Genomic DNA, 144,179 nt, shown 5'->3' with positions numbered 1-144,179 from the left:
AAAAATATGGTGAAAAAATTAAAAAAAAAAGTTAATTACTTTTTTATTTATCAACATTTTTTCATGATTCTATTTGGGACGATAATGATTCACTTACCTTTTAAGAATAAATTGGGTTTTTGAGTTTCAGATGATCCAAACATAAGAAATCATGTCCGCCAGTGAAAAACGCATCTCATTCACCCAGCCATTTCTCCGAGAGATGTCATCAAAAAATTCCGAAAAAATTAGTTTATACACTCCTCAAAATACCTCACGATTTCTATGAAAAAAATGTCAAAAAACAGGTCAGATTACCCTACTGACCCCTTAATTTTTACTGAAGTTAACGCTTGCACAGATGGGCGGAGAGGCAGAGAGACAGTAAAACGTATATTAACTTTTCTCCTCATCCAGATCATTTATATTGGTATATGTATAACCCATAACTCATGTGTAGAAGTTCACGGAAGTGAGGAAAATTCTCTGATTGCCATTCACTTGGATGTGGCCAGAAACGATTATTTTACATATGGTGCAAGCAGCTCACGACTTCCGGTATTTGAAGAAGTATCCTCTGTGTAACCAAAAAAAATCCGTTTGAGCTAAAGTGAGAAGGCGAAATATCCCCTTCACAAGGTTATGCTCTGATTAAGACCATGGGAAACAAAGTAAGAACTACGATTTGAGGGTACGCACATGGAATGTCCGGTCCCTTAATTGGGAGAGTGCCGTGGCCAAGCTGGTTGATGTCCTCGTTGGAGTGAAGGCTGATATCACCGCCGTCAAAGAAATGCGATGGACGGGACAAGGACTGAGACGAGTAGGTCCCTGTGGAGTTTACTACAGTAGTCATACAAAGGAGCGCACGTTTGGTGTGGTATTCATGGTGGGAGACAGACTCCGTCGTCAAATACTGTAATTAACCCCGGTGGATGAACGTCTAGCCACAATCCGCATCAAACCGAAGTTCTTTAACAAATCGCTGATTTGCGCCCAAGCTCCGACGGAAGAGAAGGACGATGTGACCAAAGATACCTTCTACGAGCGCTTGGAGCGCTGCGCCCGACACGATGTCAAAATCGTGCTTGGCGACTTTAACGCCAGGGTAGGCAAGGCAAGAATCTTTGGCACAACAGGTGATAAAAACAGCGTCCATGAGGAATAATCCCCAAATGGGTTGATGCTGATCGACGTCGCCGGGGTCTGAAATACAGTTATCTGTAGTACTAGAGTCCAGCAAAGAAAAATTCACCAAGCAACCTGGCTCCGAGGTCCTAACATCGACTCGGACCACTATCTTGTTGCAGCCAAGATTCACACCCGCCTCTGTACAGCAAAAAACGCACGCCAACAAACACAAGGAAGGTTCGACGTCGAAAAGGTGCAATCCATCAAATCCCATCGGCAAATTTTTACATTTCTGGCGCATTTAGTTATTGGTGTATCGCTCTTTTAGTAGTTTTTAAAAGTACCATTATATAGGGAGTAAGCGAGGTTTTTATTCGATTTCATCCACTTTCACACTATCGATAGGAGTTATTGTCGTAATTTTTTTTATAATTTTTTTATATATATCTAAATTAAGTTAAAATGAAATTTACAGGTTTACGGTTAATGGCGATTTGTGGTCAGATTACTCCCATCTACGAACTCGAATCTTTTTTTGACCTCTATACCAAGTTGTTACTCAAGTTACAGCTTGCACGGACGGACGAACAGACAAAGTCAACCGGACTTCAACTTTTCTCGTCATCCTGATCATTTATATATATTTAGCCTTATATCTTTCTCGTTTAGTTTTAGGTGAAACGTACAACTGTTAGGTGAACAAAAGTAAAATTCTCTGTAGCAACTGGTTGCAAGAGTATAAAAAGCTGGATTAATTGGCTAACAACTCTTAATTTTTTTACCACGATAATGCACCGCCGTAATCTGCATTGAGGGTGTTTCAAGAATTGGAAAAAACGTTGGAACAGTTGTATTATGGCCAAGGGAGATTACTTTGAGGCGGACGACATATGTAGATTTTGAATAATAAATTATTAGAAATTAAAATAATGAACAAAGTCTTACTATTTTGTGCTCATAGTAGTTTGTATTGAGGTATGCATATATGTATGTACATTTTATATCTTTATTATTATTCGACCGATATGAGTAATTTCGGTTTTTTTGAAAGATAAAAATTTGTAAGAACAAGAAAATTTCATTAGATGAAGAGTGGAAAGTTTATCTAGAAATAGGTAAACATTTAAAATTGTGTAGGATTAAAGCTATGCGAATCACCTATAAATCTTTTTTGATTGACCTAAAACTTTGTTTAATTTTGGTTTTCATAATTCAATAAGGCGAGACCGGGAATAGAAACGTTTTTCATATTCTACAGCTCTATATCCATTGCGATTAATTTTACATGATAAAAAATTAAGAAAGAGCTAAGTTAGAGTTTAACCTGTTATGTATATTAAGTTATACTCATTCAATTTATAATAATAAAACCCAATAAAAATGTTCAACTTTATTGTTCGCAAACTGATGAATGGATTACTATGAAATTTGGTATCATATTATCTTAAATTGGAACCATAAACTCATTCTAGTAGGATGAAGTTATGTGTAGAAGTTCACGCAAGTGAAGAAAGTTCTCTGATCACCATTCACCTGGGAGTGTCCAGAAAAGATTCTTTTACATATGGCTCAAGCAGCTCACGACTTCCGGTCTTTAACCAAGTATCCTCTAGGTAGCCAAAGAAAATCCGTTTTAGGGGAGCTAAAGGAGGATTGTGCGCTGTGTTCGCGACCCGCCACGTGGAACAACACCCCCAATGAAAACAGCTTCTGAAGATATGACGCCCATGGCAAACGCATTAAGAATAACGATTTAAGGGCATGCACTTGGAATTACCGGCCAAGAAATGCGATGGACGGAACAAGGGCTGATACATTGTGGCCTTGTGGCATCTGTTACAGTAGCCATATAAAGAAGCGCAAATTGGGTGTTGGATTCGTGGTGGGAGAGGGAGTACTATCATTCGCACCGATGGATGAACGTTTAGCCATAATCCTCATTAAAACGTTCTTCAGCATATTCCTGATTTGCGCCCACGCACCGACGGAAGAGAAGAACGATGCTATGAGCACTTGGAGCGCACCTATGAGAGCTGCCCCCGCCACGATGTCAAAATCGTGCTTGGCGACTTTAACACCAGGGTAAGCAAAAGCAGTAAATCCTTGGCACAGCAGTCGGTAAATTCAGCACCCATGAGTAAGGTTTGCAAGCTGCAATCACAACAGCCGAACGATTCTATACTCGACTTGCACTACTGCTCTCTGAGAACACTTATCAGCAACTCGGTATAAGGGAATTGTATGACGGCATTCCAAGCTCCTTACGTACAGCTACAAATGAAACCATTGGTTTTCGAAAAAGGCAAAAGAACAGCTGGTACGATGAGGAGTGCCGTGGCGCTGTGGAGAAAAAACAGACTGCCCAACTCGTATCGTTACAAGCAACCACAACACGTGCGGAGTGGAATAAAAACCGAGAATTAAAGAGGGAAGCGATACGCATTTGCACACAAAAAAAGAGAGAGGTACGAAGAGTTTACCAAACTGGGCGATAGGGGAAATGCTCGAACCCGATTCCCCAATCGATGATGATGGAGCAGATGTTCCATTGCCCCACCGTAAAGAAGTTCGAATAGCAATTACTCGTCTGAAGAATAACAAAGCGTCGGGGACCGATTGATTGCCGGCCGAGCTATGCAAACACGGCGGCAAAAAACTGATAAGAAGCGTGTATCAGCTTCTTTGTAGAATATGGTCAGACGAAAGCATGCCCAACGTTTGGAATTTAAGTGTGTTCTGCTCAATCTACAAAAGAGAAACCCCACAATCAGCGCCAATTACCGTGGGATAAGCCTCCTCAACATCACATGTAATGTTCTATCGAGCGCATTTTGTGAAAGATTAAAGCCCACCGTCAACAAACTGATTGGACGTTATCAGTGGTGCTTTAGACCTGGAAAATCAACAACTGACCAGATATTCACCATGCCCCAAATCTTGGAAAAAACCCATGAAAAGAGAATCGACACATACCACCTTTTCGTCGATTTCAAAGCTGCTTTTGACAGCACGAAAAGGAGCTACCTTAACGCCACGATGTCTGAATTTGGTATCTTCGCAAACTAATACGGCTGTGTAAACTGACGTTGGGCAATACCAAACGCTCCGTCAGGATCGGAAAGAACCTCTCAGAGCCGTTCGGTATCAAATTAAGTTTCAAACGAGGCGACTCCCTATCGTGCGACTTCTTCAAACTGCTGCTGGAGAAAACAATTCGAGCTGCAGAACTTAATGGAGTAGGTACAATATAAGAGTGTACAACTGCTGGCGTATGCCGATGATATTTATGTATATCATTGTCCTCAAACTCTGAGCCGTTAGTTCTGCTTTCTCCAGAAATGATAAGGAACCGAAGCAAAGGAGTCTGGCAGTGAACGAGGGCAAGACGAAATATCTCCTCTCATCAAACAAACAGTAGTCGAACTCACGGCTTGGTTCCACTGTCCACAGTCATAACTTCGAAGTCATAGATAATTTCGTCTATCTTGAAACCAGGATTAACATCAACAATATTGTCAGGCTCGAAACCCAATAACTCTTGCCAACAAGTGCTACATCGGATTGAGAAGTAAAGCTCTCTTGACGAACAAAAACCAAACTCTCTAAGTCACTCATTATTCCCGTCCTGCTATATGGTGCAGAGGCATGGACGATGACGACATCTGACATTAAAAGACAGCGGTTACGCTGGCTTGGTCATATTATCCGAATAGATGAAAACACTCCAGCTCCGAAAGTATTCGACGCAATACCCGGCGGGGAAGTAGAGGAAGGGAAGGGCCTTCACTCTGTTGGAAAGACCAGATGAAGAAGGACTTGGCTCCGCTTGGAATCTCTAATTAGCGCCACCTTTTGAAAAACGACTATTAGGCTATTATTGACTCTTCATAAGCGGTGTCTTCGCCATTAAAGAAGAAGAAACTCATTTAGTTTTATCACTATTATGCCCGGTTTCACAGTCCATACTTATGTTGTACTTAAGATAAAACAGGAAAATAGTGTTTTACAGTTCATACTTATTAAATGCTTAAGTACTGGAAAGGGGAGACTTAAGCAGTGCTTAAATAACAGCTGTTTTTTGTTTTGAATTTTCAGTTATTTGTGAAAAAAAGAATAATAAGATATAACAAATTATATTTTGTGGAAAAAATATGGAATCGGATTGGGATTGCGATTTTGACAGTGACCCAGAATACTATGACCTCTGGAATGTTATAAAGGGTGATTTTTTAAGAGCTTGATAACTTTTTAAAAAAAAAAACGCATAAAATTTGCAAAATCTCATCGGTTCTTTATTTGAAACGTTAGATTGGTTCAGAACATTTACTTTTTGAAGATAATTTCATTTAAATGTTGACCGCGGCTGCGTCTTAGGTGGTCCATTCGGAAAGTCCAATTTTGGGCAACTTTTTCGAGCATTTCGGCCGGAATAGCCCGAATTTCTTCGGAAATGTTGTCTTCCAAAGCTGGAATAGTTGCTGGCTTATTTCTGTAGACTTTAGACTTGACGTAGCCCCACAAAAAATAGTCTAAAGGCGTTAAATCGCATGATCTTGGTGGCCAACTTACGGGTCCATTTCTTGAGATGAATTGTTGTCCGAAGTTTTCCCTCAAAATGGCCATAGAATCGCGAGCTGTGTGGCATGTAGCGCCATCTTGTTGAAACCACATGTCAACCAAGTTCAGTTCTTCCATTTTTGGCAACAAAAAGTTTGTTAGCATCGAACGATAGCGATCGCCATTCACCGTAACGTTGCGTCCAACAGCATCTTTGAAAAAATACGGTCCAATGATTCCACCAGCGTACAAACCACACCAAACAGTGCATTTTTCGGGATGCATGGGCAGTTCTTGAACGGCTTCTGGTTGCTCTTCACCCCAAATGCGGCAATTTTGCTTATTTACGTAGCCATTCAACCAGAAATGAGCCTCATCGCTGAACAAAATTTGTCGATAAAACACATTTCGAAACCGATTATGTATACATTTCTTTTAGGAATAATGCATTATCACCAGAACAAATGCTTTTGCTTACATAGAGGTTTTATGCTACGGAAAGTATGTTGAGGACAGTAGGAGATTTATTTGGAGTATCTAAAAGTACGGTATCAAGAGTTATAACAGTAGTGTCGCACCACATAGCCCAATTAAAAGACCATCACATTTATATGCCAAAAACGGAAAGAGACCTGAAAAAGTCCCAAAGAGACTTTTTTAAATTAGCTAAATTTCCTCGAGTGATCGCAGCAATTGATTGCACTCATGTAAAAATAATTTCTCCAGGTAAAGAAAGTCCAAAAAATACTTCACTCAAAAACTTTTTATATACTTTATATGTATACAGGTGGGGAAGATGCAGAGCTATTTCGTAATAAAAAAGGTATATTTTCCATCAACGTCCAGACGTTATGTGATAGTAATCTCCGCATCATAGACATCGTTGCACGGTGGCCTGGATCCACTCATGATGCTACTATTTTCCGTAACTCTCGGATTCATTGTCGATTAGAATCTGGAGAATTTGGTTCTGGAATAGTAGTTGCAGACAGTGGTTATGAAAATAACCACTTCGTGATTACGCCACTAATGCATGTCAATACGAGTGCCGAAAATCTTTTTAACGAGTCTCATATAAGAACCCGGAATTGTATCGAGCGCTCATATGGAGTCTGGAAGCGTAGGTTTCCGGTATTATCACTGGGCTTGCGCTTGCATCTAGCAAAAACCCAAAGCGTTATTGTTGCAAAAGCAGTATTACACAACATCTGCTGCAATAATCGCGATATAATGGCTCCGCCACTTTCAAATGAAATTGAAGATGTTGTAAACAATATGACTAATATACCCAATAATCGCAATACTGAAAGTCATACAATAAATAATGTTACCAGAAAATGTTTAATAGATAATTACTTCAGTTTATTGTAGTTTAATAAATACGTTTATAATTTTACATTTATGTGTTTTTTATTTACCCTTCCAGCTCCTTTTTCTTTCTTTCCAAATCAACTGCTAAAATTTTCATTTCCAAATCATGTTTTTCTTTCATCAACTTCATTCTTTGCTCGTGCTCCGCATACATTATTTTTATTTCCGCTTCATATTTTTCTTCCGTCCATTTTGCTTTCATATCTGCTAACTTTGCCCAAGCATTTTTCGCACATCTTTGGGGTTTTTCTTCAAATTTTTGTTTCGAATTTTTTGGTGTTTTCAACTTTGCTGGGATCATATTTGTTCCAAAACTGGTTTGAATCAACGTTTAATGTAATGTTGTCGGATTATAAAATATATATTTATTTGTAATGATTCTGGTATTTTTTTACTTTAACATTCTTTACCATTTATGCCTTTATAATTTTCCACTTCAGTCGTGTTTTCGAAATCCACTATGCTTTCTAATGTATCTTCCTTCAATATCACGGAATCTATTTTAGAGAATTGATAAAATCATACATTTGAAATATCATGAAAATAAAATCAAGTGTAAAAACTCACCATCAATATTTACGACAATTACATCATTGTCATACACACTCTGCATGCCACTAACTTGCTTCTCATCCAACACAGTCAAAAGTTTTTCATCTAACTCAGTTAACAATTTCTTTGATGGTGGTCCTCCTCCAGTTAAATAAAGAGACTTTTTATCCTCTGCAACTCGCTTTTTTACCACTCTTTTCAGATTGATATACTTTTTCTTCAATATTTTTGCACTGCGATGGCAGCCAGATGACACTGTGAATTGAAATCATATTCGATACGCTTCCATGCGGCATCTTTTTTAGCGTTTGTGCAAGTGTCCGTCCGCTTGCATTCGATGACTTTTTTATATTTCTTCACCAGTTCCAATAGTTGCTCCGACTCGCTTGCGGTGAAATTCGGGGTCCTTTTCTGGGTTTCATCCATTTACGAAATAATTTTCCTTCCAAATTTATACGCTGTCTATAATTTTTCTTCCAAATTTATACGCTATCTATAATTTTCCTTCCAAATTTTACGTTGTCTATAATAGTTTAAATATTTCAATCATATGTTTGTGGATGACATTTGTAAAACATATGTTGCCCAGAACGTTGCCATATTTCATAATAGAATTTTATAGATATTAAGCATGACTGTGAAACGCAAACGACTACTCAGTCTGCCACAATGCTTAGCTAAGATTTTATTTAAGCACAACTTAAGTATGAACTGTTAAACCGGGCATTAGTGTACTCCCAACGTGTCATAAAGCATCGTAAAATCATAAGAACATAAATTTTTATGCTAGTTTAAAAAATTTGTTGTTGAATTGCATACTACAATAAGTTTCCGCAAAAACAACTCTGAACGCTATGTTTTCGGATCGTTATAACTTATAACTATGTATATGAGACTATGTGAAACCCTTATATATTTTACTTTTCGTCATTAAAATAGAAGGGCTGATTCCGTCAATTTTTGTCATTGTTATCGTGCCATAATAACGGACAATTTGATGCCTGAAATTGAAGGTTTCAACGAGACAGTGTCGCACATCGCATCCATAAATGGATTTATTGAAAGAACAAATCGGTGATCAGATAATTTCACGTTTTGGGTATGTCAACTGGCCACCAAGATCTTGTGATAACGCACCGTTAGACCGAAGGCTTTATAGGAATTGGTCTCAAAATTGGACGACCAACCCAATTATACTTATATTCTATGATCCAGCACGGAGATGGCCGAAATTGGACAACAATCACGCCTACATCTTATAACGAGTGATCCAAGTAACGGGTGATTTTTTTGAGGTTAGGATTTTCATGCATTAGTATTTGACAGATCACGTGGGATTTCAGACATGGTGTCAAAGAGAAAGATGCTCAGTATGCTTTGACATTTCATCATGAATAGACTTACTAACGAGCAACGCTTGCAAATCATTGAATTTTATTACCAAAATCAGTGTTCGGTTCGAAATGTGTTTCGCGCGCGTGTTTTGTTCAGCGATGAGGCTCATTTCTGGTTGAATGGCTACGTAAATAAGCAAAATTGCCGCATTTGGGGTGAAGAGCAACCAGAAGCCGTTCAAGAACTGCCCATGCATCCCGAAAAATGCACTGTTTGGTGTGGTTTGTACGCTGGTGGAATCATTGGACCGTATTTTTTCAAAGATGCTGTTGGACGCAACGTTACGGTGAATGGCGATCGCTATCGTTCGATGCTAACAAACTTTTTGTTGCCAAAAATGGAAGAACTGAACTTGGTTGACATGTGGTTTCAACAAGATGGCGCTACATGCCACACAGCTCGCGATTCTATGGCCATTTTGAGGGAAAACTTCGGACAACAATTCATCTCAAGAAATGGACCCGTAAGTTGGCCACCAAGATCATGCGATTTAACGCCTTTAGACTATTTTTTGTGGGGCTACGTCAAGTCTAAAGTCTACAGAAATAAGCCAGCAACTATTCCAGCTTTGGAAGACAACATTTCCGAAGAAATTCGGGCTATTCCGGCCGAAATGCTCGAAAAAGTTGCCCAAAATTGGACTTTCCGAATGGACCACCTAAGACGCAGCCGCGGTCAACATTTAAATGAAATTATCTTCAAAAAGTAAATGTCATGAACCAATCTAACGTTTCAAATAAAGAACCGATGAGATTTTGCAAATTTTATGCGTTTTTTTTTAAAAAAAAGTTATCAAGCTCTTAAAAAATCACCCTATACAAGAACTTTTTTCAATAGCCTATTTTAAGAGATCACACGTGAGTCGTGTCAAGCTGTTTTGTTCAGTATTCTTTGGCATTTCATCATGGAAAGATTTACGCTTGAGCAACCTTCAATTTTATGACACAAATTCACGTTCTACTCGTATAAAGAATGTATTTAATTCTCGTTTCTCTAGCGGATTTGCCTTTAACGAAGACAAATTTTAAAACAGCGCGAATTTCAGCGTTAGTGAACTCCATGTTTACAAGTCTATAACTGTTGGACGCAATATCCAAACTAATCATGCATAGCCTCGTTTTGTATGTCAAGACCTTTCAAACGATGTATAATACTGCCAGATACGAGCTGAACCGCTTTATACATAGCCGCGAAATTCAAAAAACAAAACGGCGATATTTGACAACCTAATATTAATAAAATCGAGTAAGCGAGTGGATGGAAATTGCCTTGGCTTCATAGCGAACACTCTTGGGGCGGATTCATCCGATGATGTCATTGTACATGCCTCCGAACCATATAGCAGGACGGGAATGATGAGGGACTTGTAGAGTTTTATTTTTGTTCGTCAAAAGAAGACTTAACTTTTTATTGCTTACTCAATCCAAAGTAGCACCTGTAGGCAAGAGTGATTCTTCCTTGAATTTTCAGGTTGATAATACTGATGTTGGTGTTGATGCTGTTTCCAACGTGTACCAAGCTATCTACGACTTCAATCCATGAATGCCACGGCTCTGTATCATCTGTCATCAAACGTGAAATCTGTCGTTTCTTTTTCATTGAAACCCAGTGCACAACCTCGCAGTAATAAAGAGTTGTTTACAATTTTATATAGCGTGAGTGGCTCCGCTGAAGCTTCTTCTCGTTTTCTCTCCACACGGTTTCTCTCGTTTCCAGGGTGCACAGCGAGGACACAAGAGTACGAATTGGGTATAGTGCCAGGCCTGTAACTGCTTACCCAGAAGTATGACTGTAGTCCTTTACGCCCCTATAAGTACCAAGGCTCAAATATTCGGTATCTGAGGGCTTGAAAAGTTAAAATGGCATATCTTGAAGGCACTATAATGTGTGCTGTTTCATAAGAACAGATAAATTTTAAAATAACGGGTGATTTTTTTGAGGTTAGGATTTTCATGCATTAGTATTTGACAGATCACGTGGGATTTCAGACATGGTGTCAAAGAGAAAGATGCTCAGTATGCTTTGACATTTCATCATGAATAGACTTACTAACGAGCAACGCTTGCAAATCATTGAATTTTATTACCAAAATCAGTGTTCGGTTCGAAATGTGTTTCGCGCGCGTGTTTTGTTCAGCGATGAGGCTCATTTCTGGTTGAATGGCTACGTAAATAAGCAAAATTGCCGCATTTGGGGTGAAGAGCAACCAGAAGCCGTTCAAGAACTGCCCATGCATCCCGAAAAATGCACTGTTTGGTGTGGTTTGTACGCTGGTGGAATCATTGGACCGTATTTTTTCAAAGATGCTGTTGGACGCAACGTTACGGTGAATGGCGATCGCTATCGTTCGATGCTAACAAACTTTTTGTTGCCAAAAATGGAAGAACTGAACTTGGTTGACATGTGGTTTCAACAAGATGGCGCTACATGCCACACAGCTCGCGATTCTATGGCCATTTTGAGGGAAAACTTCGGACAACAATTCATCTCAAGAAATGGACCCGTAAGTTGGCCACCAAGATCATGCGATTTAACGCCTTTAGACTATTTTTTGTGGGGCTACGTCAAGTCTAAAGTCTACAGAAATAAGCCAGCAACTATTCCAGCTTTGGAAGACAACATTTCCGAAGAAATTCGGGCTATTCCGGCCGAAATGCTCGAAAAAGTTGCCCAAAATTGGACTTTCCGAATGGACCACCTAAGACGCAGCCGCGGTCAACATTTAAATGAAATTATCTTCAAAAAGTAAATGTCATGAACCAATCTAACGTTTCAAATAAAGAACCGATGAGATTTTGCAAATTTTATGCGTTTTTTTTTTAAAAAAAGTTATCAAGCTCTTAAAAAATCACCCTATACAAGAACTTTTTTCAATAGCCTATTTTAAGAGATCACACGTGAGTCGTGTCAAGCTGTTTTGTTCAGTATTCTTTGGCATTTCATCATGGAAAGATTTACGCTTGAGCAACCTTCAATTTTATGACACAAATTCACGTTCTACTCGTATAAAGAATGTATTTAATTCTCGTTTCTCTAGCGGATTTGCCTTTAACGAAGACAAATTTTAAAACAGCGCGAATTTCAGCGTTAGTGAACTCCATGTTTACAAGTCTATAACTGTTGGACGCAATATCCAAACTAATCATGCATAGCCTCGTTTTGTATGTCAAGACCTTTCAAACGATGTAAATATAATACTGCCAGATACGAGCTGAACCCCTTTATACATAGCCGCGAAATTCAAAAAACAAAACGGCGATATTTGACAACCTAATATTAATAAAATCGAGTAAGCGAGTGGATGGAAATTGCCTTGGCTTCATAGCGAACACTCTTGGGGCGGATTCATCCGATGATGTCATTGTACATGCCTCCGAACCATATAGCAGGACGGGAATGATGAGGGACTTGTAGAGTTTTATTTTTGTTCGTCAAAAGAAGACTTAACTTTTTATTGCTTACTCAATCCAAAGTAGCACCTGTAGGCAAGAGTGATTCTTCCTTGAATTTTCAGGTTGATAATACTGATGTTGGTGTTGATGCTGTTTCCAACGTGTACCAAGCTATCTACGACTTCAATCCATGAATGCCACGGCTCTGTATCATCTGTCATCAAACGTGAAATCTTTCTTCCGAATCTGTCGTTTCTTTTTCATTGAAACCCAGTGCACAACCTCGCAGTAATAAAGAGTTGTTTACAATTTTATATAGCGTGAGTGGCTCCGCTGAAGCTTCTTCTCGTTTTCTCTCCACACGGTTTCTCTCGTTTCCAGGGTGCACAGCGAGGACACAAGAGTACGAATTGGGTATAGTGCCAGGCCTGTAACTGCTTACCCAGAAGTATGACTGTAGTCCTTTACGCCCCTATAAGTACCAAGGCTCAAATATTCGGTATCTGAGGGCTTGAAAAGTTAAAATGGCATATCTTGAAGGCACTATAATGTGTGCTGTTTTATAAGAACAGATAAATTTTAAAATAACGGGTGATTTTTTTGAGGTTAGGATTTTCATGCATTAGTATTTGACAGATCACGTGGGATTTCAGACATGGTGTCAAAGAGAAAGATGCTCAGTATGCTTTGACATTTCATCATGAATAGACTTACTAACGAGCAACGCTTGCAAATCATTGAATTTTATTACCAAAATCAGTGTTCGGTTCGAAATGTGTTTCGCGCTTTATTTTGTTCAGCGATGAGGCTCATTTCTGGTTGAATGGCTACGTAAATAAGCAAAATTGCCGCATTTGGGGTGAAGAGCAACCAGAAGCCGTTCAAGAACTGCCCATGCATCCCGAAAAATGCACTGTTTGGTGTGGTTTGTACGCTGGTGGAATCATTGGACCGTATTTTTTCAAAGATGCTGTTGGACGCAACGTTACGGTGAATGGCGATCGCTATCGTTCGATGCTAACAAACTTTTTGTTGCCAAAAATGGAAGAACTGAACTTGGTTGACATGTGGTTTCAACAAGATGGCGCTACATGCCACACAGCTCGCGATTCTATGGCCATTTTGAGGGAAAACTTCGGACAACAATTCATCTCAAGAAATGGACCCGTAAGTTGGCCACCAAGATCATGCGATTTAACGCCTTTAGACTATTTTTTGTGGGGCTACGTCAAGTCTAAAGTCTACAGAAATAAGCCAGCAACTATTCCAGCTTTGGAAGACAACATTTCCGAAGAAATTCGGGCTATTCCGGCCGAAATGCTCGAAAAAGTTGCCCAAAATTGGACTTTCCGAATGGACCACCTAAGACGCAGCCGCGGTCAACATTTAAATGAAATTATCTTCAAAAAGTAAATGTCATGAACCAATCTAACGTTTCAAATAAAGAACCGATGAGATTTTGCAAATTTTATGCGTTTTTTTTTAAAAAAAAGTTATCAAGCTCTTAAAAAATCACCCTATACAAGAACTTTTTTCAATAGCCTATTTTAAGAGATCACACGTGAGTCGTGTCAAGCTGTTTTGTTCAGTATTCTTTGGCATTTCATCATGGAAAGATTTACGCTTGAGCAACCTTCAATTTTATGACACAAATTCACGTTCTACTCGTATAAAGAATGTATTTAATTCTCGTTTCTCTAGCGGATTTGCCTTTAACGAAGACAAATTTTAAAACAGCGCGAATTTCAGCGTTAGTGAACTCCATGTTTACAAGTCTATAACTGTTGGACGCAATATCCAAACTAATCATGCATAGCCTCGTTTTGTATGTCAAGACCTTTCAAACGATGTAAATATAATACTGCCAGATACGAGCTGAACCCCTTTATACATAGCCGCGAAATTCAAAAAACAAAACGGCGATATTTGACAACCTAATATTAATAAAATCGAGTAAGCGAGTGGATGGAAATTGCCTTGGCTTCATAGCGAACACTCTTGGGGCGGATTCATCCGATGATGTCATTGTACATGCCTCCGAACCATATAGCAGGACGGGAATGATGAGGGACTTGTAGAGTTTTATTTTTGTTCGTCAAAAGAAGACTTAACTTTTTATTGCTTACTCAATCCAAAGTAGCACCTGTAGGCAAGAGTGATTCTTCCTTGAATTTTCAGGTTGATAATACTGATGTTGGTGTTGATGCTGTTTCCAACGTGTACCAAGCTATCTACGACTTCAATCCATGAATGCCACGGCTCTGTATCATCTGTCATCAAACGTGAAATCTTTCTTCCGAATCTGTCGTTTCTTTTTCATTGAAACCCAGTGCACAACCTCGCAGTAATAAAGAGTTGTTTACAATTTTATATAGCGTGAGTGGCTCCGCTGAAGCTTCTTCTCGTTTTCTCTCCACACGGTTTCTCTCGTTTCCAGGGTGCACAGCGAGGACACAAGAGTACGAATTGGGTATAGTGCCAGGCCTGTAACTGCTTACCCAGAAGTATGACTGTAGTCCTTTACGCCCCTATAAGTACCAAGGCTCAAATATTCGGTATCTGAGGGCTTGAAAAGTTAAAATGGCATATCTTGAAGGCACTATAATGTGTGCTGTTTTATAAGAACAGATAAATTTTAAAATAACGGGTGATTTTTTTGAGGTTAGGATTTTCATGCATTAGTATTTGACAGATCACGTGGGATTTCAGACATGGTGTCAAAGAGAAAGATGCTCAGTATGCTTTGACATTTCATCATGAATAGACTTACTAACGAGCAACGCTTGCAAATCATTGAATTTTATTACCAAAATCAGTGTTCGGTTCGAAATGTGTTTCGCGCTTTATTTTGTTCAGCGATGAGGCTCATTTCTGGTTGAATGGCTACGTAAATAAGCAAAATTGCCGCATTTGGGGTGAAGAGCAACCAGAAGCCGTTCAAGAACTGCCCATGCATCCCGAAAAATGCACTGTTTGGTGTGGTTTGTACGCTGGTGGAATCATTGGACCGTATTTTTTCAAAGATGCTGTTGGACGCAACGTTACGGTGAATGGCGATCGCTATCGTTCGATGCTAACAAACTTTTTGTTGCCAAAAATGGAAGAACTGAACTTGGTTGACATGTGGTTTCAACAAGATGGCGCTACATGCCACACAGCTCGCGATTCTATGGCCATTTTGAGGGAAAACTTCGGACAACAATTCATCTCAAGAAATGGACCCGTAAGTTGGCCACCAAGATCATGCGATTTAACGCCTTTAGACTATTTTTTGTGGGGCTACGTCAAGTCTAAAGTCTACAGAAATAAGCCAGCAACTATTCCAGCTTTGGAAGACAACATTTCCGAAGAAATTCGGGCTATTCCGGCCGAAATGCTCGAAAAAGTTGCCCAAAATTGGACTTTCCGAATGGACCACCTAAGACGCAGCCGCGGTCAACATTTAAATGAAATTATCTTCAAAAAGTAAATGTCATGAACCAATCTAACGTTTCAAATAAAGAACCGATGAGATTTTGCAAATTTTATGCGTTTTTTTTTTAAAAAAAGTTATCAAGCTCTTAAAAAATCACCCTATACAAGAACTTTTTTCAATAGCCTATTTTAAGAGATCACACGTGAGTCGTGTCAAGCTGTTTTGTTCAGTATTCTTTGGCATTTCATCATGGAAAGATTTACGCTTGAGCAACCTTCAATTTTATGACACAAATTCACGTTCTACTCGTATAAAGAATGTATTTAATTCTCGTTTCTCTAGCGGATTTGCCTTTAACGAAGACAAATTTTAAAACAGCGCGAATTTCAGCGTTAGTGAACTCCATGTTTACAAGTCTATAACTGTTGGACGCAATATCCAAACTAATCATGCATAGCCTCGTTTTGTATGTCAAGACCTTTCAAACGATGTATAATACTGCCAGATACGAGCTGAACCCCTTTATACATAGCCGCGAAATTCAAAAAACAAAACGGCGATATTTGACAACCTAATATTAATAAAATCGAGTAAGCGAGTGGATGGAAATTGCCTTGGCTTCATAGCGAACACTCTTGGGGCGGATTCATCCGATGATGTCATTGTACATGCCTCCGAACCATATAGCAGGACGGGAATGATGAGGGACTTGTAGAGTTTTATTTTTGTTCGTCAAAAGAAGACTTAACTTTTTATTGCTTACTCAATCCAAAGTAGCACCTGTAGGCAAGAGTGATTCTTCCTTGAATTTTCAGGTTGATAATACTGATGTTGGTGTTGATGCTGTTTCCAACGTGTACCAAGCTATCTACGACTTCAATCCATGAATGCCACGGCTCTGTATCATCTGTCATCAAACGTGAAATCTTTCTTCCGAATCTGTCGTTTCTTTTTCATTGAAACCCAGTGCACAACCTCGCAGTAATAAAGAGTTGTTTACAATTTTATATAGCGTGAGTGGCTCCGCTGAAGCTTCTTCTCGTTTTCTCTCCACACGGTTTCTCTCGTTTCCAGGGTGCACAGCGAGGACACAAGAGTACGAATTGGGTATAGTGCCAGGCCTGTAACTGCTTACCCAGAAGTATGACTGTAGTCCTTTACGCCCCTATAAGTACCAAGGCTCAAATATTCGGTATCTGAGGGCTTGAAAAGTTAAAATGGCATATCTTGAAGGCACTATAATGTGTGCTGTTTCATAAGAACAGATAAATTTTAAAATAACGGGTGATTTTTTTGAGGTTAGGATTTTCATGCATTAGTATTTGACAGATCACGTGGGATTTCAGACATGGTGTCAAAGAGAAAGATGCTCAGTATGCTTTGACATTTCATCATGAATAGACTTACTAACGAGCAACGCTTGCAAATCATTGAATTTTATTACCAAAATCAGTGTTCGGTTCGAAATGTGTTTCGCGCGCGTGTTTTGTTCAGCGATGAGGCTCATTTCTGGTTGAATGGCTACGTAAATAAGCAAAATTGCCGCATTTGGGGTGAAGAGCAACCAGAAGCCGTTCAAGAACTGCCCATGCATCCCGAAAAATGCACTGTTTGGTGTGGTTTGTACGCTGGTGGAATCATTGGACCGTATTTTTTCAAAGATGCTGTTGGACGCAACGTTACGGTGAATGGCGATCGCTATCGTTCGATGCTAACAAACTTTTTGTTGCCAAAAATGGAAGAACTGAACTTGGTTGACATGTGGTTTCAACAAGATGGCGCTACATGCCACACAGCTCGCGATTCTATGGCCATTTTGAGGGAAAACTTCGGACAACAATTCATCTCAAGAAATGGACCCGTAAGTTGGCCACCAAGATCATGCGATTTAACGCCTTTAGACTATTTTTTGTGGGGCTACGTCAAGTCTAAAGTCTACAGAAATAAGCCAGCAACTATTCCAGCTTTGGAAGACAACATTTCCGAAGAAATTCGGGCTATTCCGGCCGAAATGCTCGAAAAAGTTGCCCAAAATTGGACTTTCCGAATGGACCACCTAAGACGCAGCCGCGGTCAACATTTAAATGAAATTATCTTCAAAAAGTAAATGTCATGAACCAATCTAACGTTTCAAATAAAGAACCGATGAGATTTTGCAAATTTTATGCGTTTTTTTTTAAAAAAAAGTTATCAAGCTCTTAAAAAATCACCCTATACAAGAACTTTTTTCAATAGCCTATTTTAAGAGATCACACGTGAGTCGTGTCAAGCTGTTTTGTTCAGTATTCTTTGGCATTTCATCATGGAAAGATTTACGCCTGAGCAACCTTCAATTTTATTACACAAATTCACGTTCTACTCGTATAAAGAATGTATTTAATTCTCGTTTCTCTAGCGGATTTGCCTTTAACGAAGACAAATTTTAAAACAGCGCGAATTTCAGCGTTAGTGAACTCCATGTTTACAAGTCTATAACTGTTGGACGCAATATCCAAACTAATCATGCATAGCCTCGTTTTGTATGTCAAGACCTTTCAAACGATGTAAATATAATACTGCCAGATACGAGCTGAACCCCTTTATACATAGCCGCGAAATTCAAAAAACAAAACGGCGATATTTGACAACCTAATATTAATAAAATCGAGTAAGCGAGTGGATGGAAATTGCCTTGGCTTCATAGCGAACACTCTTGGGGCGGATTCATCCGATGATGTCATTGTACATGCCTCCGAACCATATAGCAGGACGGGAATGATGAGGGACTTGTAGAGTTTTATTTTTGTTCGTCAAAAGAAGACTTAACTTTTTATTGCTTACTCAATCCAAAGTAGCACCTGTAGGCAAGAGTGATTCTTCCTTGAATTTTCAGGTTGATAATACTGATGTTGGTGTTGATGCTGTTTCCAACGTGTACCAAGCTATCTACGACTTCAATCCATGAATGCCACGGCTCTGTATCATCTGTCATCAAACGTGAAATCTTTCTTCCGAATCTGTCGTTTCTTTTTCATTGAAACCCAGTGCACAACCTCGCAGTAATAAAGAGTTGTTTACAATTTTATATAGCGTGAGTGGCTCCGCTGAAGCTTCTTCTCGTTTTCTCTCCACACGGTTTCTCTCGTTTCCAGGGTGCACAGCGAGGACACAAGAGTACGAATTGGGTATAGTGCCAGGCCTGTAACTGCTTACCCAGAAGTATGACTGTAGTCCTTTACGCCCCTATAAGTACCAAGGCTCAAATATTCGGTATCTGAGGGCTTGAAAAGTTAAAATGGCATATCTTGAAGGCACTATAATGTGTGCTGTTTTATAAGAACAGATAAATTTTAAAATAACGGGTGATTTTTTTGAGGTTAGGATTTTCATGCATTAGTATTTGACAGATCACGTGGGATTTCAGACATGGTGTCAAAGAGAAAGATGTTCAGTATGCTTTGACATTTCATCATGAATAGACTTACTAACGAGCAACGCTTGCAAATCATTGAATTTTATTACCAAAATCAGTGTTCGGTTCGAAATGTGTTTCGCGCGCGTGTTTTGTTCAGCGATGAGGCTCATTTCTGGTTGAATGGCTACGTAAATAAGCAAAATTGCCGCATTTGGGGTGAAGAGCAACCAGAAGCCGTTCAAGAACTGCCCATGCATCCCGAAAAATGCACTGTTTGGTGTGGTTTGTACGCTGGTGGAATCATTGGACCGTATTTTTTCAAAGATGCTGTTGGACGCAACGTTACGGTGAATGGCGATCGCTATCGTTCGATGCTAACAAACTTTTTGTTGCCAAAAATGGAAGAACTGAACTTGGTTGACATGTGGTTTCAACAAGATGGCGCTACATGCCACACAGCTCGCGATTCTATGGCCATTTTGAGGGAAAACTTCGGACAACAATTCATCTCAAGAAATGGACCCGTAAGTTGGCCACCAAGATCATGCGATTTAACGCCTTTAGACTATTTTTTGTGGGGCTACGTCAAGTCTAAAGTCTACAGAAATAAGCCAGCAACTATTCCAGCTTTGGAAGACAACATTTCCGAAGAAATTCGGGCTATTCCGGCCGAAATGCTCGAAAAAGTTGCCCAAAATTGGACTTTCCGAATGGACCACCTAAGACGCAGCCGCGGTCAACATTTAAATGAAATTATCTTCAAAAAGTAAATGTCATGAACCAATCTAACGTTTCAAATAAAGAACCGATGAGATTTTGCAAATTTTATGCGTTTTTTTTTTTAAAAAGTTATCAAGCTCTTAAAAAATCACCCTTTATAACGACATGAAACTATGTACGAATAATGACTGTAGAGTATGTCACCTTTCGACCAAACATTTTTCAATCCAACAAAAAAATGTTCAAGTTTTCAGGTGCCGAAAATTTGGACACCAGTACCTATAGTTGACTTTTTACCAAAAATATTCATCAAATTTATATTCAGAGAGAATTTTTTCCTGATAGTAGTAAGCCCTTATAGTATACATGATACGAAAATTTTCGAACTTGCGGCTGACATTATCCCGCATATACCAGCCAATAAATTTTTGCTTCTTTTATGACGTAGAATGAATAAAATCGGGTGAAAACTCCCCCTAGACCCCATATAATTAAGAAGCATTATGTTCCTGAAAGTGCTTCCCTGGCTTTAATCCTTGCAAGTAACAAAAGTATGAAATTTTCGGATATACCTGACTTTAGCTCTTCCTTACTTGTTTCTTTCTGAAATCGATTCCGATGGTGACCCCTTGCTATTGAAAGTATCATGTAAATTCATTCGTAGTTTTCTTTTTTAAACCCTTTCCTTTATCAGGATTTACTGCTGACCAAAAACGTAAACTGTATTTCGGTAATATGTGTGTAATTTTTTCCATTGGAAGTGGCGTTCTCACAAAGTTTACGATAAGGCTGTATATGTCAACAATTTATATCTTCAACGAAAAATTTTTGATGCTGAGCCAATCAGATTTGTTTACAATTGTTTTAATAAAAATCTTTAAAATGTAATGAAATGTCAGGAAACAGATCTGAAAAAGCACGAGTTCAATATACATTAAAAACTTGAAAACTATTATCAATTTTCGATTAGAACCTTTGTATTATATCAATATTAGTTGCACAGGTCGTACCCCACAGTTGAATGCCATACATCTAAATGGGTTTTATAACCGCGCTGTATAAAAGCATTTTGTTGTGTAGGCTAAGTTTAGAGTGTTTATTTAAAAGTCAATTTAAATTTGCAGCTCTTATCTTCAGTCTGAACAATACTCTCCGTGCTCACATGTTTTTTTTTTATTTCGTTGGTAATTCTATTCTCTCTATTCTGTCGCTGTCGTGCTATGATTCGCACGAAACCCGAATTGGTACATTGGTATTTTATTGGGTAGTCGAAAAAGGCTTTTCGTATTTTGTCAATAGATATTTTTGCAGTCGTATATCTCCAGTGCTACCAATCACATTTTGTCATTGGAAAGTAGTGTTGGAAAGGTAAGATTTTAAGCTTCATTTAACCAAAAAATTAAAATCGGGGGAGTTGAAAAAAAGTTACAGCTGTTCAAAAATGAGTGAAAATAATAAAGAAATTCACTATATTTTGAAATACCACACAAGCCACCAATGAAGTTTGCCAAGTACAAAAATGGTTCGCTTTCTTCCGTTCTGGAAATTCTGATTTACACTGATGATAGTTTTACAATGATGGAATAATGTCTCTAGCGGAAATATGGCAAGAAGAAATCGACCAAAATGGTACATATTTGTTTATTTATTTATTATTATAAATATAAAGGAAAAAAAGTTAAAATTTGATAAGACATACGAAAAGACTTTTTCGACTACTCAATATTATTTTCGTCGAGGGAAGGAGACATCTTTGATAGTAACACTTTTTCAAATATTTTAAAAAGACAGGATAGAAGACTGATCGGTCTGTATGAAGACGGCTGTTCTTAATCTTTATCTATCAAGATGACCAGCGGCATTTTCCATGAAACTGGGTAGTACTGGGTAGTATCTAAAAATAAGAATTGTATTGAAGAGCAAAGAGAGCACGACTACAGCAATAATAGGTATCTCAAGTAGCATTTTTGGGGTAATACTAAAATTTCCTGGTGACTTTTTATGCTCTTGCAACCAGTTGCTACAGAGTATTATAGTTTTTCACCTAACAGTTTTACGTATCATCTATCGAGATAGATATAGGATAATATATATACAAGGTGTGTTCTAAAGTAAATAGGACTTTTGGAATCTAGCGCCCTCTGATGGCGCCATCTATATGTCGACTCATGCGTTAGCATCTGCCATCTTTATCGATTGTCCAGTGAGAATTTCATTGATTGGAAGTGAAGTTATTGCGTTTTAAATGTCACTATGTTTGTGTTGTCGGTGCGAAAATGAGATTCGAACAAAGAGCCAACATTAAATTTGGTAAAACTTTTACCGAAACGTTTTGTTGATGAAACAAGTTTATTGTGATGATTGCCTATCCCTTAGCAAAGTGAACGAGTGGTTTCATGTGTGCCAATCAAAATCCGTGATCACCGGAAATTCCATCGAAACTGTGTGTGAATTCATCAAAAATCAGCCGAAATCATCATTGAAGTTCATGGAAATGGAATTGAACATCTCCAAAATATCGATTTATCGCATTTTGACCGAACATTTTGTCTTACGAGAGGTGTGTGCAAATGTGATATGGCACCGTGCGACTTCTTCCTTTTCGGAAAAATTCATTTACCCATGAAAGGAAAGCGTTATGCAGACGTAAAGGCTCGTTCGACGTGCTTTTGGACCGTTCAAAAAGCTGTATTGATGCTGACGGAGACTATTTTGAATAAAAGAAATAGATTTTGCCGAAAAACCCATTTGTTTTGTTTTTTAAAGCCCTGTTTACTTTGGAACGCCCCTTGTATACACGAATTTCCATAAATACTCGTATCACAAATTTCGTTGTTAACATGGGTGGCATTTTTCCCTTTTTTATACAAAACTTTCAAAATATAGCGAATTTCTTCATTATTTTCAACTTCAACTTATTTTTTAAATGAAACTTAAGCTCGCCTTTCCAACGCTATAAGGTATGGCACAATGCGACTTGTAGCACTGGAGATTTACGGCTGCAACGATATCTCTTGACACAATACGAAAAGACTTTTTCAACTACCCAATATATGTACATTAGGGTGTTTTTTTTAAACTATTAATTTTTTCAATCCATCAGAAATTTCTTTGGAAATATCCTTAAAAAAATTCTCTTAAAATTTTAGCCCTTAAGGGGTTAGGGGCAGTGGCCTACGTTGCGGCTGGTGCGGATGATGAATTTTGCGCCCTTCATAGATTGTGCGCCGCGGGACCCCCGTCATTCAAAAGTCATACCTAAGTTAAAAATTTTTTAAGGTATTTTTACTTTATAACGCGCGCAGTTACCATTTTTTGAACCCTTTGTCACAAAAAAAAATATATATATTTTTTTTTATTATTATTTATTATTATTATTTATATTTAATTTAATTGTTAATTTAAACAAACAACAGTTAGAAAAAATAAATCACATTATTTTCATAAACAAAACGACCGTTTTTAAAACAAAGAGAAACATTTTTAAAATGATAGTTAATTAAAAAAAAATTAACTACGTAACAATACCTATAGATCTAAAAAGTAACATCTTATACACTACATTTTTGGTGAAAAGGAACTCTTTAAACAAGGAATTAAGCCAGTGAACACTTAAGCTACCTACGAACTAAAACTAATTTATAAAATAATTTTATAATACTGAAAGCTCTTTCGCAAGATGCGACTGTTACAGGAAGGGTAAGGAAAATCCTGAGAGCTGCATCTACGTTTGGAAAAGTATCTGCCAAAGAGAATTCGTGAAGTTTTTGCAGCGTGTCTTGAAGGGTCTCCGATTCACTTTCAGAAAATAATACATCTGATTGAAATTTCAGTGATTCTAATTCGCCTAAAAATTCTAATGCATTTAAATCGCGTTCGTATTCATTTGCTAAATCTCTGGCATGCTTTTTTAGGGTTTCGACGTCATTGTGTTTCAAGTTAGCAATTGATAAAAAATTAAAATCCTTTGCAATTGTATTCATTTTTTCGAACCTCCATTTTAGATCGACTAATAATGAATCTATCGCCTGAAATATTTGTGTCCTAAATTTTTCTTTGCTGTTTAAATTGTACCCTCCATCAGTGCTCTCGTCCAGATCTTGCCGTTTAATTCGTCTTTTTCCTTTTTCCGGAAAGTGGTCGTCAATGTCTATTTCTTGTGCCAGACCTTGGGCATCATTGAAATATTTTTCAAAAGATTCATTTCGTATTTCTTGGATCTGTTTTGTTAAACCTTCAATTATTTTTGAAGCAGTATCCAGTGTAATATCCTTGCTTTGGAGGGTTTTATTTATTCGATCTATAGCAGTTAAAATTCTTGACCAAATTTGCAAGAAACAAAGAAACTTGAAATCGATGCTGTTGATCAAACTTTGTGCACCAGAGATAGTCTCTGCATTAAAATTGTTAGACGTCAATGTATGTAGAGCACCCATTACTCCTTTAAGCTGGTGATATAAAGCATTTACCGCTTTGGCGGTAACGCTGGCAGCATGTACTCCTGCCAAGTTTAGACTATGTGCTGCACATGGCACAAATCGAGCATATTTATTAATTTCTTTAATTTTTGCTTGTACGACGTTGTATTTCCCGCTCATATTGTTACCGTTATCATAGCCTTGTCCTCGAATATTGGATATATCTAATTCATCCGCTTCTATCTTGTCCAGAATTTCTTTTGATAAACCCTCGCCGGTTTTCTGGTATGAATGTATAAAATCAATAAATCGTTCTTCAATAGTAACTACTCCTTTGGTAATTTTTACATATCTTATAATTTAAGACATCTGCTCGTTATGTGCAAGGTCCGGAGTGCAGTCAAAAAGAATTGAATAATATTTGGCTGCTTTTACTTCCGCAATAATATGTTTTTTAACAGCACCACTCATTAAACTAATAATTTCATTCTGTATCAGCGGAGAAATATATGATAACTGTCCCTTTTTGTGTGTTTCTATGTGATATTTTAACTCTGGATCGTATTTGGAAATCATATTAAGAGCACTTAAAAAAACTCCTGAACCGGACTCTCCCAATTTTTCATTGTGTCCCCTCAATGCTAAATTGTTTTCAGCCCAAAAAAGAACAATACTAATATGTATATTTAAAATATGTCTCCCCTTCATTTTTTCCCGTTGTATAGCTGTTTGGAGTGCATTATCTATGGAAGAGGGAGATTTAATGCTCTTTTCTAATGTTTTCCACCGTATCACATTTGGTAAATGGCGCGATGAATGTTCGTGATCTGGAATTCTAGGACTTAAATGACGCCAGTTGGTAAATCCATTTTCTGGAATAGCTATAGGCGGTGGATTTGGATTTGTTGAAAGATTTTCATTAAAAAGAATGCACGGAAAATAAAATACCGCTTGCCTTTTGCCACTATAAATTATCCAGGTCCTCTCCGTATATAGTCCATTGGGTAATTTTCTTTTATTTTCTTTAATTTTCTCGAGAAAACGTCCTTTTGGCAGTATCATTGGAGGTCATATCGGTCATATCCGTAGAAGAAAAATCAAAATGTTTACCCTGATCAGGGCCCTGTTCGGCCAAAAAATATCGAATTTGATCTGTGATTGAGTACCAAGTAACAGGATCATTTCTATCGACGGTGACGGCTGTATTGGCAACTACGGTATCTAGATCCATAGCATCTTGAACATCGGGCTCATCATTTTCATGGGAAGTATTTGAGGCTTCATTGTCGTCATCCTGAACAATCGGATTATTTCGGTTATCATCCAGACATAGATTAAATGTTTCCGATACTTCCTGCGAGGTAGATGGAATATTTGTGTAGTCAGTATCTGTTTTCTCTTCGCTATTAGATGTCAGATGGTCACTAGTTTTAGTCCATTTAAGTAATGTGTCGGCCATTTTTTTACTATTGGCTTCTTTTATTTTTTTTTGTTTCCGAAACTCCGCGCCAGATGGTCTTTTTGATGACATTTTTGACAAAACCTTGGTTCTTAAATCTAAAACAAAACAAGAAAATCCCTGCATTTCTGATGGTGAACTTAGATTTGAAGATTGGTATTGTATATTATAGCACCGCGAGTGCGGCCAAAAAGAGTGACATTTTTTTTTTTTTTTATGATCTGCTCGTGGAAAAACGTAAAAATCGTCTTCGTATTTATTTATAATAAAGCAAGAACGCATTTTTTTACCTACTTTGCACCGCATAAAAATAAACTAACTAACTTATATTCGGAATTAAGAAAAAATTAGGGATATGTCTGACTTCGATAAAATATCTATTTCAACAAAAATGTTACCGTTAAATAATAAAAGGTGTATTGAAGTTCCTCGCTAATAACAGTAACTTAACGATAAACTTTTCTTAATAAATCTGTGAAATCGGCTATTAACCTGTTAACTAAACGCGAACAATGTAAAAATTCGCCCTTTTTTAATGAGAATTTAGATAAGTTTTATTAATTTAATAATACTTATTTCTATTAAAAATAAGAAACAATGATGTAGTACTTACCAACTTATATAGAGCTTGTATTTTGAAATTTTCAATTAAAGTTAACAAATTTAACTTCCAAACACTAACCCGTCTGATTCTGATTCCACAAATAAAAAAGGATTTTAACTTGATGTTTTAAAGCTAATCAGACAATACCTCCCATTGAGCTCTGTTGTGGCTATACCAGCGATTAAATGCGTTAAAAAAAATTGATAATATATTTGTACTTTAACTTTAGTTGCGAAAAGCGAACCGATTGTTGTTTGTTTTCAATGTGAAGTATATTTTTGTTAATTGACACATTGACAGAGTATTTTGTCACTGCAAAACGCTTATAAAATTAGGGATGTGCGATCTAGATCGATATTTTAATATTTTATGTAGTGTTCGGTGTTCGGTGATATCGATTTTAAATTATGCTGAGTTTGTGTTGCAAAATAAAAGAAATATTTCCTTGTGATTGCGCCCTCGTTAAGTGTCGTTAAGTGTAATATCTTAAAAAAATTCTCTGAAAATTTCACGTTGTTCCGATGATTAGTTTTTGAGTTATTCGACAAATAACAAAGAGAGCTCGGGCACTTCAAAGCGCTAGTGTGAAACTTTAAACGCGTTTTTCTCAAAACCATGTTTTTTGAATCGGTGGCAACTGTAACTCGAAAACCGCTCAGTAGATTTTAATGAAATTTATAGGTTTTAGAATACATAATAAACTCCGGCCTGATCGAAGAATTTTTTTTTCAAAAATTTCGATTTTTTAAGACCAATCAAAAATTTAGAAAAAAACTTCCTGAGGTCGCCATTTTGTTAATTTTGAAAACAAAAAATCCTTCGATCAGGACCAGGATTATCTATTTATAAAACTAATTTTTTTCGTCCGATTGATTTTAGATGAATCTTCCTCTGAATACTTTCAACCTATTAATATTAACATAAAGGATTGGACTATGGCATGTAAAAAATTTCCATTGAAAAAACACGACAATCGTGATTTTTTATCTTTAAATTTCTATAGCTCAGATAATAGTGCAAAACAACAAACCCTAATGTACATATGCATGTACACATATAACTCTATATCTATCTTGATTAGTTTTAGGTGATGCAACAACAGTTTGGTGAGCAAAACTATACTATCTATAGCAGGATTTTGAGAGAGTATACAAATTTTAATACCTTACAGCGCGGCCCCCTCCTTAAAGTACCCTTTCTACTTACCTTTTTCTAAAATTTGTGGTGGGAAAGACTGTCCCACACATTATAACGTAACTGAAATCTCTTCCAGACTCTTATATATTAACACATATATTTATAAAATATCATAAAATATAATGCATTTTAAAAGAAGTAAATTGAACTCTTTATATACCGTCAACATATTCAATCTCAGCGCTATACACGCTTTCCCATTACTTTATATCACCCTATCAATATTTTCATTGAAAGCCTTAATATAATGTGATATTCCGAATAAAAGCAATGGCTATTAAAAAGCCTACTTATATTTCATTATTATCAGCAACCGGCCATATCCCAGTATTGTCCCTTGAAAATTACATATATAAATCTACATACATACCAGTCCATGGTTATCTTTGATACACAAGCATATAAGTACACCCAAGTATTTATATACAATAAGAATTCGCATATCGAAGTAATTATGGATACGTATGTACATATATTACCAATTCACCAACCATCAGCCGCCTCAACTGTGAAATTAAAAGAATTTACGGTCGATTAAACGAAATAATAAACCCGATTCCAATAACATCAATGTCGAAGAGGGAGCTTTTCGTTATTAAGGTGTGCCTCTACTCATATGCAGATGTCCTACTGTGTTATTTTCAAATGTAATTTTACACAAACTCTATGTGCGTCCGTTTTGTTTTTTTTTTTTGTAAAACGATTGATTTACGATGATGTTTAGACAGAAGATTGCAAAGTCTTTACATTAAAATTACCAAAATCCTTTGAATATTGCGTTTCTTTTTGTTGTTATTCAGAAGATCAATGTGTAAAATAACGGGTGATTTTTTTGAGGTTAGGATTTTCATGCATTAGTATTTGACAGATCACGTGGGATTTCAGACATGGTGTCAAAGAGAAAGATGCTCAGTATGCTTTGACATTTCATCATGAATAGACTTACTAACGAGCAACGCTTGCAAATCATTGAATTTTATTACCAAAATCAGTGTTCGGTTCGAAATGTGTTTTATCGACAAATTTTGTTCAGCGATGAGGCTCATTTCTGGTAGAATGGCTACGTAAATAAGCAAAATTGCCGCATTTGGGGTGAAGAGCAACCAGAAGCCGTTCAAGAACTGCCCATGCATCCCGAAAAATGCACTGTTTGGTGTGGTTTGTACGCTGGTGGAATCATTGGACCGTATTTTTTCAAAGATGCTGTTGGACGCAACGTTACGGTGAATGGCGATCGCTATCGTTCGATGCTAACAAACTTTTGTTGCCAAAAATGGAAGAACTGAACTTGGTTGACATGTGGTTTCAACAAGATGGCGCTACATGCCACACAGCTCGCGATTCTATGGCCATTTTGAGGGAAAACTTCGGACAACAATTCATCTCAAGAAATGGACCCGTAAGTTGGCCACCAAGATCATGCGATTTAACGCCTTTAGACTATTTTTTGTGGGGCTACGTCAAGTCTAAAGTCTACAGAAATAAGCCAGCAACTATTCCAGCTTTGGAAGACAACATTTCCGAAGAAATTCGGGCTATTCCGGCCGAAATGCTCGAAAAAGTTGCCCAAAATTGGACTTTCCGAATGGACCACCTAAGACGCAGCCGCGGTCAACATTTAAATGAAATTATCTTCAAAAAGTAAATGTCATGAACCAATCTAACGTTTCAAATAAAGAACCGATGAGATTTTGCAAATTTTATGCGTTTTTTTTTTTTTTTAAAGTTATCAAGCTCTTAAAAAATCACCCTTTATTTAGCCTTGTGCAAAATCCAACTGTGGAAAATAGGTACGTATATGTGGTCAGCAAACTAATTTTCTTATCTGGTTTTTAGTATAAAGTAAAGTGAGTTAATTGATACTTTAAACGGAAATTGAGATTAAAAAAATTTAACTAATTTTAAATAAAATAAACATTTTTAGAAATTGCTTAATTTCAAATAATATTTAATAGCTTAGTAGTACCACAAGTACAGTAACAATAACAATTTCCCCTAATTAAAAAACTACGGCTGGCAGAAAACACAAACCGCCAAAATTGTATGGCTTTGTACAAGGTCATCGGCACAAATATGTTCCTGGTAGGATACTCTTCATACTGCTCTCATACACAACTTTTATTTTTTTTTTACAATTTTTCATTTCAGAATTATGTCAGTAATTTATAGTTTATTTTAATCATTTACACATATGCATATCCATTTACGCATGCTGTCCCATAAAGCTCCAAAATATACAATACATACTTGGTTCAAATATCCGGCGAAATTTACGCACATAACACATAACTATATCACACATGCGAAGTGTTTTCATACAGTGCACTCGGAAAAATGTTAACGCTTGTTTACGTCAACATCCCTAAAGTCAACACTTTTTTTACATTGCCTACACAAAAATGTCAACACAACCACAAAGCTCTAAAACGTTAATTCTGAATAAAACAAAACTTTGAATTTAGCAGCAGTTAAAATACACAAATTTGTACATACATACACGCATTTATTTTATGAAATGATTTCTGGGGATTCCCGTTATAAGTAGATCTTTTTATATATGTTCAGTTGTTTTTTTGTTCTCATTAGCATCACATTACCAAAACAACCCAAAGTGCTAAAATTACAAGAAAAGGCAAATATTTTAGACTTATTAGAAAAGGGTACAAGTGCAGTAGCTTTAGCGAAGCAATATTTTGTAACAAAGTCAACAATTAGCAAAAGATAAAAATTGAAAAAAAGAAGATTTTGGACTGTGTTAATAAGGCGTTTTAAGGTCCAGGAAAAAGAAAGACATTAAGAGCATCAGAGCATGGAGAAACATTTGTACCAGTGGTTTGTTAAACAGAGAGTAAGGAAAAGCTAAAGAGATCCATCAAGAACTGAAAGAAAAATAATGCTCGTTCCACCCAAGTGATGGATGGTTGCAGAGATTTAAAAAAATATTTGGAGTCGTTTGCTTAAAATAACTTGGGAAAAGCTATCTTCGCAATCCGCGCTTGTCGAACCATTTAAAGTCAAGCTGAAGCAAGTAATTGAAGAAATGGGTCTATCCTAAGCAAAGCATACTGAAAGAAAATATGAACTCAGACGTTCAGCAACAAATAGAGTTTGCAGTTGATCTGCTTAACGAACTAAACCCTCGAGTTTATCGATTTTTAAACTTGTTTCAACAACACAACAAGTTATTTTCATTTTTTTCTTTAGGTTAACTATACAGTATCATACATTCAGGAGTGGAATGAAGATATTTTGCTGGATAATGTTCTAATTCGTGTGAAATTGAGGAGTTAGAAGTGTTCAATGATGAGGAGAACGATTTAGATACAAAACCAAGCAAAGCCGTCGAAATATTAAAAAGGGCATTGGATTGGGCTCAATGCGAGAATATGAGCAAAATGACTTAAATGTATTATACGAGTATTAAGACGTTTAAGAGAGAAGACTCTCTTCCAAATGTTATAATGGAAAAAATAGCAGAAAAAAATAACCGACTTCTTTTAAATGCATTTGTAGCATGTACAATTAAAAATATGATCGCATTTAAAATGTATTCTTTTAGTTCTAGTTGTCTTATATGTTTCTAGTCAGGTTAAATGCCTTTTTTGTTTCCTGTTTGAATTTGTCCTCGCAGAGTCAGTTCAAGAAATGATCTTGATAGGATCAGAACTTGCTGTGCTCGTATAGTGAAGTGAAGTTATTGAGTAAAGTGTAAATGTGTGAAATGTGAAGGGTAAAAGTGTGAAGTAAAGGGATATGGAGATATCTACAAGCAGATCTTCTACATCAGAAGGGGGATCGGGAAGCCAAGAATCGTGCCAGATCCTCACAGCAATGGAGTGAAAGATCGATCCAGTATACGATGCTTCAAGTGCCGCGAAATTGGACATTTCGCTACTTCATGTCCTAAAATCTGGATCAGAGGGAACGAGCAGAATTATGAAAAGCGTGTGGAGATTTCTACTGTAGCCCCGCCAAAGGGTATAATTAATTTATCAGGTGAGTCCGTTCCATTTTGCTTTGACTCTGGAGCTGAATGTTCATTGGTGAAGAAAAGTGTTGCAGACAAATTTAAAGGAAAACGATTTAACAATACTGTAAACTTAAATCAGAGAACGTTTAATATATTAAACGTTTAATATATTAAACGTTCTCTGTCGATGATGTTTTAATTGTGGCCGAAACTATGGATGAAGCTTTAGACCGTTTGCAGATTGTGCTAGAAACCTTGAGCAAGGCTGGGTTTTCATTCAATGTAACAAAATGTTCCTTCTTTAAAACTAGTATAGAATATCTAGGATTTGAAGTAAGCAATGGACAAATTCGTCCTAATCAACGCAAAATTCAAGCGTTGACAGATTTGCCGCCTCCAAAATCTGTAACGCAACTGAGACAATTTATAGGGTTAGCTTCTTATTTTCGGCAGTTTGTGCCAAAATTTTCAGAGACTTTAAAGCCATTGCATTCGCTTACCTCAAAGAAAAACTCTGATTTTGTTTGGCTGTTGGAGCATAAAAGAATTCGCTCGAAAATAATATCTGTATTAACTCAGGAGCTTATGCTAACCATATTCGATCCTCAACATTCGATATAACTTCATACTCGTACAGATGCAGCTCAATTGGCTATTTGGCAATATTGTTACATAGAATAGACAAAAAGCCTCATGTGGTCGAATAATTAAGTAAATGTACGTCACCTGTTGAATCGAAATATCACTCGTACGAACTTGAGACTTTGGCAACTTGATTCCGAGCTAGCCAAGTTGTTAGCTATGCTAAAAAATAATGAGTTGCCAGAAAATTTAGATAAAACCTATGAATTGAGAAAAGGAGTTTTATATAGAAAAATTCAAAGAAACGGTTCAATGTTTGCCTGTAATCCCTAGGGCATTTAGATGGGCAGTGATTGATCACGTCCATGAAGCTATTATGCATTTAGGTTGGGATAAAGCGTTGGACAAAGTTTATGGGTTTTATTGGTTTGAAAATATGTCAAAGTATGTTCGTAGGTTTGTCGAAAATTGTATAACTTGTAAATTAGCTAAGCCACCAGTTGGAAAAATGCAGGCAGAATTACATCCGATTCCAAAGGTAGACATTCCGTGGCACACAGTGCATATAGACGTAACGGGAAAGATGAGTAGAAAAAATGACTTAAAGGAGTACGTAATTGTTTTGGTGGACGCATTTACAAAATTTGTTTATTTTCATCACACATTAAACATTGATACTGAAAGTTCTATTATAGTCGTTAAAGCAGCTATGTGTTTGTTTGGTATGCCTACTCGAATTATAGCGGATCAGGGCCGTAACTTTGCTCGTTCAGGATTCAGTAAATTTTGTTCTTAAACAAAAAATTGAGAGAGTGAGAGCTACATTTAATCGCTACAGGTGTGAGAAGTGCACGGTAGGATGTATAATGAGCATGATAAAGAGTATGCTGACCGGCAGTGAAAACAGTCGGAGATTGTGGCAAAATGCCTTAACCGAAGTACAATTGGCAATGAATTGTACTAAAGATTAAAAAAATGGCACAGTTGGTGTCTTGAAATTCCAAGTAGGGATATAATGACCGCACTAAACAGATGGAACCGTTAGGTACTTGTAGAGCAATAAAGGGGTGCGTATATAATTAGGCGCAATGTCCTCGCAGAGTCAGTTCAAGAAGTGATCTTGATAGGATCAGAAGTTATTGGGTAAAGTGTAAAGTATAAATATGTGAAATGTGAAGTGTAAAAGTGTGAAGTAAAGGGATATGGAGACATCTACAAGCAGATCTTCTACACATACATACAATAAATATTACTATCTGTATTCAATATACCAGCAATGAACGTTAATTACAGCGTTGATAAAAATAGGTAAAAATAGGCGATCATACATATAAATATTTGTAATTGTTAAAAACTGTTCACAAATCTGAACATACTGTCTACGTTGAAGTGTTTATATTTCAAAATAATTCAAGTACACCCAACTCTTTTTTCACAAGGTAGACACGTTCCTCAGAAGTCCGTGTAAAAAAGAGGCGTTTCCTATAGAAAAAGGGGGGATACGTTCCATGTCATCTGAAACCGTGTAAGATTAAATAAAGAGTTATATTTACTTCGAAAAACCGTGTAAAAAATGTTGAAAACTATAAAATTTCGGATATGCATACAAATTGTATGTTCATATGCCATTTTATTGAGCATTAAAACTTAAAATACATAATTAATACAGGTGAAAATTTGGTAGATTAAGCAAAAAATAAAAGAAATCATTTCAGCCAGAACTAACAACAGAATAAATATAGTTTAAAAAAACTAAAAAACACGCTTTTAAAGCATATCAAGCTAAAAAGTGAAAAATAATTCTTTGTATAAACTAACAATAATAATGAAGGAAAAATTCCTGCATTATACGTTGCTAACTGTTTGTTTTACTTTTATAAAAGATCACGGAATTAAAATGAATTAAACCCCACGAAAATGCTTTTATCCCCACCAATCAAAATGAATTAAGCCCCACCAAACGTGGGGGTTCTTACATGACAGAATCCCCACTAAAAAAAAAGAATTAATCCCCACGAAAATGAATTTAGCCCCACTTTCCGCCATTTTTAATTTTGTTGTAAAATTGGTGGGGCTTAAGTCATTTTGCCAGGTGGGGGTTAATTCAGTGGGGGCTAATTCATACACCCGTTTATTATAGCTTATAGCTGCTATACAAACTGAACGATCGGAAACTAGTGTTGGTGTGGACAACTTTTGCATTTGACAAGATATATTCACGAAATTAAGACTTATTTTCTAAGGCAACAACGTAATCTCCGAAGAAATTGTACAGATCGGTTAACTATAGCATATAGCTGTCATACAAACTGAATGATCGGTATCAACTGGGAGACTTCCTCATTTGACATGGTATCTTCACGAAATTTGGTATGAGTTATTGTTTATAGAAATATTGTTTATAGAAATATCGAAAGAAATTGTTCAGATCGGCTCACTATAGCATATAGTTGCCATACAAACCGAACGATCGGAATCAAGGGCTTATATGGAAAACTTTCGCCTTTGACGTGGTATCTTCACGAAATTTGACATGAATTACTGCTTAAGGTAATAACATAATCTCCGAAAAAATTGTTCATATCGGATTGCTATAGCATATAGCCATACCAACTGGTCACATAGTTACTAAAAGAAATTCACCTGTGAAGGATATATTAGCTTCGGTGCAGCCGAAGTTAACGTTTTTTCTTGATTTAAAGTATAATTTCTCAACTTCAAAAAAAAAGTATAAAAACTTTGTGTGAAAGTTGTGCATTTGAAGAAGCACAAATTTCAAAAGTTTGATAACATCTCTTTTTATTGCAATTATTTTGTGGAGATCATCCATTACTACTCTGGGGAGTTGAATTTTCCTCTTGAATAAGGAGTTTCCATGATTAAAATCAACAGTATCTGATTTTATTTGATCATTTGTCATGTCATTCCGCAATGGCTTTGTTGGAAAAGTGTTGGACGTGTGCAACACTTTTTGGGAAAATCCGCTTGGGCTTCAAGAATTTTCTTCCTGTTTATTCCTATTTTGATAATTTTTCCACAACACTTCTCCTCTTTTTTGATTAATAACAAGCAGATTCTCTAAAGAAATCGTTGGAGAATATTGATTTGGTCGCCTCGTGCCTCTATTCACAGCCGTTGAGTATTTCTTTGGGTGGAAGTTAGATCACTGCGTTTAGTTTTTTGCTAAAATGGCGAGAATATATTCATTCTAATTTTTATTACGTATTTTCATTACTTATATATTAGGTCTACAACTTTGCTTCCCGGCCCAAAAGTGTTTTCCCTTATTCCCTCAAAAAGCAATGCTTAATTAACACACGAAATGCTTTATGATCCATTTTTTTGTAAACTAACACAAGTTGCTTTACAAAAATTCTATATTTTTTAATACCTAAAAGAAATCATAGATATGTTAGTAGTAGAGTAATAGTATTATTTATGTATGTGTCAGCCTCAGTAAAGCGTGGACGGGTTCTCAACCGTAAAAAAGAAAAGCAAAATTTCGCGCAAATGTCGAGAATTCAGGTCAAAAAGTGACATTTTCAGTTGAGAATAAGTTTGGGATGCAAACAGATCTCTACAAATATTTTGTTGGGTTAATGTTGACACAAATGTCCAGGATCGATATAAAACGATTTAATAGATTAATGGACCAGTGCTTGACCCTAGAACATCTAATGGAAAACGCCGGAAGCAAAATTATAGGCCTAATATTATTTTAGGAAACTATATTAAATAACTATATATACTATGTGTAAGTGAATATGTTTGTATGTATTGCAGCATACTGTTTAAGCTGCATGATATGGGGTTGTTTATCTTAAAATATATATTTATTTTTATAGTATTTCGGCTTTGCTGATACTAAATAAGTAAGTATGTTCAAGGTATTTATTTCCTTGGTATTTTTAAGGGAATTTTCATACCTAAGTCTTAAATTGCACAAGTGTATAGTTTAATGAAGCTTGTAACAAATTGTCTGCAGCAGTCACTAATGGTGCATTTAAAATTTTTTTGAAATAATTATTTCTTAGTTTCCTTTTATTTGTAAGTTTTTCATTAAGAAGTTTTTCTAAATTTATTATTTCTTCAATTAAGATTCAAGAGTATGGATCTAAATGAAGTTTTTGTAGTTCTTCTGCCAATTTTAGTTGGGTCTCCCAATAACAAAATTGTATATAAGATAATAAAGTTAAGTAAAAAATATAATATTAAAAACATTTCTTACCTGTGCGGATGTGAATTTGATTTTTTTTATTTCGCAATTTGTTATTTATTTATTTATTTTTTTGAATTTGCAGGGAGGCCTTATAAAATTTTAAATTTAAAAAATCAATAAAAAAAACGGCTTGATATTTTTCAAAGGTCTAACATTTATTTAAAAGGTTGTTTTATGACATTTATTTGTCGGACAAATGACCACCACGGCTGAGTTTACAGTAGCTTATCCGATCCACCCAATTTTGGTGTACTTTTTTGATGGTTTCAAGCCTTATGGCAGCTACAGCAGGAGTTAACTCGCAGCTTCTGGGAGGCCAATTCACATCACCTCTTTTCTGATTATGCGATTTTCGAAGATAGGGCGTAAAAGATTGAGTGTAGCGTTTGCTGTATGGCACGTAACGCCGTTCTGCTGGAACTAAATGTTGTCCAAGTCTTCCTCTTCAATTTGCTTGAAGAAAAATTCGGTTAACATTGCGCGATATCGCTCACCATTGATGGTTACGGCGGTTCCTTCTTCATTTTCGAAGAAAAATGGGCCGATGATTCCACCAGACAAAAATCCGCACCATACAGTGATTCGTGCTGGGTGCATTGGCTTCTCGACGATTACGTTTGGGTTTTCTGTGCCCCAAATGCGACAATTCTGCTTGTTAACGTAACCATCAAGGTGGAAATGAGCCTCGTCCGAAAAGATGATTTTTCGGTAAAATTGACCATCCTAGGTCAAACGATCTTCTGCCCAATCTGCGAACTGTAGACGGCTCGGGTGGTCAAGTGGCTTCAGCTGTTGCACCAATTGAACTTTATATGACTTCATAGCGAGGTCTTTTTTTTTTAATTCGTCGCAAAGTTATTCGCGGAATGTTTAATTCTTGCGATCGACGGCGAGTTGAGGTGGATGGATTCTCACTAACATTTTCAGCCACAGTCGCAATATTTTCGGTTGAACGCGCGGGAAATGAACGTTGACGTTTTGGTTTATCCACCAACGAGCCAGTTTCACGCACACGCTTGACAAATTGTTGCATAAATTGAACTGATGGCACTCTTTGTCTGTCCATTTTTTTTTTGCCAAATTTCTTACAGTTTAGGTTGAAGACCCGAAATGAACATTAATTATAGCGTTGATAAGAATGCGTATTTGTAAATACATATCCACGCTTAAGACTACATTTGTATGTGCTAACGACAACGATAAAAAATATATAAAATATAAAATTGCTTAGATTCCGATACTCTGGTTGACGTTTTACATCGTAAAGTATTTCGCTGGCTTTGATTCCTGCAAGTTGCACAAGTATAAAATGTTCGCTTGCACCCGAACATAGTCCTTTCTTACTTGTTCTAACAAGTTTTATACCAAATAAAATTTTTTCCAATATTTGTTCTCGAGTATGCGCCATAAAATGATTTTCGCCTGTAAACCTGTATTTACACCGTTCAGGTTGGTCAAACAAAACTAACTCAACAAGTTTTCTTAAAAATTATGTGGTTTAACGTTGAATTGGAATGGAATTGCTTTTACTGTTTTCTAGAAAGACTGGTCCTCAGCAAGTTTTGTTGATATAGTTTGAGTGCTTTTTGCGATTCATACATTAAACGTATTGGGAGAGGTTGTGTACATCTCTCCGTACTACGATTGGCTGTACTGCATCTCAACGACCTTTTAACGCCGTGACAAAGAACCGATTACATCCATCTACAAAACCAATCTTCTTAAAGTAGAAAATATATGTGTACTAAATTTTACCGATATAAGTACCTACATTTTTAGTCGAGTTATCGGTTGCAAAAGTAGACGGACGGACTGATGGACGGCACACAATCAAACATATAACTCTATATGTATCTATCTCGACAAAACTGATATACCTTGTACTAACATATTGCGAAATACATCTTAGAGCAAGTCATGCAGACATCCTCACAGGTATTGTGCACTTTATTGGAATCCCCATCACCGAAAGCATACAAGAAAATATACGGAGATATTAATAATAGAATATGTGTAAAATTTTCAGTTTGAAAACGACGAAAAATAAATATAATATAGCCCATTTGATAAATAATTTGTAATTAAGAGATCATATGCCACCAGTCATGACAAACATAACATTGTTTTATTATCACATCCAGAAAAACCGTATGTTACTTACTGTATGCAGTATTCCCAGTGGATGGTAAATCTTGCTAGCAACTTCATATGAGATCTAAATGGAAGAGTGCTGCAATTTTTCACATAGTATTATTAACATATTAATATACATAGATCAAATTTAATTTTTGCAATTTTAAATTGAAAAATATCTTTAAAAAATAACGTTTCTGTAGCTAACTTTCATTTGGAAAAATATTGTAATTTGTTGACGTCTATTCAATATATTTCCAATTTCGCATCAGTAAGCGCAAGTGAATATGGGTTAATTTCCAAAAAAAAAATAAAAGCAGTTTTTCGCAAATTGATAGCGCAAACGAAAAAAGTTTTTTTAATTGCATGTTTATTAAATACTAGAGAAATTTCGGTTAATACTCTGAATAGGTGATTTGATCATTACCTGGCTTATACACAAGTTTCCGAAGTAATTAATTTGACTTATTCTTTAGTTATAACGTTAACGTTTTCAATAACTATGCATTTTTTACGTAAATTTGAATAACACTGGAAAACAAAAATCCACTTATTTTTTGTGACATGAACAGAACAAAGTATTTATTATGTAAAAATTGCCACAAATGCTGAAAATAGCTAAAGATTTCTTTTATCACCTATAGTTTTTCTGCTATGAGGATTTTAGTTAAAAATAACAACGGCGATAGATATATTATTGTTTTATTATTTTATTTACCAAATAGTACTTTAAAGTGTTACTGTCGAGTTTTTCGGCGAAAAACAGCTGCGTCTGAAACCATTGGTTTACGGAAAATGCAGAAGAACAGCTGGTAGGACGAGGAGTGCCGTGTTGCAGCGGGGAGAAAACTAGCTTTCTACATCGCAACGTTATAATCACAACACGTGCTGGAAATTCTACCAAAAAAGGCGGCGGTTAACAGAAGGTTTCAAGACTGGCGCATACTCTTGTAGAACCCCAAAGGTGATTTAGTGACCGATACCCAGAGCATACTTAAATTATGGAGGGAACACTTCTCCAGGCTCCTGAATGGCAGTGAACGTACAACGTCAGGACAATTACCCATCTGAAGAACAACAAAGCAGCGGGAGCGGATGGATTACCGGCCGAGCTATTCCAACACGGCGGCGAAGAACTGATAAGGAGCATGCATCAGCTTCTTTGCAAAATATGGTCGGACGATAGCATGCCCAATGATTGGAATTTAAGTATGCTCTGCCAATCCACAAAAAGGGAGACCACATAATCTGCGCCAACTACCGTGTGATAAGCCTCCTCAACATTGCGTATAAGGGTCTTTCGAGCGTATTGTGTGACGGATTAAAGCCCACTGTCAACAAACTGATTGGACTTTATCAGTGTGGCTTGAGACCTGGCAAATCAACAACCGACCAGATATTCACCATGCGCCAAATCTTGGAAAAGACCCGTGAAAGGAGAATCAACACACACCACCTCTTCGTCGATTTCAAAGCTGCTTTCGACAGCACGAAAAGGAGGTGCCTTTATGCCGCGATGTCTGATTTTAGTACGACTACGGCTGTGTAAACTGACGTTGAACCACACCAGAAGCTCCGTCAGGATCGGGAAGGACCTCTCCGGGCCGTTCGATACCAAACGAAGTTTCAGACAAGGCGACTCGCTATCGTGCGACTTCTTCAACCTTCTGCTGGAGAAAATAGTTCGAACTGCAAAACTTAATAGAACAGGTACAATCTTCTCTAGAGTGTACAGCTGCTGGCGTATGCCGATTATATTGATATCATCGGCCTCAATACCCGCACCGTTAGTTCTGCTTTCTCCAGACTGGACAAGGAAGCAAGGCAGATGGGTCTGGCAGTGAACGAGGGCAAGACGAAATATCTCCTGTCAGCAAACAAACAGTCGTCGCACTCACGACTTGGCACTCATGTCACTGTTAACAGTCATAAATGTCATCTACGTTTCGTATATTTGGGAACAGCCTGGAAATTCAACGCAGGATAACTTTTGCCAGCATGTGCTACATCGGACTGAGTTGGCAATTAAGAAGTAAAGTCCTCTCTCGACGAACAAAAACCAAACTCTATAAGTCCGTCCTGGACCTGGCTTCACTTAAAATATCTAATTGGCGCCACGTAGCGAAAAGAAGAAATGACTGGCGCGCTGTTAACGGCTATAATTCACATTTCCATGAAAATTTTTATCAACGCTTTTTAAGGCACTCCAGGCTCGTATTTCAGTTTCATCGAGCATTTCTTCAAATGTTTTATCTTTCATTAGTCCTCTTATTTGCGGTCCCACAAATATGCCCCCCTTAATTTTTGTTTCATTGATATTTGGATTTTTTTGTTTTAAATGCAAGAACCCTCTTCAATTTGATATGCAAAAGTGGTAGTAATACTTTTTTGGGATCAACTAGAGATTCACTGGTAAAGGTTTTTGTCTCGGAGTGAGTGCCTGACGTACTGTTTACTTCTTCTGTACATAATGACAGTCTCTTGCATGGCTGTCCCATTCGCAAAGGAAGCAACAATATTTCATATATCCTAATTGCATTCCAAAAAGAAAGCCTATTACTTTTAGGTCTCCACATATTGCCCAACCCTGATAACGGATGTGGTATAAAAGAACTCTCATATTCTGATATGATTCCTTCATATAAACCGCATGAGCTAAAGACACAGATAGATATTTGTTACCGTTATAAACCAATGCCGCCTTTAAACTAAGTTTAGAGGAATCAATGAACACAATCACGTGGATCATGTTTCTGTCCTAGTGCATTAAACAATAGGTTGACTTCTGAACAATATGATAAATCACCTTCTTAAAGAAAGCAATTTGTGAAGTCTTTCCGCCTTTTTTGTAAAAAGTAATATTTACATCACTTTGGAGAAGGTTCCAACCTTTTACCAACTAAGTCATTAAGTTCACCCTATGAAATAATTGGTGCCTTATGTTCTACCTAGGAACTACGGGAAAATATACATATATATATATATGAATTTAGATGCGGCACTGTTGAACATCCTGCTAAATCAAATAAGGATCGGTTGTCGGCTAGTCGATTCTAGTTCTTCATCGACCAAGATTCTGGTGCTTTTGGAATAGGAAGTTGTCTTAAAGCTGATGGTAAATTACAGCACTTAACCGTATGTTTAGACTTCGGTCCAATACCTTTAATATTCGTGAGGCAAAGCAGTAGTCAGCGACACGGTCTTGGTTTAGGGTTTCTCCAAGCCATTGGCACTGCAAAGGGCAGTTTTTGATTTAAACCTTTTAACCAAGCTGTTAACAATGTTACACAAGTTTTACAACAGATACGAAGGACCCATGTTCTGTCTAGGTCACCAACTTTAACATCAGAATACAGTTCTTAAGCTTTTACCACCAGCGGAGTAAAATTACGTTTTTGCGTTTTAAAGGTTAGTTCTCCGCACACATATACAAAAACTGTTGGCACTATTTACGCACTGTCTAGGGATTGTAACTAAAAATCTTAAACACAGTAATTTCAAAAACGTAGAAGAATGTGAACTCACAAATGTTTTGCTATCCAAACATATAACACGTAACCCATTCGGATACCGTTAGTCTACAGATAAAGTTTGTAAAATAAAATGATCGTAAAAAAACAAAATATGAAATGATGCAATATAATGAAATTTTATGTATTGGAAAATCTAATGCCGCAGGTTACAAAATATCTGTAGATGGTAGAAAAATTCTGTTTTCATATTTGACTTCAGGGTATGAAACTGCATTAGAAACACCTAAGGATTTTCATGCCACCAATTATGTGTATACCAGTGTAATTAATAGTAATTAACAAGAACAAGTAAGGAAGAGTTTTCTTGAGGTGCAACCGAACATTTCATACTCTTGCAACTTGCTGGAATCAAAGCCAGGGAAATTATTTGAGGTAGAAAACGTCAACCAGAATCCAAGCAATTTTATTTGTACTATATTACATATATATATATACACTCATCGACATATTCGGCATAAGATCGACCCAATTTTATTTAGTATCTAAAGGGTGATTTTTTAAGAGCTTGATAACTTTTTAAAAAAAAAAAACGCATAAAATTTGCAAAATCTCATCGGTTCTTTATTTGAAACGTTAGATTGGTTCATGACATTTACTTTTTGAAGATAATTTCATTTAAATGTTGACCGCGGCTGCGTCTTAGGTGGTCCATTCGGAAAGTCCAATTTTGGGCAACTTTTTCGAGCATTTCGGCCGGAATAGCCCGAATTTCTTCGGAAATGTTGTCTTCCAAAGCTGGAATAGTTGCTGGCTTATTTCTGTAGACTTTAGACTTGAGTCTAAAGGCGTTAAATCGCATGATCTTGGTGGCCAACTTACGGGTCCATTTCTTGAGATGAATTGTTGTCCGAAGTTTTCCCTCAAAATGGCCATAGAATCGCGAGCTGTGTGGCATGTAGCGCCATCTTGTTGAAACCACATGTCAACCAAGTTCAGTTCTTCCATTTTTGGCAACAAAAAGTTTGTTAGCATCGAACGATAGCGATCGCCATTCACCGTAACGTTGCGTCCAACAGCATCTTTGAAAAAATACGGTCCAATGATTCCACCAGCGTACAAACCACACCAAACAGTGCATTTTTCGGGATGCATGGGCAGTTCTTGAACGGCTTCTGGTTGCTCTTCACCCCAAATGCGGCAATTTTGCTTATTTACGTAGCCATTCAACCAGAAATGAGCCTCATCGCTGAACAAAATTTGTCGATAAAAAAGAAAAGAACCGAACACTGATTTTGGTAATAAAATTCAATGATTTGCAAGCGTTGCTCGTTAGTAAGTCTATTCATGATGAAATGTCAAAGCATACTGAGCATCTTTCTCTTTGACACCATGTCTGAAATCCCACGTGATCTGTCAAATACTAATGCATGAAAATCCTAACCTCAAAAAAATCACCCGTTATTATCATGCCACACATCAAAAATGTGTTCACTGGGTTACAATAAGGTACCTCACATACAATCATATGGAACGAAGACAGCTGGATATTCGAAAATCCTGGTAATAGTTATAGGGAGGATAGGTAAAGTTTTTGCCCAATTGTTTATAGTATATTTTACACAATTGTATCTACCCCCAAGATATAGGATTTCACGGAAAAGTGGTCGTGGCCACGCCCATCGTCCAATTTTCACACCGGCAATCTCAGAGATAAACATGCTTTAGCTTATTTACTCATAGATTTATTGCGCTTTTGCTAGTTTTGAACAGTACCGTTATATGCGGGGTGAGCGGGGTTATCTTCCCATTTCATCCATTTTCACACTGTCAGTAGTCGTTCTTATAATATTTGCGTGGTATGTACATTATTCCTACAGTGAATCACAAAAGTATTTTGCCTATGATAATTATTAATCAAAACGTCGTGTTTCTATAATTTTAATAATTTTTAACATACTTTTCCATCAATTTAATAAAATTAATAGTTTATATTTCAATAATTTATTATAAAAACTTAAACACTATTTCATTAAACTTAACAAATCCAAAAAATATTCAGAATTTTTACATCACAAAAGTATTTTGCTTTTGAGTAGTAGTCATATGGGAACATTAGTAAAAATTATTTAGTATTTCGTATGAAAGTTATTATTATTAAGTTGCCAAAGAGAGTATTATAGTTTTGTTCACATAACGGTTGTTTGTAAGTCCTAAAACTGAAAGAGTCAGATATAGGGTACGAGTAGAGTTGAAATCCGGATGTCTGTCTGTCCGTCCGTCCGTCCGTCCGTCCGTGCAAGCTGTAACTTGAGTAAAAATTGAGATATCATGATGAAACTTGTTACACGTATTTCTCGGCTTCATAAGAAGGTGAAGTTCGAAGATGGGCAAAATCGGTCCACTGCCACGCCCACAAAATGGCGGAAACCGAAAACATATAAAGTGTCATAACTAAGCGATAAATAAAGATATTAAAGTGAAATTTGGTACAAAGGATCACATTAGGGAGGGACATATTTGGACGTAATTTTTTGGAAAAGTGGGCGTGGCCCCGCCCCCTACTAAGTTTTTTGTATATATCTCGGAAACTACCATAATCATGTCAACCAAACTCTACAGAGTCGTTTCTTTTAGGTATTTCCATATACAGTTCAAAAATGGAAGAAATCGGATAATAACCACGCCCACCTCCCATACAAAGGCTATGTTGAAAATCACTAAAAGTGCGTTAACCGACTAACAAAAAACGTCAGAAACACAAATTTTTACGGAAGAAATGGCAGAAGGAAGCTGCACCCAGCCTTTTTTGAAAAATTGAAAATGGGCGTGGCGTCGCCCTCTTATGAACCAAAAACCATTTCTCAGGAACTACTCCACCGATTTCAATGAAATTCGGTGTATAATATTTTCTTGACACCCTGATGACATGTACGAAATATGAATGAAATCGGTTCACAACCACGCCTTCTTCCAATATAACATTATTTTGAATTCCATCTGATGTTCTCTGTATAATATATCCATTAGAAACCAATGATCGTAGCGGAATAAAACTTTACACAAATACGGTATTTGAGCTGAGGTATCCCTTGTGGAAAAATTGTCGTGATCGGACTACAACTTTTCAATAATTTTTCACCGAAAATATCGGCAAATCTCTCAGAATTTAATTCTAATTAATTTTACAGCAAAATAAAAAAATATGTAAATGACGGATAATGAAATCTCGATTATCACTTTATCATGCGAGAGTGTAAAATGTTCGGTGACACCCGAAATTAGCCCTTCCTTACTTGTTTTTAGAACGCTTTTGAGCACACTTTTTGATGAAATTTAGTGTTTCCGTATTTTATTTTCTAGATGGACCCAAAGATTTTGAATTGCATTAGTGTCGGACCTTTGTTGCGGTTTTGGCAGATGATTTTTTGTAAAAGAGAAACCACATTTTAACGTCGTGGGCTATATGTTTCGGGTCAATCTCGCTTTGAAAAAAAAAAACTAATTTTTTGACATGTCCATTTTTTCAGCTTTGGAATAAAAATTTTCCTTAAAAATGGATAAAAAAAAGATGTTTTTGACTCTTCCATAAAAACGATATTCCCGACCCTCTGTGCTGACATGTAGCGCCACACCTTGACGGAACCACCGCCGTCTTAATATTTGCTTTGAAGTTTTCGATAATCAATTCTTCATTTGGTCTCCGCCAGATCATATTACGACCATCCGATACAAAAATTGTATATTTACTTTTGTCACTAAATATTAGTTTTGCAATAGTCAAAATCTTTAATTTTATAGGTATTAGGGAACGATAATCTTTTATGTTTAGTTTTCTTGTAACATTTGTTATTGTTATTGTTATTCTTAAGCACTCTGTGCACTGTTTCATCTGACATTTTTGTGCGAAACGATGCTCCGAGTTCATCGTTAATTTTTGGGACTGATAAATATGGATTTTCACAATTTTCCTGTAATATTTTACTCTATTCCCTTACTGCTAATAACTTCGGTCGTCCACTACAGTCCGCGTTTTCTGAGTTACCGCGTTCTTAGTACTTTTTTCCACACTTTCTATAGTTTGGCGATATCGACTAAACATATCACTGATATATTATATATGAAGGTGCAAAATAATTTGTTATTTTAGAAGTAGTTAATTCTTTAACTCTATAATAAATGCAACTAAACCTAAATTTAATTATAATATGTACTAGCAGCCTTAATCTACATACATATATGTATGTAAGTATATGTACATTAGAGTGGGTCAATTTTTTTCTTGACAAAGCGGTTATCAAAATCGTAAACTACGATGAATTCTAAGAAAATTTGCCCAAGAAACCATGGGTCTAAAATGAAAATCGAGCCTCCGGTTTTTAGCGAGAAAATTTCGTATATTGTATTTTGTAAAAAAAAAAGGTGCGTGGAGTCCCTACGCGCGGAGGAGTTATACTTCTTAGCGGTGTTCAGAAATGCATATCATTTTGTATGAAAGAAAACTAGAAAACTTAAATTCACATTTTATAAATTTATTATGCACATAAAATGAAGAATAAAGCAAAGTCTAAATGAATGAATTTTGACTCAGAAAGTAGTTCCGTCTCTTCGTTGCGGAAGAGAATATGCAGCGTAATCATCTCTCTTTTGTTCTTCGCCAATTTGGCTGCCGGATTGACTTGTGAAGATCAATTTTTTGTTGGTGACATATTCATATGTGTACGCATATGTATGTTTGTATGCTTGTGATTTATTTGTTCGGCAATGTATGCAAATATATGTACATATAAGTATATATGAATGTATGAACATGCAAGTCAATGCGCGCACATGCGTATATATACACTCATATGAGCATGTGCAGATACACAAGATAGGATAGAAGATGTATGCCTTTTAACATCGTATACTATACAAATAAATATTTTTCTTACTACTAGAAATTAAAATAAAGAAAAATATTTATTTTTATAGTATACGATGTTAAAAGCAAAAAATTAAAAATTTATTCTGTCGGGATTCGAACCTGGGACCTGTGTTAGCATCTTGACCTTCCAAGCGCTTACCACCAACACCACCATTGACAATTAGGTTGCGCTGACTTAAGTATGATGTGGTTATGAATGCAAGAAACATACGATGGTTCTAATAATTTTGTTTAAGTATAGAATATACCTACTTTGTAGAACATTTGCTTTCGCAATAAATTTATCACAGCAATATACATATACATAATATGTATATACATATACATAACATTGTTATGATGCCCTGAGAAGTATAGTCTTAACAAATTAATTTTTAATTTTTTGCTTACTAATAGAAATTAAATTTATCACAGCAATATTATGTATATGTTTATGTATATTGCTGTGATAAATTTATTTTCTATTAGTAAGAAAAAAATATTTATTAGTATAGATTTCCAAAAGCACAGAAATGATTCTGTGAATTTATTCATTAAAATCGCCACTTAGAAGTCATTTTATCCCTTGTAAGCGAGCGATTTTCTTAAATCTCACGCTCCCAGATAAAACCATATACCTCGTCCTCGTGGGTCAGTTTCAAAAACCACAGAAATGATTCTGTGTGATTCTGAAAGGCCAACGCAGAGTATTTCAACCAAAACATACGAAAATAGTTGAGAATTCGCAGAAATGAAAGACAAACGAAAGAAAAAGAAGTATAACTTCAATAATGCACAAGCATACAAACATACATATGCGCACACATGTGAATATGTCACCAACCAAAAATTGAAACATTGTTCTACGAAAACAAAAACAACAACAGCATAAGCATGGCATAATTATGTTGTTGGTAGAAAAGCCGAGCTGTGCCGAAAGAAACGATCGCCGATTGTCACCGCTTCGCTTGCTGCTCGAACATCTTCGCAGACAAGGTTGCGTTACATTCATATGGATGGAGCGAGGTTGCGCAACCTTGCGTTACATTGCGTTACATTTATATGGAAGGTTGCGCAACCAGAATCTATCGCAACCTTTTCCGGCGTCGTATAAGAAGTATAACTTCAATATAACTTCAAAAATCCAATTCCTATTCCACTGTCGATTGTTTGCTTGTTTTGTAGCTATCGAAGCTAATTTGCTCAAATTTGGTATGTGATGTTGTATTTAAGCAGAAAATTCGATAGTACAGAAATTTTTTATAGGGGGCGTGGCACTGCCCACTTATGAGTTCATAAACATATCTCTGGAACCACACCACCGATTTCGTTCAAATTTGGTATACATATTACACAATGCCTACTTAAGAGATATCTGGAAAATGATCGAAATCGGATAATAACCACGCCCACCTACCATATAACGGTAATTTTTGAAAACACTAAAGATCGGAAATTTTAATAACTGTTGAAGGGAAACATCTTGAGTTTGGTATTCGGTGTTGTATTGCAGCCAGAAATTCGACAATATGAAAATTTTGGCATGTCACCGCCCACTTTTGAGTGCATATGTAAATCTCTGGAACTTCATTATCGATTTCGACTTAATTTGGTACACATTTTAGATTGTACATAGTTAGGTGAGATTATGAAAATGATTAAAATTGGGCAAAAACTACGGCCACCTCCCATATAACGGTATTTTTCTGTACGGTCACTGCTTTATGTTTTCGGCTCCAGTAGTTGTTACTATTTTCCATTTCATTTATTGAAAAAAAAAAAAACAAAATGAAAAGTTTCTCGTTAAAAACCGGAGGCTCCGTTTTGATTTTAGAGCCATGGTTTCTTGGGCAAATTTTCTTAGAATTCATCGTAGTTTACGATTTTGATAACCGCTTGGTGCATTTTTTTTTGCTCCATACAAATTGACCCACCCTAATGTACATACTTAGATCTATATAAATAAAAATGAATCGCCAAAATGTATGTACGCTCATAACTTTAATACGACTGAACCAAATTTGAGAATTCTTTTTTGAAAATGGTCGTTGAGGATCAGGGATGGTTTATGCGGAGAAAAAAATTGGAATAATTGCCGGAAAACCCCTAAAAACAGCCCTTTTCTTTTTCCCATACAAACGAATGAATGTTTGTTTATTAGTAACGCTAAGGGAACGACTGAACCAATCTTGATGAAATTTTCAGAAAATGTTCTGTGTGGATCGGGGAAGGTTTGGAAATAAGAAAACCATATGCTTTTTGTTAGGAAAAGTCGGAAAATTGGATTATTCCAAAACGTTAATTTTTTCCATACAACTTTTTTTTCAATTTTTTTGTTTTGTTTTTCAATTATTTATGTAAATCTTTCAAATTTGGCGTTTGCCTGAAAAATTTTTGAAAATTATTCAGTGAAAATTTTATGTGTTTTTCACACAAAGTGATCAATTACAGATTGAAATTTGTCACGATGCCATGAAGAGTTCGCGCTAATATCGGTCGGCGTTCTTTTTGACATCAACATAAGGCACACGAACGAGTACTCCCAGGATGCGATGATATACGTTCGGTATTATGGGTCGCGATCAATCAGAAAGCGATCGTCACGATGTCATAGCAAGACTTTTCAACAGCTACGATGGACATTATCTTGAAGCAACGCATATATGGTGCTGTTAGATGCTGGATGTACTCTGTTGAGTGGCAAAAGAGAGGTTTGCCGCACGCACACATTCTTCTTTGGATGGTGGAAGGTGGTTACACCTTATCACATTGATGAAATCATTCAATAATGCGGCAATTCGTGATGCGAAGAAAGATCCAGTATTATACGAAGTGATGAAAACCAATAAGGTTCATGGACCTTGCGGACACCACAACCCCACTTCGGTTTGAATGTCTGTCAATAAATGCACGAAACAGTATCCACGTACTTTTCTTTCGGAAACACAAACTAGAAATGATGGATATCCACTCTATCGGCGTTGCTCACCAAACCACAATGGCAGAACATTTAGCATTCAATTTAGAGGCGTGAGTATCGAAGTTGACAACACATGGATCGTACTATATATTCAACATTATTGTCTTATTCACATTCAAAACTCATATCAATGTTTAGTATTGTAGTTTGGTGTAATCGATAAAATACGTTTGTAAGTACGTCGCCAAAGGAAGCAACATGGCGATTATTGGTCTTGAACGATACGGTCGATACGTGAACAGCAATAAAGCGCTTTGCAGGATATTTAGTTTTGCAATTCATGAACGTTTTCCGACTGTTGTGCGTCTCGCAGTTAATTTGGAGAATGGCCAAAATTCCTTAAATGCGCGCAATGATAGCTGCCAAAAATACCGATGTTGTTGACTTAAACTGGAAGATTCAAAGACAAATTCCGGGAGACTTGCGCTCATACAAATCGATCAATCGTCTTGACAATGAAGACGACGCCATGAATTATCCATTGGTATTTCTAAATTTTTTGGACAGGCTTGGTATGCCACTGCATCATTTGCGTCTCAAAGTAGGATCCGTCGTTATTATGTATATTTCGCAATCTTCATGCGCCGAAACTGTGTAATGGAACCCGACAGATTGTGACGCACCTATCGAATACGAGGGGAGAATGCTTGATTCTACGACTTCCTTTGAGTTCTAACGATTTCAGTTCAAACGTATTCCGTTTCCAGTGAAAATTGCATTTGAGATGACAATCAACAGGACCTAAAGGTAGGCGCATAGTGTGAGGCATAAATTTGGAAATGCTATGTTTTTCACACGGCCGTGGGGTGCTCACGCGTTGGAAAACCATCTTTTATGTACACCGGAACAGAAACCAAAAAATGTTGTTTATAAAGTTTCGTTACATTGAAAAAAAAAAAATGAAATGATAAATTTAACTTTATTTTCATTTCAAAATACATAATTTCACGCAGTACAACGGCTGCGGGGTCAGCTAGTATTATAAAAAAATAGAGAAACAAACAAAATCCACACCAAAAAGCAGAATTGAAAACAAAAGCAAAATACTTTTGTGAGCACAGAATTTCGCCGAAACGCATATTTTTTGTTTGATCTGCATAATGGGACAATCTTTTTTTATTGTTTTCTATTTTTTCTAAAGAAAACACAGGTCCAAAAAAAAAAATCAATGAAAGGTTCCTTTGACCAAACATGGTGTACTATATGTACGAGTTTTTGACCCGCTGAAACCGAATCTGAAGTCCGTTTTGCTCCATCACGTCCTTTTTTCCTAACCTCAAAATACATGTCGAATTTTACTTGACAGAAAAAAATTTAAAAATATTAACGGATGTAGCTTAATTTTTGCATAGAGGGGCTTTGAGGGGTCCCTGATTACGAAATGAAGGACAAATTTTCAATTTTTAAGAAATTCTTCAATTTTTATAAAATTTTGTATCAAGGGATTTTGAAGGTCACTGATTTCGAAATTAATGGTAAATTTTCAAAATACAAAATGGTGGTCAAAAAAAAAATTCTTAAGTTTTCATAAAACTTTCTACCGAGGGGTTTTTAAGGTTGCTGATCACTTATTTAAAGTCAGATTTTCAAAATACAAAATAGAAAATCCAATATGGCTGTCGGATGTTGAGAGGAAAAATTTGAGAGATTTCTTGTGAGGCATATTTTGTGAGGCTATTCTTACTCAAACCTCATAAGAAAAAAGTTTAAAAAAGTCTCGACGTGAGGTAAAAAGCTTTTTGCTGTCAAACAGCTGTTTTAATAAAAATAAGCAAACAAAAATGGACACAACAATGGATAATCAGCATATGTAAGTAATTTTTAAATATATATATAAACAATAATTTCATATGTTACTAGGCGTACAAAAACGGAAAGGACAACGCAGGAGCAGCTGCAACATTACATAATGTTTTGCAAGCAGCATCCTGAGTTGCAACGGGGGAAGCTAACTATAATAGTGAGCATTTGAGCTTTTAAATTTTCGCCAGCATAAGGTAACCCTCACTATAGTGAGAAACATCACTGTAGTGGGGTTGGTGACTTTTGTGAGGTCATGAGAATAGGTATAGAGAAATTATATCGTGTGCCTGCATCCAGGGCACCTCCACGTGGTGACGGCGGGCAACGGAGTTGTTCCGTGATCCGGTAGAGTCCCTGAATCACGCTCCTTAAGGTGAATCTGCAATGGGCTTAATTGTTTAACCGTAATCCCATTTTAGACTCACCTTTACGCCGTCATGGCAGGCACACGAAAAAAAGTACGATGCAGGGAGTCGGAACCTCAGTATCGGCGGCTGGACAGGGTAAGAATGCGGGCCGGCAGGCGTCAATTTTGAATGGTCCACAGATAAGAGAGCTTTTGAGGATACTGAATTTGAAAAAAAAAAATGACTACGACGGAAAAATTAGCCTGGCAAAGTTTCAGAGAAGTAACATAAAAATTTTTAGGGAATACAAAAGATCCTAATTATGCAAATATTGTCAAGAAAATGTTAAAGCATTATCTAAAACTGCACTTTCTTCATTCACACGTCGAATATTTTCCTGAAAGTGACTTTAGTGAAGAGCAGGGCGAGAGATTCCACCACGATTTACAAGAGAAGGAAAAGAGATATCAGGGCGTATGGAATGACCACATGTTAGCAGACTACTGTTGGTCACTAAAAAGAGAGACTTCAAATCCACATAAAAGAAAAGCACTACGAAGATCATTTGAAACTAAAAAAACTCGCTAATAATAAATAAATTAATACAAACGAATCAACCTTTTTGTTTACCAATCCTCCACGAAGGACCTAGTCAATCCCCCTTTAAGAATAGTGAGAGGCAAGGGGACTCACTATAAACAAGCACCCCAATGGGAACAGAAACCTGCTATGTACGTCCACGTCGTTGTTCCCGGGTATATAACTTAATGCAGGTAATTGTAAACTAAAGGAAGTCATGAACTAATATTAGCAATTGCTTTTGAAAATCTGATTTCAAAATCGTAGTTAGCAAGCTCAAAAACTCACAGATACTAAGTTTTGTAAAAATCCGAGAGCCATATTGGATTTTCTATTTTGTATTTTGAAAATCTGACTTTAAATATGTGATCAGCGACGCTAAAAACCCCTCGGTACAAAGTTTTATGAAAATTCAAGAATATTTTTTTCTGACCACCATTTTGTATTTTGAAAATTTACCTTTCATTTCGAAATCAGTGACCTCGAAAATCTCTTGATTCAAAATTTTATAAAAATTGAAGAATTTCTTAAAAATTGAAGAATTTTTTGGAAATTGAAGAATTTTTTGAGAATTTTGACGGCCATATTGGATCAGCCATTTTTTATTTTGAAAATTTGTCTTTAATTTCGTAATCAGGGACCCCTCTATCCCAAAATTAAGCTAAATCCGTTAATATTTTTAAATTTTTTTCTGTCAAGTAAAATCCGACATGTATTTTGAGGTTAGGAAAAAATCCTGACGTGATGGAGCAAAACGGACTTCAGATTCGGTTTCAGCGGGCCAAAATCCTCGTACATATAGTATACCATGTTTGGTCAAAGGAAGTTGATTTAACTACATATATTCCATAAAAACTGCTTCTAAAACTTGTGAAGATGATACCATTAAGGACAACTTCTAAGAAGAGTGTCATCAAGTCCCACTTATTTAGTTTGAGTTTAATTTTTCCCGATCACCTCCAATTGTTAGCTTTGGTTTCATCCGAAATTATTATTCTCCTACTAAATTATTGTGAGGATTTCATGGTATTAGACGTATATTTACAGAACAGTTACAGAATTTCTAAGGGTAAAATCCAGAGACATACTTTCAATCTTAGGAAAATGTTTATAATAAACAAGTAAGGAATAGTTTACAGAACATTTCATATTCTCCCAATTTGCCATGGAAATATTTTCACCACTATTACATTGCATTACATACTATTCGAAAATCCTGATATTAGTTATGTAGGTGCTAAGATTTTTCGCTCAATTTTATCTATTTTAGGCACAAAGATACACTGTTATGAGGAAAACATTTTCATTGGAGTAACTCACATATTGACCGATATATACTATACAGTTACCCGAAAGTTCGAAAATCTTTATATTAGATGTAGTGGGCTAAGGAAAGTATTGGCCTGATTTAACCCATTTTTGATATGCAGACAATCCTTTGTCAGAGAAAGATTATACCTGAACTTCAATTATATATCTCACTACTTTTGATCAAAAGTCAACTATAGGTATTTTACCGAAAAGTTGGCGAGGCAACGCCTATCGGCCAATTTTCACATCGGCTCCCATAAAGCTCTCTAACACAATCTCAAAGGTAAAACTTAATGTCTCTAGCTTATTTACTTTTTTATTTATTTTACTAGTCATTTTACTAGTTTTGCACAGTACCGTTATATGGGGAGTGAGCTGGGTTATCTTCCGATTTCATCCATTTTCACATTGTCGGTGGGAGTTCTTATGCTTGTTGTAGCTATAGTGGATATATGTATGTATATTATACTTATTAGGGGCGAGACTACTCCTCCTTCTCCAATTTTCCTACACTTGCCCCTTGCTTCTGTTTCTACAGTTTTCTATCTTTTATTATGCCTTAGTTTATATGTTTTCAGTTAAGGGCGTTTTGTGGGCGTGGCAGTGGTCCGATACGAAGACGAATTTTTTGTTGTACTAGGGAACCCGTATACCAAGTTTCATCAAAGTATCTAAAATTATACTCAAGTTACAGCTTGCACGGACGCACGGACGGACAGACAAAGAGTCAACCGTGATTCATCTCGTCTCGTCATCCCTTCATTAATATATATATCACCTTATATCTATCTCGATTAGTTTTAGATGATACGTACGAGAGAAATATGCTGCCATAATTAAAAATCAGTGATTTTTTTATTTTTTTAATATACAATAGATATATTTAACATGTAAACATTACATTATTATACTACTATTAAGCTTATTAATATTGTAAATGTTATATGATCACCAATATTCGAATACGAATTGGCAAATAAAGAAGAAGATACGTAACACCGTTAGGTGAACAAAACTAGTAAACCTGTAGCAATATATTGTACGAATCTAAAAACATGTTACGTAAGAATTTAACATTCATTAGCGACGTAAGATCATCTTATCTTATTAACTTTAGTTATAGGTCGAGGAAACACTTCGTCTGATTATTATATTCCCCTTTGCATTCGAAATATTTGTCTTAAAATTAACCTAATCTACTGGAATGAGACATATGTTATACATACATACATATACAATACATCTGAAGGGAGTTAAATTAAAATGCAAAGAAAATGTCGGCCAGAGAATTGTGAATCATTGTTAGGGATTTGAGGAATAGACCAAGATTTAGATTTATTTTATTAGTTAGCACTTTTTATTAAAATAATAATTAATTACACACTTTAACCAATACAAATTCAAGTCTGGTGGCAAATAGGACTATATCGGATCTAGCTGAAAGGCGAAAAACGTAATATTATGAAGTTAACTCACACGAAAGAATAACGAAAATCATTACATGAATATATCCCATGGGAGCCGGAAGCTTTAGGTATGTAGTGTACGGGAACTGTGTTAATTCGCCGATCGATTTTGCACATTTTCAGAATTATATATTAGGTACAGGAGTCAAAGGAAGTATTGAGCTTCAATTTTTTTTAATTTCAGGCATCACGGCATATTTTTATTGGAAAAAGTTGATCTTTGAGTTCCATTGACCAATATATGTACACCCATTTTCATGTAAAATGAGATTGTGCTTCTAATATTTATCTAGAGCAAGTTTGTTTCATATAGTTTTATTGACATTACGAGGCTAGGCCGTGCGTCTTCTTTAAAAAAATTTAAACCACAAATATCTCTTCCAACTTAGATTCGCTATACTAGTTTTTGTTCTAATTGTGTATGGCTAGACTGAGCTATACTTTATTTATTTTATATACCTATGTACATACGCTTAGAGTAGTTGTTCTTTGCACAATCGTGTTATTTTAGTCACATAAATTAAAACCAAGAAGAATAGATATTTTTGTCAGGATCCAAAGTTTTATGCTCTTCCTGAAAGAAAGCAAAGTTACTATAATTCAGAAAGATAACTTCTTATAGTATACATCATTTTGTATAACTTTTATAAATATACTTATATTTATAGAGAAAAGATCGTGCAATGGTATAAGAGTAATGAAACGTTCATGTAACTGCTCCCTTTAAGTAAAATGTTAATCTGTTTCCCACTCATTTAATGTTTTTATTTGTTGGCCCAAAAGGGGTTATCAATCAGCCACGTTGGCAACACCAGTTATACGTCTACATAAGAGTTGAAGACGAAAGACTGCCCTAATAACCGCTGCTGTCATCAAATTGAGTAGATAATAATGTGGTGGCCGGTGCAGTATGTGTAGCAGTGAGGAAAAACATACTGCAACTGCAACAACAAATTTGTAGCGAAAAAGAAACAGAAAAAGTGATGTAACGTGCGCCGCATTCAATTCAACCTCACAATCCATATTTTCCCTGCCAAAGTGTGTTTGTAATCATGTTGGCAAAAATCCGGACAGCCGATAGCGCGGACCGTCGGAGCGCTGCAACGCATTCGACTGGCAGCTTCATATGTCAAAATTTTTGGCGCTTGTCCAAAACAAAACAAAGAATTACAAAAAATAATAACTAAACCAGCGCCGTACATCTCTCAAATTTCTTCAGTATTATCTTTTCGTTTTTTCACGAGCGCGGCCACCATCAGAGGCATAACTGTGGTTACCGTGGACTTTGTGTTCGTAACGTCAATGGGCTTGTTGAAGGCGATTCACTTATCAATATGCAGTATGTGTTTATCTGTATAAGTGTTCGTACTTTATGCACACTATCAAATACAAAAACATGTTTTATTTGTTATTGTTGAACGACCGAGTCGCCCACTTGTGCGCGGGGTTGATCGGTGAAGGTGATGGCAGGTTTTAGCCCTTGCGACATATGCTTGTCGAAATTTGAAATGAAGTGATGCAGCGGAAGCGGATGTTTGTATTTGCACTTTTGCCGATTTTCGCTAAAATGCGCAAATTTTCTTCTACCTCACCAACTCTAAAACGCCCAACAACAAAAAGAGAAAAATACAAGTCAGAATACATGAATAAAAAATGCATATGCTCTAAATCCTTGCCAAAATCAACTAAAACAGCTAAAGAAGATTGGCGGAACGAAATTTCATGAATAACGGCTTTGTGCCACAACTGTGCTTGTTTTTGTTTTTGTTTAAACTCATACCAAAAACTATTTAACAACTACCTAATGCACGGCCTGTCTGCACACATCGGAAAATATCGAAAACAAAAGCCGCAAACCGTTCAGTCTGCTTATCCAAACGCCGTAATATCCGCCGGCCCTCTGAACGGGTTTGCTGCTTTCTAATTAATTGAAAGGGGACTTTTTCTTGCACCACTGTGACGTGCTCCACTCTACATTGCTTTGCTCACAGTCTGGAGGGCTAATAAAATTGGCGATGTCGATTTGTGGCGGCAGTAATGATTGTGATGCTAGTAACGGTAATGGTAATGGCAATGGTAATTACTACTGCGATGACGAGGCGATGGCACAAGTAAAGACTGTGTGTGACTCTAACAGTGTTCACTGTCAATGCGTTTGTGACGCGTTGTGTCAACACAGTCACTAGACCGATGCGTGTGATGTTGGCTGATTTCATTAGCCTCTTATGTCAACTCTGATTGAAAACTTGTTCGAATATTTTCAAACACTTTTATTTAGGAGTAGAATTCCCGTCAATCTCTAGTGGTTATGACGTTATTTAGTAATTATGAGTCGAGGTCTAGGCACAAAGTGAAACAAATTGCTGTAATGGCTGTTAGTTGATTAAATTATCTTGTGCAGCAACTGGGACAGCATTTACCAAAAACTGATTCTACGACAATTTAGAGCAAGTATGTATCAATGCACCGATATAAATGGACACACATAAATAAACATGACTTATTTACGAGTATATTAGGGAAAGATTTTCAGTAGCTGAAGGACAAAGTTATGCTTTACAAGTCTTGCTAAGTAATAGGCAATGTGCAATATATCATTTATTGAAGTTATGTAAGCTATTTTTAAGAACTATCCGACTTTCAAGTTACCTTGTACCTCCTTTCCTAGAATTCTTGGCTTTTTCGAACAAAAGTATAAGCCATTGTGCAAAGTTAATGAAACCAGAAAACACTAAAAGTAATTAAAATCTTAAAATTTGGTGTAAAGGGTAAAGGATATAAAGTCGGAAATAATGAACATGAAAAAGTATGTTCGCTCATACATTCTTAATGATAAATAACATTAAATGATAAATACTGACAATGAAATACATATATGCTACATCACTTCTTCCCGAAATCGTTTTTAATCATTAAATACGCAAGTAAGTAAGCGATATATTCGACCGTGACTGAACATTGTATACTCTTGCAACTTGCAAAACGACAACCAGAACATCGGAATCCAATCCGTTGAATATAGCACATATTATTAACATGCCACACACCAATAGAATAGTTATTCATAAAGATACCTCACTTATCACCGCAAATCATACGGAGTAAAGTCAGCCGACATGTTCGAAAGTCCTTATATTACTTACGCACTAAGATACCCCGTTATGAGAAAAATACGCCGATATATGCAGTATAAAAATACCCGGATGTCCGAAAATCTTTATATTATGTATATGGGAGCAAAAGAAAGTATTAACCCACAGACTTACATTAGGAAAGGATTATCTCTTAATTTTAATTATATACGAGTATTTCACATATTGACTGATAATTTATTTGCTCCAACAGCTTTAGTTGGATTTTGACAAATATTTTCACAAGGTGTCAAAGACATTATTCGGGTCACGTTTTATTGAAATCGGTCCAGCGGGTCCCGAGATATGTATCTAATACTTACCGGTGCCACGCCCATCGTCCAATTTTAACTCATACTCCTATGAAGCGAGCTTATATCATCTCGGGTATAACATTTATGTCTCTGGCGTATTTAGTTATTGATTTGTCGCACTTATAGTAGTTTTTAATAGTACCATTATAGGGGGAGTGGATTGGGTTATCTTCCCATTTCTTTCATCCGTCCATAAATGCCTCTGTGTCAAATTCCAGTTCAATATCAAAATTTAATACCCTTTATATTTTTTCTAGCCTCTAATTATATAATATTTTAACATATTACTTAAAATGGTTTGTTATTCAAATTGATTATTTATTTAAAATGTTATCGAAGTTATTACTTATTTTCTCTTTTTTTAATTATTTAAAGCAGTTGGCACAGCTTGGAGAGAGCGCTAATAATTTTTTGAAGGTTTAGAGAGGTTCTACCAACAAAGAATTTAGTTATATCTTAGTCGTAATCAACCGAAGAAGAGTAGTGAAATAGTTTTCACGAAACCTTAAAGGTGTGGAAACATTCTCAATTTATGTATGTATGTGTATGTAATTATTTAACTACACCGCTCAACAAATTGGAAGTAAAAATTTGCATAAGAGTTCGGTGGGGTATTGAAGATATCGTCATTACGAATTTGAGTTCAAAAATTTGCTATTACGTATTCGTACAGCTTTTTTTTGCTGTTTTATTAAATGATGTTGGCTTGACCTCTACACTAAACTAAAATTTAGTTTTACCGTCATGATTAGGGTACTGCGCAACTTATTCGCGCATGCACATGTCAATGATCGTTATTCTCAAGCCCCTTACCGAAAAAATTCGACAAATTATTCGGAAAATTTTAATATTTTACTACAAATCCGACCTCTAGATATCTTAAGGGGTTATATACACTTATTTTCTAAAAAAAATCGGTTTTTCTAAGATTTTTTTTTGCAAAGGCGGGATTTTTTAATAATAATTGAACACTGTTGATATGTTTATATATGTTTAAAGTTGTTTAATTTAATTTTTCAGTTAAAAATGTGCCCATTTGTTGGCACTACAGCTGTTGTGTCGATACACTTTTTTTCTGTGACGCTTTGCGGTGAGCATGATAAGTAGGTAATGGTTCATCTGCAATCAAATAAAAGAAGAGTTTTCTTTAGCTTATATTATAACGCCGTACTTGAACGAAGGATTTGGCGAAATAAACATTTTTACGCAAGTGGTGATGATTTTACTGAAAAGATCGATTTTTGTGTGTCTAAAAATTCATTTTTTTCATTCCCAAAAAAAAACTCTTGTTTCAAATAAAAAATCCTTCGTTCAAGTACGAGATATTGTAGTTTTCAAGTAGCTAGCAAAAAATTAGACCGATAGGTCGCATGGTTCTTTAGAAACCTTGCTCACCGCAACGGTACTTTTTAAAAAACATCATTTCGAGATAATCGCGTTTAAAGTTTTGGCACGTACTTGGGGGCATATGGGAGGAGCGCGCTGTTGACAGCTGTAACTTTGGTTCTAGTGCTTAGATCTCTATGAAATTTACAAGAAATAATCTTAAAGGGATATACTTTAAGAAAATGCAATAAAAAAATATCGATTTTTCCAACCAACACAAGTGTATATAACCCCTTAAATGACAGTCTATAAAATGTCCAAAAATACTGGAGTGGTTAGAAACAAGAATGCCGTCAAATACCCAGATATCGGTACAACCTACTAATCGATGAGAATATGAGGTTTAAACATCTACACCAAAGTTATTTTCTCAAAATATATTGTTCTTGTTTTAGGGAGATTTGTAAAAAAGCTAGAATTTGGAATATTTGATACAGCAAATACAAAAGATGCAACTTTTATCAAAGTTATAAAGCTGTGACTACTCTGAAAAGAGAATCGTGGAAAAGATTTGTTTCGATATTCAAAACTTTTCCAGCTAACCATTAAGTTTCACATTATGAAGAAATTGTGCCAAATATGCAGTTTGACTTTTGAAGCAAATTTGAGTATTACGTTAGGTTATCTATTCCCGGATAATTTTGGAAACTATAGTGAGGAGCAAAGCGGTTCAACCAGAACCTAAAAGTGAAGAATGATATCATAGATGATGGGTTCAGCATATGATGGCCAAAATTGATTGGCAACAAAATCACTGTAGAAGAGTGTAATTAAATTTTCTTTCAAATCATTAAGAGAATTATAATTGTCTCGGCTTTACTAAACTCGTAATTAAATTGAGTTTTTTTACATTCAGAACAAGATGTATGACATTGTGTTCACCAACGCCAGACGTTTTATGCAAATACACTCCGATACACCAATTATTTTTCATGGCCTGCAGAGTGAGGGTGGGGAATACTGGAGAAAGATGATGAAATACGAGGGTTACCACCTCCGTAGAATGTGAAGTTTTTTTTAAGTCCTCAACAATGACCTCTTCGTACAATGAGGCCGTCATGGAAATGGCTAATTCTCATGAAGAACGCTACTAAATAGCTGTTTTGTACGAAACAGTTGAAAAAGACCTCAAAGTATTCGGAAAAAAGCCTTTCTCCTACGAATACAAGTAAGACCCTGTAACAGTCTGACCTTTATCAATAACTGCATAAAGGAAGTCCTAGATTTCACTATTCGCAGCAGATGCTTCGAACTCAAAGCCGACAAATCCAAAACCAACTAAGATACACATGTATGAATGTTGCTGAAATGGGCCGTTTTCTAAGGGAACTAAGTACCCTTCTACTTAATTCTCTCAGTAGAAAGTATATCGGATTATCTTACATATGTAAGTACAAGCTCAACATAGCCAAACGTAACTCCTGCCTCATTTTCCTGAACAACAGATAGCATAAGCGGAAACAAAAGTTAAAAGAATACAGATCACATTAATGTGTTTACACCCAAGGTTTCAGGGTACCTAATATGGCGGATTGAATAAAAATAGTTTTCTTAACTTTAGGAAGTATTAACCAAAAGTAAATACATTGGATATTAAAACTAAGCTGGATAGAACATAATGCATTAATGCCTTCTAAAGCTCTTTTAGTTTGGAACGTCTATAGAGGAGATATTGGCCCACTCTAAGTGCTACGACGACGATTGACTATGAAATCCACTTCAACAAACTCTCTGAAGATTATCCTTAATATAAACTGAAGTAAGTCGGCTCAAAATTTAAGTCACAGCAAGAAATGAGATCTATGTCGAGATAAAATCAACTATTTCTTCGCAGAATCAAAGAATGAACCTTGGTATCAACGTCGCTTTCTATAGATTTAGGTTACTTCTGTCACAAACCAAGCAGAGCGGAATGTATATATGTATATTATTTTATTAAACAAAATAGTCGTATTATAAGGCAAAAAAAAAGAAGTTCGAAGTATAAATTTCAATAAATGTCAATTCAAGTAATGATTTGAGCAACGTTGCGTAGCTACTCGAAGGAGTACTATAATCTTATGCGAAGTTTGAATAGAAATGGAATTGGATCACATATTTTATATCCGTTGTAAATGATTTTGGAATACTCTATAAGACATGAGGAAAACATTATATGTAGATATATGTATGGAGTACCCACAACTTCACAAATATAGTATTTATGTATATTTTACTAAGAAATATATTCGGGTAAATGTACTATTTATGTCTGCTTTAAATGTAAGAATTTCACTTTTGCCTTTATTACATTTAAAGCTTTTTTAGTGCATCTGCAGCACATAACTAAAATAGAGTAGAAAACTCCTTCTCCTTTCTTCTTATACCCTTAATGGCGGCCAAACCATTTGTGCCTTTCATGCCAAAGCAGCTTGAATACTACTTAAAGCTGTCACTGAGTAAGTTAGCCCAATAGGAGGTGACGAAGTAAAGGCATTCAAAGTTACAAGCCACCATAGTTAAGCTGATGACTGTTTGCCAATGGACTAATGGCTTGGCTTCGTCCCTAACTTCTAAGTACTCCTGCAATGTCGCAAAGACGGCTTTTGTAAGCGATATAATGCAAAACTGCAAATTTATTGCCTTTATTCATATACATACATATATATGTAAGTATGTATTTGTAACAGCGCATTTATTTGTCATAACTAGTTCTTGGAGGGTTTTAAGGATCAAAAAATGACTGCAGCAAAATTTAAAGAAGTAGGAATAGTATTTTTTAGGAATCTTGTCAATCAGAGCATTCTTTTGAATAATAGTTTCGGCAGCTTACTAAAACATTTTTCTGAAACTGTCTATGGTGAATATCTATTTGGAACAAATAGGTGTGGAAATTTGTATAAAACCGAAACTATCCAAATTTAAATGAATAACTAAGCATTAATTTCACGCGACAATTGTAGCAATATAAACGCAGCCCGTTAACCTCTCTTAACTGAACATAGTGAGAAAAATTTGTCACATGTACACACATACCACACTCGTAATAGTAAACGACATGAAGGACGAGAGCAACGAAAAAACTCACAACTGCTAAATTTGAAAACAAGTGAATCAAAAAATTACTGGGGTAATTGCCGAAGGCAATCACACTCAAAAAGAAAAACTATACTATACGTAGTATAAACTCATATACACACATACATTCAATGTAACTTTTCGAAATATTTGCTTAGGCGAAACGCTATGTCTTGCTTGTTTGGGATTCGTGTGTAGTGTTTGGGCTTTCGCAAGGCAAATTGTTGTGAAAAAATTGTGACTCATTTAAATTGGCGCGAAGAAGAAAAGTTTAAGGGTTAATAAGACTTTGCAGTGACAATTTTCATTAAATGTTGCAGAAATTTAGGCGCAAGGCGTGATGTATACCACAAACGTTTAACTTTTGCATTCCTGTTTGTAAAGCTAAAGCTTTTCGCAAAGTGCCAAAATGTTTAAAATTTACAAGTAAGAAAGGACGTATTTCGGGTGGAAGCAAATTTTTTATTCTCTCCCATTTCAGGTGTTTGGCAAAAATTTTAAATTAACAAATGTTGTGTAAGGTAAGAAAATTTATAATTAAAAGAAACCGCAACCTTATTAACTTATATTAAGGGTTATAAACTCAATTAGATTCTTTACTACGTTTTACTTAACGACCGCGATATTTTTATTTAATTTAATCTAACTAACATAAATATTGGTCGTATTAGGGCAATAATTTTCTAGTATCGAATGACTTAGTACTACGAGGGCTGCTATATATATTTCTGGCCTAATAATGAAAATAGGAATATTTATCAACGAAAATGGTTTTATTGTTTTTCAAAATATTCTCCATAAAGATTTATACAGTTTCGCATGCGCTCAAACCAATTTTCGAAGAACTTTTTCCACTTCGATTGAGACACCTCCGAACATGGTTTTTGAATGCTTCAACAGCATCTTCTGGCGACGAAAATCGTTGACCACGCATTATTTTCTTGATGTGTGGGAATAAAAAGAAGTCATTGAGTGCCAAGTCAGGGCTGTACGGCGGATAACCCATCAATTTGACGTTTTGACCGGTCAAAAAGGCGCTGGTTTGAGCGGATGTGAGAGCTCGCATTGTCATGGTGCACAATGATTCGTCTTCTCTTGTTCGTTTTTCGAATTTCTCCGAAGACTTTAGGCAAACAAATGGTGGTGTACCACTCAGAATTGACCGTCCTACGTTAATCAAGCGGAACAGTCGTCACATGACTAGTTTTGCGAAGAAACAGGCGACCATTTGCTTCGAAGCGCTTCTTCCACGAACAACTTTCGTTGGATTTGGCTCGTCTTGAAAGACCCACACGGTCGATTGCTGTTTTGTTTCGGGCTCATACGCATATATCCATGATTCGTCACCTGTGACGATCTTATAAACGCCTTTTGAAGTACCGCGATCGTATTTTTTCAGCATTTCTTTACACCAATTCACACGAGCCTTTTTTTGAGCGATTGTCAAATTGTGCGGGATCCAACGAGAACAAACCTTTTTTACGGCCAGGTGTTCATGCAATATCGAATGTATGCTGGTGGAGAAATGCATAGGCATGCCTCTATCTGAAGGTATGTTACATGACGGTCTTGCATTATCAGTTCACATACGGCATCGATGTTTTCTGGCACAACGGCTGTTTTTGGACGACCTTCACGGAATTCGTCTTTGAGCGAGCGTCGGCCACGATTGAATTCGTTGTACCAGTTTTTCACAGTGCTATAGGATGGTGCTTCATAGCCATACAAAGATTTTAGTTCATCGTCGTGATAATCCACGTCGAAAGTTGTGAAAAATGATCGCACTAAAATGTTCACGAGTTAATTCCATTTTTTGGACGAGATGAATTTTTTAATTCCCTGTAAATAAAACAATTCACGTTCTGAGTGATGTTATGCTAAAAAATGTCAAACTTTCCAATGGAAATGTCAGATTGCACCTGGCAACACTTAGTGTTGCCTAGGCCAGAAATATATATAGCAGCCCTCGTAATCTAAATATTCCCGCTTAATTTTATGTAGACTCCTTCCATTCATATGTATGAAATATAAACTCAATCAGAGAGACGAAATCAGGTGTATATAGTATATGGGAGGACGGGGATATACAAAATTTAAAATTGTGTTATAAGGAAACTTACATTATGTAAAATACGAAACGTCAGAATAACACCACCAATCAAATCTAGTTAGAATTAGTCAAATAGTAATTTTTTGAACTGGGTGAACAAACCTCGCACACAGGAAAAAGCACTTATGCCTCAGTTGTTGTATGCAAAAAACAACACTTTTTGTGTGCTTCCTTTTGAACATAATATTCTTAATGATTTACTACTATTATCCCTAAGGCTCCGTCTGTTAATATTAATATTAGACACTCAAACTTTACCAAAACTTTTTTCGCAATTTCAAAAATGTTGTTTTCACGGTATCTACGGAAAAAGTTAAAATTTTTAGGCCCCCCCTTATGTAACGGGTGATTTTTTTGAGGTTAGGATTTTCATGCATTAGTATTTGACAGATCACGTGGGATTTCAGACATGGTGTCAAAGAGAAAGATGCTCAGTATGCTTTGACATTTCATCATGAATAGACTTACTAACGAGCAACGCTTGCAAATCATTGAATTTTATTACCAAAATCAGTGTTCGGTTCGAAATGTGTTTCGCGCTTTACGTCCGATTTATGGTCTACATAATCGACCAAGTGAGCAAACAATTAATGCGATTGTGACCAAGTTTCGCACTCAGTTTACTTTATTGGACATTAAACCAACCACACGAATGCGTACAGTGCGTACAGAAGAGAATATTGCGTCTGTTTCTGAGAGTGTGGCTGAAGACCGTGAAATGTCGATTCGTCGCCGTTCGCAGCAATTGGGTTTGTGTTATTCGACCACATGGAAGATTTTACGCAAAGATCTTGGTGTAAAACCGTATAAAATACAGCTCGTGCAAGAACTGAAGCCGAACGATCTGCCACAACGTCGAATTTTCAGTGAATGGGCCCTAGAAAAGTTGGCAGAAAATCCGCTTTTTTATCGACAAATTTTGTTCAGCGATGAGGCTCATTTCTGGTTGAATGGCTACGTAAATAAGCAAAATTGCCGCATTTGGGGTGAAGAGCAACCAGAAGCCGTTCAAGAACTGCCCATGCATCCCGAAAAATGCACTGTTTGGTGTGGTTTGTACGCTGGTGGAATCATTGGACCGTATTTTTTCAAAGATGCTGTTGGACGCAACGTTACGGTGAATGGCGATCGCTATCGTTCGATGCTAACAAACTTTTTGTTGCCAAAAATGGAAGAACTGAACTTGGTTGACATGTGGTTTCAACAAGATGGCGCTACATGCCACACAGCTCGCGATTCTATGGCCATTTTGAGGGAAAACTTCGGACAACAATTCATCTCAAGAAATGGACCCGTAAGTTGGCCACCAAGATCATGCGATTTAACGCCTTTAGACTATTTTTTGTGGGGCTACGTCAAGTCTAAAGTCTACAGAAATAAGCCAGCAACTATTCCAGCTTTGGAAGACAACATTTCCGAAGAAATTCGGGCTATTCCGGCCGAAATGCTCGAAAAAGTTGCCCAAAATTGGACTTTCCGAATGGACCACCTAAGACGCAGCCGCGGTCAACATTTAAATGAAATTATCTTCAAAAAGTAAATGTCATGAACCAATCTAACGTTTCAAATAAAGAACCGATGAGATTTTGCAAATTTTATGCGTTTTTTTTTTTAAAAAGTTATCAAGCTCTTAAAAAATCACCCTTTACATACGTTCTTTTTTAAGGATGTGAACATACTTCTTGTAAATATTTATTTAGATTGTCTTGTAAACTTAAAAAATTGTTGAGATGACAAAACTTTAATTTGAGTAAATGTTCTTACAAGTATAAATGTAGCATTTGTAATGTAAGGTATTCACATTCATTACTTTATAAGACAATAATTAAAAGAAGGCGAAGTAGTTATCCTGTAATAAGGACACAATACCCTAGGGTCGATAGTCTAAATGAAAATCCTAGTCGATTGACGTAACACTTCCCACTTTTAGATAAATTTCACGTTGCCATTAAATTGTTTTCTTTTAATAAAATACCTCAACATATTTTGCAATTCTATACTATATAGCATTCGGTCTTGTCTGAGCTTTCCGCTCCCTTACTAGTACCATATCACAAGTATATTTATTTTTGGGTGTCCCTCTCGAACTTAGCACTCTTTATTTATTTTATTTGACGAAAGTTGGCTGCAATCTTCTGTATTTGGAAAATAATTTGGCCAATTTAGTTTTATCATTGCGGTCACGTAATTCACAAAGAGGAAAAGCAGGAAATAAAAACGTAAGTCACAAATTATTATCCTTTCAATTTAGTATCCTTTAACATGCCCACTTAAATAAATCCTACTGGCTTGGAAAGGGCGAAATGTGCAATGTATCATACGTATATATCTTAGCAAACTTCGAGGGACCCAAGTGGGTTTATAAATCTATGTACTTTCGTATTCGTAGTGAGAATAAATAGATCTGCCATACACATGTATGTAAGTACATGTATGTAAGTAAACAAACAAGCATTTGTACAAGTATATGTATGTGTATATGAGAAATCCGTGAAAAATTAAAAAAAAAACTATCAGAGTACTGGCCTTTTGGATGATTGTTGAAAGACACAAAAAAAGTTAATGGATGGTGCTACAGCCACGACTAGCTGCTATCACACTTCTATTTAAATGTATAAGTGACTGAAGAAATACATCGCATCCGCCATTGAATTTGTGGACAGTAATCAGGCAAGACAAAGTAGGAAAGTTTTTATATTTTAAATGCTTCTTTTGAAAAACGGATATTGTATTCGTGTTTATTGGTGTTGACAGATTACTTCTGCCTAATGGTTTGAATTTGAACTGTATTAGCATTGATTCCCCCATTAGCAGTAAATGTACTATTGATAACTTGCCAATTATTGTTTTTCTAAATAAAAGTACTACTTATAATGTAAAAAAATGTTCATTCAAAAATATTTTTCATGCAAAATATTGGACATGCATTTTTTTTATTTCGACTCAGTATAAAAAATTTTGGAGTTATAAATTTTTAAAATTTCAACGTTCGATAAAGTACCTTCAAACAATTTGGGTGTACAAAGAAAATTATTTTTATAAAATAATAGAAATAATGCTTTATTTTTCAACCTCAATAAATATACTTACAAGTAAGACAGACCTATGTTCGGGCGCAGCTGAAAAAAATACTTTCGCTACTTAAATACGTGTGAAATATTTACTGGTATCAACTTAACTTTAGTATGAAAACTATTGCATGTAAATGCGATATTTGTTACAACATATTTTGCTTAACCCACCCAAAATAATCACACTCTCTGCCGCCCAGGGTACCCGGGTACCCGTACACAAATTCGTACGTATAAGTGCGTTTTACGTAAAAGTAATTAAGTGCATTCTACCAGGATCTATGTATTGACATCTTAGAAAGATATTTCTACTTGAATGTACCATATAAATTATGTACAGACACCTTCATAGTCCTAAATCAGGAATAAAACGCGCGCTGCTGTAACGTAAATTTCTCGTTTCTCGAAAGGCAATTGCGTGGAATTCGAGTGCTGGAAAAACAGGTCGCTCTCTGAATTGCTTTGTACTTCAGGAACGTTCGAGGATCCCGTGAAACGAATATAAGCTGTACAGTTCAGTTTCCGTCGTTGACTCGAAGAAGCCAGGCGTATCACTGCAGCCACTCCAACCCTATCGATATTCGTAGTTATTTATTTATTGCAATAAATAAAAGGATGGAGGAGTTATCGAACAGTTTTTGAGGTAACGTAAATACAATAAATACACAATTTATTTACCACGATAAGTTTTTAATTTTATCGAAAATTGAATGCGAAAAATATGAAAACAATATTTTTTTCGATGAGTATGGGCTATATATAGTAATGTAAAACGTATTTTTGTGTATTCTCGCATATACCTTTATGTATTCCAAAGAAAAACAAAGCTCTAATACTTCTTAGTACGATGCACTATGATTATGAAATTTCTGACGCAACTCACAAAAAACCAGAAACGATTTTGTTTTATAATCAAACAAAACCTGGAGTTGACATCATGGATCAAATATGTTCGAGGTACTCCACCCAACAGCGAACGTGTAGATGGCCGCTGGCTTTATTTTTCGAAGTCCTCGACATTGCAGGTGTAGCTACTTATGTCATCTACTATGAGAATAACAGCATGCTTCGCAAGAAAACAAACACACTTTTCCTTCGACAATTGTCAGAAGAATTACAATGCCGATAATCGAAGAGCGAGCCCCGAACCAGCAAATAATGCGAAACCACTCTACCAAAATCGCAGTCGAAAGTTTCTTTGAAAGGCCGATAATAGAGGTGGTACCCAGAAATGACCAACGTTGAGACGCCATTGGGAGAAGAGCTGTTGTTGGATCTTTTTATATTTGTAACGAGCAGCCAATTCGCAAACGATGAAAGACACGGAAATCCTGTATTGCAATCAGCATTCGGTCAACATTTCTAAATCTTTACATTGCAATGAGTAATTTTTAATTTTTCTTAGATTTTTAATTAATTCTTAAAATTTAGTTATTCAAATTTACTTGTTCAAATTATTACTTATATTTCACTGTGCAAAAAGCAAAGAAATCATTCATTTTTTTTTTGTAACTTCATATCGCAAAATAGAATTATTATTATATACAGCATATTTCATCAATAAATAATTAAAAATGAACATAATTTGTTGTAATTATCTTATAGATACTTATTTACTCCTTTTAGATATAAAATAATATTATAATCATAATGTATTATACGAACTGCGCCGAATTTCTGTCGAGGTACCCGGGATGCCCGGATGGCTGAGACGTGTTTCAATTTTTAAATGTAACATTTCTGAAGTTAGAAAACAATTTGAGCTATTTATAATGCACAATTCGCTAGATAATCGGTTAAACCATGGGGATCCAAGAGGATTTTAGCCTATCCTTTTTAGAAAAAAAAATATTATTCAACAAAATACACGCCGGTGGGTACCAGGTGACCCGGGTGGCAACACAAGGGTTAATATCCAAAATATATTATACTATCTAATAAAGATCAATCTTTTCTTTCTTTTCTTTTTAAATAGTGTGGGCTTGACAGCAGCTTGGTTACGGACGCCGATAGTTTCTCTTGCATTTTTCATCATATTTTTCTTCTTGTTTATCGGAGAAGGCATGCGCGCGTCAGTCGTTCTTCTTTTTTGCTGGTGCCAATTGGAGATTCCAAGTTTAGCCAGATTCTCCACCTGGTTTTTGCAACGAAGTGGAAGTCTTCCTCTTTCTCTGCTTTCCCCCGGTGGGTACTGCTTCGAAAACTTTCAGAGCCGGAGGGTTTTTATCCACGACATAACCACGAGTTCGCCGTTGTCAATGCGCAAAGGACCATAAATCTTCCGCAGAACCTTTCTCTCGAAAACTCTTCAGATGCTGTCATCGTCTTATGAGATAGGACTTTGTTCGTCAAGAGAGCACTTTACTTCTCAATTGGCTACTCAATCCCAAGCATCATATGATAGAATGTCGCCTTATCTGTAACCTCGTTTTTTATCGAATGACTCCATGTGGTACGCCCGATCCTGACGGAGATTGTGGTATTGCTCACCGTATTAGTTTTGCGGGGATGCCAATATCAGACATAGCAGCAAACAGACAGCTCCTTTTCCTGTTTTGAGCAGTTTTCAAATCGAAGAAGAGGTGGGGTGTATCGATCCTCTTTTCATGGGTCTTTACCAAGATTTGGCGGATGGTGAATATCTTATCAGTTGAGCCACACTGATAGGACTCAATCACTTTGTAGACGGTGAGCTTTAATCTTTCACACAATACGCTCGAGAAGACCTTATATGCGATGTTGAAGAGGCTTAACCCATTACAGTTGACGCAGATTATTTGGTCTCCCTTTTTGTGAATTGGAAAGAACACACTTAAATTCCAAACTGATATATTTTCCTTATAGCTCGGCTGGGAATCCATCGGCCCCCACTCTTTTTCTGTTCTTCAGACGGGTATTTGCTATTTGAGCTTCTTCGTCGTCGGGCAATGGAACATCCGCTTCATCGTCATCGATTGGGGAATCGAGTTCACCATCTTCTGATATTATGCTTTCATCAGTCCCTAGATCACCTCTGGGAGTTCTACAAGAGTATGCTCCGGTCTTGAAACCTTCTGTTAGTCTCCGCATCTTTTCGTAGAATTTTAGAGCATTACCCTCGTCAAGTTCTTCATACTCAGGCATTTCGGCCTCTCTCTTTTGTTGTAGCCAAATGCGTCTCGCTTCACTCTTCAACTCTCGGTATCTATCCCATTCCGCACATGTTGTAGTCAATTGTAACGTTCCGAGGTAGGCAGTCTGTTTTCTCTCCACTGCGACACGACACTCCTTATCTTACTAGCTATTCTTTTGTCTTTTCCGAAAACCAATGGTTTCGTTGCAGTTTACATAAGGAGCTTGAAATGCCATCCCACAATTCCCTTATACCGAGTTACTGACGAGTGCTCTCAGAGATCTGGAGTGCATGTCGATTAGAAAAACTTTCAGCTGTCTGTTGTCACCCCAGCTTCTCGACGTCGAGCCTTCATTGTTTTTGTTGACGCTCGCTTTTTGCTGCACAGAGGTTGGATGTGTACCTTCACTGCAAACAAGTTAGTGGTTCGAGTCGACGTTAGCCTTCAGCCTCAACCCATTTGGGGATGTTACATTAAGGAGGCTGAATTCACCGACCGTTGTGCCAAGCACGATTTTGTCATCGTGGTGGGGGCAGCTCTCATAGGTGCGCTGCAAGCGCTCATAGAAGGTAATTTTGAGCATAGACGCAAATCAGTGAAAAGTTGAAGAACTTCGCTATGATGCGGATTCTGGTCAGACGATCATCCACTGGGGTGAATTCCTGTACTCGGCGACCACGTAGAAAATGCCACAAATACCTACTCGTCTCAGTCTTTCTCTCGGGGCGTCTCTCAGCCGAGGCTGATGTTTCCTTTTCATTCAAAACCAAATTTAACACCGAGTTTGAAGGAAAAATCATATATATATGTATATACATATATGCATTACTGGATCTAATCATTTACCGAATATATTGATCTGATTTTCTGCGATTTAACTTTCTATTTCACACTCGTATATCTCAATTAAATTAAGCGATAATATTTTAGTCAGCATTTTGTCATTCGGTAGACAAATTTTTTTATCTATAGGGGTATAGTAGGTACCATCCCACACCTATAATATCTTAGAGATTTAGATTGGATTTAATATAAATGTCTCTAGTATTAAATGATTTTATGACCTCTAAATTAATAATTAATACTTGTATATGTAATCTATTTACAATTTCGGCCGAATGACGTGTATTGAATTTATTCCCACAATTTTTATACGCTTGCAACATGTTAGTGCAGAGTGTAATAGTTTAGTTCGAATAATCGAGTTGGATATAGGGTCAACATATCGTACTCAGTCAAAATCAGTCCCTTTGCATATGTAAACTCACAAATTAAAATAATTTGGTCACCAACTTTTACCCAACCGCCCAATTTCATCGTTTTTTTGTTTTTTTTTTAGATCTTTCTTTCGATTTAGTTAGGGGTATATAAATGAATACCATTTTTCAAATCATATTTTATTGCAAACATTCTCGAAATTATTCGAATAACAGTAATTCGATGTTAGAATCTTCTTGAGAACTATCATTAAGCTGCTACAATCGTTATTCATTAATATCTTTTTTCACATATTTTCCGGACGCTCCTTTTTTTTTAATAATAATGATTTTTTGTCGCTGGACAAATACTTTTGAAAATCTTTACAACTCATTTCTTTGAAGTTATACTGAATAAGTACAATATTCTTAACGGTCACAACTGAGAGGTAATTACGCACGTTATTCCACTGTGTATTGATTAAGGAAAAAATACGCTCGCAATTTGCGTTGTGACAAGGGATAGACAACAAATTCTGTACTAATATTAATATTTCGGAAAACGACTCAGCGTCTTATTAGCTTTGAAGAATTGACACAGCTGGTCATAAAGAGATTGCGCAGAAAACTCGTCTGTTATTTCTCGGTCAACTGAGCGGTCAAATTATTGTCGTCAATATGAACATTTTTCGAAAACTGAATCATCTCAACAACCTGTTCATATTGCAACCAACGAAATTCGGAAAGTTTTGCAGTCCACTTCAGTAAATAGCCCAACGATTCTCGATACACCATGAAAATATTTTCTCCAAAGCTCGTACATTCTTCACGTTTTCCCTTAGCATGCAAAGCATTGAGTTTGGTGATGAAAATGAAAGGAATGAAATTTTGTTCAACTCTCTTCTAAAGCGTTGACAACTTTATCAATTAAAGAACTAATTTCCAAAATGCTATTTTTTTCTTTCTTGATCGATTAGGCGTAAAAAATTGCCCATTTCGGATTCGGACTCAATTTATGAAATGTAACAGTTGTGGACACCCCGGGATTAGTCGAGTCGAGACATTTGTGAGACATATGATGCAGTCGCAATCAAATGTGACGGTAGACATGTATGTATGATGGCGATATCATATGGTGTGCGCTCCAAAACTCGACCGAGTTCAACTCGCGCAAGATTTTTATATCGAAACCATGAATGATATGATTCATGTAAATGTATCCTAAGCGCCCAATTAAACTAAAATGCTGTGATCCTCGCGCACTCGCTCAATAAAAAAATCACAATTCAGGAGAAAACCAGTGAATGTGTACATTTTTCACGAAAATCAGGGAATCATTGCCGAAGGTCAAAATCAGGGAATATGGTAACCCTAGTTATATATAAGAACTGTACCGAAAAAAGCTACAAACAATTTTTTGTTTGTAACATAATGAATTGTATTAATTTTTGCTTATAACTTTTTTATTAACAAATAGAAGGGTCTTCATCCACATTTAATTAAAATTGGTAAAAGAAATATTTTCTTAATTTATGTCGAATTTTTCGTGTAATTATCATTATCCATTGAGATATCTCCATGAAACTTGGTAAGTTGGTGCCTTAGTACAAAAAAAATTTTGAGTTGTTAGTAATCGGAGTAATCGGACCACTGCCACGTGCACAAATCGCCATTAACTGAGAACATATAAACTAACATAACTAAGCGCTAAATCAAGATATAAAGCTGCAATAGTATAAAGGATCAATAGTAGCAAGGGGCGTATGTGAGAAAATCTTTTTAGAAATGTGGATATTTTCCTTAAGCTACATCAACCACATTTGCTGAGTACAACCCTTATAAGAACTTCTACCGACGATGTGAAAATGGATTTAACCGGAGGATAAACTCGCTCACTCCCCATGTAATGGTATCAATAACGAAATACGCCAGGGACATTACATTTTATTACCAAGATGGTACGAGAGAACCTTATAGGAGCCGGTATGAAAATTGGACGATGGGTGTTGCATACCCCACTTTTTGGGGAAATCCCATATCTCGAGACCCGCCTGACCGATTACCGAATAGTAATAGTAGAATTACATTCACCTTACATTTTTTGTCACATTGTGAAAATGGACGAAATTGGACAACAACCACGCATACTTCCCATATAGCACAGTTTTAAATTTCACTTTATTCATTCAGGTTCCAGTACATAAATCAAGAAGCAATTAATATAACGGGATAAAGCTTTGCAGGAATAATGTCTTCAGTGTGTCACTTTATGACCTTAACCCCTAGATACCGAATCTTTGGACCGCGGTACCTATAGTTAACTTTTGACCAAAAATGTCGATTAATGTTTGATATATATAACTGAAATTAAGAGATAGTCCTTCTCTTGTAATGGTGGTCTGTACGTCAAAAATGGATTGAATCGGATCAATACTTTCCAGCTCCGATAAACTAAATATAAAGATTTTCGAACTTCCGGGTGACCTTGTACCGCATATATCGGACAATAAGTAAGTTATCCCAATGAAAAAGTGAGAACGTGTTTTACTCATAACAGTGTATCGTTGTGCCTAAAATACGAGGTGTGTTCAAAAAGTGTCGTAACTCGTAACTGACAGTTTTCTTCGATTGAAGGGGCGTGATGCATCATGAGTTCTTGCCACCGGGAAGAACGGTCAATAAGGAATATTACCTGCAAGTTATGAATAAATAAATAATTTTTGAAAAAATACGAAATTCGCGATACTTTTTGAACACATCTCGTAGATAAATTTGACTTAAAACTTGGCTTTGCCCCTATATAAATCTTTAGTACTACAACTATTAAGTCTTTAGTTTGAATCATTATCGTTAAAAAGTTGGTTAGGCCCCGCCCTCTAATAGGTTGAATCTTTATATTTCTCAAAACATTCAAGTTGTATCAAATTTACGCACCACAAATTAGTTCAACACTCCTTGCGACGGCGTGAAATCAACTGGAATCGGGAAATAACCATTCTCTCTATCCAAATAACAGTTTTGTTACTACCAAAAGTGCGAAAGTAAGTTTGACATGACCCGGTATCAAAATTGAACTGAAATTACATATCTCTGTTTTAACCAAATTTGGTGGGTAAGAAGATTTTCACACTTTCATGTTACACGAAATCGGAATGCAAACACGCCCACTTCTCACAATTTTAAGTTCCATCTGATTTATTCACTATCCATTATAGAAATCAAGCACCAATTAAAATACCCTATGGCCAAAAATATACAACCCCCCAGATACCGAATATGTGAACGATAGTTCCTATTGTAAACTTTTTACCGAAAATATCAGTCAACTTGTCCGACATATGATTGAAATTCGGAAAACACTTTAATAGGCTTTGATCGTTGCAAGTTGCGTTAATGTAAAGTTTAGCCAATACAGTTAACCCCGAACTTAACCCTTCCTACCTTTTTAATATATTGCGAAAATTTATGAACCACTAAGCATTAGATTTTTAAAACATTGCAAGCCGAAATGTGATATCAACTCGGGCGGTTTTAGAAAATTTAGTTTAGTATATTGGTTGCAACTTGTGGCAAAAACCAGCGCAATAGATTTGTGTGTACGTTCCTGGTGGAAATGTGGGTCAAAGTGGCAGTGCAATGTCCTCAAAATATCCGCAATGCTGTTGTTTGCCTTTTTACTTTCCCGACCCCTCCATACCTCCTGACTAACCTGTTTAGTTAGTTGAGTTCGGGTCGTCATATACCTACTTCTTTTGTGAGTTTGTGTGCGCATGGAAATTACACTCACGAATATTTTAAAATAATATATTCACTTCAGACTTTGCTGTGCCAGTGGCCTTTTACCCTGACTTTTCTTATTGGCTGTAGTTTGTTTCGGTTAGTTGTTAATATACATACATACGTAGCATGCAAATGCTTTCGCTAATCAATACATGCTTGGAATGAAATGGCATGCACGCATTTGAATAATAAGAATAGATATTATATAAAATAAAGAGGTTTAGGGGAGATTCAATAAAACTACAACAAATGAACTACATCGTAAAAAGAACTCTTCCAGATTTACACATTAAAAACTTTATTATCTAAAAGAATTAATAAGAACAAGTAAGGAAGACCTAAGTTCGGGTGTAACCAAACATCTTATACTCTTGTCAATTGCAAGAGTAAAAAGGCGAGAAATTCCTTCAGGAGGATATAAAGTAACACATACTATTAACCAAAGTACTACTATTCGTACAAAGTTTTATCCTAATATATTCATTCATTGTCGATTTGTATACCGAAAAGTTAAAGTTTCAAGTACCAAATTTGTTTGAAATCGGTCGGTCGGGTCGCGAAGTATGTGACTTTACCTAAAAGTGCGCGGTTCCACACCCATAGTCCAATTTTTACCCTGGCCCTTATATAGCCCCTCATACCATTGCAGTGTAAATTTACCACACTGTAAATCGTTTTTAAACGTACACACAAATCTTATTTTAGTGCATAGTTATGGCACTTTATAAGTTTTCGGCATTGGTAGTGGGCCCATACACCCATATACGAACTCTGCCTTACATTTTTGCCAAGGAACATGCTTTCATATACAAGAATATACAACCCTATATCTATCTAGAGATAAGAGCGACGTAAGGTGGCCTGCAAAATAAAATATCATGGTCATATCATATTTTCTAAATAGGGATAGACAGAATTTAATAGAAGTGGTTGAATGTGCCAACAAATGTTAACACGTACATCCTTGTATTTGCATAGATTAGGCAATGCTAATCTCGTCACTTTTGTTTAAAGATATGAAAATTTGAGAAGATATTTAAAAAAACTCGTAGTTTACATATTGTCGTACAGAAGAGGTCGATTTTGATTTTATTTCCTTTCGAATATTCCATCACTCGAAATCTTGAATATGAAAAAAAATTATGTGTATATTAATGAAAATTGATCATTTGTCTTAAAATACGGAGTACTTCGTACTAGAAAAGTTTTTTGGAGTATTTTCGTTACTTCTATTACTCGAGTTGTATTTGAAACCCTTTCGCAAGTGTCTGATAGACATCTACCAGAATCATATGAAATATGTCATTTCGCATAAAACATTATCTATGTATATTTTTAGACAATTTTTTTTTGGTTGTTTTTAGTTGTTATCTGGGCATGCATTATCAATGCGTTAAATGAATTTTTGTTTGTCCGACAGCCCTATATAAACTTATCTGTAAGACCACATATTTTCTTCAGGACTTGTTCCAATATCAAATACTTTAGGCCATATCCAAGAGTTCTCTTTGTCGAAATGGTTAAGGCACACAAAATAAAATCTACTTCAGAAATTTTCAATAAATAATATTTAACACAATTATTTTTTAAAACCGGCTTTTATTTCTTCGTTAAGTAGTTTACTTCTGGGAATGACCTCTCATCACTTGACTGCACTCTTCACGTGTACCACATAAATAATAATACAATAATTGAATAATAATTACAAAAATTTGAAATAATACGATAAAATGCATATACAGACTAAATAAAAATGTTTTTAGTTTTTATATAACATAAGAATTTATTGTCCTTACCATATCTAAAGACTAAATAAAAATGTAATACATTTTACAAAAAATTGAAGGAATTGTTGTTTGTATTTAAGAAACCCTGTGAACGTTTTCTTTTTTTTTTTAAACAAATGTTACATTTAAAACAACGGAAATATATACCCACATGTTTAACTATAATGTGTTTGTATGTCATCAAATATTTCGAGGAGTTACTTGATGAATTAACCAGCCATTGCTCAATTAAAGCACTAATTTACAGTATGTAACACAATTGAGCAAATAAAATCAAATATTCCTGATTTCAAAACTTTTTTGCACTACGCAACTTATTACGAAAAGAATATATATGTATTCGAATAGGTACACTAGTTGAGTTTTTTTCACGGAAATATAACGGTACAATTTCTCAATAATTTTCTGACTGCGTCTGGTTTGCGCCACGTGCACATTTGCTCAATTGTGTTACAACATCGGTTGCGATCAGGCGTGTGAGCATAGCTAAGACCCAATAAACAACTTTCGAGTATTTTAAATACCACTAGCTCTATTTATCAATTAACTAACGTTTTCAGAAGTATTTTTCATTTTATAGACGGTAAGTAGAATTAGAAAGGTTGTTTTTTGTGAAGCTGATTAACTTCGTGTGTTTTTTTTTAGAAAAATGAAGAAAATTGCTGACTCTATTAAAAAATCTGTGCTTCAATGGTTGAATGAAGAGCTGTCATATCGGCAAGTTGCAAATTTAGCTAAAATTTCATTTGGGTCAGTGAAAAATATTGCTAATTGTCATGAAATATCAATACCAAAACATCGATCTGGTCGGCGATCCGTTTTAAATAACCATGATAGACGAACTATCAACCGTCTAGTGGCCTCGGGAGCAGTAAAATCAGGTACTGAGATTCAAAAAGAACTGGAGAGGACTTACGGAAAACAAGTTTCTCGCATGACTGTACACCGCGAGTTGAAAAAACTAGGTTTTAAAGCCAGGCGCAAAATTAAAAAACCTTTGCTTACTAAACGTCATCAAGAACTACGTCTAAAATTTGCTAAAGCGCACCGAAACTGGACTCCAGAACAGTGGGCGAATGTATTTTGGACAGACGAAAGCAAGATTAATCTTCACGGGTCAGACGGAATACATTACGTTTGGAAGAAACCATCAAAGACTATTACCAGCCGCGATGTCATCCCAACACTCAAATTTGGGGGCGGAAAAGTCCTTTTTTGGGGTGGCTTTTGTAAAAGTGGTGTTGGGGACCTAATTTTAATCGACGGAAATATGGACGCGAATATGTATATAGATATATTAAGGCAAGGGTATTTTTCTTCGTTGGAGAAATTGGGTCTGGACAGTAGCAAAATCGTTCTGATGCAAGACAACGACCCCAAGCACAAAGCTAAGAAGACTATGGAGTATCTTAGAAGTCAACAAATTGAAACTTTGGAACGGCCCCCTCAAAGTCCCGATATTAATCCTATCGAGAACCTTTGGTTTGTTTTAAAAAAAAGGGTATACAAATATGCCAGTCCACCGAAAACAAAGGCGGAATTATTTACTAGATGTGTAGAAGTATGGAACTCCATCACTAAAAAAGAATGTGAAGATTTAGTCAATAGCGTTCCCATGCGGATTGAAGCGGTGATTGCGGCCAAAGGAGGCTATACTAAATATTAAAGCGGTAAAAATTACATTGTATCAAAATTGAGCAAGTGCCATACAAGAGTATTTATATTTTCTTTTTATAAAACCTGAATAAATTTGTTACTCTTTTGTTGTTTTTTATTATAGACGGACTGAAGAATGTATTTGAAAAAACTGTAATTCAATTCGCCCAAATTAAATACAAATTTTTTGTAAGAATCCATATTCGTGATTTTATTTGCTCAATTGTGTTACATACTGTAGTTGGATTTGTCATACAAAAAAGGCTTATCTCGAAATTCAGTACTTCAGTACGAAATTCAGTGCTTTGATACAGTCACAAGTCTATAAATTTGAGATTTTCAATTCATTCATTCATGCAATTCAGTGCGTGAATTCACAAAATCTCTCAATTGAAAGCGAACAGGTCTAATCAGGTCTTACATTTCATTATTTAGAGATGTATGTACACTTAAATGAAAATAAACATGTCGATAACAAATATTCAATTTTCTATAACATAGTCAAAAAGCATAATCTTATCTTTATGCGATGGACTCCTAAGTTAAACAATTCATAAATAAAGAATACAGTGAAAGCTTCCTTAAATGGACGCCTTATTAAGCGGACATCTCCATTAAACATGCACATTGTTGATGTATATTAAGTACAATCTATTATGTGGACAACCCTATTAATTGGACAGAAACGCTTTTTTGCAAAACATCCTCAACTTCGCAATTTGTGTCTTTATTCATAACTCAAGAACGGCTGAAAATTGGTGATAAGGTAGCTATGAATCTCGGGACGAGCATAGGTCACTTCCTATAGTGTTATGATAAAATCCAAATCAATTCATAAAAAGAATATACATTACAAAACACAAGCATGTGTTTAAAATTTATGTAAGCATCATTTGAACATTTTTTTACTTCAAAAATACGAAATAAAATCACACAGCTACTGGTTTTTGTTTACATACACATCTATATGAATTATAGTGATAGCTGTAACAGAGCAAGAAAGTCATAATTCAAGATGAGTGCATAATAGCTAACAAATATTCCTGAAGCATTGCACAGAACAATGCAATATTTAAAAGGAACAATCAAGTCTGTGTTTCCGTCGATTTTTTATACTCTCGCAACAAAGTTGCTAAAGAGAGTATTATAGTTTTGTTCACATAACGGTTGTTTGTAAGTCCTAAAACTAAAAGAGTCACATATAGAGTTATATATACCAAAGTGATCAGGGTGACGAGTAGAGTTGAAATCCGGATGTCTGTCTGTCCGTCCGTCCGTCCGTCCGTGCAAGCTGTAACTTGAGTAAAAATTGAGATATCGTGATGAAACTTGGTACACGTATTTCTTGGCTTCATAGGAAGGTTAAGGTCGAAGATGGGCAAAATCGGCCCACTGCCACGCCCACAAAATGGCGGAAACCGAAAACCTATAAAGTGTCATAACTAAGCCATAAGTAAAGATATTAAAGTGAAATGCACGTAGGATCGCATTAAGAATGGGCATATTTTGACGTAATTTTTTTGGAAAGTGGGCGTGGCCCCGCCCCCTAAAAAGTTTTTTGTACATATTTCGGAAACTAATATAACTATGTCAACCAAACTCTATAGCGTCGTTTCTTTCAGGAGTTTCCATATACAGTTCAAAAATGGAAGAAATCGGATAATAACCACGCCCACCTCCCATACAAAGGCTATGTTGAAAATCACTAAAAGTGCGTTAACCGACTAACAAAAAACGTCAGAAACACAAAATTTTACAGAAGAAATGACAGAAGGAAGCTGCACCCAGGCTTTTTCTAAAAATTGAAAATGGGCGTGGCGTCGCCCACTTATGGACCAAAAACCATAACTCAGGAACTACTCCATTGATTTCAATGAAATTCGGTATATGATATTTTCTTAACACCCTGATGACATGTGCGAAATATGGGTGAAATCGGTTTACAACCACGCCTTCTTACAATATAACGCTGTTTTGAATTCCATCTGATGCTTTCTACATTAGGAACCAATGATGATAGCGGAATAAAACTTTACACAAATCGGTATTTGAGCTGAGGTATCCCTTGTGGAAAAATTGTCGTGATCGGACTATAACTTTTCAAGGTCCCTTATATCGAACACGAAGAACTCAGTGCCTAACCTTACCTAACCTAATTTTTCACCGAAAATATCGGTAAATCTCTCAGAATTTAATTCTAATTAATTTTACAGCAAAATAAAAAAATATGTAAATGACGGATAATGAAATCTCGATATTCACTTTATCATGCGAGAGTATAAAATGTTCGGTGACACCCGGACTTAGCCCTTCCTTACTTGTTGCAATTACGTTCGATGAATGTTGAACAAAACATTACCATATGATTAGATATAGGGCGTGGGACCCACCCTATTCTGCTCTACTCCTACACGGTTATTCACTATAAAAAGGAGCATATATGTATGTATGTATATGTGTGACGATGCAGATGCAGAGACCCTGCCAACCATGAGCGGGTAAAAAACAGATAATCAGTGGGTAAGCCTGTGGGTAAACATGTGTAGTTTGCCATAGGCCGAGCGAATATTTTACCCAGACACGTCCATACGTATACATGTGATCATACATCTTTGTTGCGCTCATTCAGCAGACGGCTGATGCAGGGTTGCATTTTTTCCTACTTTAAAAATTTCTTAAAATTTCAAACAAAACTTTTTAATTTTTAAAATTTTAATATTATTTTATTTTTTACATTTTTACATAAAATTTATTATAATTTATATATAAATAAAAATAAAAATTTAATTTAAAAAAATAATTAATATCTGAAAAAAGATAATAAAAGACAAATACCTGAAATAAAATAAAGGTTATTAATACCTAAAAATAAATAATAATTACATTGAACTTGTAATATCTAAAAGAAAAAGAAAGATTAATTGTATAAAATGTTAATAATATCTGAAAAAAAGATTAATATTTTCTATTGTCACTATCGACAATTATGTTTTCTCCTTCGCACTCATTCACATAAATCAAGAAATGAAACATCGCATCGCATTTAGGTAAACAAAAAATAACCCAAAAATGTGCGTTGGTGTTAGTGTATAAAGAAAAAATGTGTAGTTGTATTGGAATATTTGTCACAAGCGGGTAGCTGTGGTTGGCAGGGGACTGTGAAGATTTTGTTACACCATACGTATGTATTTAGGTATTATTACTAAAATAATTTACGAAGCCGATAAAAAATATAGGTTGCCAATTTAACTATTTCATTATATTGTTACCGCGATAAATGATATCCTTAACAACAAATAGCGAGCGGAGACGCGGGTTTAGACTAGTTACCAATAAAAATAAAAGTATATGTTGACTTTGTTTCAGAATACTTACGAAATTTATATGAAATTGATTAATTTTTAATTTTTTCATGTTTGAGTTGCGTACAAAATATAAAAACGACAATCGATTAATATCTATGATGATCTCTATTCAGTATATTCAAAATGGCAAAGATGAGTTCTTTATATTTTTGAGAATTGCGTTATTAGCTATTTCATATACGAATTGAGTTGGCAATGTGAGCAACAAAACAGTCAGCTGATATTCAAATTATTTCAAAATATGTGACTTTGAATAATAAATACTACAAGCCACAAAAAAAATCAACTGTTTTTCAAGAATGTACACAACTTAGATCACCTGATCAAAATTCGCCTTTTTTGACACAGATATGTAAATAAAAGTAAGTAATGTAATAGATATTCTTGGACAAGATATTTGTAATTGAAAAATATCAATAAAAATACAATATTAATTTATAATAAGCGTATAGACCTAATTGCAAATATTCACTTTTAAAAAATACAGATTAAGATAACTATGGAAGGCCACATATGTAACGGGTGATTTTTTTGAGGTTAGGATTTTCATGCATTAGTATTTGACAGATCACGTGGGATTTCAGACATGGTGTCAAAGAGAAAGATGCTCAGTATGCTTTGACATTTCATCATGAATAGACTTACTAACGAGCAACGCTTGCAAATCATTGAATTTTATTACCAAAATCAGTGTTCGGTTCGAAATGTGTTTATCGACAAATTTTGTTCAGCGATGAGGCTCATTTCTGGTTGAATGGCTACGTAAATAAGCAAAATTGCCGCATTTGGGGTGAAGAGCAACCAGAAGCCGTTCAAGAACTGCCCATGCATCCCGAAAAATGCACTGTTTGGTGTGGTTTGTACGCTGGTGGAATCATTGGACCGTATTTTTTCAAAGATGCTGTTGGACGCAACGTTACGGTGAATGGCGATCGCTATCGTTCGATGCTAACAAACTTTTTGTTGCCAAAAATGGAAGAACTGAACTTGGTTGACATGTGGTTTCAACAAGATGGCGCTACATGCCACACAGCTCGCGATTCTATGGCCATTTTGAGGGAAAACTTCGGACAACAATTCATCTCAAGAAATGGACCCGTAAGTTGGCCACCAAGATCATGCGATTTAACGCCTTTAGACTATTTTTTGTGGGGCTACGTCAAGTCTAAAGTCTACAGAAATAAGCCAGCAACTATTCCAGCTTTGGAAGACAACATTTCCGAAGAAATTCGGGCTATTCCGGCCGAAATGCTCGAAAAAGTTGCCCAAAATTGGACTTTCCGAATGGATCACCTAAGACGCAGCCGCGGTCAACATTTAAATGAAATTATCTTCAAAAAGTAAATGTCATGAACCAATCTAACGTTTCAAATAAAGAACCGATGAGATTTTGCAAATTTTATGCGTTTTTTTTTAAAAAAAAGTTATCAAGCTCTTAAAAAATCACCCTTTATAAACATTTTGACAAATATAGGGTAATTCAGACTGACAGCCATAACGCTCATTTGCTGCAAGACCGGCATAAATCAAAAAAACGTGATTTTTGAGTTAATGCTGCAGAATTGTTCGTTATATCATACTTCATGTTAAGTGAAAAATTCATATGAATACCTCTTATATGCTCCGCTTGAGAAGAGGTGTAAGGTTGGAGTCACCGTGTAAGGTTGGAGTCAGTTGAAAACTTTTAACGTGTTTTCTGGAAAATCGTTTTTTTTGACTTATGCCGGTCTTGCAGCAAATGAGCGATATGTACATACATACATATATATAATAAAATCCGGCTCATATATGTACATTGGTAGACAAACGAACGAGATTACAATATATTGGCTTGTCAAAACCTATCTTAACATTATATTGAACTAGAGGTATTGCTAGTTCATCGCTTTTTTCGTACGCAATAGTTAAATTTTGCTGAAAAAAGTAAATGGCAATAACGAAAAAGTTCAGTTTGAGAGATCAAAATACAAGGTTTGACAATTAAGTAATGAGACTGATTTTATTTTCCTTTTCTCTTTTTCCGGCATCCCTCCCCTCTCCATTGATATTGTATATATACCAACGGTCTAGCTTGTTTAGTTCGCCTGCTGCGTCAAGTTGAGTAGACGTGTGTTTGTAGTGTTCGTCACGAAAATGAAAAAACGAAATGAAGAGCAACGCGTCGCGATAAAATTTTGCGCCAGATTGGGCGAAACAGTGTATGGTGATAGTGCTCTTAGTCGTGTCCAGGCTCACAATGGTTGTCACCTCCTCTAGTGAACCCTGATGACATACTTTTACCACTGTTGCACATAAAGCTTGGCCTGGTAAAAAATTTTGTAAAAGCTTTCCTAAAGATGGAGTTGGATTATGATATAGACATATGTAAAAGAGAAATTCCCTAAACTCAGAGAGAGAGAGAGAGGTTCCATCAAGACATTTCCTCAATGGAGAAGCATTATCAAGGGAAATGGAGTCCAGGAATGCTAGCAGACTATTGTTGGAGACTTAAAAGGGAAGCCAAATATTCACGAAATTCATAAGTATCTATTAGATATTAGGAAATACATACTTAATTCTCTAAATGTGGCTGAATTGTGTACTTTTTACGAAAATATATGTTTTGATGTCACAAGAAAACATGATGTGTACATTTTTTTTCATTGATACATATATTATTATTTGGTGGCCCTAGTATATTAAAAATTTGATATAAATTTTCATGTGACAAAAAAAAATTATGAATTTGTTGACTAGTGTTATATTTGTATAGTATATTAATATCGCGTTTACAAATTTGAGAATTCAACCTAACCTTTTCTCCAAGTCAGAAATTTTGAACTAAATCGAATATCTAAGTGAAAAATATGAAATAAGCTATTCGCATTTTATTTGCCAACGTTTTAGTTATTAGCTTATAACGATCAAATAAAACATGCCTATTATCGTTAACAATTTGCAAATAAACCAAAACAAACGGGATATCCCCCAATTGGTTCATTGAGGTAGTTAAATTTTACATAACAGCACTGACAGACGACAGCGCTAATATGCCCGCTAATGCTTAATTTGCAATTATTTGCGTATTTTATCCTCTGGGTAGCCTAAGAACATCCGTGTGAAGGCGAGCTAAAGTGAGAAGGCGAAACATCCCCTACAAACAGTTGTGCGCTGGGTTTGGGACCCGCCACGTAAAAAAACACCCCCAATGAAAAGTAGCAACAAGCCTCGGATGAGAGACCCCCTTTTTGATGACGAGCATGGCAAACGAAATAAGGACTACGAATTGAGCGCATGCACCTGGAATGTCCGGTCCCTTAATTAGGAAGGTACCACTGCCCAGCTGATTGATGTCCTCGTTAAAGTGAAGGTTGACATCACCGCCGTCCAAGAAATGCGATGGACGGGACAAGGACTGAGACAAGTAGGTCCTTGTGGCATTTACTACAGTGGCCATATAAAGGAGGGAAAGTTTCGCGTTGGATTCGTAGTGGGAGAGACACCTTTCGCCGAGTACTATCATTCACTCCGGTGAATGAACGTCTAGCCACAATCTGCATCAATTTGCGCACACGTTCCGACGGAAGAACAGAACGATGTGACCACAGATGTCTTCTATGAGCGCTTGGAGCGCGCCTATGAGAGCTACTTCCGCCACGATGTCAAATTCGTGCTTGGCGACTTTAAGATAAGACTACAAATTCAGTCAACCCAAAAGGGTTGAGGATGACGGAAAACACGTCTCCATTGTTCTAGAGGAGCGTACGCTCCGAGATCCTAGCATCGACTCCGACAACTATCTTTCTACAGCCAAGATTCGCACCCGCCTCTGTGCAGCAAAAAACGCACGCCAACAAACACAAGAAAGGTTCGACGTCGAGAAGCTGCAATCACAACAGACAGCCGAAAGATTTTCCACTCGGCTTGCACTCCTGCTCACTGAGAGCACTCGTCAACAACTCGGTATAAGGGAACTGTGGGACGGCATTTCAAACTCCTTACGTACAGCTGCAACCGAAACCATTGGTTTTCGGAAAGTGCAAAAGAACAGCTGGTACGACGAGGAGTGCCGTGTCGCAGCGTAGAAAAAACAGACTGCCTACCTCGCAATGTTACGACCGACCACAACACGTGCGGGATGGGATAGATACCGTGAATTGAAGAGGGAAGCGAGACGCATTTGCAGACAGGAAAACAGAGAAGCCGAAATGCGTGAGTACGAAGAGCTTGATAAGCTGGATGACAGGGGTAATCCTCGAAAAATCTACGAAAAAATGCGGCGGCTTACAGAAGGTTTCAAGACCGGAGCATACTCTTGTAGAACCCCCAAAGGTGATCATACTTAAATTATGGAGGCAACACTTCTCCAGCTGAATGGCAGTAAACGTACAACGCCAGGAGAAGGCGAACCCGATTCCCCAATCGATGATGGTGGAGCAGACATTCCATTGCCCGACCATGAAGAAGTTCGAATAGCAATTACCCGCCTGAAGGATAACAAAACGGCGGGGGCTAGGATTGCCGGCCGAGCTATTCAAACACGGCGGCGAAGAACTGATAAGGAGCATGCATCAGCTTCTTTGTAAACTATGGTCGGACGAAAGCATGCCGAACGACTGGAATTTAGGTATGCTCTGCCTAATCCTCAAAAAAGGAGACCCCACAATCTGCGCCAACTACCGTGGGATAAGCCTCCTCAACATCGCATATAAGGCTCTATCGAGCGTATTGTATGAAAGATGAAAGCCCTCCGTCAACAAACTGACTGACCCTTATCAGTGTGTCTTTAGACCTGGCAAATCAACAACCGACCAGATATTCATCATTCGTCAAATCTTGGAAACGACCCGTGAAAGGAGAATCGACACACAACACCTCTTCGTCGATTTCAAAGCGGCTTTCGACGAAAAGGAGCTATCTTTATGCCGCGATGTCTGAATTTGGTATCCCCGCAAAACTAATACGGCTGTGTAAACAGACGTTGAGCAACATTAAAAGATCCGTCAAGATCGGGAAGGACCTCTCCGAGACGTTCGATACCAAACGAGGTTTCATACAAGGCGACTGCCTATCGTGCGACTTCTTCAACCTACTGCTGGAGAGAATAATTCGAGCGGCAGAATTTAACCGAGCAGGTACAATCTTTTATAAGAGTGTACAGCTGCTGGCGTATGCCGATTATGTTGATATCATCGGTTTCAACACCCGCGCCGTTAGTTCTGCTTTCTCCAGACTGAACAAGGAAGCAAAGCAAATGGGTCTGGCAGTGAACGAGAGCAAGACGAAATATAGGAGTCATCAAACAAACAGTCGTCGCACTCGCGACTTGGCTCTCACATCACTGTGGACAGTCATAACTCTGAAGTTGTAGATAGTTTCGTATATTTGGGAACCAGCATAAACACCACCAACAACGCCAGCCTGGAAATCCAACGCAGGATAACTCATGCCAACAGGTGCTACTTCGGACTGAGTAGGCAATTGAGAAGTAAAGTCCTCTCTCAACGAACAAAAACCAAACTCTATAAGCCGCTCATAATTCCCGTCCTGCTATATGGTGCAGAGGCTGAGACGATGACAACAACTGATGAGCCGACGTTGCGAGTTTTCGAGAGAAAAGTTCTGCCTACGCGTTGGCCACGGCGAATATCGCATTCGACGGAACGATGAGCTTTATGAGACGACATTGACATAGTGCAGCGAATTAAAACGACAGCAGCTACGCTGGCTAGGTCATGCTGTCCGAATGGACGAAAACACTCCAACTCTGAAAGTATTCGACGCAGTACCCGCCGCGGGAAGCAGGGAAGGAGGAAGACCTCCACTCCGTTGGAAGGACCAAGTGGAGAAGGACCTGGCGACGCTTGGAATATCCAATTGGCGCCACGTAGCGAAAAGAAGACACGACTGGCGCGCTGTTGTTAACTCGGCTATAATCGCGTAAGCGGTGTCTACGCCTATTAAGAAATGGAAGAAGATATTATCTTTTAACGTAGTTAATAATAAACGAATTTTTTCGTTAAATTTATATTGATTTTCCAAAAATATCAAAATTTTTATTAATAATTTCTCTTATTCATTTTTATTACACTTTTTTTTTAAATAAATAAACAAATTTCACAATCAGCTGTCTAAATGCACAAATCTGCCGTCTGTCACCATAAAATTTCAATGCGCATTAACGTTACTTAATGAGCAATATTTTTGCTCGTCTGTCAGGGCTCTAAACTGAAAATGAGTTAAAAGATAAATTTTCGAGGTGCACCGAAATGTGCCCTCTTTATTAATACTCTTAAGACTAACTTATTACATTACATTTAATCAATAAATCAATAATGTATTTAAGGTATTTAATTGGATAAGGATTAATCCTGTATTGGTTAAAATCGCTTCGAAATTAAACATTATTTGCTGTAAAAAGTAAATGTCATAAAAATGTTCTTGTGGGATATCCATAAGAGATAGGCATATCCCATCGTGGAGGTTCCTTTACCTTTTCAATGTGCACAATACTTAGTACAGAGATACAAGTATGTTCGTTGCAACATTTTCTGGAGAGCATTTTCGGTATGTTAGAATGCTGGCAAGCAGTCTCAAGTTGGCAGTGGCGTGATCAAGTGTATTCGCCGCCTACAATCTACGCAATCAAATATGGAAAATCTTAACGAGAATCCGACATACATATAAACCTCCCTCATTAATCATTCTATCTATTAAAAAAAACGCATAAAAATCTGTTGTGTAGGTTTAAACATTTAAGTATACAAAGGGACACATGGACATAAAAATGGACTTTCTTTTACACTATGTATTGATACTGTTTGTTTAGATTTGTTTACATTCAATATTCCTAGTGCTACTTCTTGTAGTGATAGTGCATTTCTATTATTCCAAGATGAGGTTGTTTTGATGGTATTTTATATAATTTTATTTGGATACATTCTGTTGATATTATAAGGAATATGTTGCTTAATGTGCACATAGACTTCAAGCGACATCTGTCAAATGTTCTTATGGACACAGTTATTTAGACAGCTGCACGACTACACGACAGCGGGCACTCAATTGTCGCTCTCGCTAAATTAAAAATATTTCTGTCGGTTAAGATTTAGTTGCTTTTAATTAATATAAAAATTCAAACTATTCACGTTTTATCCAGGTTAATTTGAAAAACATTGGAATATTACAACATTCCTTTGAAGGATGAGTGTAAAAAGTAATGATAAGTATGCAGTTCTTTCACCCTGTGGTGCTCACACTCTGAATTTGGTTGGAGTCAACTAGACTGAATTCTGTCCTCGAGTAATAACTTTTTGTGTGTCGTTCAAAAACGTTTCAATATTTTCAGCTGCACACGACGTTGGAAAATTCTGAAATTCAAATTACCCAACTCAACTGTGTTTTTAATACGAGTACAAGGTGGCCAGAATGCCAGAATCGCTGCGTCAACAAATCTTCGCGGATTCATAAACGCTTTGAAAGAATTTGAAAAAAACGTAACCTTAAGGCAGAAACTCGTTGAAACGTTGATGGAATTTTGAAATATATGAGCAAATTTGAGAGCGACCTCCATATGGTTCAAAATCATTCAGTCAAAATTATCCAGTCAATCAAAAGAAGCTTAGTTCTTCAAAAGCTCAATGCCTCCATCAAAGCTGAAGTTAGAAATATAAAAAGCCTTCTAGTGGATTTGCAAGTGGAATGCAAAATTGTTGCACAGAATTTATAGCATGTCGAAACGTTTTTAACATCAGCAAAAAAAAAACACCGAAACGATCAACTTGAAGAAGAAGTGGCTGAAAATCGTAGTAAAGAAGAAACTGAATACAAAAGAAATCGTTCTCATTTATGTATATGACAGTTTCATGATATAAAAAAGATGAACTCAACGCAAATGCAAAATATGTTTCAAAAAAAGAATTCCGTTGGTGTATCTAGTAAGTTGTCCAATAAGCTGTTCACCTAAATTTTAGAACTCATTTCACTGCACACAACTTATTGATTGCCATCAATAATCGAATATAGGAAGACATTTCCCAAATATTTGCATCAATTTGAGTCATAACTAGCAACGAAATTGGATTTACATACTATTATCGCATTCGCTGCTAAGCTCGAAAAGCTCACTTCCAAATCCCAAGAAAATGAGAATTTGAGGATTTTAAACTGCATGTTCAAAATCTTAATTAATTAGATCGATAAATAAATGTTTGAATGTTTTTTAATTAATTAGATCGATAAATAAATGGTTGAATGAGATGTTTCTGTCTCCTCGTTAACTGAAAAGGTCTACGGAAAGGGGGCTTAGGTGTCAAAAAAAGGAGAACAATTAAGGAGATAACGAGAAACTGACGAATTTTTAACAGCTGTTTCCCAGAAAACTAGTTTTCGCACGTTAGCTCCCTTTTTGTAGACCAGGTCACATATACTGAAAGTTCGCTATTAAATAAAATCTCAACCATAATTTAATAAGTGTCTCAATTTTCTAAAGATCAACCTTATTAATATTAATCGACCGTATTGTCTATTAAATCGTTCCTTGATAGTATTAAATCGTCGAAGGGAAATAAAACATTATTTATACAGTTGCGTCATTGTGTATTTCGATTGCTCACAGATTTCGCGTTAGTCTATATATGTACAGTCAGAGTCATTAATATTCGGTTTTAGTTTTCTTTAGCTTAATACCTGTATATTTTTAAATATAAGTATTAAATGAGTCAATTTTTTTTTCAAAAATTAAAAAATAATGACAATAATTTTTGTTTATGACTTTTTTGGAGTATTTGAATCACTCTGTAAAATGCAACTGTGCAATGTTTACAGTTTACTAGAAAACGACGCGTCATTATTATTCGGGTTTCCCCGCGCTTGGAGTTTATGTGAGTAAAAAGTGAGCTACAAGTGATTTTCTGAAAAAATTTGTTTAAGGTATTATAAATAAACTTTAACTCTTATTTACAAATGCTTCAAATAGTTTGATTTCAGACAGAAAATTCTAATGGGACGCAAAGGAAAAAATTCTACTCTGGAACAAATCGAATTGGTAATTTTTCATCAAAAGAATGGAGAATCGTTTAAAAAAATTGCAGGAATGACCAATATGAAAGTCAATACAGTGGGAGATATTGTTCGGCGGTACAAAAATGAAGGAAACAACGGGGTAAGCCTAAGGTCAGTGAGACAGAGCAGAAGACAGTCGAACGAAAAATAAAGGCAAATCCACTCTTAAGTGCACCAAAAATTGCCACAGAGATTGCGAAAGAGTTTGGTAAAGAGTTTTCGTCGTATTCTATCAGAAGAACCCTTAATGCTAGGGGTTTTAATGGCCGAATTGCGCGACGTAAGCCTTTGGTGCAACCAAAAAATAGACAAGCACGTGTAAAATTCGCCAAGGACTATATTTCTAAGCCAAAATTCATTGGTGGAATGACGTTTTATTTGCCGATGAGAGCAAATACAACGTCTTTGGGTCGGATGGACGTGTAAAAGTATGGTGAAAACCTAATGAAGAGCTGCAACCGAAAAATTTGAGGCCCACAGTAAAGCATGGCAATGGCCACGTTATGGTGTGGGGGTGTATGGGTGGAAAGGGGTCGGGAAACTAGTTTTTATTAATGGGATAATTAACAAAGAGTCGTATCTCAATATCCTAAAAACCAATTTAAAATGTAGCGCAGAAAAACTTGGTATTTTAGAATCGTTCAAATTTTACCAAGATAACGACCCGAGACATAAATCGCGGTTAGTGCAAGAGTGGCTTCTTTATAATTGCCTCAAAGTGCTCCACGCACCCCAATCCCCGGACATTAACCCCATCGAAAACGTGTGGGATGAATTAGATCGTCAAATTCGCATACATACGATTTCTTCAGTAACCGACCTGAAAATTAAGCTGCAGCAGGAATGGGATAATATATCGCCGGCATACACTGCTAAAATTGTTGAAAATATGCCAAATAGGTTGCGCTTAAGTGCTTAAACAAAAGGGATATCCTACCAAATATTAATATTTTTCGGTATAAATTTTTTGAATAATGTTGTGCCTTAAATACCAAAAAACAGAATATTAATGAACGCTCATTTTATGTGTACCTGAAGTTATTTGTTTTTTTTTTAGAATGGAATTCTATATTATTTTTTTGTTTATGTGCACTATTTACTGTTGAATTATCCTAAATAATAAAATAAACGAAATTAAATTTTTTTTTTTCAATTTTTATGTAGTTTGAATTGACGAGTTAGAGAAAGCCGAATATTAATGACTCTGACTGTATGTATATATGTATATGTATGTACATGCGTACGTGTATAGAATATTGTGGAATAAATTTGAACGAACCGTTTTATTCTGTTAATTCATATAATTTTGCATAGTTCACATGGCACGCGAGCTTGATGATTTACTGCATGCAGAAAGGTACCATACAATCGTATATATTTGCACACATAAGGTAGAGGAAGTGTGTTGGAAACTTAATAAAATAAATAAATAAGTTTTCCTACAAATGCCACGTTAAATAGCTATACTTAAAGCTCTAAATGTATAAATACATAGCTTTGAATTTTGAATTAGTATTCTTGAATAGTCTTCGTAGATTTTTTAGGAAATTTAACCAAAAATAACTAATACTTGTCTTTTAATCGACCTCGGAGACGGATACTACAGGCTTAATAAAAAAAAACCCACTTAGAAGGAAAAGATCTAACCATGTAGATCATTCTAAGTGAAACGCAGGTTTTATATACATATAACTTAGATTCATTTTCTATGCGATTTTGTACACTTTTATAGAAGATGGTACCTTCTCTATTTAGTTCTGCAGCTCGAATTATTTTTTCCAAGAGTAGATTGAAGAAATCTCACAAAAGGAAGTCGACTTGTCTGAAACCTCGGATGTTGAATATCTAGTCAGTTGGGCCAAATCAGTTTGTTAACGGTGGGTTTTAATCTTTCACCTCATACGCTCGATTTTACCTTATACGAGTATGTGATGTTGAGGAGACTTAGGCTTATTCCACAGTAGTTGGTGCAGATTGTGTGGTTTCTCTTTTTGTGGATTGGACAGAGCGCTTTTAAATTCCAGTCGTCGGGCATGTTTTCATCATAGAAAATGATTCGGCTGTCTGTTGTGATCGCAGCTTCTCGCCGTCAAACCTTACTTGTGGTTATTGACGTAAGTTTTTTGCTGCACAGAGGCCGGTTCGTATTTTGGCTGCAACGAGATAGTGGTACGAGTCGATCTAGTGGGCGGCTTTTTTCTATGCTGAAATCTGGCACTATAGTTAACCATATTTCGGGGCCTTGCGAAGTCGATCAGCCTCAACCCATTTGGGGATGTTTTATCGTGGAGGCTGAATTTACCGACCGTTAAAGTCGTCAAGGCCGATTTTGACATCGTGGTGGAGGCAGCTTTCATAGGTGTGCTCCTCTTCCATCGAGTCCCGCACCGATTTTTCGCTACTTTGTATGGCCACTGTAGTAAATGCCACAAAGTCCTACTCGTCTCAGTCTTTGTCAAGTCCATCGCAGTTCTTGGATGGCGATGATGTCAGCTTTTACTTTTACAAGGACATCAACCAACTAGACAGCGGCACAGTCCCAATTAAGGAACCGGACATTCCAGGTGAACGGCCTCAAATCATAATCCTTAATGTATTAAACCAATTTATCTGGCAATTGATTACCAAACAAGTGTGTTTTTTGTGGCATTGATAGATTTTCGTTTAGTTTTTATACATTCTCTTGCAGTTTTTAAAGGGGAATATCGTTGAGCATTGAAATCGATAGAAAAATGCCATAAACTGACATTTTTTCATTCAATTCAGAGTGATATTTACTATGGTAAATAAATAGTGGGTAAGAAAAAAGAAGGAAAGAATTATCCTTGTTATGGTAAAGTTATTTCAATTACCCTTAGAAACTACAAACTGAATAACGGACAAATCGAGCTACTTTGAATTTACAACAAATACTAGACATAATTTCGAAATGCTCGGACATTGTAGATGAAAATTATAAAAGTGAAAGCGAAATTTCGGGAAACTAAAGATAATTGTAACAAAAGTTTCCATATCGAGAGCATGATGATGAAAATTTTGGTAAAAATAATGGACAAAAATCGGGCAATGAAGAAGACAATTTTACTTTACACAATATTCAAAACGGATAATGAAAAGGATGATACACATTTTGAAGTTTGTGCAATTGGAACCAATTGCAAAAGTATAAAAGAAGGAGGTGTTGTTGGAAGGTTACCAATTCGTTGCATATGCAAAGATTTATCTGGGTCTACCGCATATGCTAAAAGAAATGTTATGGAGGAGAAGTCAAGCAGTGGCTTTTTAATATTGATTGACCCCATATATTAGAGCATATCAAAACTTCCCCTGAATTAGGAGCCTCTGGTGTTTTGGAACAGCAAAGGACAATTTCACAAGAGAAATTGAAAGATTTTATTGAAATATTGTATGCACGTGGTGAATATAAAAGCAAAAAGGTTTGAGACTGTCGTACTTATGTAGCCAAAAATGTTGTCCTGGACTTTTTGTAAAACTATAAGTAGGCATGACTTAACAAAAATTTTACGTTTCATTCGTTTCAATAAAAGAAATGGAAGGAGTCAATGATTGCAAAATGATAAATTTACGTTAGTGTCAACTGTTTGGAATTAGTTTACTGTCAAAGCTGTTTCAAACCAGGAGCAAATATTGCAGTAGATGAAGAACTGTTTCAGTTCCACGTTTGGATTAAATTCTGGCTGGCTTCTAGATGGATTTCCCCATCTAGGAAAAAACAACCGACAACTTTTTTGTTAGTAATTCTTAAGTTTCTAAATTATTAGCCAAAAACACTATGTTGGTTGTTACCGTGCGGTCGAACAAACGGTACCTTCCAAAAATTTGCAAGAAAAATATGAATAACGTGGCTTGTTTCACATTACTGTATGAAACAAATGAATTTACACTTATAGTTCGTAAGAGGCGTCAAAATTGATATCGGCAGAAAGAAACTGCCTGAAGCTGTGTCATTTTATAACACTGATCTAATGGCTTGCAGCCAAAATTCGCTTAAGATCGACCACAACACGTGCGGGATGGGATAGATACCGTGAGTTGAAGAGGGAAGCGTGAGTACGAACAGCTTGATAAGCTGGCCGACAGGGGTAATGCTCGAAAATTCTATGAAAAGATGCGGCGGCTTACAGAAGGTTTCAAGACCGGAGCATACTCTTGTAGAAAGCCCCCCAAGGTGATCTAGCCACCGATGCCCAGAGCATACTTAAATTATGGAGGGAACACTTCTCCAGCCTGCTGAATGGCAGTGAACGCACAACACCAGGAGAAGACGAACCCGATACCCCAATCGATGACGATGGAGCAGACGTTCCATTGCCCGACCATGAAGAAGTTCGAATAGCAATTGCCCGCCTGAAAAACAACAAAGCGGCAGGGGCCGATGGATTGCCGACCGAGCTATTCAAACACGGCGGTGAAGAACTGATAAGGAGCATGCATCAGCTTCTTTGTAAAATATGGTCGGATGAAAGCATGCCCAACGATTGGAATTTAAGTGTGCTATGCCGAATCCATAAAAAAGGAGATCCCACAATCTGCGCCAACTACCGTGGGATAAGCCTCCTCAACATCGCGTACAAGATTCTATCGAGCGTATTGTGTGAAAGTTTAAAGCCCACCGTCAACAAACTGATTGGACCTTATCAGTGTGGACTTAGACCTGGTAAATCAACAACCGACCAGATATTCACAATGCGCCAAATCTTGGAAAAGACCCGTGAAAGGAGAATCGACACACACCACCTCTTCGTTGATTTCAAAGCTGCTTTCGACAGCACGAAAAGGAGCTGCCTTCATGCCGCGATGTCTGAATTTGGTATCCCGCAGAACTAATACGACTGTGTAAATTAACGTTGAGCAACACGAAAAGCTCCGTCAGGATCGGGAAGAACCTCTCCGAGCCGTTCGATACCAAACGAGGTTTCAGACAAGGCAACTCCCTATCGTGCGACTTTTTCAATCTGCTGCTGGAGAAAATTATTCGATCTGCAAAACTGAATCGAGCAGGTACAATCTTTTATAAGAGTGTACAGCTGCTGGCGTATGCCGATTATGTTGATATAATCGGTCTCAACACCCGCGCCGTTAGTTCTGCTTTCTCCAGACTGAACAAGGAAGCGACGCAAATGGCTCTGGCAGTGAACGAGGGCAAGACGAAATATCTCCTGTCATCAAACAAACAGTCGTCGCACTCGCGACTTGGCTCTCACGTCACTGTTGACAGTCATAACTTTGAAGTTGTAGATAATTTCGTCTATCATGGAACCAGCGTAAACACTGCCAACAATGTCAGCCTGGAAATCCAACGCAGGATTACTCTTGCCAGCAGGTGCTACTTCGGACTGAGTAGGCAATTGAAAAGTAAAGTCCTCTCTCGACGAACAAAAACCAAACTCTATAAGTCGCTCATAATTCCCGTCCTGCTATATGGTGCAGAGGCTTGGACGATGACAACAACCGATGAGTCGACGTTGCGAGTTTTCGAGAGAAAAGTTCTGCGAAAGATTTATGGTCCTTTGCACGTTGGCCACGGCGAATATCGCATTCGATGGAACGATGAGCTGTACGAGATATACGACGACATTGACATAGTTCAGCGAATTAGAAGACAGCGGCTACGTTGGCTAGGTCATGTTGTCCGGATGGATGAAAACACTCCAGCTCTGAAAGTATTCGACGCAGTACCCGGGAAGCAGAGGAAGAGGAAGACCTCCACTCCGGTGGAAGGGCCAAGTAGAGAAGGACCTGGCCTCGCTTGGAATATCCAATGGGCGCCACGTAGCGAAAAGAAGAAACGACTGGCGCGCTGTTGTTGACTCGGCTATAATCGCGTAAGCGGTGTCTACGCCAGTAAAGAAGAAGAAGAAGATCTAATGGCCTGAGAGTATAGTGTTAAATCTGCGTCTAGAAGATGGCCACTGCAATTATTTTTTAATATTTTGGATTTTGCCGGAAAAAATGCCTGGATTTTATATAAAAATACAATAGGTAAAAATATTTCACTTTACTAGTTTTGCCCGGTGCTGTTACCCGCCTTTTATTCGTGAAAATAAATTATTTTTAAATGATGACTATTCACATTTTCAGAAGAAAAATAATTTAAATTTGAACATCGGAAAGATTAATTTACAAAATTTGATAACTGACAGAACAGGAGAGCTGATTACGAAGTATGACAATTAAGTAATGAGACTGATTCCATAAAAATTGTATACTACTGTGTCCAAAAAATAAGGTGACATTTGATTTTAAACTGCGCGCGTCGAAGGATTTGGAGAATAATTTTTTTTTTAGGTTGTAATACTGTCAGTCACATTTATGTGAAATTTCATGTCAAAATATTCATTAGTGTTTCAGATACGTGTCGTTGTATGAGCTGATAAAAGTGAGTTTTTCGTCTATTGCGATGTCAAAATTTGTTGAGCAAAGAATTTGCATTAAATTTTGATTACGGAATCAATTTTCTGCTGCGGATACGTTGAGGGTGGAGCAGAAAGCCTTTGGTGATGAGGCTATGTCTAAAAAAAAATGTTTACAAGTGGTATAGTGAGTTCCAAGCCGGCCGTGAACGTATCGAAGACGAAGAGTGTCCAGGGCGACCAACCTCAACCGACGAAGCTCACGTTCAACAAATCAAAGATTTGGTGTTGAAAAACCGTCGATCAATCGAGCGAATATCGTGCCAAAAGAGACCCGAGACCAAAAAAAATTGCGCCAAAGTCGCTCAAAAATCAAGGACATGTTGATTCTTTTCTTCGATTATCGTGGTGTTGTGCATTATGAATTCTTTCCAACCGATCAAACAGTCAACAAGGAATATTATTTGAACGTACTGCCCTCGAAATTCGTGATCATTTCGCCAAAAACTCAACCCATATCGTTCCGCAACCACCGTATTCACCTGATCTGATGCCGTGCGACATCTGGCTATTCACCAAGCTCAAAAGACCCACCATAGAGGAGATTGAAGCCGCAGCGAAGACGGACCCGGAAAGTGACTACAACTAGTGTTTAGAAGATTGGAAAATCCGTTGGCATAAGTGCATTGCATCGGGAAGGGATTACTTTGAAGGGGATGAAATTGATTTGGAAGAATAAGTAAAGAATTTTAAAAATAAATACAATGTCACCTTATTTGGGCACAGTAGTATTTGAAAATTATTCTACAACTCTGCCATCCCCATCAAAGTAGTCCCCTTGAACAGCGATTACAGCGCGGTTTTCATGCTTCGTAACATTTCTGGAACGCTTCGACTGGGATGTCCGCGAGTACCCTCGTCACGGCCCCCTGGATGTCCGTAATCAATTCAAAATGGGTTCCTTTGACCACCGATTTTGTTTTAGGAAAAAAAGTCACAGGATGACATGTCTGGCGAATAAGGCGGCTGTTGCAACACGGAGGCCAAATACTGGGACACGCTAAGAGCGGTGTGGCACGGCGCGTTGTCGTGATGAAGGATCCAGTTACGAGCGATGTCTGGACGCACCCTGTTGACTCGTTTTCGCAATCTTTCGAGTACTTGGCAGTAGTAGAATTGATTCACAGTTTTTCCCGGTGGAACGCATTCTTTGTGGACGATTCCACGGCTATCAAAAAAGGCAATAATCATCGTTTTCACCTTAGACTTGCTCATGCGAGCTTTTTCGGGCGGGGGGCGCACGGAGACAACCATTGTGAGCTTTGGCGTTTGGTTTTCACTACTAAGAGCACTATCACCATACACTCTGCTGTTTCGCCCAATCTGGCGCAACATTTTATCGCGACGCGTTGCTCTTGATTTCGTTTTTCCATTTTCGTCACGAGCACTACAAACACACGTCTACTCAACTTGACGCAGCAGGCGAACTAAACAAGCTAGAGTGATGGTACATATATCAATGGAGAGGGGAGGGATGCCGAAAGAAGAGAAAGGGAATAAAATCAGTTCCATTACTTAATTGTCAAACCTTGTATGCTTATGTAATTGTTTTTTCTCTCGGGACGTAGACAGCATTGCGGGACTTATTCTTCATTTAGTCACCGACGCAAATACGTGGACCAAATCAGCTGATACGACATTTCTTGTGAGAGTGCTTTATAAATGAACCGATTCTACCGTCCGCATAAGTGGACATCCGCGAAAATTGGATATTTTTCGTAGAAAAGAGCAGCTGATTTCTCTCTTACAACGTAGGGTTGCCAAAAGTAATATATTATATTATATTTTTTAGTAATTAAAAAATGAACTTGAATTTATTTGAAATATTCTTAAACTAACTCAAAATTACAGCCGAATGTAAAGGTAAATATATTTCTTTTTACATCTAAATTTAATTAATATTTTCGATTATGAAAAATGTTAACTGAAGATATGTGCAAAACCATTTACATACAAATTGAACATACAAATTGAACAATGACAACATTGTTTGAAGTGAAAGGTTTTATGATAAGTATAGGGATTCTGGATACCAATACTGTCTCTCCTTTGGCCCTTCCAGTCTGTGCGCGTCCAAGTTTCAACTTGAGGAAGGGTACCGCTGACAGGGCGATGGAATTTAAGAACTCTACAGGGTATATAGTTGTGTCGTCAGTTATCATAACCGTATCTACATATGTAGGTCCTCACCTCACCCGGAATAACCTTCAATATTTTTTTATTATTTTTTTTTACCAACCACTCCTTGCCATGCTGTCTACTTGGAAAAACTTCATTAATAAGGTTATCTTCCGAGCTAACAACAAAATAGGCTACCAAAGGTTATTTGATAGCTTGTAACCGTCAGCATGTGAGAGTCCAAACTCCATCAAGATTCGATTGAATACTGAGTGTGCGGTTCTTCCACCACTAAACAAGGTGACTATTCCGACGGACGTAACAGGCTGCGTAACCACCTTACCTTTGGGCAACTGTGTCTGCAGCAAGTTCAGTAAGAAAATTTTGTCGAAGTCTCTGGTGCGTCCAAGAAAAAAGGCCCCCTTGTCTGCTAACGACGTAATTTGTTTTTAAATTGAAAAATTGCCTTTGCTCCGTTAGCAAGAGGGGCTCTATTTGGTTGACTTGAATTCACAAAGCCACAATTTCATAATCAAGCTCTCTGACCAAAACAAAGGGCAGCTCTTCCCTTCTTTGCCTTTGCTCCGTTAGCAAGAGGGGCTCTATTTGGTTGACTTGAATTCACAAAGCCACAATTTCATAATCAAGCTCTCTGACCAAAACAAAGGGCAGCTCTTCCCTTCTTTGTAAGGCAAGTATGCTGAAATCTCGGAAAGTGGTATCCGTGTTTCATACAAAGTGATCAATTATAGATTGAAATTTGCTACAATGCATACATTGGCAACCCAAAGCACATAAACGAGTACTCGCAGGATGCGATGACATACGTGCGAAATTAGGATCGCGATCAATTAGCAAACGATAGTCACGATGTCACAGCAACGTATATATGGTGTTGTTAGATGCTGGATATTATACTATGTTGAGTGGCAAAAACGAGGTTTGCCGCACGCACACATTCTTCTTTGGTTGGTGAATGCTGGTTACACCAGATCAAATTAATGAAACCATTTCTGCGGAAATTCCTGATATAGAGATAGATTATGGACCTTGCGGACACCACAATCCCACTTCAGTTTGTATGACTGTCAATAAATGCACGAAACACTATTCACACGCTTTTCTTTCGGAAACGGATACCATTGTATCGGCGTCGCTCACCAGACGACAATAGCAGAATATTCAGCATTCAATTTAGAGGTGTGAATATCGAAGTTGACAGCACATGGATTGTCTAATTCACATTCAAATATCATATCAATGTTAAGTTTGGTGAAATCGATCAAATACGTTTGCAAGTACGTCACCAAAGAAAGCAACATGGCGGTTATTGGCCTTGAACGAGATAAGATCAGCATGTATCAAAAGGGTCGATGCGTGAACTGCAATTAAGCGTTTTGTAAGATATTTATTTTTGCAATTCATGAACGTTTTCCGACTGTTGTATATCTCGCAGTTCATTTGAAGAAGTCCAGGGTATTTCAACTCAGAGAATACAATACAGCCAACAACAAAATTGACATTGACAAGTTTTTCCTCCGTTTTCGAGAACATTGCTCTATTTGGAAATTCCTTGATATTAAACATGGAACACATCGCCGATGAAATGGCTACACAGAAACAAGGGCAAGCAGTAGATGGACATCCAGATGTATTCTCGACTAATGCATTAGGACTAATTTATACAATCCACCCTAAAAGCAATCGTGATTCTTTCTTCGGTTGATATTGATTAATGTGTGCAACTTTTTGAGAAGCATGCCAGCAATTACATTTGCTGGAATATCATAATCACTAGGATCAAACGATGGACGATGCGATAGCTACTTCGTATGCCACTGAAGTTCGCACACTTTTCACGATGATCATTTCGACACATCAGGCTTATAATCCGCGTAAATTAAGAGATACGAATAAAAATGACATTGCCAAAAACATTTTACATTGTATTCGCTAAGAATTGGAAATGGGCAAATTTCGGTTGATACTTCCAGTGGTTTGATATCAATGATATGAAGTCATCACGAATGTTTATCCGAATATTGACCAAATTATCGTAACTACGATTGCTTGAGTGCACGCGCAGTTTTAGCTGCCAAAAATACCGATCTTAATGACTTAAACTGGAAGATTCAAAGTCAAATTTCGGGAGGTTTGCGCTCATACAAATCGATCGATCGTCTGAACAATGAAGACTAAGCAGTAAGTTATCCAAAGGAATTTCTAAATTCTATGGAGAGGCTTGTCGCATCATTTGAGTCTCAAAGTTGGATAAGTCTTTACTATGTTTCGCAATCTTCATGCGGCGAAACTGTGTGATAGAACCCGACTGAATGTGACACAGCTACGGAATACATGGGAGCCGAATGCTTTATTCTATGAATTCCTTACGTTTTCCACTTCAGCATTCCATTTTACCATTCCAGTTCAAACGTATTTAGTTTCCAGGGAAAATTGCATTTGCGATGATAACCAACAGGACGCAAGGATAGTCGCTAGAAGTGTGTGTTATAAATCAGGAAATGCTATGTTTTCACACAGCCAACTATAAGTGGCGTATTCACAAGTTGGAAAACCATTTTCTCTGCACCAGAACAGCTGCGCTACAATAAAAAAAATCGCAAATAAATGATTTTCAGCACAATATAAATTCAACTTTCTTTTTATTTCAAAACACATAAATTCATGCAGGACAACGCCTGCGGGGTTAGCTAGTACATTTTTTTTTTTTTTTTTTTTTATTCAAACGTAACAAGATTTCATTCGAATTGCAACTAGTGACAAGTGTACTAACAAGCAATATTTTTCATAACTTATAAGGTAAAACAACAAAAGCTCTATTAAGAAGCTTTTTCAAAACTAAACTTTGTATTAAAAGCTAAATATTATAATATTTGCTATTTGCTTAGAAGGTCATGGAACGTTGTTCTTTTCAATCTGCGCCTGCTATTGCTGGCCTCACCTAGTTGTCGGGCTTCAGCGTTTACGTGGTTTTGCAGCCTTGTGGCATGTTTCGATGCCGTTTCGCGAATGACTTCCCGAATCGTTTTTATGTGAAGATCACGATGTAGATCTGAGTTCCGTACGTACCACGGGGCATTTACAATTTTTCGAAGAACTTTATTTTGGAATCTTTGCATCATTTCGATGTATAACGGTGCAGCGCATCCCCATAGCTGAATTCCGTATGTCCAAATGGGCTTCAACGTTTAATTGTAGACTAAAATTTTATTTGAGGTTGTTAGGGGTGATTTCTTGCCGATTAACCAATTTATTTTGTTGTATTTTAGTTTAAGTTCTGCAGCTTTTCTTTGTATATGCTCCTTCCACTTTAACTTTGCATCCAGCGTCAAACCAAGATATTTCGCCGAGGTGGAGTACGGAATTACTTCATTCTCAATATATAAGGAGACATACATATCCGTTTTGTTAGTGAAGTTTATATGTATAGACTTCAACTCGTTGAGAGTAATATACCATTTTTGTGTCCATTCTACAATTAGGTTGATTGAAGACTGCATTCTGTTCGACGACTCTATTACATTTTTACCGGTAGTAATTATGCAGGTATCATCTGCAAATGTGGCGATTGTGCTGTTTGGCGGCGTAGGCATATCACTAGTAAACAAAATGTATAAGAGTGGTCCCAGGACGCTTCCTTGGGGTACACCTGTTTTTATTGGCTGTAACATAGTATATGATTGTCCCTGCTTGATTCTGAAGTAGCGGTTGCTCAGGTAAAAGGCAAGTAGTTCAGTTAGATGCTGTGGGAAGAGAGGTCTTAATTTATGACGTAAGCCATGGTGCCATACTCTATCAAACGCCTGGGATACTTCAAGAAAAACAGCTGTGCAAATTTGCTTTTTTCCATCGCATCCTCAACTATATCTGTTATTTGATGTACTTGACTGATTGTAGAATGTTGCGATCTAAATCCAAATTGATGAATTGGTATAAGGTCCTTTTCTTCAATTATGTTCTGAAGTCTTTTTATAATTACAACTTCAAGTAGTTTGGACAAAATAGGCAACAGTGAGATTGGACGATATGATGATGCTTCCTGTGCGCTTTTCCCGGGTTTTTGTACCATAATGATTTCAGATACCTTCCATGACAATGGAACGTATCTGAGATTTAAGCAAGCGTTTACTATCGATGTCAGTTTTTCTAATGCTTTCCGCGTTAGATTTTTCAGTACCTCAGCTGTCACCAAGTCGAAGCCGGGAGCTTTTCTTGATTTAAATCTACTTTTAATTATATTTTCCACTTCTTTAATTGTTGCTGGTTGGATTTCTCCTACGCATTGCGAGCCTTCCATCTGAGGTAATGTTCCATGGAGCAGAATAGGACTAAACGTTTTAGTGAGTTTTTCTGAAAAAACTTCCGCTTTTTCTTCGTCGCTTTTGGCCCAGGAACCGTTTGGCTTTCTGAGGGGTGCATTTGACAATATTGGTTTCCTAGCATTTTTTACTGCTTTCCAAAGGGAATAATCGGATTGTTTGTTTGGCGTTAATTTCTCAATATAATCAGTAATACTTTGATTCGTGAATAACTTTATTTTAGTACTGAGAACCTTGGTTAAATTGTTCAGTTCTGTTTTATATTGGAGAAATCGCGTGTTTTGCCATTTTTTGCGTAGTTTTCTCTTTTCCTTTATGAGATCTAAAATGTCCGATGGATATTTAATATAAAATTTTTTTTGTTTAGGAAGGGGAGTACTTTTCCAAGCCGATTCCTGTATAGCTTTCGTAAATGTATGAACTTCTTCTTCTAACATATCTTGAGTTGTTATATTTACATCAAATTCAATATTTTTGTCGAGCATCACTTTGAAATATATAAAGATATGTACTCGTATTGAAATATTTTTTTAACTTATAAATATTTTAAAAAAGAAAAATATTTGAATATAATTTTGTTGTTCACTTTTAAGTAATTTTAATTATAACAGTCAAGAAAAAAATTTGAATTATTTGACTGTGGTATGAACCTACTTAAACAAATCATTATTACAACAAATACGCAGTAATAAATACTTCTTGCTTATTACCAGAATATTTCTTAACATAATTCTATTAAAATAAAATACAATATCTATTTTTGCCTTAAACTATAGGGTGGGTCATATAAAATTTTAAATTTCGAAGATAGGGCGTAAAAGATTGATTGTGTGTTTTCGGTAAATTGACCATCCTCGGTCAAACGATATTCTGCCCAATCTGCGAACTGTAGAATAGTAAATAGCGACCCATTTCATAAATTTTAGACTTTTTACTGAATATCTGTCACTTTCCAAATGGTATTTGACGTTTCCAATGTCGAAATATAGATAATTCAAATTTATAACGTTAGACGGCCCAACCTATACCTATTATTTAACAAATTTTTAAATTGAAATCTTTTAAGATGTCTTCTTGTTTGAGGAACCCGAAAAAACACGAAGAACAGAATGTCCTCTTTGTTTAAAAGTCGACAAATAGAACACAAAAAATTATAAAACGGATGCTTCCTACAACTTCGTTTGGCCGTTCGAGTCAACGTTGTTTGTGATTTGTATCGTATTTTAATTGGAAAAGTTTTGAACAAAGTTTTCATCGATTTCCCATTTAAAGTATGTATATATATAAAGTAATGTTTTTGTTTTACGCACTTTTTTGTAACAATTTTAACACCATTTACACATACATAGGTTTACGTGGCAATTTTGCAAACAATAAAGGAACTTTTATTACAAGCGTTCGCTTTGCAACATCCTGCAATTTTTTGTTCTACAAATATTGGTATGTGCTGTGTCTAATCTTGACGTCCCAGAAATCCGGGATATGGAGCTTTTTCTGTTTATTGGAATGAGGAATATATGGCAATTGTAATACGAAAATTTATCGAATCTTATATCTTTTTCGGCAGTCTTTTATTAATGTAATATCTTTTGTACTCTATCCATTACGCAGTTAAAGCTAAGTCTACAAAACGCATAATAACTTTCAGAGTCCACTTAACTGTACGAATATTTATTCGGTAGTATTGCATCATTTGATCCAATAAATCCACACTACCCATACACGCACTACGCATTGCCAAGCCAACTGTTTTGTTCCATTGTTGATCTAAGGGTGTCGTGTATCCTTAATATACGAGGAAATCGTACGGCATTCGACTTTTTCCACATAGAAATGGGTTTCTTTTAACGTAATGTTTCAAATTTCTCTCTTAATAGTAGGATTTGTTCATGAATGCAAAGGCTTTCTTCCAATGTCAGTTTTTTTTCTAATCAACTGAACTATTGGTCACACTTTATAGAGACGATCAGCGCAGTCATGTATACGTCAGCAATGTGTAAATTTTTGCGAATTGTTGTAAATCTTTTGCGCGTCATTTTTTCAATGTCAAAATTGCCATTCCTATTACCAAATTATAAAATACCTCAACCCGAGGCAATTTGAGTATACTGATCATGATGTGGGATGCAAAAACTACTCGCACATCATCAACAGTGCAAGTTTTATATATTTGTTAAAATATGAAAAGGAGTGGACATTTCCACACCCCTTACTTATTTCTGTTAGCTTATATGTTATTCCTCTAAAAATAACCTGCTATAAACATTTTCGCCATCGAAAATCTCTTTTTTACCACCTGTTTTTTGGGTTGTTCCTCTACTTGTACCTGATGTTGGGGAAGGGGAACATTGCCGTCGTATATGTTTCATGCTCCTATGAAATATAACAACTTGGGTCACATCAAATAGTAACTCATTTTTATTGACAGCTTCCCCATCAATGTCAGAATTTGGTTCAAGTATTGTTTAAATTTTATTTACATTAAGAGTTGTCATTTTCTAAAGAGAAGCAGAATATCACTTCGTTATGGCCAGAAGTTACCATAACATTTTTCGTACAACATTTTGGAAAAAATCTGGCCCTACAGGTCAATGTCAAATATATTCGATATCCATAAATTAGGTTGCACAAAATAATGATAATAAATAATAAATGATAAATTTCATTAATTTCTATATGAATATGCGTTTTTAAATATTTGTTAGCATTTATATATTTAATTTATTTTTTTATATTTCACATTTTCGCACACAATTCAGGCACTGCATTAATACTAGAACTAAACTCCTTAAATTTTAAAAATAAACTTTACAACAGTTATGCTAAGCGAAATCTATTTTTAGAGTCTACAATACAAACGAGTAAACAAAATTTAATTTACATTTATTTGTTTCCTAAGGAATGTCTCACATAACGTCGAATATATTCGACAAAACCCTCGAAAGGGCTAAGAAAATGCATTCCCCTGATTGCTAATCTTAGGTTTGAGTGAGCCCGACTACCAACCGACTTATTTTTTTCGTTGTGAATTCGTTGTTAAATTCAACTCAGTCAATTACAAAACGGAACTAAATTTGAACATAAGGTCTTTGGAAAATAATAAATACATTTAGTACACTATCAAGATTTAAACTTCAAATTACAACTTGTTTGGCACTAATTCAAAATCAATAAAATTTAGTTATATGCCCATGTTGTAATTAAAGCATTGCAGATGAACAAGTTATGGAAAGTAAGCATAAAATCAGGCAAACGGGTGGACAAACGAGGCAAGGCTTAGCGAAAAATTAATTGATGAAATTCTGCGTTGTAGACATAAAATGAAACTGTTCGGAGAATTAGGTAAATGCAACACTACGATTATAATGGATAAATTAGTGGTTCTACATGCACATTTACCAACGATCTCTTTACATTTACTTACTACATTTGTATTTGTAAATGTTACCAGTATAAATATACCCAACAATATCACAAATTCCTGCAGGTTCATGGAAAGTGCAACAAGAGACTAGTATCCAAATGCCATTGAAGTGTTCAGAAGTACATATAAAGAGATTGTAAAAATAATTAATAAAACAAGTAAGGAAGGGCCAAGTTCGGGTGTCACCGAACATTTTATACTCTCGCATGATAAAGTGATAATCAAGATTTCATTATCCGTCATTTACATATTTTTTTTATTTTGGTTCCTAATGTATATACATACTCGTATTATACAGAGAAGGCATCAGATGGATTTCAAAATAGCGTTATATTGGAAGAAGGCGTGGTTGTGAACCGATTTCGCCCATATTTCGTACATGTAATCAGGGTATTAAAAAAATATTATAAACCGAATTTCACTGAAATCGGTCAAGTAGTTCCTGAGATATGGTTTTTGGTCCATAAGTGGGCGACGCCACGCCCATTTTCAATTTTTAAAAAAAGACTGGGTACAGCTTCCTTCTGCCATTCCTTCCGTAAAATTTAATGTTTCTGACGTTTTTTGTTAGTCGGTTAACGCATTTTTAGTGATTTTTAACATAACCTTTGTATGGGAGGTGGGCGTGGTTATTATCCGATTTCTTCCATTTTTGAACTGTATATGGAAATGCCGGAAGGAAACGACTCTATAGAGTTTGGTTGACATTGCTATAGCAGTTTCCGAGATATGTACAAAAAACTTAATAGGGGGCGGGGCCACGCCCACTTTTCCAAAAAAATTACGTCCAAATATGCTCCTCCCTAATGTAATCCTTTGTGCCAAATTTCATTTTAATATCTTTATTTATGGCTTAGTTATGACACTTTATAGGTTTTTGGTTTCCGCCATTTTGTGGGCGTGCCAGTGGGCCGATTTTGCCCATCTTCGAACTTAACCTTCTTATGGAGCCAATAAATACGTGTACCAAGTTTCTTCATGATATCTCGATTTTTACTCAAGTTACAGCTTGCACGGACAGACGGACGGACGGACAGACAGACATCCGGATTTCAACTCTACTCGTCACCCTGATCACTTTGGTATATATAACCCTATATCTGACTCTTTTAGTTTTAGGACTTACAAACAACCGTTATGTGAACAAAACTATAATACTCTCTTTAGCAACTTTGTTGCAAGAGTATAATAAAAGCAATTATAATTAGATAATTATACTCTCGCAACAAAGTTGCTAAAGAGAGTATTATAGTTTTGTTCACATAACGGTTGTTTGTAAGTCCTAAAACTAAAAGAGTCAGATATAGGGTTATGTATACCAAAGTGATCAGGGTGACGAGTAGATTTGAAATCCGGATGTCTGTCTGTCCGTCCGTCCGTCTGTCCGTCCGTCTGTCCGTGCAAGCTGTAACTTGAGTAAAAATTGAGATATCATGATGAAACTTGGTACACGTATTTCTTGGCTCCATAAGAAGGTTAAGTTCGAAGATGGGCAAAATCGGCCTGCTGCCACGCCCACAAAATGGCGGAAACCGAAATCCTATAAAGTGTCATAACTAAGCCATAAATAAAGATATTAAAGTGAAATTTGGCACAAAGGATCGCATTAGGGAGGAGCATATTTGGACGTAATTTTTTTGGAAAAGTGGGCGTGGCCCCGCCCCCTGCTAAGTTTTTTGTACATATCTCGGACACTACTATAGCTATGTCAACCAAACTCTATAGAGTCATTTCCTTCGGACATTTCCAGATACAGTTCAAAAATGGAAGAAATCGGATAATAACCACGCCCACCTCCCATACAAAGGTTATGTTAAAAATCACTAAAAGTGCGTTAACCGACTAACAGAAAACGGCAGAAACTCTAAATTTTACGGAAGAAATGGCAGAGGGAAGCTGCACCCAGGCTTTTAATAAAAATTGAAAATGGGCGTGGCGTCGCTCACTTATGGACCAAAAACCATATCTCAGGAACTACTCGACTGATTTCAATGAAATTCGGTATATAACATTTTCTTAACACCCTGATGACATGTACGAAATATGGGTGAAATCGGTTCACAACCACGCCTTCTTCCAATATAACGCTATTTTAATTCCATCTGATGCCTTCTCTGTATAATACAATATATACATTAGGAACCAAAATAAAAAAAAATATGTAAATGACGGATAATGAAATCTCGATTATCACTTTATCATGCGAGAGTATAAAATGTTCGGTGACACCCGAACTTAGCCCTTCCTTACTTGTTTGATACTTAGATAGATTAATTATTTGAGCTGGTCCCCCTTTATTACATCTATATATATATTTATATATATTTTAAGGCGTGTATTATTAGTACATTGGTATTAGTATGTATGTTTGGAAAGCAAAAATAAATTTAAATTAAAAACCGCATGTGACATTGGAAACACTTTCTCTCGTCTCAAGAAACGTCACCCCACCAACGGCAACAAAAGGACGAAAAAAGGTGAAGTGGGAAGGATTGAGGCATAGAAGAGCTCATGGTCACTCCAGGAGAATAGAGAACATACTTGGTCGGGAATATAAGGTTCATAGCTGGGCATAAGGCAGCATTTTTAGTTGACAAATTACTGTAGTACTTCTATTTCAAAGAAAGGTCTTTGCTATTGGGAAATCCGCGGAGTTTATTTCTGCATACGCAGGCAACTTCAGAGTTAACATCCACGTGAGCAATCATGCAGCAATTACGGCTGTAACCTCGTTTGACATAAAGTACTTTGGGAAGAAGAGCAGCAATGGAGGGCGTTGCCAGAAACAAACGACTTCTACTGAACAAAACTCCTAACTATACATTATACCGTCTTATAAAAATAGTTGCATTTTAATGTTATTATACTTTTATCATACATTGCACATTAAGTAAAATAAAGATATCCTGATGAAACTTAGCACCTGAAGAGTTAGATGGGCGAAATCGAACAATTGCCAAACTTGCTTGAATAACCCTCTTGCACCTTGTGGGGAAAATGGATAAAACCGAAAATTAACTAATTAATCTAAGCAAAGCTATTAGAGTGTTCACTGAAGAAATGCCCAAAAGAATTAAATTTTATAGTGCAGGTAGAAGGGTTGCATGCGACTCGGTATGAAATTTAAACAATAGATGCCAACTTTTATGTAAAAGATATCAAAATTTCAAAATTAGGTCAATGTAAAATATTTGATAAACTACAATTTCGAAATAAAAATGTGGTTTAGTACTGAGTATGAAACTAAATGGGCCTATGGCCTATAATATTGAGCAAGTAAACAGAATTTCATTATTTTTTCACATAGATGGCTTTAGTAATCTGTTTCTCCTGTTTTATAAATGCGACATATGTATTTCAATATGGCGTATATATTTAAGATTTCCTACTAAAAAACCCTTTAAATAGTTTCGTGATTGCTTGATTTAGTATTGTTTGAACGCTTAATAAAACGGAGAGAAAATCCCGCTATATTTAAAGGCATTCTTCTTAAAACCGTTTGATACTATTTAAGTAATGCTAAATGTAAAGGATATTCTATAAATGGGTAATACACAAGTTAACATAAAAAACTTCCATCTTTGAATCACTGCAAAATTTTCCCAATTATGAAATGAATGATTACTGGTAATGAAAAGGTGAGCAGTCGCAAAAGGTGGCCAAGCCAAGATTGACTGAACCAGTGCAATGTCCTCGCTGAATTTGGTAATTTGCCTTAGTGGTTAGTACAGCATGATAATGTTAATTTTGTCTATTGATTGCCACCGAAAAGGTTAGTACGAGACTAGTTCTGGTAACTAAACATAGCGGTATCACTAATTTCCTGAACTGTAGGGTACAAATCCTATAACACAGATATATATCTACATAGATATGTTTATTTGTACGCAATGAATGGACTGATACTTATAATGCAATAGTTTGCAAATGATTTTGCCGGCCGATTGGGTATTTCCAAAAGCCTATTTGAAATTATTTGGCAAATCAATGAACATGTCAGATAACCACAAAATGGTTGCAGTATTAAGAGCTAATAATAACATAAATAAATTGGATAGCTGTCGATGAACTTTCAGCAGCTTTATATACATATTTTTATTTTAAATACATTTTATATTTGGATTTTAAAACAGAAATTATATTTACGTATTTGCTATGTTGGAAACAAACGCATATATGTGTAAAATTTTGAAATTTATGGTATTGTATCTTATCTATGCAATACATTTATATACACTATTACCAGGAATTCGAACTTTTATAATAAAGGTTAATAAGGAAAGTTGTTATATTTCCATAAGATCTCGACAATTATTTTGCAAAAATGTGTATCTACCCAAAAAATATATTGACAGCAAATAGATCGAAAATATTTTTGGATAATGATATAACAGTTAAATGCACTTATTTGAATTCCCAGGTTTCGCAAATAATTTAAATAACTGAAGCAACCTGATGATTACCAAATTTAGGTACTTTTACATTTTGCTTTATACGTAGACTGCTTGGGAATATCTAAACAAAATATAACGACAAATATTAAAGAGGTTATCCCTGCACTCCTTTAAGGATGTATTACTCCAAGGATCATTTAAAAGATTATCTGACTATATTATATAATTTTACGCATCTGTAAATACAACTTAATAACTCATTTTATATGAAAGGGTTAAATTTTGGAATCCCTGTTACTTTCCATGATCAAATACTTATACGACACGAATGTATATACATATGTTTATATATAATGAGCTATTGGTATGGTCGCAAATTAGGGCATTCAAAATTTAGGGTTGCCAAACATAATTTTCACATGGGCATAAAATGTCTTTTATCATCGTTTTACATAATGTTACACGTATATCACTCAACCCACCATCGCTATTGTGCACACTAATTCACGGACGAATGGATTACTCGGCGTATGAATCAGAGGCCAGAATAACCGCAATGTGATTAATTGTAATAATCTCAGACGAGCCAGGATGAAACTGTGAACAAATTCACTTTATAAAAATGGTCAACACAAACATAACGTAAGCATTTGACGCACAAGCCATGACGGCCACAAAGGCATACATTTGAACATTTCCACTAAGTTTGTCCCATGCATGTGGTTGTATATAAAGGCTACATCAATGCGAAATCTGATGCATCACACTCTTTTCGTCACCATTTTTCCGCTTATTCTGACTTATGTTCAACGCACGAACAGTAAAATTTCGACGATTCCCTCCACTCCTTCCGAAGGTATTGTTCCACATCTCGTACATGTAAGAGTTCACATAATATTTCGCTATTCTGTCTAGTCAACAGAGGCTTGGATACATGGTCACCAAAAAACATCTGCACCAGCCTATGGACCAATGTTCATTGGGACGCATTAGCGGCGCAGTGGGGAACGTAATCTGCAGCGCCGGCTTAACCAAAACGTTGAATGAGTTTGCACTTTTCGTCTATTCGCAATATGGGTTTATTTTATTTCTGCCGCTGTTTATCATTTTTTATTACAGCTGTAAATTTGTTTTTATGCCACGAAGTGCATTTTTCAGGCCATCTTGGTTCACCCCTCTGTACGAAAGAAAACAAAAAACTAGGATAAAATTTTGCAGTTTGAAGTTGTACGGATATGAACATGCACATCCACGTACATATCACTAGTTCGGACACGGGTTAATAAATAAGTGACAATTTTTATTTGCAGTCAGCGCTCAAAGGGCAGTAAAAATAGCAACACAGAATTCATTGGAGTGCAATAAGTTTGTTTTTCAAAATCAGGTCTGTTCGTGAATGTAACGTGGTTTAGTAAAGATAAATAATATGCTTAAAAGAATCGCTTAATTTAACACCATTGATTTCAATTGCATGAGTACTTATATATATGGTATATTAGTGAAAAAAAGGCAATGGCCTTGAATTTATGGTAAAAAAAGTATTTAAATTTTTAGCATTTCCTATATCCAAATTAATTCCCTTATAGTATCTGTAAATTATAATGTAAGCTCCGCCATTGATTTGTGCCATTCATCTTAATATTAATCGAAAAACGTTTAAACTACGAACGAATTTTCTTCCATCAATTAGTTTCGTGCGTTTGTTATTGCATAACACCTAAGGTCCTTGTGAAGTCAGACCTTCTATTGATTTCTAAAGTTTCACGTTGATTCTTTTTGTTTGCTTATAAAATATTTCTGCATAGTTTCTGCAGTCTCCAGTCTTATTAATTATAAAACAGTATTAAAGGTCTAACGATTGTTCTTTCTGGAATGGACTTTAAATATCACTCTATTCTGTATATGGAAAAGTACAGTGTAATGGATTTTCTATTGCTTAGATGTGTTAAATAGCTTTCAGATAACCGACTATCCGAATTCATTAATTACCATACACTAGGTGCTAAAAGTTCTGTGGAGTGTTTGAGGTATCCTGATTTCAACACAAAATCGTAACTGTTAGAAAATTGTTATTTTATTTTGGGTTTTAGCAATATAAATTAGCAAAAAACAGCCTCTACACGTCCGCAAAATTACTGCAATGTTATTTCGATACGTATTTTAACGCCATTTTACCAAATAAATAAAAAAGTCATCTCAATGAATCTGAATGTCAATTACTGAAACTTTCTAATTTTTAAAATATCTATGCCAATATTTTCCAAAACGTGATATTTCTTGGAACTCAAAAAATGACAAAATTCAATATGTGTCTTTAGATCCTTTTAATTTTGAAACACTTGAAAATAGTTTGCTTTTTCCACTCAGAATACTAAATAAATGAAAAGTCTAAACAGGTTAAACTGAAATTGTTATGGAACTGGTTGTATGCCTTTCAGAGCGATATGACTTCCATTTTTATACACCAACAGAGCGCAGTACTACGAAATTATTTTTGGCAAGAGGCCGCGAGTGTGGTTTACTCTCCTATTTTGCTTTTTTCGTGTATATCCGCAGTGGAAGGTAATAAACTAAAAATGTCAAATAGTCACAACACGGCAGTATACAAAAAAAATACATGGCAAGACAACACGCCAAACATATTCGGCACGCACGTCGTTCGCTCATGAATGTGTCCGTACTGACTTTTCGACATAGATTTACACACACACGCATATAAATTGTGATGGTCAAATTGACTGACCAGGTGTAGCCACGTGCCTAGGAACGAGCGATGTAACCACCATATTCTGAAAATGTAGCTGACCAATTTTAATTATGGCTGCATTGGCCATTTGCCGAGACTCGCCTTCATAGCCGTTATTGTGGATTGTGTAACGTTTCTGTAAAAACGATGGGAAATAACCTGCGCATTCACAAGAGTAAATCAGGACCTCGCGTCGTTAAAACACTGCAAAATACCGCCAGTATGATGCACAAAGAATCGAAAACTTAACCGACACCAAGTTGGCTCGAAAAATAAATGCGAGCCAATTGTGAATGGCTTTGGTTTGCAGCAGATTACATAAATTAACATTTGTAGGAGGTAGGCTGTCCGGTGTAATTGTTCATGCCACAGTTAACATTTGCAGTTGTGACCGGAAGGTATAGACATACATATATATACATATGTATAATGGATGTAACATAAAATATCAAAGGGGTTGGATAATGACCCCATAATCACGCATATTCGCTAAGATTTTAAAAATAGAAGGCTTATGCAACTAATGTTGTCACAAATTTTGTTTTATTGGAATAATAAGTTCGACATTCGGGTCTAACTTCCAAGGCAGCTCAGTCCAAATTATCTGAAGAGTCAGTATGCCACATTCCTTCTGTGTACTTAGAAGTTTTCTTAATAGGTAATAAAAAGTTTTTTTCCAACTCGTGTTTCTTCAATCAGGCGGGAAACATATCGTCATGTAGTTTGGAATTGATGTTGTTATCAAACGGAGAGCTGCTGATTTTGGTTACTAAACCTTTGAAACTTTATCTATTTTACTTAATACCCCCTGAAGACATCTACCACTGTTATTAAAAGAGTGTACTCACAATAGTAATTATATAAAGGTTAACATGGCGAATACTGTTTGGTAATATTGGACGAAGTTTGCAACTCCCTTGTCGCGTTTGTTGATTTTGATTTGTTTTACCAAGGGCAGTTTTGCCAGTACTTTTTTATAGAATTTAATAGCCCTTTGGGTAGAATGAGAGTAGTTTACACCGATCTATTACACTATTGTCTATCTACAATATAAAGTGGTAGTATATACATATATATGTATGTGTTTATACCTAACAGCAACAAATTACTAACATGTGAAAAATGTAGTGTGCAAATTGATCTTAGATACGCTTCCGACCTACGCTTTTTTCATGACATTCTTTAATAATTTTAGTAAGTAATAATAAAAACATTAGTTTGTTACATAATATTTGTAATATTTTTCAATACATATACAAACCGGAAGCTTTTACATGAACAAACAATTGAAATTATTTGAACAATTCTTCCAGCAATTCTTCGTTAATTTATTGCTTTCCCATCACTTTGATTACTTCATTCATTAGATGAAATCAATGATTCGTCAATAACACTAAAAGCTTTCAGGCACCAATGATACTGATGTTACGAATATTCAGATTTTATAAATGTTGAATTCGATTCATATATAGTTCCAACTAACGAGTTAGCTACAGATGGATTCCGCCTACAAGATGCTGATAATTCTCCCTATAAATTCACAGATCGGATCTCAGTAACATTTGAACTGAAAAGCTCCTAAAAGATATGTGTCTTTGGGTTGAATTCGGACTTTTTTTTTAAGAAAACTCGGTCTTTGCACTGTCGGTACTGAACGTATTGCCGCATAATGGTGAGCGTCTATCCTCGCATTGGTCTCATTACAGACGTAACGTTGAGGCGATGCATGACGGTACTTAATTGGGACTGCAAAAAAAGTTAATCATGACAATAACTTAAAAACAAGTAAGAAAGGTGTAAGTTCGGGAGCAACTGAACATTTTATACTCTCGCAACTTGCAAGAATCAAAACCAGGGAAATATTTTAAGGTGTAAAACTAATCATATAGAATAAAGTCATTAGATATTAGTTATATATATTAGTCATATAGGTGCTAGGCCAAGTTTTCGTTCAAATTTATCTATTTTAGGCACAAAGATACACTGTTATGAGTAAAATACGCTATATTATTACTTTCAGTGGGATGTCTCACATATTGGCTGTCATATGGGGTATAAAGTCACCCTGAAGTTCGAAAATCTTTATATTAAGTATGTATATGGGGGCTATTGGTCCGACTCAACCCATTTTGACATATTTTCGATCAAAAGTCAACTATGTGTACCTCGGTCTAAATATTCGGTATTTAGGGGCTTGAACAGTTTTTATTGGATTTAAACAATTTTTGGTCATAAGCTGACACACACTAAATACATTATTCGTGCAAAGTTTTATACCCTTATATTAATTGCTTCTTGATTTGTGTAATGGAAAGTAAAAGAATCAAGTGGAATTGAAAATTGTGCTATATTGTGGTAATTGTTGTCAGTTTTCACACGGCGACATAAAACTGTAAAAAGAACGCCGCTTACCAAATTTTGTCAAAATCGGTTAGTCGAGTCCCGAGATATGGGACCAATAAACCGTTCTCATATCATCTCGGTGATAAAATTTAATGTCTCTGGCGAATTTATTTATTGATTTATCTTGCTTTTAGTAGTTTTTAATAGAACTGTTATATGAGTCCTCTGATTTCATCTATTTTCATATTGTCGGTAGAAGTTCTTATGAGATTTGTAGTCAGCGAATTTGGTTGTTGTAGCTTAAGTGGCTTAGGAGATATGTATATTACACTTGTTAGAGGGCGTGGCCATGCCCATTTTTTCAAAAAAAAACTTTCTACAAGTGCCTCTTACTACAGCTGTCCTTTACCAAATTACAGCCTTTTATCTTATTTTAGTGCTTAGTTATGAAACTTTATATATTTTGGGTTAATGGCGATTTGTAGGCGTGGCAGTGGTTCGATTACACCCATCTACAAACTCGAACTTTTCATCGAGATAGCTCAATTTTTACTCAAGTTACAGCTTGCAGGGATGGACGGACGAACGGACAGACAGACAGTCAATCGGATTTCAACTTTTCTCGTCATCCTGATCATATTTAGGTGATACGTACAACCAGGTGAACAATAATAATACTCTGTAGCAATTGGTTGAAAGAATATAACAAAGGCCGTGGGAAGAAATATCGGAACCAGAAATTGCCCTCCGCCAAAGATAGTACGGCCACTCTCAGCATTGGTAAGCCAGTGGGACTGGAATATAGGTAGCGATGATGTGTGTTACCGGACTTCTGGAAGCAACCGAGGACACGGATGTAAGCAAGTGATGGCAGCAAAAAAGTTGAAGTATGACAGCCAAGTTGGTAGCACTCCAAATGGCGGTCAAACTGATCAAGATTCTTAGCAGCATACCAGCAGAATGGAATGGGCTAGATGGGTGATAAGCGGCTGTGTGAACGTCAAGGTTGTGGGAGAATCCACCCTCACTAAAAAGATTGCGCAAGGGAAACACCGGGCATTTCCAGATCAAGGTTTAAGTCGAACCCTCCATCCTTGGGAAAATGAAGAAATGTTGCCATATTGCCGATGCTCTTAAATAAGGAGTCCTTATGATCCCATTGACGTACTAGCGGTTGTCCCAAAGTCTTTAGGAGCGATGGGAGAGAAAGATCTTAAGAGCCAAGAGGACTTGGAAGTGGACTTGTCACCTTTGAACCGAGCGTTGGGGGCGGGTCGACGATCAGCAAATCCGTGTTTTTTCAGGATAATATACATAAGTCCTACAAATAATCCGCAACCTATAGGAGATCAGATATTAAAGCAGAAAAATGTTCACTAAGGTCCATAGATGCGTCGCAAGAGCCGATTGGCCAATGTATTAAGTTGAAAATGATAAATATAAATCTGAGATTAGAAATACCAAATGTTATATGTTTTGAAAACAAAGAGCGGCCCTCAATAATATCTGTGGTGCGCTCAGTACCACACAACACCAAATGACACTCAGTGCCATGCTACACATAGTATTTATAGACATAGTGGTCAGGTACATTGCGACTAAAGCCATTATGAGGCTCAGGAAAGCTGTGAATACAAGGGATTCCATGCAGGCTCGCTAACAGTGGGCTCAAGGCTTGTCAAGGATTGTTTGACATCTTTATACACCACTGTCAACTTGCCCTCTTCCGTTGGAAATATGGACATCCTGTGCTTGACAAGTGCTGGCAAAACTTTATTCCACTACAAGAACCTTTTGCCCCAAAATGGAACGCATGAGATCCACTAACCTAACATTTGATTTCAACAAGACTCATCTCGCCGACATGACAGGTATTCTAACTAAGATTACACATCTTGTGGAATTATTTACACACATACATAAACACTATTCATATGTATATTACATGTATGTATTTCATTCTATACCTTCTAAATTCTCTAACATGATCTTCCCATGATTTCGAAAATCTCTAAATTTTTTAAAACGTCTCGTAAAAGAACTAAGTTATATTAATGCATACACTTACATATTTATCGCTTGTGTGCATATGCAATTTGTATACGGTCATTTCAAAGTTGACCATAAATACCTAAACACAAACTTTGCTTCAAATAAATTAATGTTGAAGTGACATTCATAAGTTGGTAGTACTGCAATAATTTATATCACTTTCTTACGAACATTTATTTAACATGTAGAGAAGGCATAGATTCGAATGCAACCAAACATTTTATATTTTATAATTATATAATATAGGCAAATTAGCTTAAGACGCAGCCAGCCATATAATCGGAATCCACTTAATTATATATATAGTATATATATATATAAGCGAATTCGGATCTTGTAGCTTAAATAGTTTAGGAGATATTTAAATTAAATTAATTAGAGGGCGGAACCACGACCACTTTTTCAACTTTCTTAACCCGTTGTTACCGCGATTGCATAGTTATGATGTGATTATGCCTTTCTGCATTACACATATATACCAAGTCTCGATATCTTATCTCTTCAACCTTATTATTTATGTATAACTCGATTAGTTGTAGGCGATACAAACAACCGTTAGATGAACAAAACTAATATACTTAGTAAAAACATCTTGCAAGTGTATAAAAATTTAAATTAATTATTTCACACTTTTAATTGAATAAGAAACATTTGAAATGTTTTTTTCGAGCATGTACCGAAAATATTGTCCATATGTATGTGCATGCAAATTCTAGCAGTATATACTCATATAGGTACAGTTAGTTACAATAACAAGGAAACAAGCCAATGGTTCAGCAATGACATCAACTGATTTCATTAAATATCATTGGCGATGGTACGGACATACACATTAGGTGCAGAACATTTTGAAACCTCAATTTCGGTACTCCACTGCGTATACGTAATAACAATAATAGCAGTAAAAATAACTTTGCGACCACAATAATACAAAAACATGTTGCCAAAAAAAAAAAAATATGGGTTACCTTTACATACTGCAAACACATAATGCAGCAATTAGGAAAATGTTTTCTCTATTTGCTTGTGTGCTTGTACATTTTAACATACTTTTAAAATTTGACAGTGGAGGTTACGTAATGGTCGACTGGGCGATACCATTTCGAATGCTCAAATGCCAATGCAGTAATGCGTTAGTACGAGCAATGTGTGTAAATTGAATATTTTTCAGCCATTACTGGATAGTAGCTGCTCTATTCGCTAGCGTTCGCAACAACAAATTCACAAAGGTTTTCGTACAATCTTTCCTCTTACATATGTAGACTACATACCATAGAATGACAGAAAAATGTGTAAGAAAACATTTCATTGTGTCACTTGAAAGACATATTTCTACATACGCACACATGGAAGACCACGAGCTACATATAGTGTATGTGCGTGCGAAAAATGTTAAAAAGTATGAAAATGTGACATCACTGAAGGAGATGCGATGCGCCAACGAAGGAGGTAATTTAATTTATGTTGCAGTAAAATTGAAAAGCCCCTTGGGAATGTATCCTGCCACTTGCACATGTACACGTATGCATATGTTTGCTCTACATATGTATACGTACGAGTTTACACGGATTCATTCATTCATTGCGAAATACACGAGGCGGAAAGTGAAGCAATGCAGAGTCAGTGCAGACATTACGCCAATGAAAGAAGCCCAAAAGGCATAAATACAAACAAGGAAAAAGAAAATTTTATATTGGCAATTGTGCTGAAGCCAAAAACCAAAGGGGAACTGTTTCGACATTGGATGTAGCCCATTAGTTGCGGTGTACTTCAAGAGTTTTTCAAGCCTTAGTCTCAGGCTATCATATTAAAGGGCTAGGTTGCACAACTACACCTTATAGTTACATTTCGACTTTTCACCTGTTATGCGACACTAGAGTAACAAAATATAACCGGAAAATACGGCGCTAGTAGTGCGATGGCGTAGTGCGAATAGGTAAGAGGCAAGCAATTGACAACCATTACTGGGCGTGCATCCAATCATTGGAAAACAAATTGTTCAAAATAGAACAATGCAATGAAATTGACACAGTTGTTGTTGACGCTACAATACGTCTAAAATGGTATCAACTAACGATCTTTGAACACACAATGTGATACACCAAAACAATACTGAAAATGGCTTTTGACAGTTGACTGTTAGCTGCTGATTGTTCGTGCCGGTTGAGAGCCCTCTGCGTGGCAGCTTATCTCTCAAGTCATCGAAATTAAGGGATACGGCTGCGTATACTGTGTGTCCTGACAGCTTATGACGCCCTGCAGAGCAAATAAACGTGTTGCATATTCCACACTTGTAGTCGTAATACAACAAACATGCGTTTTCTATTTTTACTTGATATACTTGCATATAGTATGTATTTTACTGTTTTTCCCAAAATATTTCATGGGCATGCGTACAGAAGTTATAAAATTATTCGTATAGCAGAAAACGCTACAATGTTTTGTTTCCCAAAAACACAATACGATATCAAATTTTCTGTGGAAATGAAATTTTCATATCACATTAAAGTAGTTGAAGTAAACTCAATAGAATAAAATGAGTACTTCATAATCATCATCGACTGAAAGGCATATTTGAAAATTTGTGAAAAAGAACCGTTTTTATTATAAGAATAAATTCGTTGAATTTTAAATTAAAATATACAATAATATGACAAAAGCGATAAATTAAATATTTCAGAATATAGTAAATTCATCTAGAACCTTTACAGAATCCGGTTGCCGATGTGCAGTGACAGAAGATTCACATATACGAAAATGGTGGAACATTAATTATTTTTTAATTTGGGAAGAATTTAGTATACCGTCCCAGGATATCAAGGATAAAAAGGATATGGTCGGATAGAAGAGATTATCCTGATCAAGGATATATATGATTATGGCCGTTGGAAGCTTATAGGTTCCGAGTTATTCGCGTTTAAAGTTGAAAATTTGCAATATTTTATTTACATACATATGTATTTTCGATATATAAAATTAATTTTGCACTTATATTTTTCAATTTTATATACACTAACACATCACTTATTTATTTGCACACATTTATTTTATATAATATACTGCAAAAATTGCTTTTAATGTACATTTAAATTATTGTTGAATTATTATTATTTTAAAATAACAAATAAATTACAACTTGTCAAATAATCAGTGTTACCTTATCGACATCATTTGTAAAAATAAATTTGTAAATTTGTCAAATAATCAGTGTTGCGTGGGCGGCTTTCGGACGCGCTTCAAAAAAAATAACTCTGGACGGTCCAACACCGGGGTGTACCAAATTTTTTGAGCGTAGAACTCCTTTTTGCGTGGGCGGCCTTCGCCTGCGCTTCAAAAAAAAATAACCCTGGTCGGGCCAACACCGGGTGTATTAAATTTTTTTCGCGTAGAACTCCTTTTTGCGTGGGCGGCCTTCAGCCGCGCTTCAAAAAAAATAACTCTGGTCGGTCCAACACAGGGGTGAGTCAAATTATTTTCGCGTAGAATTCCTTTTTGCGTGGGCGGCCTTCGGCATTGCTTCAAAAAAATTACCCTTGTCGATCCAACACCGGGTGTATACAATTTAACTCATATTTTTTACTGTTTATCAACGATAAAGTTTCCTGTATTTATAATAATATAAATTTCCTTATATTTTTTTTTGTTTTAGTTTGTAAAATATTTTAGTATGGTAACACTGATTATTTGATAAATTTACAAATGATATCGATAAGGTAACACTTATTATTTGAAAGTTTGTAATTCATTTGTTATTCTAAAATAATAATAATTCAACAATAATTTAAATGTACATTAAAAGCAATTTTTGCACTAATTACATATATGTATAAAATAAATGTGTGCAAATGAATAAGTGATGTGTTAGTGTACATAAAATTGAAAAACATAAGTGCAAAATTAATTTTATATATCGAAAATATGTAAATAAAATATTGCAAATTTTCAACTTTATACGCGAATAACTCGGAAATTATAAGCTTCCTGCGGCTATAACCATATATATTCGTGATCTGGAGAATCTCCTCCATACCCGTTTTATTCCCGAAATCCTGAGACGGTATACTAAAGCCGACCCTTTAATTTTTACAAAATTCGCTTTCATATCAAATATTTTGAGAAAAAATGTGCGTATATGTATATTTGACCAACGATTGTAAATTAACTAAATTAATATTTCCAATATTTCCTCAGATTGCAATCACTAATCCACACACAGTTCTAAAAAGCTCTTTTCGCTCTACCTGATGTCTGGCAGCCACAATATTATTTTAGCCTGTAATTTTTATCTTCAGTATTGTAAATCATTTGTATTTCAATAAAAAATGCTGCCAATATTTTCTGTTTTCTAAGAAAATTTCTGCCAATGCGCTTGTGAAGAGCTTTTATGGCTGAATTTGTTCAAAGTAAGGTTCTTCCTGTCGTCTGCTGTAAACATTTGGGAAATATGATCGGTAGAGTGATAAACAAACATTCACGAAATATTAAGATTTTTGAGAAGTTCATAAATTTTACTCTTATCAGCAACTTCTAACAGTACGCAAAAAGAAAACCCAAACTACATTACATGCCTTCGTGACAAAAAACAGAAAATTGGAAACAGAAAATACTAGACTGAATGATCTAACTGACGTAGAAGTTTATTAGCTTTTATACTCTTGGAACCAATTGCTACAGAGTATTATTGTTTTGTTCACCTAACGGCTGTACGTATCACATAACACTAATCGAAATAGATATATATGTATACATACATATATTGGGTTGTCAAAAAAGTCTTGCGGTATTTGCGCTAGTTGGCGCTGAAAGCGTTTAGTTCTAGTTTTATACGTCGCATCAGGTCATACTATACCTTTTTTCACGCGCTAACACATGTTTGATTGATTGTCGTTTCTTTTAAGTCGTTCGTGAGTTATAGCGTCGCAAACATGGAGCAAAATAAAGAGAAAATACGGCATATTTTACAGTACTACTACGATAAAGGCAAAAATGCATCTCAAGCCGCCAATAAAACTTGTGCAGTTTATGGACCCGATACAGTTTCCATTTCCACCGCACAACGATGGTTTCGACGTTTTCGTTCTGGTGTAGAGGTGGTCGAAGATGCGCCACGCTCCGGAAGGCCTGTCGTCGAAAATTGCGATAAAATCGCTGAATTGGTCGAAAGAGACCGGCATAGTAGTTATCAAACCGTTATAAGCCTTTTGAAGATGCTTGGGGTTACTAAGAAGCTCGATATATGGGTGCCACACGAATTGATTCAATAAAAATACCGCAAGACTTTTTTGACAACCCAATATAAATGATCGGGATGACGAGAAAAGTTGAAATCCGTCCGTGCAAGCTGTACCTTGAGCAAAAATCGAGATATCTTGATGAAACTTGGTATGCATGCTCCTTAGTACAAAAAAAAATGAGTTCGGAGATGGGCGTAATCGGACCACTGCCACGCCTACAAATCGTCAGAAACGTAAAAATTAGCCGCCGGAATTGTATGACAATGCTTTATAGGGGCCAGGGTAGAATTAGACGATGGGCGTGGCACCGCCCACTTTTTGGAGAAATCCCATATCTCGCGACTCGACTAACCGATTTCGACAAAATTTGGAACGTATTTTCATATTCCTATGTCACTCTGTGAAAATGAGTGAAATCGGACAATAACCACACCAACTTCCCATATAGCACAATTTCAAAGTCCACTTGATTTTTTTACTTTCCAATACACAAATCCAGAGGCAAATAATATAATGGCATTAAACTTTGCACGAATAATGCTTTTAGTGTATGCCACCTTATGACAGAAAAGTGTTCAAATCCAACCAAAACTGTTCAAGACCCCACGTACCGACTATGTGGACCCCAGTACCCATAATCGACTTTTGATCGAAAATGTCGGCCAATGTGTGATATATGTACCCAAGAATAAACTGTAATCCTTCTCTTATAATGTTATGTCTGTATGTCAAAAATTAGTTGAATCGGATCAATACTTCCCTTAGACCCTTATAAAGGTTTTCGAACTTCGGGCAGACATTGTACCGCATATATCGACTAATATGTGAGTTATCGCAATGAAAATAGGAGAGCGTATTTTGATCAAAACAGTGTATCTCTGTGCCTAAAATAGATAAATTTGAGCGAGAACTTGGCTCAGCCCCTATATAACTAATATCAGGATTTTCGAACATCCGGCTGACTTTACTCTATTTGATAGGCTTCACACCTGAAAGTATTTCCCTGGCTTTGAATCTTGAAAGTTGCAAGAGTATAAAATGTTCGGACTTAACCCTTCCTTACTAATTAAATATAATTATTAAATTTAATGCCCAACCATTATTTACATGTTAAGATAGCTTCGTTTACTGTTGTTTCGCATTACGCTCTACTTTAATGGAACATACCAAAAACTCTATATATCTATTATATCTAATATAATATAATTTTACCTTCACCAATTTTTATTAATTTTGTGTACAATTGGAACATGATTTCGAAGTAAAAGTTTACCTTCCGCAAATAGAGATTTTATGCTTAATAAAGGGTGATTTTTTAAGAGCTTGATAACTTTTTTTTAAAAAAAAAACGCATAAAATTTGCAAAATCTCATCGGTTCTTTATTTGAAACGTTAGATTGGTTCATGACATTTACTTTTTGAAGATAATTTCATTTAAATGTTGACCGCGGCTGCGTCTTAGGTGGTCCATTCGGAAAGTCAAATTTTGGGCAACTTTTTCGAGCATTTCGGCCGGAATAGCCCGAATTTCTTCGGAAATGTTGTCTTCCAAAGCTGGAATAGTTGCTGGCTTATTTCTGTAGACTTTAGACTTGACGTAGCCCCACAAAAAATAGTCTAAAGGCGTTAAATCGCATGATCTTGGTGGCCAACTTACGGGTCCATTTCTTGAGATGAATTGTTGTCCGAAGTTTTCCCTCAAAATGGCCATAGAATCGCGAGCTGTGTGGCATGTAGCGCCATCTTGTTGAAACCACATGTCAACCAAGTTCAGTTCTTCCATTTTTGGCAACAAAAAGTTTGTTAGCATCGAACGATAGCGATCGCCATTCACCGTAACGTTGCGTCCAACAGCATCTTTGAAAAAATACGGTCCAATGATTCCACCAGCGTACAAACCACACCAAACAGTGCATTTTTCGGGATGCATGGGCAGTTCTTGAACGGCTTCTGGTTGCTCTTCACCCCAAATGCGGCAATTTTGCTTATTTACGTAGCCATTCAACCAGAAATGAGCCTCATCGCTGAACAAAATTTGTCGCGAAACACAACCGAACACTGATTTTGGTAATAAAATTCAATGATTTGCAAGCGTTGCTCGTTAGTAAGTCTATTCATGATGAAATGTCAAAGCATACTGAGCATCTTTCTCTTTGACACCATGTCTGAAATCCCACGTGATCTGTCAAATACTAATGCATGAAAATCCTAACCTCAAAAAAATCACCCGTTACAAACTAAGAAGAGAACTTCTAAATGAAGAGAAATAATCATTTTACAAATTTCTTCATCTGTGTGGTAAATTACTGTATTAGGTATTTGACTTATACAGCTATTCCAAAATACAGTTGAACTTCAATAATTATATATAGTAAAACTATGTATAAGTCTATATTTTACAGTTTAATGGAAAATTATGTGTTCTAATGAAAGCTTCTATAACTCGAAATTTTGTTGTGGATTATGGTGAGTCAGGGAAGTGCAACTGTATATATTCTTATGTTCCTCTGATATCTCTTATCGCGTTAATATGAGATGTGTTTGTGTGGAGCACTCATATCCTTTTATTTACCATTTAGCACGAATTGAAGCGCGTTAAATATCGATATATACACTACAAAGGGTTGCTTTTGTTGTGAAACGTACAGGACAGATGACCGGCATTGTGCAAAGTAAGGCAATTGTCGACGATAAGTACCTTGGACACGCTTCGTATGCTTGACCTTATTGTTCGCAATGCATTTTTAAAACGCTTGCCATGCCATATGGTGCATGGCGCATGCATCAGTGCGTTTCTTTAACAGTTCGTTTGGAATTTTTACGTAACAATAACTCAACGTGCTGCAGCGTCAATTCGCCGAATCGTTCTATGCGTGGCTTTGAACCTTTGTGGCCACAAAACTCAAAAGGACACTGGCTAGAGGCAACGTAGGGCTATTATACTCGGTCTGCAAGTTATTCCTTTGCACCAACGAAACCGCAAAAGAAAAATGGAAAACCCATCCACGCAATGTGGCAAGCCACGTAGACAGCAGGGGCTATGACACGCTACTACCTCGTTGAATCGTTGTGGCCATTGCTGCAGATAAATCTCATAAAATAATCACACGTGTAACTGTAAGCGCTGTAAAATTGCAGTGAAAACCATATGACGCACGTCACACATCACGCCTCATTCCGCGCGCCAAGCCCCACATGATGCCCGCCGAGTTGAGCGTCCATCCTCAACTCTCGGTATTTGTGTTTCTGTTGGTGCTAAAAGGGCAGTGAGATTTTACTTAAGGCGGCCACAAATGCCACGAAAAGCTCCAACTGCCACTGATATTTGAAACGTTATCGTTATTGTTGGTTTAGTTGGTAGCCGTTACGTAGTGCTATTTTATTTCAACGTGAGGGCCTTTTACCGAAACAGTGAGCGCAGCCTAGTAAGCCTCTCTGCCAACTCTTTTTTGACTTTAGTGACCCACCATATTTGCCGTGTTTATCTTTCTCCTCTGGTCGTCAGCTTCAACGCTGCATGCTGCAGGTAAATGAAAGGCAATGCGGCAGTGCCTCTGCTACCACTTTGGTGATCGGCTGTTCTGTTTCAATCTTTTGCCACTGAGGAATTGGAATTTGTTTTACACTGCGGCATTTGAGCTGGTGAGGACAATACAAGGAAACCACACGAATCCGAAACAGCAAGTACAACGACTTTGTGCTTCTGTATATATATTTAGATGCTGGATTTCATTTACCTGTCCATCTCTACAAGTTGATATACTCGTACATATGTATATATATTCATATTAAAAAGAACTATTATTAAAATGAATTTAATTACAAGTGACTGTGATAAGATTCTGATTTAACTTATACAATATTACACATATTGATTGGTTATAACTGATCCAAAAATATTAAGCTTGGAGAAGGGTTGGGTCTAAGCAACCACAGTACCATAATTACGCAAAATAGCTAACAAACTGAGTGACTCAAGGATTAAATTTTATCATGTTACACTATATCCGTAGTAATTAGGATACATTTACGGATAATTTTGGAAATAGTGTGCAACAATGTAAAAGTTAGGGAAGAAAGGTATCAATGTTGATGAGATCGTCACATTACTTATAAAAGGCGTTTAATTAATAAATAGCATATGTTTTCGACAGTTGTCTCTCTGTTTACTTCAATGCTTACTCCTTATTTTTCAAAACAAAAGTGACAGATTACAATTGTTTTGTTAGCCAAACGGTCATATGACTAATAGCGGGATACTGTAACCAGTCTCTAGTCTCTATTTGAGTAATTTTGAGGCAAAATTTCAATTTGTAACTAGTTACTATTCACTAAACAGTCTCTAGCGTTAGTCTCAAAATATTGAGACCTGGTAGTTAGCAGGTCACAAAACTAAAAAGAGCTCTTGTCTGCCATTTTGAATATACTGAATAGAGATCATCATAGATATTAATCGATTGTCGCTTCTTTATATTTTGTAAGCAACTCAAACACGGAAAGGTTATTTTCATTGATAATTATGTTTTTTGACTATGTTATAGAAAATTTAATATTTGTTATCGACATATTTATTTTCATTCAAGTGTAAAAACATCTCTGAATAATGAAATGTAATAGATTTTGTGACTGTCACTTACAGAATAGCAATATCATCTCAAGTCTCAAAAATTGTCTCTAACTTAAAATCTCAAATTTAGAGACTTGAGACTATCTCAAGTTACAGAATCGCACGTCTAATCGAGATAGATATAGGGCTATATATTATACACATATGTATATTTGCACGACAAGACGAGTTGAAATCCGTCAGTGCAAGCTGTAACTTGAGTAAAAATTGAGATACATATGTACGAAGTACGGGTTAGTTGGTGGGCGTAATCGGACCACTGCCACGCGCACAAAACGCCATTAACCGAAAACGTAAAAAGTACCATAACTAAGAATTAAATAAATATATAAAACTCTAACTTGACGATCGCAGTGAGAAGGGGCAGTTGTGGGGGAAAAAATTGTAAAATTGGCTTGGCCACGCTCTCTAATAAGTTTAATTTATATATCTCCTGATCCCATAATTCTACAACAACCAAGTTTACCTGTTCAAGTCCCTAGGTACTCAATATGTTGATATATAAATGAAATCCGGAGAGAATCATTTGCTGTTAGTAGTAAGTCTGTGCTTCAAATAAAGGATCGGAACATATACCTTATATAAAGAACTTCCGGGTGACTTTATAACGCATACATCTGCCAATATGTGAGTTGTCTTGATAAAATTGAGAGATCTTGTTTTCTTATTATGGTGCATATTTGTGCTTAGAATGAATAAATCGGGCAAAAACTCGCCCTATCCCCCTTATGTTCGGTTATACCCAAACCGAGCTGTTCCTTACTTATTAAAAGTGGAAATGAAAATAAAGTTTTAAAAACGAAAGATTCCGAATCTTACAAACTTTTGATAATTTCATGAATCGTGGGCACAAATATGTCTAAAATCGGTATAATATCTAAAGAAACAAAACTACTTGTTCGCAAAAAATCGTCTCGACATACTATAAATTCTTTCAATTTTGCAAACGGCGGCAAATTTAAATCTAAATCATAAAATGTATCTACGTAGCTTAGATTCAACCCCGTTGTTGAAGCTTACTCATACTGGCAGCCATACCAATAAATGAATATTTTGATCTATACGATATTGCGATACTGCTTCGCAACATTGGATCACCTTATATTCAACAAAAAACAAAAGACAATTACTCTCAAAGAAACGTCCAGTGCAATACGACTGATTACCATTAATATTATTATTGTAATGGGGACAAAAGTTTTGTTCATCTAGCGCTAATTTGTACACTCAGCGAAAAAAAAAATCCACATATGATTTTTATTTAGCATTAGAATACATAACGAATAACGAATCAAACACTAACATATTTTGTATAAAAAAATTTTTAGTATTTTGTAGAACACTCCCTCCTCCTAATAACCTCTGCCTAACCTGTAAGTGTTTGTAATAAATTATTGAAAAATCTATTTAAATATTTTTATGCTTTGGCTACCGCCCTGGCTCTATGACAAGGGGCTGAAATATCCTGAAAATACACTTTTTGCGCGTGTTCGGACAGCTGTTCAATAGTTGGCATAATGCCTTCTCTCAAAATTCCAATTTATATTTCGGCATTCACAGATCTTTTTAAAATAATTAGCGGCCTAACACCAAACTTGGTTACAGCTCCCACACCATTAAATAAGGCGAATGCTTTACGGTGGACCAAACACAGTTTTCCAAAAACCGCTCCCCTTTCCTACTACGCACTGCGGCATTTCCATCAGGTTCCAACAAATTAAATTTCGGTTCATTAACATTTCCCCAATCTGATGTAGTCCAATTTTTGTGTAATTTTACCCAGTCTAGTCGGTATTTCTTCATTCGTATAATGAGAAGTGGCTTTTTGGCTGGACGTCGTGCTCGGATTCCAAGATTATTCAGCACATTTTGTATAGAACTTGTAGTGATTTTTACCCCAGTGGTTTCGAAAAATGTTGCATTGATTGTTCCAGCATGTTGAAAGCGATCATTAATGCACATCCGTTTAATTTGTCGTTTTTGACGAGGTTTTACTGTTTTTTCGAGCTATTCAATTAAAATACGTATAATTTTTAATTATAATACACAAGTTCCAATCTCTTATGCCCATTTCACGAGCTTTTGACCTTTGGATAATTTTTTTTATATGAAGCTACGATTTCTGCTTTCTTTTTTGTTGACATCACCATGTTCAACTTTACTAGTTTTCACAACTGATCCAAAAGAAAAAACTGCAAATTCAGTAATGAACACGTGCGGACGCTAACGGTTTTAAAAATAAAGGTAATGTACTCACATGACAAAACAGCTAAATAAGAAAAATAGTGAATTTTGAGCAAATAGTGACAGATATAAGAAAAATTTCGACTGCGTGGGTTTTTTTTTTCGCCGAGTGTATATAAGTATACCTCCTTGATATATTCATATAGAGTTTTATGTAACTATAGTATTAACTTTTGAATTAAAAAAAAAGGTTAATGAAGATTTGAAAGAATCGGCTATGTTAATATTTTAAATCTAAACAACGTTATCGTATTTTTAATAAAAACAAATATTATTTTTCGTATTATTTACTTATCTATATACATATATAAGAGAAAGTCGTACGCTATATATATTTCTGGCCTAATAATGAAAATAAGAATATTTATCAACGAAAATGGTTTTATTGTTTTTCAAAATATTCTCCATCAAGATTTATACACTTTTGCATGCGCTCAAACCAATTTTCGAAGCACTTTTTCCACTCCGATTGAGACACCTCCAAAACATGGTTTTTGAATGCTTCAACAGCATCTTCTGGCGACGAAAATCGTTGACCATGCATTATTTTCTTGATGTGTGGGAATAAAAAGAAGTCATTGGGTGCCAAGTCAGGGCTGTACGGCGGATGACCCATCAATTTGACGTTTTGACCGGTCAAAAAGGCGCTGATTTGAGCCGACGTGTGAGAGCTCGCATTGTCATGGTGTACAATGATTCGTCTTCTCTTGTTCGTTTTTCGAATTTCTCCGAAGACTTCAGGCAAACAAATGGTGGTGTACCACTCAGAATTGACCGTCCTACGTTGCTCAATCGGAACATTCGCCACATGACCAGTTTTGCCGAAGAAACAGGCGACCATTTTCTTCGAAGTGCTTCTTACACGAACAACTTTCGTTGGATTTGGCTCGTTTTGGAAGACCCACACGGTCGATTGCTGTTTTGTTTCGGGCTCATACGCATAGATCCATGATTCGTCACCTGTAACGATCTTACAAACGTCTTTTGAAGCACCGCGATCGTATTTTTTTAGCATTTCTTTACACCAATCCACACGAGCCTTTTTTTGAGCGATTGTCAAATTGTGCGGGATCCAACGGGAACAAACCTTTTTTACGGCCAGGTGTTCATGCAATATCGAATGTATGCTGGTGGGAGAAATGCATAGGCATGCCTCTATCTGAAGGTATGTTACATGACGGTCTTGCATTATCAGTTCACGTACGGCATCGATGTTTTCTGGCACAACGGCTGTTTTTGGACGACCTTCACGGAATTCGTCTTTGAGCGAGCGTCGGCCACGATTGAATTCGTTGTACCAGTTTTTCACAGTGCCATAGGATGGTGCTTCATAGCCATACAAAGATTTTAATTCATCGATGCACTCTTGTCGTGATAATCCACGTCGAAAGTTGTGAAAAATGATCGCACGAAAATGTTCACGAGCTAATTCCATTTTTTGGCCGAGATTAATTTTTTAAACAATATAATATAATATATTATAAATAAAACAATTGCTAAGTAATTGGCATAAAAGAATAGCACTGCAACCAAATACGCAATGAAATAGATTATAACTGGCTCAGTAATCAGTCGTTGAGTATGTATTATACCACATGCATCACAAAAGATTCCTTTCCAGCTGCCTTTTTCGTCTTTCCACGCCTGAGAACCGGTTCGTCATGTGCAGTCCACTGGAATGACTGTCGATTGGACTCCAGTGGGAAATGATGGAGCTATGTTTCTATCACCGACACAAAAATTCGGCTTTGTTCCAATAAGAGAGCACTTAAATACTTCTCAGAATCAGTTATTCGTTGTTTTTGTTGGATTATGAACTTGCGAGGCACCTGCTTAGCTCATTTCACCTGTTTCCAGCTTAGCAAATATCTTTTCAACGGTCGATTTCCCTGAGTCCAAATTCATCAGTATTTTCCCCAAAAAAGCAATGCTTTATTAACACACGAAATGCTTTATGATCCAATTTTTTTTGTAAACTAACAAGTTGCTTAACTAATAGTTATAATCCAACTAAAAATCATATAGATGGTAGTAGTAGTATTACCTATAAGCTAGAAGAGCAAGGTAAACTTACCCACAAACGTCTTACTAAACTAGAGCGACAGCAAAGTGTAAGTAAAGCGCAAAAATGAAACCGATAAAAATTATGACCTGGAATACAAATGGCTTGTTCAAACGAGGAAAAGAATTATAGGCATTACTCCGCGTAGAAAAAATTGATATTTGTCTTATATCAGAAACCCATTTTACTAATGAAACATTCGTTAAATTCAAAAACTACAATACATATTGCTCAAACCACCCAAATAACAATGCGAGAGGGGGAGTGCCATAATTATCAGAGACAATATTCCCCACTACGAAGAAATTAATATAAGTGTCCCAGAATTCCAAACCACGACCATATCGGTTGAATCTAGTTTCGGAAAAATAAGTATTACCGCGATATATAGCCCACCTAGACACAATATCAAAATGGACTTATACAAGGAACTTATACTAAAACACCATGGAAAATTCATCATGGGTGGTGATTTTAACGCAAAGCACTCCCAATGGGGCTCAAGAGTTACGACACCGAAGGGAAGAGCGCTATTTAAAGCTGCTATGGCTACTGGATGCGACTTTATGTCTACTGGCAAGCCGACTCACAGGCCTTCCGACACACGAAAACTACCTGACCTGATCGACTTTTTCATCACTCGACAATTATCTAAGAAATTCATTACCATGGAAAATGGCTTGGACTTAAATTCGGACCACTCGCCAGTATATCTAGTCTTAAATGGCCGTCTACAAGAAATCGGCATACCACCTTATCCTCTTTGAAGTTGGTCGCCTTGCCGTGGCGAAGGGGCTTAAGTAAGAGTAAAGTGTACATCCCAAAGGAAACGACTCTAATCTTACGAACTAAGAGGGACACTTCATAATTTTCCACAATAGTGATATGGATGAGTAAACCCTTGGTTTTACGCCCATCTCCTATTGTGAAATTGTGAGGATACCCGAACCAACACCACCCTAAGCCAAGGTGTCGAGGTACCCGTGCCAAGGGCTGAATGGTCAGCGGGGGGTAATAAATAGCTGATCGCGAACGGTCCCCTCCGATGCCCGGGCGAGGTCGGAGGCATAAATCGCCTTCCCTCCGTATACCGGCTCTGCGGACGAGTGACCAACCCTTTCCGGCTTACTCGTGGGACCAAACATGAACGAAAATAACAACAAAACAACAACAACAACTACAACAACAACCATGACGACAACAGCGACGACTAAGGACATGAGCTCCCAGAACCCTATTACGGAATCCGAGGAGGACGAACTGCTTGCCTCTAGCCAGGAGACGAGCAAGAGTACTACGGGTCGTACCAACCAAAGTACACCGGTAGATACAGCAGAGAAAACATCAGCGATAAGGGAGGAGGCGTCCACCTCCAAGGCTGCCATGAGCACCAACCAAAGTGCACTGGCGGCTAAAGGAGAGAACAAAAAGAAGCGCAAGAAATCCCAGAATCAGCTGAGGAAAAACCGGTACCAGAGGGCAGTCTTCATACTAGGGAAGATAGCCAAAGACCAGGCAGCCGGTACCCCAGTTGATGAGGCTGAAACAAAGCGCCTCAAATCTATCGTAGAGGAATATGAAAGCTACCTGAAAAGGAAGCAATCACAACCTCAAGAACAGAACAAAAAAGAGAGCACTTCTCAGAAGAGAAATCGCTCCACAACAGAAGTACCCGGAACTCAGCCCAAAAAACCGAGGAGGAGCGAAGGAGAACACAGCAGCACAACAACGGCAAGGCATTTCTGCGATGTAGCCAGAGATAGCCTGCAGGTGGCCATTATAGATGGGAAATCCTCCTCTCCGAGCACTATACAGGACAGATGGGTGGAGATCGACGTCAGATTGTCGAGTATGGTGCTAAGCTATTTACTCGACAATCCGGAGGGTCCTCACCCGGAGTTTAAATCCTCTGAGGCCCTCAGGGGCTACAGGGTCATCAAGTGCGCGGACCAGGCCTCGCTAGATTTCCTGACGGGTAGTGTTGCTAAAATTAGCAACGCCTTTGTAGGCCTCCAATTGAGGCTTATACCCGCCAGCGATATTCCGAAGAGGCCTCGGGCTCGCATTTGGCTACCCCCACTAGAGGAGCCAGGCGAAAAACTCCTGAGGTGCATTAAGCTGCAGAACAAATCTATACCTGGTATAGATGAGTGGCAGCTTATCAAGGAGGAAAAACCAAATATAGCAAGCAAGCCAATACTAATGGCCATTTGCGATGAGTCCATTGAGGCTCTGAAGAAGACTGACAACAAAATCAGCTTCGGAATACGCAAGGCCAGACTAAAAATCTTCCAAGGCGACAAAGCGGCTGACGAAGACGACACGGAAGAGGTCGACGACGCCAGCCAGTTGCTAAGGAATGTGGGCATTGAAGAAGTGCTACAGCGAATCTGACAACCCTCGTGAACGAGGGGGGCATCGACATCAGCCTAATACAGGAGCCCTGGGTCAATGAAGATTCCATAAAAGGGCTAAACAACAGGAATTATAACCTGTTTTACACACGGAACAGAGGTAAACCTAGGGCATGCATTCTTATCAATAACAGTATAAATGCATTTCTTTGTCCTAATTACAGCACAGCAGATATCACAGTGGAGAAGGTGGAACAGAAGGAAAAGCCCTTCTTCTTGGTCTCGGCCTACTTGGCCCATGACGAAGACATACCACCGGCCCCGCTCACCAGGCTAGTAGAGGAGAACAAGAAGGATGATGTCCAAATAGGGTGTGATGCAAATGCAAGGCACACCGTATGGGGTAGCTCCAGTATAAACACCAGAGGTGAGTCACTCTTGCAGTATATTTTGAATAGTAATCTAAGTATTTGCAACAAGGGCGATAAGCCAACTTTTATTTTCCCAAGCTCGGATAGGTTCCCGGGGTGGGAGGAAGTTCTTGACCTCACGCTATCAACAGACACAGACAGTCTCGTTGTGGATAACTGGAGGGTATCCGATGAGCCTTCCATGTCGGATCACTCCTGGATACTCTTCAGCAGTGCGCCTCTCACATACCGGAACCCTAGAAGAACGGCATGGGGAAAATTTACCAGTATAGCAACAAAATGCCTCGAAAAGGGAGGCAATAAGAGTATCAGAAATCCAGAGGAACTAGATTCAGAAGTAGAGAAGTTGGAAAAAATCCTAATCACAACTTTTAATAAATCTACTCCGCTAACAGTTTTGAAAAAGAGAAAGTCTCTTCCTTGGAGGAACAGTGAACTGAATTTGAGAACACAACTAAGGAAAGCTTTCAATGAGAGTTTTAGAACCAAAATCTGGCAGCCATATAAAGACCTTATGAAGGAATACAAAAAAGCAGTCAGGAAAGCTAAAAATGACTCATGACGATCTTTCTGCACATCGATTAAAAGTTCCAGAGAAGCCGCTAGGATGAGTAAAATGCTATCCAAAGATCATATTAATACTGCCTACATTAGGGCGGAGGGAAGTGATTGGACCTCCTCGGCAAAAGAGTCTCTGGAGGTACTAATCACAACACACTTCCCCGGGAGTCAGCAAACACCTTCAACGAGGGTTCAACCGGAACCACCGGTGAACGCAGCTGACTATCGAAGCCAAATAGTAGACAAAAGGAAAATCAAATATGCCATAAATAGTTTTGCACCATTTAAAGCGGCAGGTCCTGACGGGATTATGCCCATAATGCTGCAGAAACTGGTAGAACCAATGGTTCTAAGGCTTGAAAATATATACAAAGCAAGCATTCAACTATCTTACATCTCAAGAAGTTGGAAAAGGAGTAAAGTTGTGTTCCTTCCGAAACCAGGCAGAAGAACAAACGAGAATGCCAAGGATTTTAGACCTATTAGCCTTACCTCATTTATGCTGAAGGTACTAGAAAGGCTAATAGATATACACGTAAGAACAATAATGGCGGAGAAGTTATCGAAGTCCCAACATGCGTACATAAACCGCCCTTCACGAGGTGATAAGTGTGATTGAAAAATCACTACACCACAAACAATACACCATGGCTGCTTTTCTAGACATAGAGGGCGCCTTCAATAACATAGAAGTAAATACGATAATTAATTCTCTGGCGCATGGGGGCATAGATGACACTGTGTGCAGATGGATACTATCGATGCTTGAGAATAGGAAGATTATAGCTTCAAACGGCGCTGCAACACAAACAAGTTATGTGAGTAGAGGGACGCCTCAAGGGGGGGTCCTCTCTCCGCTTCTATGGGTTGTAGCGCTGAACGAAATACTCCTCCAATTAAACGGTGGAGGAGTGAAAGCAGTAGCGTATGCAGACGATATAGTGTTGTTGCTATCAGGTATGTTTCCTGCAACAGTCAGCGAGATTATGGAAAGAGCACTTAAACCTATGGGCTAAAAGCAATGGTCTAGGAGTTAACCCGAACAAAACAGAACTGATGTTATTCACTAGCAGAACCAAAATACCTCAGTTTCAACTTCCGGTACTAAACGGCACAACACTCACTCTATCCCCAACAGCTAAGTATTTGGGGGTGGAGATTGACGCCAAACTGTCCTGGAAAATAAATATAGAAAAAAGAATAAACAAAGCATTCATGTCCTACTATACTTGTAAGAAAATCGTCAACAAGAATTGGAGCCTCAAACCAAGTATAATCATGTGGATGTACACGGCGGTCATAAGACCCATACTCACATATGAAACTCTAATATGGTGGCCAGCGCTAAACAAACAGTACAACATTAGAAAATTAAATGGAATACAAAGAGCAGCATGAGCGGGTGTTACGGGCGCCATCAGGTCATGTCCGACTGATGCGCTCAATGTGATCCTGCATCAACTACCAATGGACATTTTTATTCAAAAAACAACAGCTATTGCGGCGATAAGAATAAAAGAATTGGGAGGTTGGAATCAGCAGAACTACGGACATAGTGTAATCCTAAACAAGCTCACTATTAATAAATCAGACTACATTCTCCTAAAGCTGGATTTCAATAGACACTTCCAGCTGAGGATACCATCTAGACGAGAATGGAGAAGAGGTTCAATTGCAGAGGAGGGTACCACCTCAGTCTATACCGACGGGTCCAAAATGGACTGCGGAGTGGGCACGGAGGTATTCTCCGCTGATCTGGGCATATCTCTCTCTATACGTCTACCGAACTCGGCTAGCATCTTCCAAGCAGAAGTACTAGGCATAGAAAAAGCCTGCGAAGTTCTATTAGAAAACCACGGGAATATACATAAAGCAACTATATTTACGGATAGCCAGGCGGCCCTCCTGGCATTGTCTTCACCCATGACAAATTCCAGTATAGTTCACAACTGCAAGAGAGCACTAAGCTCAATAAAAGACAAGCTCCAGCTAAACTTGATCTGGGTTCCCGGCCACAGGAACATTTTCGGTAACGAAAAAGCAGATGAGTTGGCAAAGGCAGGAGCTTTCCTCAATGAATCCGAAGAGGAGCTCTTACCGAGCCCGCTAGGATCGATCAAAGGAGAGATCAATAGACAATTTCATCAAATTGCTAACAACAGGTGGAAAAACATTACAAAATGCGTCATAACTAAACAATTATGGCCAACATACGACAGGAAAAGAACCAACGACCTATTAAATAGGTCAAGAAAAAGTATTTACAGAATAACAGCTACCACAACAGGGCACTGGCCATTTGGGGAACATGCGTCCAAAATGGGTATGCCCTACAACGACATCTGCCTTGGCTGCGTAGTAGCAGGGAACAAGGAAACGATCTTCCACTTTCTTTATACTAAATATCCTTCCGATATTTTGGAACTCATAAAGAAAAAGAAAAAACTACGTAAAAAATGGCAAATCACGCGATTTCCTCAGTATAATACTAAACTAAACAATTTAACTAAGATTCTCAGCACCAAAATAAAGTTATTTACAAATCAAAATATTTCTAATTATATTGAGAAATTAACGCCAAACAAACATACGGATTATTCCCTTTTGAAAGCTATAAAAAATGATAGGAAACCAATATTAACGAATGCTCCCCTCAAAAAGCCAAACGGATCCTGGGCCAGAAGCGACGAAGAAAAAGCGAAAGTTTTCTCAGAGAAACTAACTAAAACATTTAGTCCTTTTGCGTTCAATGGTACTCTACCACAGCTGGAAGAATCGCAATACGTGGGTGAAATCCAACCAACAACAAATAAAGATGTTGAAAATATTATTAAAAGTAGATTTAAGCCAAAAGAGGCTCCCGGCTTCGACTTGGTTACTGCTGATACGAGTATACTAAAAAACCTAACGCGAAAAGCAATAGCAAAGCTTACGACGATAATAAACGCTTGCTTAAATCTCAGATACGTCCCACTGTCATGGAAAGTGTCTGAAATTATTATGGTACAAAAACCTGGCAAAACCGCACATAAAGCCTTGTCATATCGTCCAATTTCACTATTGCCTATTTTATCCAAACTACTTGAAGCTGTAATAATAAGAAGACTTCAGAACGTAATTGAAGAAAAGGATCAATTTGGATTAGATCTCAACATTCCACAATCGATCAAGTTCATCGAATAACGAGCATAATTGAAGATGCGATGGAAAAAAAGCACAATTGCATAGCTGTTTTTCTTGACGTATCGCAGGCGTTCGATAGAGTATTGCACCATGGCTTACTTCATAAATTAAGACTTCACTTTCCTCAGTATCTAACTGAACTAGTTGACTCTTACCTGAGCAACCGCTACTTCAGGATCAAGCAGGGACAAGCATATACTACGCACTACAGCCGATAAAAAGAGGTGTACCCCAAGGAAGTGTTCTGGTACCAATCTTATACATTGTGTTTACTAGCGACATGCCTACGCCGCCAAACTGCGCAATCGCCACATTTGCAGATGATACCTGCATCATTACGACCGGCAAAAATGTAGTTGAGTCATCGCACAGAATGCAATCTTCACTAAATCAAATCGTAGAATGGATACAGAAATGGTACATTACTTTAAACGAGTTGAAGTCTATCCATATAAACTTCACTAACAAAAGTGCTACATACATCCCCTTACATATTGGAAATGAAGTAATCCCGTATTCCACCTCGGTGAAATATCTTGGTATGACGTTGGATGCAAAGTTGAATTGGAAGGAGCATATACAAAAAAAAGATTCAGAACTAAAACTAAAATACCACAAAATAAACTGGATGATCGGCAAGAAATCACCCTTAACAACATTAAATAAACTCCTAGTCTACAATCCAACTTTAAAACCTATTTGGACATATGGAATTCAACTATGGGGATGCGTTGCCCCGTTATACATCGAAGCGGTTCAAAGATTCCAAAACAAAGTTCTGCGAAAAATGGTAAATGCGCCGTGGTACATATGCAATTCGGATCTGCACCGTGATCTTCATTTAAAAATGGTTCGGGAAGTCATTCGCGAAACAGCATCGAAACATGCAAAAAGGTTACAAAATCATGTAAACAGTGAAGCCCGACAACTAGGGGAGGTTAGAAATAGCAGGCGCAGACTGAAAAGAACAACGTTTCATGATCTATTACGAATCTAAGAAAATAACAAATATCATTATATTTAGTTATTAAATTTAGTTTAAAAAAGAAGCTGGTTATTACAGCTTTTATTGTTTTGCAATTTCAATCAAATGTAAACCCATCATTTATTACGTTTCAATAAAAAAAAATTTAAGACTAACCAAAATTTCTAGGGATATTTTTTTCTATACATCATACATCATATTAAGTGGATGAAATTGAGTTCGTGACATCTTTATATGTATACAGTTGAAAACGAGCGAAATCAGATCACAATCATAATAGTGTTTTCAAGGAGTGGCCTGTCTCATCTAAAAATTGTCAAAATCGGACCAAAACCATACAAGTGGCTTTTACCGAAAATATAGTATTGTCAGTCTTTAAGAGATTTTACTAAAGTGAAAAGGGTTATTTTATACTCTCGCAACATGTTGCTACAGAGACAATAACACTTTGTGCCTAAAAGTAATCGAGATCCATAACTAAACCCCCCTTTAAGGTATAAAACTGAAATAGAGAATCGCAGTAGTGAGGGCCACCTATGGACTTAAGAGGTTTAAAAATTTGGCGTAGCACCTCCCCTTATATAACCAAACATGGCAAGGACGAATCCTTGAAGCACCTTACAGCATTTGGATGTTGAAAAAGGATAGTAACCACGCAATCTCTATATACATATAGCAGATATGTTGAAATGAAAAAAAAGGACAACCCATTAAATAACTACAGTGGTCCAAAAAAAACTTGTTCCGGGAGATGTTTTGATTTTAAAGTGACTTATCATTTAAACTACCAAAACTTTTGAGATGCATTCCAAAGAGAGGAAAAATAATCAAAATATAATGAAGATTCTAAAATGACTCGTTTTTAAAAACCAAAATCCAAAAAACTTGTACAGTTTGCATTAATTGATATTACAGCACTTTTAAAGAAAAATTAATACTTTGTATGTGCACTGGCCGACCATCTGTCTTTTCGAGCGATAACTTGAGTAGCATTTATGATATCTAGATAAAACTTTCAGCTAAGTTCGGCATTCAGAAAAGGAATCGGGGGTCTGTCACAGTCTCAAAACACAATTAAACGAAACCCCATAAAGTGCCTTAACTAAGCACTAAAATAAGACACATAACTGTTATTTGGCGCAGAACATGGCAGTAACAAGGTTCAACTGTTGACGAAATTTTTATTTTTAAGTGGGCGTGGCCCCGCCCTAACTGATTTCATATACCTATCTTAGATATATAATCTTACATGAAGCTAACTCAACTAAACTTGCTGTGAAAAAGACTTTTGAACACTTTTTTATGCTGTGAACATAGGTAAAATGATATATTAACTATACAGTTATGTTGAAAACTACTAATGACGCGATAACTCACTGAATAAATGCGCCAAAAGCATTAAATTTCACAACAAAGCTTTTTTAGCGTATTTGATGCCCAAAATTTTAGAAATCGGGATATAATTTTCCAGGACCGGACACCAAATATTTTACCGAACATATTATTTAATCTGTGAAATCTAGTATTGATGTTCGGGAGAAAATTTTTTTGATGAGAGCATGCCCTCATGCCGAATATGGGTAAAATTAGGGTTGCACTGCCCTCCTTTAGGAATTTTAGAAACTACTGGCTAATTTTAACCACGAGCATAATATTATCCTAATGCTGCAGTGTAAAAATTAGTGAAATAGGAAAACAAACACGCTTATTGCTATATAACAAAATTTGAAAAACGTTTTTTGTTTTTATTTTATTTTATCGATATTAACCTTTGCGCAACTTGTGCTCCTATGTAATGTCATTTCACATTCAACAAATTGTCGAAATTGGACAAAAACTTTTCAACTTCCAACTTACCAAAAAAGTGGTCCTCACTTCATACAGCTGACCTTCTTCTTCTTTATTGGCGTAGACACCTCTTACGAGGTTATAGCCGAGTTTGGAAATGACGCCAATTGGAGACTCCAAGTGTAACCAAGACCTTTTCCACCTGGTCTTTCCAACGGAGTGGAGGTCTTCCTCTTCCTTTGCTTCCTCTGGCGGGTGCTGCGTCGAATACTTTTAGAGCTGGAGTGTTTTCATTTACTCGGACGACATGACCTAGCCAGCGTAGCCGTTGTCTCTTAATTCGCTCATACAACTCATCGTTCTATTGAATAAGATATTCGCCGTTGCCAATGCGCAAAGGACCATAAATCTTTCGCAGAACCTTTCTCTCGAACACTCCAAAGGCCGACTCATTATTTGATGTCTTGTTCGTCGAGAGAGGATTCTACTTTTCGATTGCAA

The 144,179-nt window shown here is 36.6% G+C and overlaps 1 pseudogene; it reads right to left on the bottom strand.

Annotated features, from left to right (window-relative positions):
- Window positions 1-47,426: 47,426 nt before the first annotated feature.
- On the bottom strand, window positions 47,427-47,556 carry LOC125777940 (small nucleolar RNA U3; annotated as a pseudogene).
- Between the last annotated feature and the right edge of the window lie 96,623 nt (window positions 47,557-144,179).

Source organism: Bactrocera dorsalis, chromosome 3 (assembly GCF_023373825.1).
Source record: "Bactrocera dorsalis isolate Fly_Bdor chromosome 3, ASM2337382v1, whole genome shotgun sequence".
Lineage (NCBI taxonomy): Eukaryota > Metazoa > Arthropoda > Insecta > Diptera > Tephritidae > Bactrocera > Bactrocera dorsalis.
This window is presented reverse-complemented; position numbering and strand designations above follow the sequence as displayed.